The sequence below is a fragment of the Dama dama genome, chromosome 33 (genome assembly GCF_033118175.1).
Source record: "Dama dama isolate Ldn47 chromosome 33, ASM3311817v1, whole genome shotgun sequence".
Taxonomy (NCBI): domain Eukaryota; kingdom Metazoa; phylum Chordata; class Mammalia; order Artiodactyla; family Cervidae; genus Dama; species Dama dama.
In genome coordinates, this window is record NC_083713.1 from 20,161,672 (window position 1) to 20,305,850 (window position 144,179).

The 144,179-nt window shown below is 37.6% G+C and overlaps 1 protein-coding gene and 1 long non-coding RNA gene across 3 annotated transcripts; both read left to right on the forward strand.

Annotated features, from left to right (window-relative positions):
* Positions 1–37,901: 37,901 nt before the first annotated feature.
* On the forward strand, positions 37,902–101,030 carry CWC22 (CWC22 spliceosome associated protein homolog). 2 transcript variants are annotated; one of them, XM_061135670.1, is made up of 20 exons: positions 37,902–38,054; positions 55,830–55,969; positions 60,693–60,760; positions 62,104–62,214; positions 64,716–64,955; positions 71,749–71,877; positions 73,379–73,547; positions 73,821–73,874; positions 75,951–76,086; positions 76,177–76,383; positions 76,472–76,534; positions 81,063–81,167; positions 82,464–82,545; positions 86,119–86,179; positions 90,810–90,887; positions 91,521–91,673; positions 93,227–93,354; positions 95,042–95,143; positions 95,243–95,457; positions 100,205–101,030. In XM_061135670.1, exons 2-20 carry the CDS (start codon positions 55,943–55,945, stop codon positions 100,771–100,773), a joined length of 2,697 nt encoding a protein of 898 aa, XP_060991653.1. In that variant the 5' UTR covers positions 37,902–38,054; positions 55,830–55,942; the 3' UTR covers positions 100,774–101,030. The 2 variants fall into 2 exon arrangements, with proteins under 2 accessions (XP_060991653.1, XP_060991656.1); XM_061135673.1 differs by lacking the exon at positions 37,902–38,054 and adding an exon at positions 43,761–43,779.
* Positions 101,031–106,227: 5,197 nt separating this feature from the next.
* Positions 106,228–117,753, forward strand: LOC133051186 (uncharacterized). Its single transcript, XR_009691792.1, has 4 exons — positions 106,228–106,745; positions 113,314–113,354; positions 113,463–113,572; positions 117,463–117,753. It is a non-coding gene; the product is annotated as an uncharacterized LOC133051186 (long non-coding RNA).
* Positions 117,754–144,179: the final 26,426 nt, after the last annotated feature.

The window sequence follows — 144,179 nt, forward strand, 5'->3', positions numbered from 1 at the left end:
TTGATTTAAGCTACATTTAAACAAACAAACAAAAAAAAACCACCCAAAACTATATCCAGTCAAGAGTACTCAACTTTAATAAACGTCAAAAGCAATTTTGAAGTTTATTACCTTATTCTCAATCTGTAGATTATTATTATATTTTTTCTTAAGTTGCCATGTTTGAAAGGAGAAAAGGAAACTACCATTTACTATGTTATAGTAAAATGCCTTTAGAAATGGCGAATTATCTAATTTAATCCTCATAACTTCTCTGGAAGGAATACATTATTTTCCAGAGAATTCAGCTGAGGGCCTTCAGACTTGAAAATAATGATACTATGCTATTTATCAATGTGCACAAAAAGACTGATTTGGGAGCAACAATCTTTCCATAGCATGCTTCTAGTCTCTTTATGTGGAAAAATACTTGAACTCAGTGATTAATTTGAAGTTTAGAAGACACAGGATTGGCAGGCAAGAGCTGACCATTCAACAAATGTTTAGTGAGGGCCTTCGGAGGCCATGGCTGGGAACTGAGAGCCCCTGCCTTTAAAGGGGGGTATTTATAGAGTTACTTAAGAGCCAAACACTTACTTGGGTTTCCATAAAAATCTGGTCCCATTCTCTTTCTAACCCAAACTTTTCCCAAGTGCCTTGTAAATATAGGTAACTCGGACAAATCCCTGCCATGCTTCGGGTCTCTGATGACCATAACTAGATGTCTTACATTCCCACATGAAGCAGCTTCTCTTTGAGCATGGTGCTATTCTTTAATAGCACATTTTGGACCTCTTCCCCAATTACAGGATGGCAGGGTCCAGTTATAACAAACCTAGACTTTCCAGACTAACTGCCAGAAGGCTTGTGCTGCTGCTGCTACCACACACAATGTGGAGATTACATGTAATCTTGACTCTATGGTACCATTTGAAGGTACCAGAATAGGTTTCTTTCCAGCTCCCTAAAGAGCTCCTTTATTGCTTTTAACAGTGCTTGCAACTGCAGTCATAATCATTCTTTCACCAGATACAGAGCAGAGATGCCCCAAGATGTGTGCCTACTTGTTTCTCCTATGAGATGTGTTGCACTTAGTCACTCAGTCGTGTCCGACTCTTTGTGACCCCATGGACTGTAGCCTGCCAGGCTCCTCTATCCATGGGGATTCTTCAGGCAAGAATACCAGAGTGGGTTGCCCTGTCCTCCACCAGGGGACCTTCCTGACCCGGGGATCGAATCCAGGTCTCCTGCATTGCAGGAGGATTTTTTACCATCCAAGCCACCAGCCCTCAATTGTCAATCAGGATCTCTCTCCAGCACCTTTGGGTGTTTCCCCAAAGCAGCATTACAGCCCACATACCGAAGGAGACTGGCAGGCACACCCCTCTTCTAGAGACCGTCTCCGGGTACCACCTACTTACTGGTCCTGGCTGAAAAAAAGTTCTCCTAAAATCCAAATATCTAAATTCAAAAGGGAATCGCCGTGGTAGATTCCAATCAATTCTGTTGCCAATTAAGAGTAAGAGGTCTTTGATGTGAAGACTGGTCCTGAGGCAACTTTGGGTGGGTGGGGGCAAAGATCAACCTTAGAACAAATTCCAGTGAGCACACTGGGAGCTATTACAAGAAGCAGCGACCCCACTTGTGGAAGGCAAAAAAAATCTCATTTGCCATAAAAAGTAGGCAATGCATTGTAAACAGTTACCACCTACCCCATTTCCACCCTACTTAAAGGCAAGAAAAACTTTAAGCCATCAATAAAAAATGTTAAAAATGTAAAATTTCTTCTTTGGGACTAAAATTTTGATTAGAAAGCCATGAAATTTTTGCAGAACCAATTGTAATTCCCACTAATAGAAATCTCCACATAAGGCTAAGCAACATGTCCGACTCTTTACGACCCCATGGACTGTAGCCCACCAGGTTCCTCTGTTCATGAGATTCTCCAGGCAAGAATACTGGAGTGGGTTGCCATTTCCTTCTCCAGGGAATCTTCCCGACCCAGGGATTGAACCCAGGTCTCCAGAATTCCAGGCAGGCGCTTTAACCTCTGAGCCACGAGGGAAACCCAAACAACAAAATAGCATATGAAAATCTTCAGTAAATGAAAATCCAAGTATTGCCATTTTGATCATCTCTCTTAATCTTTCCTCCATACCGTTTGCTCCAGCAACATTGTTCTGCTTGTTGTTCTTTGAAAATAATAGAGACCTTCGTGCCAGGGGCCTTTGCACTTTGTGTTCCTCTTAAGCCAACTCTCTCCAGCTATTCACATGGCCCACTGCCTCACTTCCTTTCTGCCTTTGCTTAAATATATCACCTTCCTGAAGAAGAAGCTATTTAAAATCGTAATCTATTTGCCAATTGCTTCCCCACCTGGCACCTACAATCCCCCTTGCACTGCTCTATTTGTTGATGGTATTTATCATGTTATATTAAACTATGAGATTTGTTTACTCTTGTACAAGACATTGTTCACGTAGAAGGTTTGATGTTGGTCTTTAAAGGGGCCTGCTTAGGGGGGGCGGTCCTTGGCTGGGCCTGAGATGTTTAGAATCTTCCCTATTTTACTTACCAATAAGATTGGTTGCCAAGGCTATAGGCAAACCTCAGAGATATTGCCAATTCATTTCCAGACCACAACAATAAAGTATTGCCAAAACAGTGAGTTACAAGAACATTTTGGTTTCTCAGTGAATATAAAAGTTGTGTTTACACTATACTGTGGTCAAATTATGTGTGTAACAGCATTGTCTAAAGGAAAGTACATACTTTAAAAATTCCTTATTGCTAAAAATGCTAACCATTCCCTAAGCCTCCAAGCAAGTTATAATCTTTTTGCGATAAAAGCATCAAAGATTATTGACCACAGGTCACCATAAAAAATATAATAATGAAAAAGTTTGAAATATTGGATAATTGCTAAAATGTGACCCAGAGACATGAACCAAGCAAATCACTATTGGAAAAATGAGGCTAATAGTCTCATTCCACACAAGGTTGCCACAGGTCTTCAATCTGTAAAACACGATATCTGCAAAGAGCAATAAAGTGAAGTGCAATTAAACAAGGTCTGCCTGTATTTGTGAAAAACAGTGTGATTTACAATGAACAGGTTCTTTCCTTCTGGGAGTATGGAATTTGGTAATATGATGCTGGTTTCAAAGGCACAGATTGCCTATATGACTGGCCCCTAGTTATAACGCTGGATGAAGTCTCAAGTGGACTTCCCTGGGCAGAATCAATGGCATTGCACACATGTTGCTTCATTTGATCACTGGAAGAAGCAGCAAGTTCTCTGCAATGTGCCAATCCCTGGGATGAGAGAACTTCAAAGGCTGTACCTGGAACCCTCCAGACTCTGCCTGAGGAGTCTTTTTCCTGCAGATCCTGACATGTGGCCAGACCTGTGAGTACAAACTCCTTTGAGTCTATTGAGTATGCCCAGCAAGTCACCAAACGTGAATGATCATGTGACCTTCAACATATTATGTTTGTTGTTGATCATATTTCCTCCCCCTAGAATGTAAGCTCCCCAAGGCCAGGGATTTAAAAATCCCTTTAGCTCACTGATATATCATTTATCTATATAAAACCTCTTTAGCTCACTAACATATGCCCACTGCCCAGAACAATGCCTGTTGCATAGTGGGCATTCAGTTAATACTTGTTGAATGAATGAGGGATAAAGCAAATGTCCTAAGAGATAGATTTTTTTAAATAACTAAAATATCAACCTATATTGTCAAAGATATTTAAGAGATCATTGTATTTATAAAGAGAGAAAACTGCCTGCTAGCAGGAAATACTGCCTTCATGTGAAAGGAAGGAGATGAATTACAAACATTAAGTTGATAACAAATAGCAGACTGCATACTGCCGAAATATCACAAATGTGAATGAAAACAGCTCAAAAAATTCTCCTCAAATTCAGCAGAAAACGATAAAGAGGTAAACATAGTAAGTGAAAATGAATTGAAATGTCAACAGTCAAAATTATAAACACCCAAGAAGGAAAAATCAAGTTACCTACATTGCATATTGGAGGCTTCCTGTAATTGTTGAATGAATTGAATGAATAGAAATCATATTGGTATGAATATATCCTCTTCAAGTTTTCAGTGAGAGATACAGAGGTGCAACAAGTTCCAGTTTGTCCTCCTTCTCTTTTGCTCCAAGTCTAGCACTTTTTCCTGACTGCTAACCATGCTAACCAACATTGGCTCCAGCCCATTACCAGACACCCAGATTCTCCCCTCCCTGGGTGTACATGTTGCCCCTTCCATCAAAAGGTAGAATTTGTTTCTCCTCCCCTTGACACTAGGCTAGACTTGTGAATTGACGAACAGAATGCAGTGGAGGTGGCTTCCACCTTTGCAGTCTTAGAAGCATGCGTCCATGCTGGAAAGAAGTCCAGGCTCTCTACCTGGAGAGAAAGGCAATGAGGAGAAGACCTGAGGCATCCAGACAACAGTGAGCACTAAGCTTTCAAACATATGAGAGACCTTCTCAGACTTTCTAGCCCAGTTGCCACAGAACTCCTGGTTGCATAGGATGACGTCAGCAACCTCAACCAATACTACATGGAGCAGAAAAACAGTCCAACTCAACCTAATTGACCTACCGAATTGTGAGAAATAATTAACCGCTTCTGTTTCAAACACCAGGTTTTATGGAGGCTTGTTGCACAGCAGTGGAATTCCCAAGTGGCTCGGTGGTAAAGAAACCACCAGCCAAGGCAGGAGATGCAGGAGATGTGTGTCTGATCCCTGGGTCAGGAAGATCCCCTGGAGGAGGATATGGCAACCCACTCCAGTATTCTTGCTGGAACAATCCCAGGAACAGGGGAGCCTGGTGGGCTACAGCCCATGGGGCCCCAAAGAGTCAGACACAACTGAGTGACTGGGCGCAGATGTTGCACAGCAATACGTAACTGAGACAGAGGGGGTGACTTACACTGTAAAGATGATAGTGTTACCCTCTTTTCCTCATCCCCTTTGGGCCTGAACACAAGCATATTAAGGTCATCTTTGCGAATATTCAGGGATAATAGACAATAACTTTTGAAAAACTAAAATGAGGGGATACTTGTCCTACCAAACACTAAAGCATCTCTGGACTTTAATAATCAGAAAAAGAATGGCAGTTATTTATTGAATGCTTACAGTATCTTGCTGCTGCTAAGTCACTTCAGTCGTGTCCGACTCTGTGCGACCCCATCCCTGGGATTCTCCAGGCAAGAACACTGAAGTGGGTTGCCATTTCCTTCTCCAATGCATAAAACAGTATCTTAGGCATCATTTAAAGTATTGCCATGACAAATAAATAATGGTATTATTCTTCACACTTCCAGATGAAAATCTGAAAGTAACTTTCTAAGCTTTTACAGTAATAGGGCATCAATGCTAAACCAGAAAACAGGAAAGATAGCCAACAAAGCTACACATGTATCAGGATAGAGCAGGTCAGACGGTCTGAGGTTATTAAGATGAATTATATATGTAAAAACATTGGACCTGCCCATGCATTGTACTGAATAAATAATCATTGGAATTGAAAAGCCTTCAGCCTTCTGAAAAGTCTCCTAAGGGATCTGAGACAACCATGACTCTCACCTAAGGGAAAGAAAGGTCAAGAGAAAAGAATGAAAACTCCATGATTTCAATCACTCTGTCATCTTGCTCTGCACAACTGGGTGTAGCAGGGAAAGAATTATCAGGAGAGCATCAAGTAAGATCTCTGCTTGGCACAGAAACTTTGGGGAGGAAAACTCACCCCTTAGGGAAAAGAGCAGATCTCCTTCATTTACAAATTAAATCTGAAAAAAAAAATAAACCTCTGCAATCAGAGAGCAGTACCTTCATTTCACAGGAGAAAATGATGCCCAGTGGCTAATGTGGTTTGCTCAGGGTCATGTTTGGTGCCAGAGCTGTTTCCTACTCTCCTCCAGAGTAATTCTTTCCCTATATCCTTTCCACTTCAAACCTACTTGAGAAGCACCCTCTCCAGCCCCAGCCCCTTCACTTTCATGAACTGATAGCAACTTAAAGAAGCAATAGCACCAAGGCAGTGTCTGTCTTGTTCACCTCTGTCTCAGCACCCAGCACTAGTCCTCTCCACAGAGCGCACTCCTGGGGCATTGCTCTAGGGAAGAATGGGAATCGATGTCAGTCAACAGTTATCTCCACCTCTCCTCAGCAAAGGCAAGCTACAGCATTTATAATAGTAATTTTGTTGAATATATCAATCATCCATTAACACAAGTATTAATTAATTTCTACCTATGATTTCTTCCTGTAAGCTCTAAGACAAAATATTATCCTTTGAAACCAAAGATTTGTTTTTCTAGCATAATTATGTTTTGCTTTCACAATGAATATAGTCATTAAATAGGAAGAGTTGATTCTTTTCGTTTCTCACCAAGAGGGCAGGATGTTTCCTTATAATTGATGTTCTGAACTGGGCAGCCTGCACTTTGCCTGAAGTGCCATTTCATCTGCAGTAATGAGACTCTCGGTCCATGAAGCCACATAAAAACCTTATGTTTCTTTATTTAAAGACAAGTGCTCACCAAAGGCTATGCCAGGATAATACTGAAATTCAAAGGAGATTAGGATGTATGACTAATGAAAGGATTTTCAGGATCATGAGTTTTTATAACACCTTAACAAAGAAAACTCTCCCTTGAAGCCTTCAGACAGGTTGAAATACATACCATGTCATAATATTTTCTTCTCCAAATAATCCTTAAACTAAAGAATTAATTGAAATAAATAAATAAATATGTTAAAAAAATTGATTGTATGCTGCTCATGTTTTCAGGAATTGTTGTATCATCAGCATTCCAGTGTCCTTCCAGTAGAGAGTCATGGACATTCCCTCACCCATTCTTGGCAGAGATCATCCACCAATGTTTCTCCTCAGTGCTACTTGCACAAATTGACTGGGAAGATTCTTTGTTATTCAGGAATTTCTCACCAACTGATGTCCTTTAGATTTCTACAGCATCCCTGGTCATTTGTTGTTGTTTTGTCACTAAATCATGTCCAACTCTATTGTGACCCCATGGTCTTTAGACCAACAGGTTCCTCTGTCCATGGAATTTTTCAGGCAAGAATTCTGGGGTGGGTTGCTATTTCCTTTTTCAAGAAATCTGCCCAACCCAGGGATTGAACCTGCATCTCCTGCATTGCAGGCAGATTCTTTACCACTGAGCCACTAGGGAAGCCGACAGAGACAATAAAAACACCCTTATTTTTCTCGGTTTAGACAGTCCACCAGACTACTCTTGGGTTCCCCCTGCCAGCACACCATGGTCTGGGAGCTCTCTCAGTATAGTCAGCTGGGGCCATAGCAGGGCTCATCTCATTTATTCCCTGTTTCTCAAGGATTAGTGTCCTTCATTGTCTAATATTTTGAAAACTATTGTTTCATGTATTTTGTCCAGTTTTTTGTTTGTTTCAGGCAAAGCAAAAGTCAATATTCAGGTGTTTTTTTAAGTTTAGTGTGGAGGTGAGTATGATTCTGACCTTTTTAAAATCAAGATCCAGACTTTGATGGAGATAAGAAAGAAAAGTGACCTGAGGGACTATCTGAGGGGAAGAGGGCATTAAGGGTGGAAACCAAGAACAGAAAGGCATCAGACACCAAACCTACTCTACCTTCCAATGTGTCCTAGGGATGACCTGAGAAAAGAGTTCCAGAAACTCTAGATTCCAGTGCTATGTCTAGGCTTATATTTATGATTCAGCATTTACAACAATAAAGAGGCAATTCTTTACTCTTTAAGGTGACCTAGCCTATGATACACAAATAAGAAGCTTACATAAAGCCATCTTCCTTACAACTTGTGTTCTATACCTTTAGTCTATACTTGCTGATGGGCAGCTCGTTGCAAAGCATTAGGACTCCAACATGGAGATAAGGGCATCAGCTCGCACAATAGACAGAATCTATAGGATTCCCAATTCCCCACCACTCCTCCCATCATCTTCCTCAGCCTCATTCAAGTCACAGAGCACCTAATAATTATCTGACTGACCAGAATCAATCCCTTAAAGATGTCTGTCATTCTAACCTACATAATCTTTTACATCTCTTGAAGAATGAAGCAGTTATGTGGATGAGTTTGGGAAAACTTAATGATTTTCAAAGAGATTTTTCCAGTGCAGAGGGCAGAGGAGACACTTACTGAAGTTTTTAATTATTATCTCAATAATAAGAAACAGTATAATTCACATGTCCAGTGATGTTTTCCTTATAAAGGTACCAGGACCCTGGCCTGAACATATGGTAGGTTAGATGGAAAACCTTTGGTAAAATAAGTCACTGATTCATTCCAATGAGATGTGAATCTTCTCTAGTGCCTGCTCATGGTTAAAATTGTTGTTGTTCAGTCACCAAGTCATGTCTGACTTTTTGCAACCCCATGAACTGCAGCACACCAGGTTTCCCTGTCTTTCACTAATTCACTGAGTTTGCTCAAACTCATGTCCATTGAGTCGATGATGTCATCCAACCATCTCATCCTCTGTCGCCCCCTTCTTCTCTTGCCCTCAATCTTTCCCAGCCTCAGAGTCTTTTCCAATGAGTCAGCTCTTCACATCAGGTGGTCAAAGTATTGGAGCTTCAGCATCAGTTCCTTTGAGTGAATATTCAGGGTTGATTTCCTTTAGGGTTGACTGGTTTGATCTCCTTGCTATCTAAGGGACTCTCAAGAGTCTTCTCCATCACCACAATTTGAAAGCATTAATTCTTTGGTGCTCAGCCTCAATAAACCAATCCTGTCTCTTTATTTGAATAAGAATTAGAATTCTGTCCTCTGAATGTTAATCCATGCAAATCTCACAGACGTTATTTGAATGAACGGAAACTGCCAGCATGGCTCCATTTAAACAGCGTGTTGCTTGGATTATTATGCATGACAGAGCAGGGCTGGAATGTGGCAGGTGTGAATAGGCCAGGTGACACACTGAGTCAGACTGTGCTCAGGGGGATGAGTCTGATGATGCAAAATATTTAGAGGGAGGAAGAAACACCAAATAATAAATATGCTCTCCTTAAAGCAGAACCTCAATTACTGATTTAGAAGGTAAAAAATAAAATAATGCTTAAGAACTGGGTTGACAGAAAAAGTCCACTAGGAAACAGCATAATATAATGAGATCTAATCTGCCCTCCTCTGAAGGAGACGAGCAGTGCCTAAGGTATCATTTATATAAGAAAAGGCTTTTGTGTGGTCTTCTCTACAAAGGGTAATTGCTACTGCCATACCTTCCACATACTTCTGTCCAAATTCATGTCCAGAAATAAAATGTACAGGCACAGTAACTCTTCACATTTTTAGCCATACCTAAATACAGTCTCTTCATACACAAGTTTGTGTTCAGAAGTTTCTAAGACAGTTATAGCCAGGGTATTAACTACAAAAAAGAATCTCCTTGATGGTTGTAACTTTAATCTGATGCTAAAGGTATGGTGTTTGGCAAGCATGAGCTCTTAGCTCCAGTAGGCCCTCCGAGTAGCATATACTCTCCAAACCCCTACTGGGATAGCTAGCCCAGACTAGAAGGTGGTGTTGTTCAGTTGCTGAGTCTTTGCAGCCCATTAAACTGCAGCACACCAAGCTTCCCTGTCCTTCATTATCTCCTGGAGTTTGCTCAAACTCATGTCCACTGAGTTAATGATGCCATCCAACCATCTCATCCTCTGTCGCCCCCTTCTCCTCCTGCCTTCAATCTTTCCCAGCATCAGGGTCTTTTCTAATGAGTCGGCTCTTCACATCAGGTGGCCAAAGTATTGGAGCTTCAACTTCAGCATCAATCCTTCCAATGAATATTCAGGGTAGATTTGCTTTAGAATTGACTAGTTTGATCTCCTTGCAATCCACAGGATTCTCAAGAGTCTTCTCCAGATGTGCCTCAATTTCTTGTTCAGTACTTTAGTCTGAATTTATGGTTGTTTTGTTTAATGAGGATTGTGATCCTTGTTGATTATTTGAAACTGCTCATTTATGGAGAGATGGAGCCCTCTCTCCTGTAGTCTCAGTCGTAGTCTGGAATCTGATTTGGAGTAATGTGATGATCTGGAGAATTTGTTACCCCTAGCTTTGCATGTCAGTCTTGCCTAAATTACCTTACTTCTACCCACCATCTTCCAGACTGGGCCACCGTCAGGCCAAAGTTGGTTCTGGACATTACTGCTAATTACCCAACTTGAAGGAAAACCTTAGAGACAAGGCTCTTATCTCTATGTCCACAGAACTCTAGGTAACACATGGATGAGGTTCTGACAGTCTATGAACCCTCAACACTAGTTTTATGTATAGATAGTTTTGGATATATGCAAATGAATTTTCTTCAAAGTTTCAAAGGATGCATTGCTCAGAAGTTTAATATCCACCATCCAGAAGAGAAGCCCATTCTTCCTCTTCTGGTCCCTCATAGTTTTAGTTTCTTTCTGCTCCCTACTGATGAGTGTCACTGAAATCCTGAAAAGTACAATAAATGAGCCAGACAGAATTATAACTACTTCAGAGCAGTTTTATAAGTCAACTACAAAAAAAAAAAAACAAAACAAAACAAAAAAAAAAAAGTCAACTACAGCATTACAAAATGTCCTCTTTACTCCAATTTCTTCTTCACATATCCCACTTGTGGTTAAGAAAAAGCAGCAACTTATATTACTTAATGATACAACATTCTAAGGCAACTTCTTAAAGGATATTTAACTGATTTTCATCCAATTAAAACATTTGTTCAAATTGCACAGGATGCCAGTGGAGGGTATCAATTTCCAAGAATATTCTCTGCCACAAGTTTAATGTTTTTTTTTCCTTTGCTTGACTGTTCCTGCTGTTTTGATTAAGCTATCATGGTCTAAAGGGGTAAAATTCAAATGTAGTCACAGTTGACATTGAAGAACTTAAACACATACTAATTAGCTTCTTTATTTGAATGTCCTCTCATACTGACTTTATGATCTTCTGAAATTAAAACTCTCTTATTAAATCACAATTCCTGGTTTGTCTCATTTTTTTACTGGTTCCTTTTTTTTCTTCCACTATTTTTTTTATTGCAGTAAAATACAATAATGTAAAATTTACTATATTGACCATTTTTCAGTTCTTACTGGTGGCTTCTTACAATCCTTACTATGGCTTTCCAGGTGGTGCAGTGGTAAAGAATCCATTATAGGACATCACTCACAGGTATTAAAAAATACACTATTTTTCCATTAGATTTCATTTTCACCTCAAATGATAAATCTGTTGATATGTTTTTATCAGATATTTTTCTTCACACTGTGTCCAGCTCTTCCCCACTCCTCCCTGGAGATGAAGTTAACACAGCTCCCTGCTTGGTTGATTCTGCAGGGAAATTACCAAGAAAGAAGAAAAAGTCTTCTCCTTAAACTTTTCTAAGTTCTTTTTTTTTTTATTTCAGTTTTTGATTCTTTATAGCCAGAGAGTCAAACTACCCACAGAATCTACCAGTAAAAACCATCAGTAAAAAGGAAATGTATTTTGTTGTCAGTTACAAGAATGAGGTCAAGGTTTGAAACTCCTTACAATAATACTTTTCGGTTTCATTATATCAAAAATGATTGGCTATGCATTAAGATAAACCATGTGTTTCTGATTCCTAATTAATAAATATTATCTTTTCATTTAAATTAAATTTAAAACAACTTTCAACAAATGAATTTCTTCTCAATTGAGCTATTTTTGCTGGAGAGAAAAGTTACAAAAGGCAGGGGTATATGGGTACATGTATCAGAATTTTGCTCTATTTTGTTGTTATTGATTTGTCAAGAGAACAAAGAATATATACACATACATTTATATTCCTGTAGGGAACTGTTCAGTATTTCAGCACGAACACTGTCAGTAGAGGGCAGAGTGGAGGCTTATGTGTCAAAGAAGGTAAACAGTGGTGGGGAAGGCAAGTCTATGGGGCTAGCTTTAAAAGTGAAGTTTAAAAAAATTAAAAACAAAACAAATAAACAAAACCACTACAGAGCTTCAGAGCAACCCAAGATGTGGCCATAAAAGGCCTTAAGAAGGCCATACGTCCTGGGAAGAAGTAAGAACACAACTTCGCATACTCCATTTCCAGCTATGGAATTGTAATCAGAATCATAAATGACTTCAAGATTGAGTAGCCGTATAAATAACTGAAACTCTGTGCATTTAGTAACAAGGAGTGGTGGCAACAGTGACAAACTAAAGATTCCACATCCAAAAGCCTCCAAATGTAAAGAAAAAAGGTGAAACACTCAGACACTAAGTCATAAAGATAAAGACAAATAGCATATGATGTCACTCAGATGCAGAGTTTAAAACATGACACAAAAGAACTTATCTGCCAAACAGAAACAGACTCACACACATAGAGAACAGATTTGTGGTTGCCAAGCTGGGGGTGGGGGGAAGGAATGGATTGAGAGTTTGGGATTAGCAGTTGCAAAACATTATATATAGAATGGGTAAACAAGGTCCTACTATACTGCATAGGGAACTATATTCAACATCCTGTTATAAACCATAGTAAAAGAGAATATGAAAAAAAAAATGTGTGTCTGTGTGTGCATAGCTGTATCACTTTGCTGTACGGCAGAAATTAATACAAATTGTAAAGCAACTACACTTCAATAAAATAAATTTTAAAAAGAAAAAATAAAGGTGGTATAAGTGATAGAGGCAGATTTACATAGTAAAATTTGCCTTGTATTCAAAAGAACTCTGAAGCATTTCATAAGAGCATATGGGGCACAGTCTTCTGGTAGGAAGCTGAACAGAAAAAGGGGTATGTTTGGGGAAATGGTGGGAAATATTCAAACAATCTGAGATAAGCCCTGAGGCTGAGAGATGACAAGGGTAGGAAGGGGAAGAGCAGCTGCCTCTGGAGCTATAGCCTTACTCTCTCCACCTCTCTTCAATCCTTACGCTCCTATCCCCATAGAATCTGTGTTAAAAGATGGTGAAAGAATGAGCTGGATGAGAAGGTTTTGAGGAAGGAAGAGTAAAGGAAGCACGCTGGTGAGAAGACCCCAGGCGGGAAGAGATAAAAGGAAGGGTGCAGCCTGAGGCCGGGGAACTCTGTCTGCAGGATCATCCTGATGAAAGAGACATCCATTATCTGTTTGGGCCAAGTGTCAGCCAAGCAACGCCATGGTCTGTCACCTGGATTGATGGAGGTTACTCTGTAAATATCACAGCAGTGATGTGAACTAAGCATTTCCAAAGAAATATCCATAGTTAGCCACTATTTTAATGATGGTTTCAACCTACTTCCTGCCTTTGTAGCATAATTTCAGTGTCATGTAATACTAGACTCAAACAACTGAGAAAATATTTTAAATACTCACTTGGTTTCAAGGTCGTGTGTGTGTGTGTGTGTGTGTGATTCCTGGTTGGTTTATGTTACTGAAATCAAGAAGAGAACTTTTCTGTATTCTTTAAAAAACAAACAAAAAACAACAACAACAATGATTAACTAAAAGGCAAATTCTGTGAACCAATAAACAAATGAATCCAGAAAAAGAAAGACGAGAAAGGGAGGGTTGGTCTCTAGCATTCATTTTTGTAAAACAACAAAATCATATTAACTGGAACCTGTGACCTTCACTATTTCAACACAGAAAAAAGAAGTCAGCATCACTAATTGACAGTTCTGCTTGGAAGTCTCGCTTACGATGTTTAACTTGGTTGGTACAAATGTTTTTTGCCAATTAAAGTTGTGCAATATTCTCAGAGAATAAAATATTCTCACCAACTACATCTTGGAAAAAAATAGTTGGGTTTTTTAAGTTCTTAATTTAAGAATGTTTTAAGAAGGTCTCGCCACTAAATATTCATTTTTTAAATATCATAATTATTTTCTAAATTACTATTTGGGGATGTTGAGAATGAAGACCCAGAAATTTCTCCATTATCAAAGCATGAAACATATTAAATATTTAGTAATATTTTGCTACATAATACTCTCATAAGCCTGAGAATTTCTGAGTCACTAAATCTATTCCTGTTGATCTACTACAAGTTGGTCTTTTGATAACTCCTGCAAGTCCAAGTCAGTAGAAACAATCAAGAAACATCAATCTGACTTAAATTAAATAAAATTGCATCAAGTAGCTATGTAAATAAAAGAAACAAAAAGAAATGTGAAGAAGTGCACATAAGAAGAAGTGCAAATGGACAATAAACATTTGGAAAAAACACAGCTTAACTCATAGCCCTTAAGAGCATGGGATTCTAGACTAAGGTTACCTACATTTAAGTCTAGACTGTTATTCCTGGCTGTGACCTTGGGCAAGTCACTGATCTATGCCTTAGTTTCATCTGTAAATATAATCAGATAACATACCTCACAGGGATACTGTCAGGAGGGCAGGAGAGAATTCTCTTAAGGGATTTAGCAAATAATTACCATGGTATATATACTTCATAAGTATTGGATATTATTACTATTATCAAGAAATAAACTCACACTATTAGTAATCAGGAAGCCACAAATTGAAATAAGATTTTATTTTGCCATATAGAGTGGCAAAATTTTGGAAAGGAATTGATGGTACACAGTGTTGGCATGAGAGTAAAGAAAGTGGTACACACATACCTGATTAGTGGGAATACTTATTGGTTCTGCTTCTCTGGAAAGCAACTGTAAGTGAAGGCAGAAGTGGGCTGTAGGGGAAAAGAGAGGCAAAATACACAGGTGCAATGTACCAAAACCACTTCACTGGGGACTTTTTAAATCATCACCTTCATTTGTTACACTCTACTCTGCAAGGCATTTACTGAAAGCTGTTCATTTAGGCATTAGACTTGACAAACCAAGATAAGATCAAAATAAACTGAATACAAAATTTCACTGCATATTTGTGGGAGTGCTCTTTTCTAATCCAATGATAGCACCTTTCTTTTAGTAAATCCCTATAGATCTTTAAGTTGAACCTATATTTAATAAAAACAACCATGTGGCATCTATTGAATACTGTAAATAGTCTTTGATATATAATACTTAATCAACACTTTTTTTTTTTCTTTCTCTTTTCTTTTTCTGTTGAGAAATGTTCCCAAGACTTCATATATTTAAACTGAATCAAGCTAACTTCATAAATTATGGTGGGGAAATTCTCTTAGTTACAACCTTTTGAAAAAATAAATAAGGCATAAAATAATAAGCTGCTAAGTAGCAGCCATGGCATAGTGGAAAGTGAACTAATCCAGTCAGGAAGCCTGAGCTGTGCCATTTTGAGACCTCAAGCAAGTCTCTTAATCTGGCCAAGACTGCAATTTTCTCATCTATAAAGCATAAGACTACTATGACTTGCTGAAATCATAATTCAGGGAAAATATATCACCCCAAAATTGCTGTTTCAATTTCTGAAACAGCTTTCTCCTCCCAGTTTCTGTGGTAATAGAGAGATGGCCTTGTTGATGCTTGTCTTGATGTCTTAGTCTAAGAAGGGAAAGACTATCTATGTATCAGTGCCAAAATCAAAATCCAGAATTCAACCTTGCCATCACTGTGGGGAAGGGCTGGGAGGGAAAAGAGGGTTGAGAGAGGGGAAAAGGTATGATTTTTAAAGGGCACCCAAGTTCTATCCCCTCCATTTGACCTTTATAAGGAGAAGGAGAAACAAAGGATTATAAACCAAGCCAGATGAATCAGGTCTCTCTTTACTGCCCCTGGAGGAACAAAATCAAGCATGACAATGGGAAGTCTGAGGGTGGGAGATGGGGGAAAGCTCAGGCTCAGTCCTTCATCTTAATGTAGCACAAAAATAACCCTCTGATCTTGGGTACGGGGAAATAGGAATGAAGCACAATTATGTGCAGTGGTTGAAAATTTGCCATGACTTGTTCTTGATGTTCTAAGCATGATGTTCTAAGCAAGTGACTCAAAGGGCATGTGAGAAATTTAGGTGGAAGATTTGGCTCTAATCAGCTTTAAAAAAAAAGATTCAAGCTCTAAAGTCATGCAACACCTGGAATTTTTCTTCCCTCCTTGCTTCTTGCTTCCAAAACACATACACCTATAGTACTACATTTCCACATATATTTCCTGTGATAATCTTTAACTCCTTCAGTCTTAATGTAAGTTCTGACTTTGGGGACAATGCTCAGAAGCCTGGTCTTTCACTCTTTGGGGCCTTCAGATATATGACAACCTGATCCAGCTAGAGTTTGGGGCTCCAGGAACAGAGCTCTAAGGATTATGTTTACCTCCATGATCAATATCACTTCTTTGATGCACCTAGAGCCCCCAAAAGGATACTGCCTCCTAGAATTATTGTTTCAGTTGGGGCACTGAAATTGTTTTATAAAGATCCTACATTTCTAAAGGCTTATTTCTCAAACCAAGATGTTCTATGAGCAACTTAAAGTGAGGGTTCCTTAGAACATCTCATTCCCAAGCACTTACTCTGAATAACTCTGGGGACCGGTATGGGAGGTACAGGGAGTGCTCATTTGGATCATTAAAAGTGATAAATGCCCACCATTTCTTTCTGTAATGGGTTGATGCAATCTGAGAAAGTGTCCCAAAATAATAAATGGTGTTATTTAAAAATTAATTAGCTAATACATAACATTTTGACTTTTATATGTTTTAAGATTCAGAAATTGGTGATGCCCAGTTTGATGTCAACAGGGCAGAGTTAGCTGTAGGCAAATTTATGAAAGAGTGAAAATTTTCTTTGGCATCCTCCAAATATCATTTCTCACTCTGCACTCTGTCTCTTACAAAGGCCCCTCAGCACACAAATTCCCTCAGTGGCTCCTGGTGGACTGGGTGCTCCCATGCAGCGTCCTCCTCTGACTGGCCCACCCCAAGCAGGGCCTCGTTCATGAGATCCTTACTTCGCACTAGCCTCTAATCAAAACTTAGCTTGCCATATATTCTACTCTTAGTGCATTCTTTTAGCTTTAAAAACTGTTTATTACTAAGAAGTTAAAGTCCATTAGTTATTATTTGTCATTAGATCTGGTTACATTATTATTAATATATTAAAAGTAAATTCATAAAATCCACATTATTTTTTCACAAAACGCTTTGCAAGAATGTGGAGTAGAAAATGGCAACCCACTCCAGGATTCTTGCCTGGAAAATTCCATGGACAAAGGAGCCTGGCGGGCTATGGTCCATGGGGTCACAGAGTCAAACGCCTTTGCAAGAATTAGTGACAAAGCAGTCTGCAGCAGTATCCCTACTTCAAATGCCTCAAAGCTTCTGTCATGTGTCAAGGCATGATGCCATGATAAGAGTAACAGTAAGGCCACCACAAAATGATCCTCTGAATTCACCTGTTTTTTGTCAGTATAAACAGATAGAACATCTTATGGATGAAATTAAAGGATCATAGAAAAATAATATTACATCCTGCATTGTTTTCTTCTCTTTTGGAAAATTTTTGGTGATCCAGCCTTTTATTTCAGGGTACCTCTATCATTAGTTAAGGGGACCAGGGTTCTATCCCAAAGACAGAGAAGACTAATCTGGATGCCAAGACAGTTCTTGTGGTAATTTTAAAGGATTCTCATAAAAAAGATATCTGTATCTCTCATCCTGGGAGAAAAGTGGGAGAAGATTTCAGATGGAAGCCCTGGCTAGGAATAAAGGTTGCATTCAACCAGAACTGTCTTCATTATCGTATCTCTTGAGAATCTAATTACAGCAATAGGGACTAGACATTATGTGAGTTTGATGGAAGCAAATAATGTTTTTGAGCGAATTACCCTGTTTTTTCCCTAACAATAAACTACATTGTTCCAACTATTTCTTGCTCCTTTCTTATTTTGTTGCTTTCACACAGAATACCTAAGCAAGAAATCAGTCTCTCTTTGTACCCCCAGTTCACAAATTAAATTTCTCCTTATTTTAGTTTTTTAGATAAGCAAAAAAAAAAATCTTTCTACTTCTCTTCTTTTTGTAACCAGAATTCAGCTCTCCCAACAATGTTAGATCACTGGAAATCAGATCACTGGAAATCCAGAGGTTTTAGTCTCAAATAATCTTCACAAAAATAAATTTATAACTGATGAGACAGTCAGAACTTGTCAGTGAAGATCTTTCAGCTTGTGTCATTTCACATAATGGTAAAAGACTAGATCTTTCCCCCTAAGATCAGGAATTAGACAAAAATGGCCTCTTTCACAACTTCTAGAACATTCAAGATTATAGTAGAGGTTTAAGCCCAGATGATTAGGCAAAAAATAAATAAATAAAAGACATCCAGATTGAAAAGGAAGTAACTCAGCTCATCTCCCGTCTTTCCCTGAAAAGGATTTACTTACATAACTTAAAAGCAGATGCCTGAGTGTCAGGCTTCTAACTTTAGTACAGATCTTAGGCTTGGCTGCATCATCCTCAGAGACTGAGGAAACTGGCAGACATCTCTAGCCTTCTCCCTCCATTCTGCTCTGACAATAAAACCAAGTTACTAGTATCTCCCTGGAAAGAGCTTATATACACATAAGAAACCCAAGCTTTTGCATCTGCCACCAGGGAGACAGGCCTTGAGACTGCTTAGCTCTCATAGTCAATGGAGCTTGTATTCACGAGTCCCACAGCAGCAAACAAAGAAATAGTTCTTAATGGGCACAGAACCATTGCTTGTCTTCCTGGTTATATATGCAATTATCTCAATAAATGCAGAAAACCCATTTGATAAAATTCAAATACTTTTCTGATAAAAATTCTCAATAAACTGTATTTAGAGGGATCATACTCCAGTATTCTTGCCTAGAGAACCCCACAGACAGAGGAGCCTGGTGGGCTGCTGTCCATAGGTTCGCACAAAGTCGGACACAACTGAAGTGACTTAGCATGCATGCATGCATTAGAGAAGGAAATGGCAACCCACTCGAGTATTCTTGCCTGGAGAATCTCAGGGACAGAGGAGCCTGGTGGGCTGCCGTCTATGGGGTCGCACAGAGTTGGAAACGACTGAAGCAACTTGGCAGCAGCAGCAGATGGATCATATGTCAGTATGATAAAAGCCTATATGACAAGCCCACAGCTAACATTATATTCAACTGAGAAAGGCTGAAAGCTTTTCCTCTAAGATCAGGAAAAAAACAAGGATGTCCACTTCCACCATTTTTATTCAACAGTAGTGGAAGTACTAGCCAGAACAATTTAAGCAAGAAAAAGCAAAAGCAAATTGGAAAGGAAGATATAAAATTATCTCTATTTGCAGATGATATCATATTATGTATAGAAAATCCTAAAGACTCCAGAGAAAACTTAAAAACTCAATAAAATTTCAGGCTACAAAATCAATATAAAAATAAGGTTTTTTTTTCTGTACACCAATAATGAGCTATCAAAAAGAAAAAAATTTTAAGTCCCATTAATAATAGCATCAAAAACAGTAAAATTTTTAGGAGCAAATTTAACTAAGGAGTCAAAGATCTATACACCAAAAACTCTAAGACTTTTATGAAAGATATTGAAGAAATCATACAAAATTGGAAAGATATTTTATGTCTCTGATTGGAAGAATTAAGAGTGTTAAAGTGTTGATACTACCCAAAGCAATCTAGAGGATCAATACAATCCCTATAAAAATTTTAATGACATTTTTTCATAGAAGTAGAAAAAAACAATCCTAAAATTTGTTTTGGAACCACAAAAATCCCTGAATAGACAGAGTACCTTTGGGGAGAAAAAATGCCTCCAGCATCACACTTACTGATTTCAAACTATATTACAAAGCTGTAGTAATCAAAACAGGATGGTACTAGCATAAAAACCAACACATAGATCAATGGAACAGAATAGGGAATCTAAAAATAAACCTCACATATATGGTCAATTAATTTAAGAGACAGCCAAGAATATACAACGGAAAAAAAAGATATTGTCTTCAATAAAAGATGTTTGGCAAACTGGACTGCCACATGCAAATGATAAAGTGGACCTGTCTCTTACATCATACTCCAAAATCAACTCAAAATGGGTAAGACCTAAAATCATAAAGCTTCTAGAAGAAAATGTTGAGATAAACTCCTTGACTTTGCATTTGGCAAAGGTTTTCTGGATTTGACACCAAAAGCAAAGGTGACAAAAGGAAAAATAAGCTAATGAGACTACATGAAACTAAAAAACTTCTGCACAGCAAAGGAGACCATTAACCAATTAAAAGGCAATCTATGAAATGGAAGAAAATATCTATAAACCATATATCCAATAAATAATTGATATCTAAAATATACAAGGAAGTCATACAACCTAACAGCAAAATAAGTAAATAAACAAACAAACAATTTTAAAGTGGGCAAATGACCTGAATAGACATATTTATTTTTCAAAAAACACATACAAATGCCCAACAGGTGCATGAAAATGTGCTGAACATCACTAATCATCAGGAAAATGCAAATCAAAACCACAGTGAGCTATCACTTCATACCTGTCAGGGTGGCTATTATCAAAAAGATAAGAGATAACAAATGCAAGTGGGGATATGATGAAAAGGGAAACCTTGTACATTGTTGGTGGGAAAATATTGCCACTATGGGAACAGTGTGGAGTTTCCTCAATAAATTAAAAGTAGAATTACCATATGACCTAGTAATTCCATCCCTCGGTATAACATCCAAAGGAAAAAAACCATTATCTCAAAAAGCTTTACTCCAGTGTTCATTACAGCATTATTTACAATAGCCAAGGTATGGAAACAACCAACCTATCCATTGACAGATGAACAGATAAGGAAAACGTGGCATAGGTATACAATGGAATACTATATAGCCTTAAAAGTAGATCCTGTCACTTGCAGTAACATAGATGAACCTGAAGGGCATTATACCAAGTGAAATATTGCAGAGAGAGAAAGACATAGCATCACTTACAAGTGGAAATTTAAAAAAGAAAAAAAAAAGGTCATCAAAACAAAGTAGACAAGTTACTGAAAGATGGAATGAATAGAGGTTGGCAAAAAGTACAAACCTTCAGTTACAAGGTGAATAAAATCTGAGGTTCTAAAAAAACAAACAAACAAAAATCTGAGGTTCTAAATTAAAAAATGGTGCTTATGTTTAACACTATATTATACAATTGAAATTTTCTATGAGTATAATTTAAATGATGTCACCAAAAAAAATGAGGTGATGGTTATGTTAATAAATTTGATGGGAGAAATCCACTGATGAGTGTATATTTATATCAACTTATCAAATAGTATATTCTAGACATCTTATAATTTTGTCAATTATACCTCAATAATAAAGTTGAAAAAAATTTAGACTAAAAGCAATCCTTCCTTATCAAATATTAAGCAACCCTTCATCCAGTGACAAAAGCAACATAAGAAGCTAATTTTAGTTACAGGCAACCAAGTAAGCATCATCTCTTTTTTTCTCTCAGTTTTTTAATAAAAATTTCTCTACCTGGGTAACTATCTTAATCTCCATTCTATAGTTTAATATACTATCACTATCCCTTACCACTCAAGAATCTCTCTGCTTCTCTTCTCTCTGAGGAAGGATGAGTATGGCTTAGAGCAGGTGGAGAGCCCTAGTTAATTCCTCAAGAAACTGGTCATCACCCATGAGGTTTAGACATGAGGCATGGTGGAACGAGATGGAAGAAGCAGGATGAAGTCGAGCTGAGAAGGAATGAAATGCACTGCTGGACCGGGCTTCCTGGTAGAGGTAGCTCTCCTGTTGTTCAGTTGCTGATTCGTGTCCAACTCCCTGCAACCCCATGGACTGCAGAACACCAGGCTGCTCTGTCCTTCACTATCTCCCAGAGTTTGCTCAAACTCATGTCCTTTGAGTTGGTGATGCCAGCCCTCCTGCTTGAGGCCAAATCCAAGTACTCAGAGGAGTTGACAAGCTCTCAGTAAGTCAAGGATGGCATCATTACTCAAGGGAGCTCTGCTGGTGGTTTGGCATAGCTACAGCAATGTCTTCTGTGAACATTTTTGAGAGACAGGCAAAATGCAGTACTCATGAGAGGCCTGGTCAAAACAGTCCTCCAATTATTGACTTCCTGTTGGTAAGTGGCCTCCAGTTTCTGGGAAGAAGGTATCGCCACGTGGGCTAGGATTCCCAGCCAAGGGGACAGAGTTCAAGGCAGAAAGAAGAGAAGCTAGAGTACAAAACCAAAACACCAAGATAGAAGTCTCCTCATGTGGACTTTGCAGATACAGTTAGGAGATAAAGGAGACATTGAAAAGTACTGTAGTTAGCAGTAAGGCTCACTCCAGACATAACAGACTTAGTGCAGAGAATTCTGGGTCAAGTAGCAAGGGTCATATGAAGAACATTTAATGGCTAGGAAGGAATGAGCCCTGACACTCAAGACAGATGTAGTTATAAACACACTGATCAGAGATACCCGTGCATACCCCTTAGTAGTACCCCTTCAAGGCAGAATATTTTCAGTTCAAAATAAGTAAACATTTCAATCCAAACCTAAAAAACTAAAAATGTTTCTCAGTTGGAGAGATGGCACTGCTATTGGCATTTTGGCTGGGACAATTCCTTATTATTATTATTATCAGCTACTCTTTATCTCACAAAATGTTTATCATCCCTGGCTTTAGGAACTAAATGCCAGTGGTCATAGCCTACTGACAATATCATCTCTTACAACCTAATGACATTATCATCTGTTTCTTCCCACAGTGGATGGTACAAATCTTGGTTTGGAACTGCAGCTACACAGCTCAAAAGTAAATGTCAGGTCAGGCTTAATCTAGACATTTATAAAGTCAGTAGTGCATCTGTTCCCTTCAGTTCGTTCCCCTGTTTCCTTCACCAGGCAGCTCTGCTCTCAGATTGGCCCCCATAGAAACAGTGGCTCCAGCAGTTCCAGATTTCACATTCCCAGCTCATTTTCCAGAAGGAAACAGAATCCTAACCCTAGTATTCCCATCAAAAGTCCCCAGATCCCACTGTAATTAGACTGTTTTGGTCACATCCCATCCTGAAACAATACCAAATCCAGAGAGATGCAATGCTTTTATTGGCCTAACATTGATCACATGCTCCTCTGGTAGAGGGAGGGGCTGAAGTTGATTTCCCCAGGTTGAGGTGCAACCTTAAAGTGAAGATTAAAGGCTGTTGTGAAGGGGACAAGTTGAGAAATGAACACTGGGAATATAGTCAACAAATGTACACTGTAAGGTTGCTACTGAAAGTGTCAGTGCATGAATTGTTATCAACTAATGACAATATAAAAATATACTTATACCATAATATAAACCAACTGTATCCCTGAGTAGACTGCTGAGTTCAGCTGATATTTATTTCATAAGACTTTCTCAATGATACTGACATCCTGTGTCTCCTGAAAAGATACCTTGAAAAAACAGCACATCACCACTTTTGTGGTATTCCTACCAAATATGCACATACAATTTGAATCTAATCAGGACAAAACATCAGACAAACCCAAATTGAAGAGCATTCTACAAAATAACTGACCCATACTCTTCAAAAATGTCAATGTTTTAAAAGACCAAACAACAAAAAAATTGAGGAACTGTTTCAGGGTAAAGGAAACAAATCAGACATGACAGCTGAAAGCCATGTGTGATCTAGGATTTCATCTCGCCACTGAGGACTGGTAAATTGGCAAAATTTGCATAAGGTCTGTAGATTAGGTCACAGTATTCTGTCAATGATAATTTCCTGATTTTAACTGTGTTGTGGTTAAGTAAGAGAATGTCTTTGTTTTTAGAAAATAAGTGCTAAAATGTTTAAAGGTAAAGAGACATTTTTACAACTTCCTTACAAACCTGTATGTATGTGCATGTATATGAGAGTGTATGTGGGAGGGGAATGGAGGGAGAGGAAGACAGACAGAAACAGAGAGAAAGAAAATGATAAAGCAGATGTGGTAAAACATTAAATTCAGGAAATCTTGCTTAAAGGTATAAAATTCATTGTGCTATTCTTATAATTTTTCTGTAAGCCTGAAAGTATATTTACTTAAAATTAAACTAAAATAAAATTTCAGAATCCATAAATAGCAGCAAAAATGAGGATGTTTCTATTAAAATATTCACTCAATTTGGTTAAAATACATATGCCATTTTTTGGCTACTGTCTCAAGGTTTAATTCTTATTTTTGAAATGCATGATCATAAATATGTGCATGTAAGAAGAAAATCAATTATTTAAGATATAAATGTTCTTTGTTTTTTTAGGAAGCCAGAAAAACAGATACATAAACACAATCCTACAGTGTGAAAAGTGAAAATGTTGTGCTTATTTCATGAAATCTGATAATTTTTAAAAATTTCACCCATTCTTCCAGAAAATCAACTGAAAACTCTTTAGAGATAATGCTGACACTTTTAAGAAACCAATCCAAAAAAACAAAAAACACCCTGCAAATTTGCTAGAACCCTGGGCCCTGCAAAAGTGGAAGAGTCTCACCCAGAGCGTATCTCCAGGAAGGCCCCATCAAATCTTTGGTCCAACTGATCACTGCCAAGATGCCCATTGGTACATGACTTAACAATGATCACCACTTCCATGCCAGGCTTCAAGTCAAAGAAATTTCCGCTAAACTTTTTCTGGGGTCCCACCACCTTGGGTAGTCATTTTTGCCGTTTTACCACCCCCCACCCCATGCTAAGGTTCTGTCACTGAATGAGGCCCAAGTTCCCTCTACTTGTAGACTTACCCAGCTCTGTCAGTCCCTCTCACCAAATGAGTCTTTGTTCCCCTCCGCTACAATATACCCACCTGCAAAGGTGCCTGACTTCAGAAGACAAAAGCCAGCGAAGGCTGGGGGTAAGTTGTTTCTATTTTCAGACTTCTCACAAATCTTCCCTGAGGCTAGAGTGGTCTCTATCTATCTATCAATAACTGCAGGCTTGAAATGGAGGAAATATCAATAGAAGGTATAAGGGGAAAAAACAAAATGAGACACAATTTTACATTCACAAGAGAAGAATCTCTCCTGAAGAGAGAAAAGGAACGTTTAGTAACTTCCTAGTAATTTTCCCTAATTTCATAACTAGTTGGTCATTTTTATTTAGCTCTGGAATGGAATGGTACCAGCTACTGCTTTAGGTGGTTGTAGTGAGCACTGTGGGCTTCCCTGGTAGCTCAGCTGACACAGAATCCACCTGCAATGCAGGAGACCCCAGTTCACTTCCTGGGTTAGGAATTCCCCTGGAGAAGGATAGGCTACCCACTCCAGTATCCTTGGGCTTCCCTGGTAGCTCAGACAGTAAAGAACCGACCTTCAATGTGTGAGACTTGGGTTTGATTCTCCCGCAGCCTCTGCCGAGGTCACCTGCAGCTTCGTGGACAGTTGCCCTAATGGTTCTTCAGCATAGAATTCATTCCCTGAACACTTTCTCTGGCTGCAAGAGTGTGAAAGACCACTGTCCTGTTAGGGGCAATTCTGAGGTATGTTCTCCATGCAGTGCAATATGATTACTAGCAGAGGTAACTATTGACCCCTTGGAAGTAGCTGTTCCAAACAGATATGCAACTTACATGTAAAATATGCACTGGACTTCAAAAACATAGTATGAAAAAAAGATACACTATCTCATTAATGTATTTATTGATTATATGTTATAATATTTTGGGCATATTTTGCTAAGTAAAATATAACATCAAAATTAATTTTACCTAATTTTTAAAACTTTACTTACTAGAAAATTTAAAATTACATATGTGGTTTGCATTACATTTCTGTTGGACAACATTGTATACAGTTTATTAAAGGTTCTCCAGCAGAAATGAGCTACAATTGCCCACCCTAACAACCTGATCATTTTGACTCAATATTTTCCCCTTTCCTGAAAACATTAATTTGGGAATTGTGAGATTCTAAACAGGTTTTTTTGGATGGAGTTTGGTGTAGGTGAAATCATATTGAAATTTGTGCCTTTTGTTCTAGGGGTGGCAGAAAATTTGTATTTGGGAAAAGGCAGGTGTTTGGTTAAATGCATTTTTATAGACTTCTGGGTTTTACAAAGCAAAGGAGAAAATGAGAAGGGATATACTCAAGACAACGAGAAGGATCGACTCTTATTTCTTTTTTGTGGGCGTGTGTTCTCTCTGAACAGATTATGATGGTGTGGTTGGTTTTTGCTTTCTTTTGAGACAGCTAGAGATAAAGTGGGGTGTGGGCCCTGGACCCTGAGAAGAAGGGCAGGAGGGAGGGGATATCTACCTGGAGAATATGAATCAAGCCTCAGATCATGATATCAAGGCAGAGGAAAGGACAGTGTTGACCTGCCAAGAAGCCCCTTTGGAAGGGCATGACTAATGGTTTCCAGGAGAAATGGCACCTAATGTTTTGTCTTAGGTTTTCCTTTAGATGATCCTATTCATGTATGCATTAGTAAAGTTTTACAAAATGCCACAGCTGTGCTTTGAGCAATTAAAGATTAGAAGCCATGTCTAATGTCTTCAGGGCATAACTAGAACGGGAAGAAAATAGCAACTAGATGAAGTGCTTGTAAGATGGCAATAGCCAGTGAGCAGAAAAACCTGAAGCAGTTATTTCAAGGAAAAATGTAATCAACAATCAGCTATTAATAGTAAGAATATACTCATGTTCACTGAGCCAGACACACTTGAACTAACATGTTCTAAGTATTTTTGTGGATTATCTCATTTTGTTCTCATGATAACCATATGATATGAGTCATACTATTACTGCTTTATGGGTAGGAAAACAGAGATACAGAGATGCTTAAGTAACTTGATCAAGATCAAACAGTTACCAAGTGGCAGAGCCAAGGTCCAAATCCTGGCAGGCACTCTTGCTTCAGGGCCAGTCGCCTTAACCACTATGACATCCTGTCTCTTGTGACAGGTCTGTGGATCAACGACCTGTTCCCTGGAGATTTTCGAAAGTCAGATGGGAAACCTGATAAAAGACACTGTATGTCAGGCTGTTTGCAGAAACTCTCCATCAGATTTTTAAAAATCAGCTTTGACAAAAGCTCTCAACTAGATAGAAAGTTTAAAAGTAGAGAACATATTTCATAAACTTCATATTCCTCATATACCTCTTATTATGACCTGTGCTTGGTAATATTTCCTATTTGTAGATCAAACACATAAATATGAGAAATGTCCTTCATTTCTTTTTATCCCTAAATGTCTCAATATGTTGAACACTGACTTTTAAGCCATCCAGACAGCAATTTTCTTAGCACAGCTTTGATTGTATGCTAGAATACTTATAGTATTCAAAGATAATGTTAACTAATTTGCTGATTTCAGATACACAACTTTTAAAATACTACCAAATGATATTAAATACGAACTAAATCTAAACCTAAACTCTAGGCAGTGAAATCCCCTTTATTGCTTTTTCAAGATACTGTCATTTTACTTAATCCAAGGATTACAGAACACAAGCTGCAGGGTTCAATGAGACTGTAGAGCTCTTCCTTCTGCATAATGTAGTCTGGTCATTTTCCTTCACTGAATTGCTTATTCAAATGTCCTTAATTCTCATCAAATTGCTTATTCATAAGAATTAGAAAACAAAGATATTTCTAATATATGGTGCCTGAATGAATAAGGGAAAAGTTCAGCACTGGTTCCACTATTCCTTTCCAGGACCTGCTCTTTCCCTAGTGCTTTCCCCATTTATTTGATATCCATTCCTAAACTTTCTGTTCCAAGAGGTTCTAGGCTTTTGGAAACCAAACTGGGAAGACCAGCAGGTCTTCAACTTCCCATTCAGCCATATATCCCTTCTGAAAAGAATAAGCAAAGGAAACTTTCTCTTGCATGGGAGAAAAGAAAGGGAAATTCCCTGGGAGTAAAAAAAATTGGTCACTATTTCAAAAGTAAATGTGTAAGGCACCATGTTTGGCATTTTACATAGATTATTTTAGTTCATCCTCAAACAACATGGACCCAAAAAGTCTTTATTTTATTGTTTAATGTTGTAAATGCTATTATTCATCCTCATTTTAAAGAGAAGGAATGTGAAGGCAGATTGGGTTACTTAGTGGGTATGATAAACAAGTTTCTCAGATGACCTTCTCGTCTTCACGCCATCATTCCATATCCTAGTGACTTGATTCTAACAAAGGGGATAGACAAGATGAGTCAAGATTAGACTGTGCCCTCTCTGATGCTTTCCCAATTGTTTGCTCTGATGGAAGCCAACAGTCATACTGTGAGCTGCCCAATGGAGAGGCCCACATCAGTGGCAAGGAACTAATGTCTCCATAATGGGCAGCAAGGACCTGAGGCTGCCAACTGCCATGCGAGGAATCGTGGAAGTGCATCTTCTCCCAGTTGGCTCTGAGATGACTGCAGCCCCAGCGAGCACCTGACTGCAGCCTTGTGAGGAACCCTGAACCCTGGGGCAAGGTTAAGCTGCACTTGAGTCCTGACTCCCAGAAAATGTGAGATAATAAATGTAGTTTTAAGCATTAACCTTAGAGTTATTTGTTATGTGACAAATGACATACATGGTAAATTTAAACTTAAGACAGTCTGGCTCTGGGCATCATGGTTCAGCAGTGTGATCTACTGCTCCCTGGTACTTGGGATCAGCCGCTCAGCCTCTCTCTCAAAGGCCAGCATTTGCAACCAGGCTTAGTGCTCTCCCTCCTGCTTCCCAATGGCCCAGGTAGCGCTGTGATTCCAGAAGAGAGCACAGATCATCTCCTCCTCTTGTACGAAAGGAAGAGTTCCTGTCTGCTCCCTTGTACCACGAGGTCATTATCAATCCCTCCTCTTGAATTATGGCTCAGAAATACCTGCTCTTGTCATCATTTCATTTATTCTCTCTGTGTCTCTACTTTCGGGGTTTTTTTTTTAGTGCTTCTATGCTTCTTTTTTGCTTTTCTTTGCTATTAGACACCATTTTTCTTTTCATCTCCACTTTTTCCTGTAAACGGTTTTCTCCTGCCTCTGCTTTCATTTACAGAAAAAGCCACTATTTAACTTCTGGAAACTTTAACATTTATCTGGAAAGGACAGCTTTCTGGAAATATCGTCAGGAAAAAAAACACAGGTGGAGGGGGTGGGCAAACCCTCTTGGGCAAACCCTCTTCTTCAGTGGGTTTCTGTTCCTCCCCACTTCCCATATCAAAACATCCCCTGTGGCAGTTAAAAGCTGTTGGCCACCCCAATTAAAATGTTTTCATAGAAACTGTCAGAAATAGTTCCAAGAGCACTTTTAAGTTATTACATGTGGGTTACATAAGCACAGGCAGCTTTTTAAAATGTTCAAAATATGATATGAATTGAGTCACACAACAGTCGGTCAAAGCTTTGGCTTTCCAGTGTGACTAACAGGATCATCTGAAAATCAGGCATTCTGGACAAAAACATATCTTAAAGAAAATCAATTAAAGAATATCTTTTGTTCCTGCCAAGAATCTGTACTCCCAGCTTTTCAAAACATTGCTATAATTACTTTGCATTTAGATTAACTCTGTTTTTAAGGATAGCTGTAACAGGACCAATCACATTACAGACTGATAAGGGGAAGAAAAAGTAATTCTTTATTTGATTTAAACTAATCTTACCTTCCTCAAGAGCCCTCCCCTCTGGATTGTGTGGGGAAACAAAACAAAACAAAATAAAAAACTATTAAGACACTTCTGTAAACCCAAACAGATGGATTTAAACACCCCCCCTTTCTGTGTTTCTCATGATAATTCAAGTGGTATGCTGAGGAGATAGTGCTTCCTAGAGCTCTACAGACATTTAGCATCCTTGCCCGTCCTCACCCCTACCTCGTGTAAAGTGCCAGGAGTAGCTTTCAATAGCACGATGACAACCTTCACTGCCCTTACATAGTTCTAAACACCCCCTTGAAGGTTAGTACTTCCCACTCCCCTAAAAAAAAATAAATGCAACCTAAGTAGGCTCAGGTATTTAGGTAAACCTTCCCTGGTGACTCCAACAGTAAAGAATCTGCCTGCAATGCAGGAGACCAGAGTTTGATCCCTGGGTCAGGAAGATCTCCTGGAGGAGGGCATGGCAACCCATTTCAGTGTTTTGCCTGGAGAATTTCATGGACAGAGGAACCTGGAGGACTACAATCCATGTAGTCACAAACAGCTGGACATGACTGAGTGACTAAAACTTTTTACTTACTTTTTTAACATGCTAGATCTATCCCTCCCCCATCTCCTCCCCAAGGTGGCATCCGGGCTGTACAGAAAAAGGGATTAGCAAGGATCCTCAGATCAGTACAGTGTTCCCAGGTCCTCTGGTCTCCAAGGCAATGGTTATTACTCAGCTGGTTGGCCTTCACTGCTTTTAAAGTCAATAGCTAGTGCCATTCATGAGTTGATCTTGACATGTAAAGTTAACCCTGATAAAGTTAACCCTGACACACAATTAAATGAGAATTATTTTCAAATGTAACATTTCAAGTATGACATAGTTGTACAGTTGATTTGCCCAATTATACTCAGGTAAAAAGGAGGAAATACTCTTATTGGAAAAAAAAAAAAAAAAAGTAAGGAGCCTCAGTAAAAATATCTCTTTCTCAATGCTTATGTATCAGTGGGAATCAAATCCCAAAGGCAGAGTTTACTATACTGAAGATTTGAAATAGCTACAGAAGAAAAGGAAACAGCTCTTTCATATATCTACAAAAAATAAAATGTTAAAATAATGCCAAAATATAGTGAATAAATTACTAAATTAATATTTCCCTCAATAATTTATTAAGTCTTCTGAAATACCTCATATTTTGTTGGGCCTTGGATCAAGTAGTTAGCTTTAATGGAATATGTCTGCTTTTGGACAGAAAAGAGTCCTGGGAATCCTGACTTGGTACACTGGTACAGTCCAAAAGTTTCCTAAGCAATTTTACCTTGGAAGATTGTGCCCAAGACTCTTTGAAATACCTGTAGTTCAGACTACATAGTGCAATGTTTTTCACTGAGATTACATTTTGTTAATGACATAATCACTAGCCTGTTTTTTAAAACAGAGTTTCAGGCAAACTTCAGAGAAAAGCAGAAACCTGTATAATAATGAGACTGAATTGCTGTGGAATTTACTATAGTACCAATAACATCAAAATGAAAGAGAGAAAAATTCTCTATTAGGTATTTCATAAGAGTTTAGTCAATGTTTCCCATGAATCTATTATGGATGTGAGGACAAAGACAAATTTCCAGGTTTTTCCTTACAATCTCTGAAATTCTTATATGAACTTAACCCAGGAAAGGGTGAGACCTCTTCTGATCTGTCAATTCTCCCCAATGCAATACTCACAATGCTGCACTCAGTTGTATCCAACTCTGCAACCCCTGGACTGTAGTCCACCAGGCTCTTCTGTCCATGGGGTTTTTAAAGCAAGAATACTGGGATAGGTTGCCATTTCCTCCTCCAGGGGGTCTTCCCGACCCAGGGATCAAACCTGTGTCTCCTGCATCTGCTGTTTTGGTAGGCAGATTCTTTACCACCAAGCCAACTGGGAAGCCCCAGTTTTTACAATAGCAGTGAGCTAATTAAGAAATACAGAACACACCAAACAAACTTAACTATTTCTAGTGTTAGTACTTAATGTAGCAGATATAGGATTGCATCTTTAAGATGTTCAGATCCCTCTTCAAGAAAGGACTCGTGGCCACTAGCTATTAACTCCTTCAGGTTTGGCCTCAGCTTTTGAGCTCAGGTCATGCCCTTCTTTGGGTGGCCTCAGCCAATGACCAAGCAAAATGTGCTATAAAGGCCTAGACTTTCACCCAATGCAACACACTTCTAAGAGCTAATCTTCACTTTGGACCTTACTGTTGGGCTTTCAGAGACTTTGTCATATCTGTATTGTGATCTGTGGACTCTTCTGTTCAGTCTTTTTTCCTGCCCTTTCTTTTCACAGGTGTTATTCCCCCAACACACTTTCTATTCTCCTTTTCACTTCTTAGAGGACCCAACTGGCACATTAGTAGCAGGAAGGACCCAAAAAAGCAAGTGGTAGGTTGAGATCTTGAAACCAGAACCCTCACTTCCTGATTGGCAAGGGAAAAAAAAAAAAAAAGAGTCCATTCCAGGTGGTATATGGGGAACAATTAATACTTGGCACAATATAGTAGTGTGAGAGCTAAAACTTTTCACTGGTAGAGAGCACTGGAATATAATACTGGATGGGGAGAGTTTGTGGACTTTGGGACATCCTCTTGAACACTCTCTATTCTGAATGGGTGAAGCAAATGTGCTGCTAGCATGACTCCCAGACAGCTGGAGAAAGTAATGGCTCCTGGTGAGAAAAGGAAATGCCTGACCTGCCATAGCTGACTCTGGAGAAAAGACATAAAACACTCAGGGAAGTGGAAATGCTGGAGTGAATATATTATGTGAGGCCAGAAAACCTACCAGAAAATTATTTTTCACAGGAGGACCCAGAGGACACATCATTCCGAAAAGCCAACAGGACTGTGCTCGTAAGAGAGACACCAGCACCACAAAGCCATCCGAAGCTGACTTCTATTTACAGCGCAGGGCTGCCGATAGGAGAGCCTTCCATGGAACTTGGTTTATTAGTAGCAGTGAGGATAATGGGGCCCTGACGCAATAGAGGATGAGCAACACTTAACCCTCAGAAGCTAGGAAGTCACAATTATAGTGACAAGAATGTAAAGGCAGCAGCTAAGAGGGAATTGTGAACATGGTTAACAGAATATGGTGATACTAGGGGCAAAATATGGGCTTCCCTGGTGACTCAGTGGTAAAGAATCTGGCTGCAATTCAGGATACATGGGTTTGAGATGGCGGGTTCAATTTCTGGGTTGGGAAGATCCCCTAGAGAAGGAAATGGCAACCCAGTCCAGTATTCTTGCCTGGGAAATCCCATGGATAGAGAAGCCTGGTGAGCTACAGTCTGAGGGTCAAAATAGTCAGACACAATTTAGCAACAAAACCACCACCCTGAGGGGCAAAATATTTGGGCAGCCAATGCAAGTGTTGCTCACATACATGATTAAAAGAAGGAATGGATGAGCAGGAGGCTGAAAGTGGTTGTCCCAATAAACAGTCACACTTTCTAGCCAAGTTCCTATACCTGTACCAGTTTTCAAACCACTAGTTGAAGACAGCTGGGTCTCATGAAGAAGCACCCTGCAATACCCTATCAGGTATATATTGTAGAGACTCCTTTGACCATTTCTCAAAGGGACTCACTTGCACTTATTTGAATGACTGTACACAGGTAAAGGGAAGTACCCATATATTTTGAGGAGTATTAGATACAGGTGAGAGTTGACACTGATACCTGAAGATTTGAAGCAACATCATGTCTCTTCAACCCTAATTATATAATTTGGAGTAATTTTCACATATTGTTCTTGACCTGTGGAGTAAGAGCTATCATATTTGGGGAAAGTCAAGTATAAGTCTTTGAAACTGCCTCTTCTGCCCAAGAGAGTAAATCTAAAACAATAAATCACAATGCTAGGGTATGGTGGCGATAAAAGATACAGGCATAATAGCTTCCATCACATCTCCATGTCACTTGACAATCTGGCACCTTCAGGAACCAGATGAACTAGCAGAATAACTGTAGACTACCACAAGTTCAACCAAGTAGCAGCCCCAGTTGCAACTGCCACGCCAAGCACAGTAGTACTGCTAAAGCAGGATAATTAGGTAGACTTCACATGTTATGTGGGCTTCCCTTGTAGCTCAGCTGGTGAAGAATTTGCCTGAAATGCAGGAGACCTGGGTTCGATCTCTGGGTTGGGAAGACCCCTGGAGAAGGGAAAGGCTACCCACTCCAGTTTTCTGGCCTGGAGAATTCCGTGGACTTTATAGTCCATGAGCTCACACAGAGACAAAATTGGGAGACTTTCACTTTCACATGGTGTGTGGCCACAGATTTGGAGAAGGCTTTCTTTTCTACCTTGATTAAGAAAGACAACTAGAAATAACTGTCCATATGAAATTGCTAATTATTAATGTCCACATGAAATAAACTGACAATAGCATGCACTGACAGTCTAGCCCTTTTAGCTCTCTTCTTTCATATACAGTCCAAAGAGATCTAGGTCACCTGGAGATTCTGGATAAGGTCCTTAGGATCCATTATAATAATGAAATCATGCTGCTATAACAGACTGAGTGAGAGGTGGCTAGTGTGCTGGAGGTTTGTGCTATAGAGAGTAGGAAATGAACCCTATGAAGAATCAAGGCCCTGTCCTTTCAATAGAGGTTTTAAGAGTGCAGTATTCTGGGAAGTGCTAGAACATCCTTTTCAAAGTAAAACACAAACTAACATCTCTTGCATTCCCTACAATAAAGAAAAAAGCACAGACCTAGGAGGCTGCTTTGGGTTCTGTAAACAATGTACTCCAGACCTCAGACTACATTCCTGGCCCATAATATCTGGTGCAACTTGGCACAAGAAAGGGCTTTGCAGCAGGTATGAGTTCTAGTGCAAGTAGCCTGAATTGGACTAAAGGAACTGGCAGATCCTATGGCATTAGAATTGTCAGTTTCAGAAAAGATGCAGTATGAAGTTTATAGGAACCTTGGTAGGAAAATCATGGCTCAGGTTTCTGGGGTTCTGGATCAAGGTTGTACAACTTTTGAAAAATAGGTCCTGGGATGATATGCTAAAGAGGGAGTACTTGACCATGACACTTGCACTGTACTGAGTCACTCAGTCGTGTTCAACTTTTTGCAACCCTTGCATCTCCTGTTGTCTCATGAATTGTAGGCAGATTCTTTACCCACTGAGCCATTGGGGAACCTCACTGAGATACTTCGTGGTACAAGATTAAATATATCTTGCTGAACGTACTATGTCATAAATTCTGGAGACCCACTCACAATTCATCATCAGATGAAAGTATTATATTTGGTGTAGGAGGGTGCCTGTGACCATGACTCCACTGGTTGCACCACATGCTGCATGTCCCAGAAGCTGGTGGCCTAATAAAACGTTGGAATGGCCTGCTGAGAGTGAAGTTCAAGCAGCTGCTAAGAGACCATACTCTGGAAAGATGAGATGCTGTCCCCCAGGAAGCAGTAGACCTTGACATGGCTCAGGGTCCCAAAAAGAAACAATACATGGGGCCAGAAAGCAATGGATTAAACCAGGAAGAGCCCCATTTATCATCTTCCCAATTATCCACTAGTGGACCTAGTGTTTCCCACTTCTGTAGTTCTAAATTTGTGGAATTAGAAGTCCTAGTCACCAAAGGTGGCGTCTTCCTGCTAGGGGACAGAGCAAAGGTCCCACTGAACTAAGCTTCATCTGCTGCCTGGAAACTTTGGCCTTTTTGAGTTCACGGACAAGTAGGCAGGAAGAAGAGTCAACACCCTGGCAGAAGAAGCTAATTCTGATCAACAGGAGTAAGTAGGCTTCAACGGGGGCAAGTAAGAATATGTCTGGTTACTAAGGTGATCCGCTTGAGAACCTCTTCTCTACCCAAAAGTGACTGTAAATGGACAAGTACAACAACGTCTGCCTGAGAAAGGGATTGTTACCTGAGACTCAAGTTTCTCAGCACTTAAGGTTTTCACATTACCAATTTAATTATTGAGACCAGCAGAGGTGGTAGATAAAAGAGACGAAAATTTAGAATAAATAGTGGAGAAGAGAATTAAGTAATGAGTTCAGTTGTGGCTCCTGCACAGACCAACTGCAAAGATGGGAACTGCAGTTTGTCCCACAAACTTCTGTCTTTGAAGTTTCTGTTCAGGAAGAAAACAGTTCTGTGAATGTGTATGGAGAGTGAATCTCATGCAAGGGGTGGACTGTGACAAATGCAGAAATGTGCTGCTCAGATATCTCTTCAATAAAAGGCCTTTTGCCTGTTTACAAGAGTGTGGTTAGGTGACAGCCTCAGATTTTGAGTTGAGGTCACAGGCTTCTTGGGGAGACTCCAGCCAAAGACTAAGCAGGACTGTGCTGCAAAGGCCTTGCCATTTTTATTCCAAGGAGGGACTCTTCATCTTGGCTCTGAGTTACCTCTATCCCAACTATTGATAGTTTTCTCTGTTTACCTTTTTTTTTTTTTTTTTTTACATTCTTAATTCTATCACTGTTTGCTTCCTTGAGGACACAAATGACAAACCTAATCTTTCCCAATTCCATCCAGCTCCCCTTGGTTCTTTCCTGTTTTGATCAGTAATTGTAGGGGTGGTATTGTGCTTTTTTCAGACATGGATACAAATGTTTATCAGATTCATCTCCTATGCCACATATAAGTAGAACTGAAATCTATCCACTTAAATAGTTTAAGACATCAAAATGTACCTTAAACTATGCCAAATATCTTAAATATAAAAAAGAATAGATAATACTATTATATAGTAGGAATTATCACAAATGCATCAAAGGTATCAATTAATACAATCCTTAAAACTATTCTAGGGGGTGGGGACTATTATCATTCCAATCTAACTGATCAGGAAGTGGGCATACAGTGCAAAGTAACCTGCCTAAGGGCAATCGTCCATGAGTATATCAATTGATTCATGATTTAAACATAAGCTGTTCTGTTCCCATGTCTTCATCCATAATCATTTGACTTCTCTACTTCTAGAAAGGCTTGAGGAGGACCAGAACTCTAAAATTATAATACTTCAGTCTTGGAGAAACCAGGCCTGGCTTATACACGGTTGAGGAACTTACAGATACAGTTGTTTTAGGAAAGGTAAGTTTCCAAAAAAATAATGCAAAAAAGCAAAATGGCTGTCTGAGAAGTCCTTACAAATAACTGTGAAAAGAAGAGAAGCGAAAAGCAAAGGAGAAAAGGAAAGATATTCCCATTTGAATGCAGAGTTCCAAAGAATAGCAAGGAGAGATAAGAAAGCCTTCCTCAGTGATCAGTGCAAAGAAATAGAGGAAAACAATAGAATGGGAAAGAGTAGAGATCTCTTCAAGAAAATTAGAAATACCAAGGGAGCATTTCATGCAAAGATGGGCTCAGTAAAGGACAGAAATGGTATGGACCTAACAGAAGCAGAAATATTAGGAAGACGTGACAAGATTACACAGAAGAACTGTACAAAAAAGATCTTCATGACCCAGATAATCATGATAGTGTGATCACTCACCTAGAACAAGATATCTGGTAATATGAAGTTTACTCAAACTCATGTCCATTGAGACGGTGATGCCGTCCAACCATCTCATCCTCTGCCATCCCCTTCTCCTCCCACCTTCAATCTTTCCCAACATCAGGGTCTTTTCAAATGAGTCAGTTCTTCACATCAGGTGGCCAAAGTATTGGAGTTGGAGATGGACAGGGAGGCCTACCGTTCTGCGGTCCAGGGGTCGAAAAGGGTCTGACACGACTGAGTGACTGAACTGAACTGAAGTTTCCAAAATAGTAACAAATAGTTTAATATTTATGTTCTGTAACTTTTGAAAAGCAATGATTAAGAAAATGCTTCTACTGATTACCTCAGACTTCTATTTCCAAGTCAGTCAGAAAGTTTTCTCCTGTGTCTTGCCAGCTGGTTGGTACCTTTAGCTAAAATGGAGGCATCATCTTATCTACAGAATTAGTTTCTCCTCATTACTTCACTCTGGGGTCCAATATTTTCCTATTCTCTTGGGTTTGCAATCTTGGAACCTGGTAGGCACTTAACACTTGTTACAGTTCGTAACATTTTTGTTTTGGTTCTTGGTTTGACGATTGTAAAAAGTCTAAAAAGGTGTCTGGTTTCCTTAAGATTTTCACAGAAATGTGGCTACACTAAGGTCTCCTTTTTTGGTCAACTGCAGAGAAATAAGTTTACAGTAAATTTTTAAAAATCTTAAGACAGAAATAGGTTACCGGTGAGCTTCCAGAGCAAACTCTACGATCCTTATCCAGAAGAACTATCATTCCCGTCGTGCATTGCTGTCTTCGCAGCCTACAACTGGGCACGTCATTTCCGCCCACATTGGCGGAGGGTTCTGGATTTTGTAGTTTGTGTCTGTTTTGTCGCCGTCTTGGGAAGGGAAAAGTGTGGCCGGATCGACGGCTCTGAATCTGGTCTTATAAAACAATGTTTAAAATAAGTTAATAAAATAACGTATCAGAGTCAGTTTACGTCAGGTTTTTATGTATTTCACGTTCCGCCTTCCTCTCACTGCGGGGCCGGGGAAGAGGAAGTGACGTGCTTCCGGTGTGATGGCGGCGCGGTGGAGCTCCAGGTAATTACCGAAGTCCGTAGACTCGCTGCAGGCAGCGAGTTTGAGTTGGGGTTGCAGGTTGCCAGGCCGGGTGGGAAATGAAGGGGCCCCAGGAGGAGGTGGGGGCTCGCTGGTATGGCCGTGGGCGCCTTTCGGGTTCGCTTGGGTCTCCCGCCGCGCGGTGGCCCGCGAGGTTGGATTGTGAGCGTCGGTCGGGCCGAAGAGCCCCAGTGAGTGGGATGGGGAGTGCGCGGTGGGATGGAGAGTGCCTGCGCGGACAGACTAGCTTCCTCGGGAGGTTCCTGGAGCTGTCTTTCCGCGGTGGCTTTTATGGTGGAATCCAGCACCAGCGCGGGTACCCTTTACTTTCGTGTGAGGTGTGTTTTGGGCGCGGATCACTTGGAGCCTCTCGAGTCGTTGGTTCGGGGCCCAAGGACCCTTTCTTAGTGCCTGGGCCCCGAACCACAGGTGTGAGATTAATGAACCGTGGTTTATTAAAAAGCTGTGGAAGTTCTCCTCTCATTCCTCTTTCCGGCGAAGTATTTTTGTGACTGCTTCAAAATTTCAGAGTCGTTTCTTTTTCATCATTTACCACGTAGTTCTGAGGACCGTTCATTTATTATTATGTGTGTTCTTCCTCTGTTATCCTTTGTCTTTTCCTAACTTGTGTTTCAGTCGTTCCGTCGTGTCCTACTCTTTGCCCCCGGATGGACTGCAGCACGCCAGGCTTCCCTGTCCTTCACCATCTCCCGGAGTTTGTTCAGACTGGTGTCCATTGAGTCAGTGATGCCATCCAATCATCTCGTCCTCTGTCGTTCTTTTCTCCTGATTTCAATCTTTACCAGCATTAGGGTCTTTTACATTGAGTCGTCTCTTCGCATTAGGTGGCCAAAATATTAGAGTTTCTGCTTCAAGGTCAGTCCTTTCAATGAATATTCAGGACTGGTTTCCTTTAGGATGGATTGGTTGGATCTCCTTGCTGTCCAAGGGACTCTCAAAAGTCTTCTCCAACACCACAGTTCGGAAACATCAATTCTTTGGCGCTCAGCTTTCCTAATGGCTCCTAATATCCATATATAACTGCTGGAAAAACCATATCTTTGACTAGACTGACCTTTGTCTCCAAAGTAATGTCTCTGCTTTTTAATATGCTGTCTAGGTTTTTCATAGCTTTTTTCCCAAGAAGCAAGTGTCTTTTAATTTCATGGCTGCAATCACGATCTGCAGTGATTTTGGAGCCCCCCAAAATAAAATGTGTCACTGGTTCCTTTGTTCCATCATCTATTTGTCATGAAGTGATGGGACTGGATGCCATGATGTGTTTTTTGAATGTTGAGTTTTAAGCCAACTTTGTCACTCTCCTCTTTCACTTTCATCAAGAGGCTCTTTAGTTCTTCTTCACTTTTGCCATAAGGGTGGTGTCATCTGCATATCTGAGGTTATTGATATTTCTCCCAGCAGTCTTGATTTCAGCTTGTGTTTCATCCAGCCCTGCATTTAGCATGATGTACTCTGCGTATAAGTTAAATAAGCAGAGTGACAATATATAGCCTTGAGATACTCCTTTCCCAATTTGGAACCAGTCTGTTGTTCCATGTCTGGTTCTAACTTGCTTCTTGACCTGCCTACAGACTACTCAGGAGGCAGGTAACGTGGTCTGGTATTCCCACCTCTTGAAGAATTTTCCAGTCTGTTGTAATCCACACTGTCAAAAGCTTTGGTGTCATCAGTAAAGCAGAAGTAGATGTTTTTCTGGAACGCTCTTGCTTTTTCTATGATCCAGCAATTTGATCTCTGGTTCCTCTACCTTTTCTAAATCCAGATTGAACATCTGGAAGTTCTCACTTCATGTACTATTGAAGCCTGGCTTAGAGGATTTTGAGCATTACTTTGCTATCATGTGAGATGAGTGCAATTGTGCGGTAGTTTGAGCATTCTTTGGGATTGGAATGAAAACTGACCTTTTCCAGTCCTGTGGCCACTGCTGAGTTTTCCAAATTTGTTGGCATACTGAATGCAGCATTTTAACAGCATCATATTTTAGGACTTGAAATAGCTCAGCCGGAATTCCATCACCTCCACTAGCTTTGTTTGTAGTGATGCTTCCTAAGGCCCACTTAACTTCACATTTCAGGATGTCTGGCTCTAAGTGAGTGATCACACCATCATCAAGTTAGATGTATCCCTAACTTGATGTATGTCACTGCTAGCCTACAGCTAGTTTAAGAAAGAAGTGGATTTTGCTAATATAGCTGATCCCACTAGTGACTTTGAGGGCTTCCTTGTTGCTTTTCTCTGCTTCTCTGTTTAAATCTGAGAATCCTAGCATGGGAGGGTAATGGAATAAAAAGGCCTCTTGGCCCATTAGTTTTAACAAACCTCCAGATTTTAATAAGTCTGTAGCCTAAATATTTTATCTCAGTATATTCATTTCTCAAGTGGACATTGAGAGACATTTCAAGGCCTACAAGGAAGTTCGTACTTTCAAAGCCTTTTCTTCAAGAGTAATATACCAGGGGAGGAAGCAGTGATTAAAGCAAACCTTTGCTATTTGTAGTTAAGCTAAATCTTTTCCCATTGAACAGATACCAAAAAAATGGTGTGGGCTGCCTTGCCCGGGGGACCTAAGGGTCCCTTGATTATGAAATAGGTTGGCTAATGGGAGGGTGAGACCCAGTGGAGGTTCATCTTTAATTTGACTTTGAGCTTAACTCATAAATGGATCAGACTAGAGTTCGGTATTTTCACCTTGAAAGCTACCCTGTGAGTCCTTTCCTGAATTAGTTTATCAGGACAGGTTTATTCTAGCCCTGATGACAGGAGTCTCTGGTCTAGAATATAGTGCTGTATATAGGGGCTACGTTATAAACTTCTCTGTGGAGGCCTCAAATTTTATTTAAAATTTAGATTATGATTTACTAAGTGGCTCTTTCATTTAATCATCAGCAAGCCTACCTTCAAAGCTGTGCTGTGAGAGTTGAGAGAACATATCTGGCCCTTATACTTAAGTGCGGCAAGCTGATGAACGCATTTTGGGGAGGGGGCCACAAAGTGGCATGAATGAAGGCATGCAACGTTCTCAGCAGTTAGACCTGTTTTAGTAAGTTGAAGTAACTACACCTTGAGGGTCAGATTTCCTCTTGGATTGGAACTGGTAGGAAAGGAACTGATACTTTTTTCATCTTATAGGGAGGTATATTAAAGCTACTCTCCAGGTTAACGAGGGAGGGTGGCGGTGAAGACAGGGACGGTTTTGCTCCTTATGGTACTGTCTTGATACAGTTGATGGCAACAGCTTGGCCATTCCTAGAAGCAGGGGTTGATACGTGGGATGAGACTGTTGTGGTATTCCATGGTAAAGAAGTTGTCGGATATCATTATAGGGAGTTCTTCCTAGGAAGAATTAGGAACAAGCATCAAAAGCTTACACACCTCCTTTTATATTTGATTTTAGAATTGGAACCTATGAAGTAGCAGGCACTGTTATACAGTGGATATATAGCAGTGACCAAGAACTTCAAGGATCCAGTGTTCTACAAGGTCTTTCGTGCCTCTGAGTCCTTATACATGCTATCTCATTGCCTGAATGACCTACTTGTCCTTCAAAATCCAGCTTCTAGACCGATTTCTTTCTGTGTTCCCCAGACCCACTTACTTGCCCTTCCGTTTTTCTAATAGTATTGTGTGTATAACTTTGCTGTAGCACTTAGATTTCTCTGCTCTGCCTGATAATAGGAACTCTTATCTCAGACCTCAGTGTCTTGTTCACAGCTTAACATACATCTCCCCTCACAAGATACACACACTGCCTTTGACCCTCTATTCTTAATTTGCTTCCAAAGAATTGCGGGTAAAGTAAAAAGAAAAAGACCATGACCATCCTGCTTTTTCTCAACCTTTAAACCTTTCTCTTAAGTGCTTTTCTGAACCACTTTTTAATATAAATATCAGTTCTTTTCATTCTATTTTCCTGTTTCTCCCATACAAAATTTTTCAGTTATAAAAAATCTCACAAAGGAGACTTTCCTCACAAATGCAAGCTTTAAAGACAAAACGAAAAAGGGACTGTTCAGTGGGTGGTTAGATGCGCTGGAGCTGTTTCTTTGCCACAAGTGGTGAGGGTTATGTAGGTTTTAAGTGTAAGGTTTTTTGTCTTTTCTTTGTTACCATGACAATGGGTATAAATTTAACTTAATCACAGATCAGTAAAACCCATACTGACAATATTTGTTCAGTGAATCAGGTACTGGGATTAATGAGGAAAGTTGAGTTCTGCTGCTGGCCTCTTGAGCTGTGTGAACCAAGTGAAGTGTGGGGTAAGGAGAAGGCAAGATGAGGTGGGCTTCAGAGGGTCTGAGTACAGGTGATTAAAGGCATAGCAGCAGTGGAGATGTCCCTTGTGTGTGTTTGCTCAGTCGTGTCTGACACTTGGTGACCCCCTGGACTGTAGCCCACCAGGCTCTTCTGTCCATGGAATTTTCCAGGTAAGAATACTGGAGTGAAGTTGCCATTTCCTGCTCTAGGAGTATCTTCTTGACCCCGGGATCAAACTCACATCTCTTGCATCGCCTGTATTGGCAAGCGGATTCCTTACCACTGCACCACCTGGGAAGCCCCAGAGATATCCCTTAAGATTTATTTTTATTCAGTTAACGAGAAGAACTGCTACCAAAGAACTGTTTTCTTTTAAAGACTAATATAAGGAGACTGATGGTAGATACAGTAGGCATTGAGACAAATTTTTCATTTTAAAAATTTAGAAGGAAATTTTGAAAGTGTGAAATAATACAGTTATATTGTAGTAGAATGTGCTTTTAATTTAAGGCCTGGATTTCTCTCTGGGCAGCATTACAGGTATTTAAAGAATCCTTTTGCTCTGTGTAGGTAGAATGCAGTGGAGCCCTACAGGTGTGTAGTATGTTTTTTAGAGGTAAGTTGGGAAAGTCCTTATATTCTGGAGATAAAGAAGACCTGTGAGAAATCTCATTAGAGAGGTCAAAACTATTTTGCCTTCTTCTAAAATGAAACCAGGGATTATCTTATAGGATCTTTCCTAAATGGAGCCTTCCCCCTACTTTTCTCCTGTATACAGTGGCAGAGAGAATGGGGGGAAGTGGGCAGATTTGATTCTTGTCTCCTGTTAACTGAGAAGGTATGATCAGTTAGATTTGATGACTGACTGGGAATGAGGAATTTGTGACTTGGCTAGTTTTACAGGTAATATTTTAGAGGAAGTGCTGGTTTGAGGAGAGGAGGAAATGAGTTCTAATTTGGACTTCTGTAGTTCAGCGGGCTTTTGGTGCATCCACACTGAGGTTTCTATAGGCATTTGGAGATAAAGGCTTGGAACACTGTAGAAAAGATTACATGAAGTAAAATCGTTCTTATGAGTATTAGCCTAGGATGTGGAAGTGGAGATGGTCTTCCGGAGAGAATGTGGAGAAAGAAAAGATAAGGACTATTCATTTGTTCATTTACCAGGTATTGAGAGACTTCTGGGATTATAATAATGAACAAAACAGACAAAACTCCCTGAGCAAAGATTAAACGCTATGGAATGGTACACTGTTAGAGGGGTGGACAGAGGAAGAGACAGAGGCAAAACCAGAAGAACTTGGTATCTTTGATGTAAGTTGAGAAATGAGAACTTCAAGAAGGTGGTTAGCAGTACCAAATACTATACAGTGTCATAAAAGAAGGAAGTGGCCCCTGGATTTAGCAACAAGAAAGTCATTATGTAACCTTGGTAAGTACTGTGGAATCCTAAGAGTGGAAACCAAATTGTGGTAAGAGGGGTTAACAAAGGTCCATCTAGTCAAGGCTATGGTTTTTCCAGTGGTCATTATGGATGTGAGAGTTGGACTGTGAAGAAAGATGAGCGCCGAAAAATTGATGGTTTTGAACTGTGGTGTTGGAGAAGACTCTTGAGAGTCCCTTGGACTGCAAGGAGATCAACCAGTCCATCCTAAAGGAGATCAGTCCTGGGTGTTCATTGGAAGGACTGATGCTGAAGCTGAAACTCCAATACTTTGGCCACCTCATGCGAAGAGCTGATTCATTGGAAAAGACACTGATGCTGGGAGGGATTGGGGGCAGGAGGAGAAGGGGACAACAGAAGATGAGATGGCTGGATGGCATCACTGACTCAATGGACACGAGTTTGAGTAAACTCCGGGAGTTGGTGATGGACAGGGAGGCCTGGTGTGCTGTGATTCTTGGAGTCGCAGAGAGTTGGACGTGACTGAACTGAACTGAACTGAACTGAAGAGTTAAAGGCACTTCATGTGAACTCATCTACCAGAAAAAGCTTGGTTGTGTAGAGAAAGAGAATGGAATTAGAGAGGGGGCAAGATAAAGGGAATTTGCCCCATAAATGTCATAATTTATATTTAAGTGAACCAGTAAATAAGTTCAACATAATTTTTCTTGAAAACTAACTCATTTGAAATCAATACTGTAAATCCAGAAGTAGCTGATAGCGATTTTGAAACAAAAATCAACAACTTCTGCTCTCATAGAGCCTGCATTCTAGTGAAAAAGCTGGATCTTCCCATGTACCAAAAAAGACTTTTTAAAAAAGTGTAGGTAGCTTATTCATATGATCATTATCATTTTAATTTCTTTGGTAATTTAACACAGACTAATATGGATTGGCTTCATGATGTGGGAAGTGAATGGGGGTTAACACTCTCAGTTTATAATGAGTGATTTTTGGTATGAATGTTGGTCTTGGAAAAGGAAATGGCAGTCCACTCCAGTATTTTTGCCTGGAGAATTCCATGGACAGAGGAGCCTGGGGGGCCACATTCCATGGGGTTGCAAAGAGTCAGGCACCACCGAAGCGACTTAACACACAACACACATTGGTGTCACTGAGTTCTTAAAAAATGACAAGAACGTTTAGATTTTGTCTTTTTTTTTTTTTACTCATCGGAGTCTCACTGTCATAAGAAGTCCCCAAGTTGGTGCTGTCTTCCCTACATAGAGTTAAAGACCAGTCAGAAGTGTTTATGCTGTTTATTCCTCATCGCTTAAAAACCCAAACAATGTCTAATACTATCTGCACAGCTTCTAACCCTGTTACTTCTACGTGGTAACCTTTAGTCACTCAAATGGCTATACATCAAAGCACACACCTGGTGTCCTGTAGTGTGTCAGAGAGCAAACAGGGAGGACAGATCTGCATTTCTGTGTTTGTATTGATCATTCTGATTTGCATTCAGAATTTGTTCAGATTTTACAGAGGGAATACAGTGCAGATATATTTATTAAGTAATCCCCCTTTTGGGGTCCCAGGGCAACATCATCTAGTCCAGTACATGTAATATTTCTATAGTGCATCATGTGAAGAGTCACATAAAGTTTTGAGTTAGTGCATGTCAAACTTTGCTGCCAAATGAGTTTACAAAAAACCTGTATTTTTAAGACATTTCGGATTTCAGAATTGCACGTAAGGGATTGTCACTCTTGTGACTTTTCTTGAAAAGTTTTGGCCCTTTTATTTTCTTGATTTTGTGAACCTGTGCTGAAATCAAATTACAGTATCAAATTTTTTCTTATGTGGCATATCATGGGGCAAATTTCTTGCTAATATGTATGTATTCAAAAAAATAGCAAGAAAAAATAAGGAAGCAGTTTTCTTAAACAATGTTTCTTTTTCCTCTAGTACAAATAGGGAAAGGCCATGGCAATCTTGTCGTTAATGCTTAAGAACTGTGGCCAATCTGTTATTCCTATCTGTTCCCTGAAAAGGAAAGTCACTATTTGGAAGGGTCATCGGTTTGTGTCCTATTTGGAAATTTTTCAAAGGATTCCATCAGCACCACCTTTCTATTACATTTTTGTGTTAAGAACAGATTTGAACTAGCTTTTAATTTGAATGCTATTTACTATTACATTTTCTTATTTTGTTTTTTGTTTTAAACTCTGTTATAATGTTTGGAGTTTGCCATGCTTACTGTTACTATGTAGAATGCAGAAGAGCAAACTAAAGGAAATCGACTTCTTTAACTTTCTTTTAAAAATTTTATGATAGTATATTTCCATAAGTTCCTCTAACATGGGTTGAAGATACCTAAGGGACAGTGGTAAATGTTTTATTTTGAAATAATTGAGAGTAGTGCATTAATTAATTGAGTATTTTCCTGTTTCTTGAAGTTTTGAGATAATTGCAGAGTATGTAATTTTATAGTTTCCAGTTACTAGTCTAAAGCAGTCTTCTTAAAAATCTTATTAAGTATTTTGTTTTCTGATGCTTGCTGAAACAACATCTTCTTATTATGAAATATTCTTCTTGCTCAGGAGAGTAGGTGTGGTTTTGCTGAGTGACTGACTTGTGACAAGGAGAGGAAAATTTAATAATTCATCATGAAATCCACACAGTGATGCTAAGAAGAGCAGTGAGAGCTATAAACTCTAGATAAATTACTCTCGTTGCAGGAATTTCCAATTAGTCTATGTATCAAGCATGCACATATTGAACTCTCAGAATTTCCCTGTAGGCATATTCTGTATAAATCTGGACGATGATAGTACTTTACGCATTTTTTGTTAGAACTGGGATAGCAGTCTACAGTATTATCAATTTCACTCTTGGTTTTGGGACATAGAAATGTAACAGATTGTACTCGATTGCCAGAAAAGTATTTGGTGATGACGGTTGAAGGGTAGAAAGGTGAAAGATTACACTGATCAGCAAGAAAACTCAGTAAACTTAAATGGATGAGATAATTTGAAATTAAAGGCATTAAAAATTGCCGTGTGTGTGTGAGTGTAGGATGAGAGGAGAAACCAGGTTTTGTGTGTGTGTTTATGTGTGTAGGATGAGAAGAGAAACCAGGTTTTAGACCCAAGAGGGATCATCAAGGAAAATACTAGATATTGCACAATAGTCAAGTGATTTATTTGCTCGTATTGTACCTGGTCACAGTGAATTCTTGGTATGCAAATTAAATAAAGGAATCCTTAACATTATTATTCATGTTTAAAAAAAGTAGGGCCTCATTATATTAACATCAAAACCTTTACTATCTGGAACTTTTAATGGATCAGTTTAGGAAAATTTTATGCATAGTATATATAGATTGTATCTTTTTACATTTTATAATTTACCAGTTTGGCATCAGCTTACTAATGTTGGTATTTTCCTTGGGATGCAGTATCAGATGGTTTGGCATCAGATAAACTTTCTTGAATTTTAGCTCTGTCACGTACTAGCAGTGATTTATTTGTACACATCGCTTCAACTCTCTGTACCTCAATTTTCCCATTGAAAAATAAGGCTTAAAAAAGTCACGAAAGCAGGGTAACAATGAAGGTTGAATAAGAATATAGAAATGAAGTGCCTGGTATAGTGTCTTTGTGACTATAACAATTTATTATTTATTTGTTTTTGTTGTTATCTGACTAAATTAGATGTTTGTGACTTCTGACACAGGAAATGTAATTAGTTCATCTCAGATATCTCAGAAACATCATTGTGATGTGCTGTAGAATTGTTAGTGTAGATGGCAAATTAGTGTGTTGTGGAGCTGCTGTATACATTGGCATTCTTCCCTTTGGCTGCTTTTGAACAGCATTGGGCAAGCTGTGTTCACCGTTGTATCATTCCTGTCAGCCATGGGTCACTAACCATCACATTATTTTAAAATGACTTACCTCATTGGAAAACATGTTCTACAGTTGAGAAAAATGCTTTTTGAATGCTTATAAATTATTGGTACTAGAGCTTAGACTATCTCCTTTATTATCAATTTGGGCACACTATATATAAAGCCTATATAGGTATATAGTATACACTATATAGGTATATAGGTAAAGGCTGACTTTGAAATACATCTTATTTTAGGTACATGCTAAGGTTAGTTCTCTTGGGTTGAAAATATGTTCATCGGTGTGGATTTAAGTATTTCTGAAAGTCCAGATCCCACCCTGTTCTCATTCTTCTACCCAGAAAACCATGATGTGCATATAGTACTTTTCAGCAGGTTCATAGTATTACTGGGCTAGAAAGTGTCCTCTTCCATTATTTTGTCCCCCATTAAGAGAAGAGACATCCAGTCTGCCTCCTTTATTTGGAAGAAAGACTGCAGAGAGGATATTAGTTAACTGAGTTAGTGCTCATTTCAAGTTAGCATGGATCCTACTATATAAACATACCCCATTATAGAGCAGGGCAAACTGTTCAACTTTGGATCTAAACACAGTCCACATATTACATGTGTTAAGTCTGTTAAGCTTCTTTTAACGTTGTACCACCCATTTCTTTTTTTGTCCCCCATGTCATCGAATTGTTGAAGAAAGTGCTTGATTGGTCTTGTATGTTAAAGCCCATCAATAAAAAATCCCCAGTAATGCACTTAGTGCTCGTCAGATATCTGGTCTAGGAAGGCATTTGTAGACAAGAGAGAACTTGTAAACTAAAGAGCTGGTGAAACAGTAAGTGGTCGTATCTTAAGAACACATGAGTGCATGCCCACATCATTCTGTGTGGGTCAGATGGGACTGAACTAACTAGAGATAGGAATTTGACCTCATATAATCCATGTTCCATATGATGACTTCAGTTCACTTCAGTCACTCAGTCGTGTTCAACTCTTTGTGACCCCATGGGCTGCAGCTTACATTGGCATAATTTTTCCCTTTTGCAAATTAATGAAAATCCATTCTACAAGTTGTGGTTTCTGTGTCGGTGTCAATACTTGGCTGTCAGCAGGGCTGGTTTTCTTTTTTTTCCCATTTTATCAGTACCCCTTCTGGTTACTCAGTCTAAGCTAAAGGATAGATCATTTATCTCCTGGAGATGTGATCAATCGCTGTCTGCACTGTTGTTCAGTGGCCCAGGATTGTATATGAAGTTTGTGATAGTAATAATATCTCTAATGCCAGGCTTTTCTTGTTGTTTATGTAAAATGATTATTTGTCATCATAGCAGCTGCAGAGCAGCGTTTAAGATTGTGGAGATCACACATTGATGATTAAAACATAGACAAACTCTAGGATGAGGTTTATTATATTCCTTATTTCTCATAATCTGAATCTGTCATGGAAAATAACCAAATGACTTTTCCCGTTAATTTGGATATGAGTTTCTTTTTTTTCTTTTTAACTTTTGTCAGCATCTGAAGAATTAATTAGTATCATATCTTCAGTTCAGTTCAGTTCAGTCGCTCAGTCGTGTCCAACTCTTTGTGACCCCATGGACTGCAGCACGCCAGGCCTCCCTGTCCATCACTAACTCCAGGAGTTTACTCAAACTCATGTCCATTGAGTAAGTGATGCCATCCAACCATCTTATTCTCTGTTGTTCCCTTCTCCCACCTTCAATCTTTCCCAACATCAGGATCTTTTCAAATGAGTCAGTTCTTCACATCAGGTAGCCAAAGTATTGGAGTTTCAGCTTCAACATCAGTTCTTCCAGTGAACACTAAGGACTGGTTGGATTTCCTTGCAGTCCAAGGGACTCTCAAGAGTCTTCTCCAACACCACAGTTCGAAAGTATCAATTCTTTGGCGCTCAGCTTTCTTTACAGTCCAACTCTCACATCCATACATGACTACTGGAAAAACCATAGCCTTGACTAGACGGACCTTTGTTGGCAAAGTAATGTCTCTACTTTTTAATATGCTGTCTAGATTGGTCATACCTTTTCTTCCCAGGAGCAAGCGTCTTTTAATTTCATGGCTGCAATCACCATCTGCAGTGATTTTGGAGCCCAGAAAAATAAAGTCAGCCACTGGTTCCATTGTTTCCCCATCTATTTGCCATGAAGTGGTGGGACCCAATGCCATGATCTTAGTTTTCTGAATGTTGAGTTTCAAGCCAACTTCTTCACTCTCCTCTTTCACTTTCATCAAGTGGCTCTTTAGTTCTTTTTCACTTTCTGCCATAAGGGTGGTATCATCTGCATATCTGAGGTTATTGATATTTCTCCCAGCAATCTTGATTCCAGCTTGTGCTTCATCCAGTCCAGCATTTCTCATGATGTACTCTGCATATAAGTTAAATAAGCAGGGTGACAGTATACAGCCTAGATGGACTCCTTTTCCTATTTGGAACCAGTCTGTTGTTCCATGTCCAGTTCTAACTGTTGCTTCCTGACCTGCATACAGATTTCTCAAGAGGCAGGTCAGGTGGTCTAGTATTCCCATCACTTTCAGAATTTTCCAGTGTGTTGTGATCCACACAGTCAAAGGCTTTGGCATAGTCAATAAAGCAGAAATAGATGTTTCTCTGGAATTCTCTTGCTTTTTCGATGATCTAGCAGATGTTGGCAATTTGATCTCTGGTTCCTCTACCTTTTCTAAAACCAGCTTGAACATCTGGAAGTTCATGGTTCAGGTATTATTGAAGCCTGGCTTGGAGAAATTTGAATATCGTATCTGGAGATTGTCAAAACAAGGATTCAGAATGCCCTGACTAAAAGCCTCCAGTGTCTGCTAATCATTTAGAATTGTGTTGTTTAGTATGGTAACCAGTAGCCACATGTGGTTATTCATGTTTAAATATAAACTTAATTAAAATCATATAAAATTAATTTTCTGATTTCCACTAGGTGTATTTGACGTTCTCAATAGCCACATGTGGCCAGTGACTATTGTATTGGTATAGTGGCTACTGACAGTACAGAAAAAAAAAACCTGTCCATCAGTGCAGAAAATTCTTTTGTACAGTGCTGATTTAGAAGTGTCTGCTAGCAGAGAGCAGAAAAAAAATAAGAGGATCAAGGACAAAAATAATGCAGATGAGTCTATGGCAGTCACTGGCGTCTAGCATCTGTTGAAGGAGGGCCTTGTTCTGTCTTCTGTGTTTTCTCCTTCTGGATCAGAGAAGTCCTGAAAATGAGTCACAGGTGATTGATGGCAGCAGTATCCACCAGCATATTCCCTGCAAAAAGTAGAGTACCAGGCAGAGTCTTTTACTTAGATTAGATTCTTTTGAGGTTCATTTTGGACAGTTCATTTATTGAGCCTAGTTCATAGAGGGAGTCTTGGTGAATGTAATTTGTGGTTACAGTTAATTGGTGGTGGTGGCAGGGTATGTTTGTGCGTGCGTGCTCAGTCATACCCCGTGGACTGTTGTCCTCCAGGCTCCCCTGTCCATGGAGTTTTCCAGGCAAGAATACTGGAGTGGGTTGCCATTTCCTACTCCAGGGGATCTTCCTGACCTAGCGATTGAACTCACGTCTCTAGTGTCTCCCACATTGGCAGGCAGATTCTTTACCACTGTGCCACCGGGGAAGCCCCAAGTAATTTGTATAACAACATTATTAAAATAGAAGAGAATGGAACCGTCTATTGAGGTGTCGTATAGATCATCCCGGGAGTAAGGACAAACGATGAATAGTAAGGACATTGACAGTTCTCTAGGCTTTTAATTTTTACATAAAGTATGTTCCATATCTCACAGTTAATAAGCATATTTAAGCCTACAGGCAAGAAAATTTTTACTGTTTATTCCAGTGTACATATATGCATTTTTTAACTTGAGAAGTACATAATCATTGAAACAATTACTGTTATCAGATACATATCTAGTTTACATAGGAAGACTGAATTCTGATGGAGGTTTTTTCCTTTTCTTGCCCTCTCTCAATTTTTCATGTTTTATTTTCATTTTAAAGATAATAAAAGTGTTTCATGAACATATTTTGTCATCTGGATGACTCCAGTTCAGTGCTTAAATTTGTGTTTGTGATCATGTTATAGCAGATGCGTGCATGCTAAAGTCGTTTCAGTCGTGTCCGACTCTTTGCGACCCTGTGGACTGCAGCCTGTCAGGCTCCTCTGTCCGTGGGATTCTACAGGCAAGAATACTGGAGTGGGTTGCCATGCCCTTCTCTAGTTGATCTTCCTGACCCATGGATCGGACCCCCATCTCTTATATCTCCTGGATTGGCAGCAAGTTCTTAACCAAAAGCACCACTGGGAAGCCCGTTATGGTAGATACTGTTACTTTAATTATCATGGCTGATGTCCTAAGCTCCAAAAAGCCTGTCCTCTGACCGCCAGTGCATTATGAGTGAGAGTTTTCTCCCTATGAATTGTGCCCAGATTTCTCAGATGTAAAAAGCACTCATACTGATTTTTCTTTTTTACATACATGTATGTGCTTTTTACCAGTTAGGTAAGGATTAATATTTGAATCTATATTTCCCTTTTGAAATGATTTATGTCTTAAGTTCTTCACTACAAAGTAGGTAAGCTGTGGAGTCCTGTATTTGACTCAAGATTTAAGACAAATTGATAACTAGTTTCTCGTCCAGAATTGGAAGGCTGAGAAATCTTGAGGAAGAGTTGGATATTGGAATTACCTTGGCGATGCCTTCGTAAAATCAGTGTGCCTAGGTATTCCCCCCCGCCCCCCGCCACCCCTGTATATGGATCTTCTTCTAAGTAAGTCAGGTGGGCCCTAATATATGTACAAGTAATTCTCCAGCCGTGCAGGTTTTCATATTCCACTTTTTTTTTTTTTTTAACATAGTGACTTCAGGATCTTGTTTTACAGTATTAAGTAATGATCTGAAATGACATGTGTTGAAAAAAGACCCAGCCAGCCACTTTGCTTCATCAGTAGCTGAGTGCTTTGCTTACCATTATAGATTAACTTTTTGTAAATAAATTAACTTTACTTTTTATAAGTTAATCTATAAATAAATTTATAAGTAAGCTCCATGTGGGCAAGGAATTTTGTTAGGATTGTTCATTGCTGTCTACCCAGTTCTTAGAAGGATGCCTGGCAAAACACAAATGTAATAAATGTTTGTTGTTATTGAATAAATGTATATATAAATAATACTGGATGATAAGGATATACTAGAATATAGTGATGGTACTAGTAGGGGTTAAAAAAAAATACCATTACCTTTGGACAAAAATTTGTTGAATAAAATTTTTTGAGTTTTATAGCTCTATACATTTATAGCCGTAAAAACAGGATCTTTGAAAAGAATTCTGTGATTTGTGTATGGCAAATACACACTGTGTACGTCATTTTGAGGAGGCAAGTGGGACCTAAAATCCAGCGAAAACTAGGTTATAATACCTTCAGGGCTGTATCACCTGAAGTGAGGGAGGAGTAGCTTCTGTTTTTTATTTAGAAATGTTTGTTTATTAATACTTGACATAATTCATAGAGTTAATTAAGTTTGCCATCTTATTTTTTTCTTTTTGTCCTCTCTGTTTTTTGTTCCTTCTCTGCTGCCTTTATAAATTATTTTTTTAATTCCATTTTAATTTATCTATAGACATTTTAGTTATATTTATTTACCTTTTTTTTGTCATTTCTCTAAAGAGCATAAGGTCTATCCTTAACTTTTCACAGGCTTCTTAGTGTTCATATTGTACTGCCTCAGAAAAAAATCAGGAACCTTGCCTCATGTAGGTCCATTTTAGTCAACAAATATCTGCATACATACACTATGCCCTTTCAAGACATTATAGTTCAGTTCAGTCGCTCAGTTGTGTTCAACTCTATGGACAGCAGCACACCAGGCCTCCCTGTCCATCACCAGCTCCCAGAGTTTACTCAAACTCATGTCTGTTGAGTCAGTGATGCCATCCAACCATCTCATCTTCTGTTGTCCCCTTCTCCTCCCACCTTCAGTCTTTCCTAGCATCAGGGTCTTTTCAGATGAATCAGTTCTTCGCATCAGGTGGCCAAATTATTGGAGTTTCAGCTTCAGCATCAGTCCTTCCAATAAATATTCAGGACTGATTTCCTGAATCAATTAGGATGGACTGGTTGGATCTCCTTGCAGTCCAAGGGACTCTCAAGAGTCTTCGCCAACATAGTTTCTGCTTTAAACAGATCTGTGTATTTTAGATAAAGGAAAAAGTAGTCTTTTATATTTCTTGAGACAGTTACCATTTCCAGTGTTACTTTTTCCTTTTTGAAAATCCATACTTCTATCTGGTATTATTTCCCTTAGCATTTCTTACAGTGCAGGTCTGCTGGTGATGCATTCTCTTAATTTCTCTTAGTTGTTTTTGTTTGCTTTGTTCAGTCAGAAAAATGTCTTTATTTCATCTTCATTCTTAAGATTATTTTTGCTGGAGGTTAACAGTTTCTTAATCTTTCAGCACTTTAAAGATTATTCTACTGTCTTTTGGTCTCCTTAGTTTCTAAAGAAAAGTCAGAAATAATTTGAATTATTCCCCTTATATAATGTGTTGTTTTTCCTTCTTACTGCTCTCAGGATTTTCTCTTTATCTTTAGTTTTCAGCAGTTTGATTACTGACTACTATTTATAACTATTTGTGTAAGTGTGTTTTTCTTTATATGTATCCTGTTGGGGAGTGTTCAAGCTTCTTGAGTCTGTAAATTTGTGTCTTTCATCCAATTTGGGGATATCTTGGCTGTTATTTCTTGAAATATTTCTTCTATCCCATTCTTTCTCTCTTTCCTTCTTGTACCTTAATTACACAATGCCCATTGATATTGTCTTACATATCCCTGATACAGTTCATTAAAATTTCTCTCTCTGTTCTTTAGATTGGATAGTTTTTAATGATTTTACATCAAACTTATTGGCTTTCCTTTATCTCCATTTTGCTTTTAAATCTGTCCAGTGAGTTTTTTGCTTCATGTATTTTTCAGTCCTTGAATTTCAATTTGGTTCATTTTTTGTTTTGGGTTTTTTCCCCTGAAATTTTCTATATTTTTATTCCTTACAAGCATGTCTTCCTTTTCACTTTTGACTATGCTTTGAAAACCTCTTTTGCTAATTTCATCATCTGGGTTGGTATCTCAGTATTGGTTTTCTTTGATTGTCTTTTTTCTCAAGATTGGGCCACAGTTATCTGAGAAGTTATTTTTTAATTGTATCATGGACATTTTACTATTCTGTTAAGACTTTGGATTCTGGTGTATTCCTCTGAGGAATGGTGACCCTTTAGGCAATTATTTGATAAGGCTTAAGTTGCAAATTCTGTCTCTTGAACCCATCTGTCTCTTGAGTTGTTCACATCTGTGTTCAGTTCCGTGGTCCTGAGCAGGACTCTCTTTAGCACGTGTATGGGTTCAGGTGTAGTCAGAAATTTGGGAGAGTGTATTGAGCGCATGGGACTTGCCTTCTCTGGCTCTCTCTGCTCTGGGAGTCCTTGGGCAATGATGTGCTTTAGATTGCAGTTATACTTTGTAGATTGACACGTTTGTGAAGAATCAGCTATATTTTGTTTTTACTAATCTAGATAGCATGGTAACCATGGTAAAGGAAACTTTTCTTTACTTAGTGATTTATATACCTCCCCAGCTGCATTAAGTGATGGCAGCTGTGTATCACTGTACTTTATAGTACCTAGATTATTTGTGTGTGTGGTCCAGTGAAAAGAATACCTAATCAGGTGTCCTTAAGCTAGGTTTCTAGTCCGCCACTAGCTTGTTTTATAGCTTGGAACATTGTTATAACTTAGAACATTGAAATGACTTATCTGACAGTGTTCTTATCCTTAAAATAAAGGATTGGACGAGATAATCTGTATCATCCTTTCTCCAATTCAAATTAGATTTTTTTTTTTTTGTTTTCAGTTACTTTGGTGCTGAGCACAGTTTTTACTGTATATTCTCTACCTCTTTTAATTTTTTTTCTATTTCACTTTTGTGATTTCCTTACCTTATACCATACCATAAATTATAAACTACTGATATGCTATTATTATAAAATACTTGAATGGCAGTTGTGTGTGAACATAACTGTCAGTTCAGCATTTTTCAACAATTACCAAAATAATGACATGGTCATTATTTTACACACTTCTTATTAGTGTTAACAAAGGTTTATTTTGGTATATTTTATAGGTGACATTTGCAGACAGAAAAGGTGAACTGTCAAGGAATTCATCCTGTTTGGTATTTGTTATTTGGGCCAGCTTAAGGAGTCTTTGACATATCACATCAACTGGCAAAAGAAAATGAAAAGTAGTGTGGCACAAATAAAGGTAAGTGTTTGAAACTTATAATAAAGAACATAAACTCATAGTCGTTTATCTACCGTTTAAACAAAAATGCATTTATATAACTAGGGCAGTAGAACCAGACAGTAGAGTTGTGTCATACACACATTGAACTTAATGCTATTTCAACTCTAGATATTTGGCCAGATGGTAAAGTGGTAAGTTGAGAGAACATACAGGGGTGGAGGAGGGTGTGTGTATGAGTGTGTGCATGTGTGTGTAAATCAAGAAAGTATATGTGAGTGAGCATGTATATATAAAAGAAAAATAGCAGCAGGAAATTCCACCTTCTTAAAGAGCATTATTTCCTGCATGAGTGTAAATGGAAGATGATTATCTTCTTTCTCAGTTGGTCACAGTTTTTGCATGTCTGTCTACAAGTGAACCTCTTGTTGCATATTACAGATGAATAAATGGGCTACTTATTTTGTGCTGTAGTTTAGACTTTATACATTTGTTTATTCACCAAATATTCGCTGAATTCTTACGATGTCCCAGTGATTGTTTTGAGCACTCTGGGTAAAATGGTGAATAAAACAAGATTCCTTGGTCTTGTAGAGTTTGCATTCTAGTGGTGGAGAAAGCAAATAGATCATAAACTTAATATGTAAGTGGATTATGTAGTATTTTCACAGTGTTAAATGCTAGATTGTGCTATGGAAAAAAGAAATAGGATAAGGTTGATCAGTAGCAATTGGCTGATGCAGTTTTTAATAGGGAGGGACCAGTGAAAAGGAGCTTTTTTGAGCACACACTTGAAGGAAATGAGGGAGTTAGCCCACTAGATGTCTGGGAGAGGAGTGTGCTCGGCAACGGGAACAACAGAGGCAAAACTGAAGAGCCCAGTGTGGCTGAAGCAGGTGCTGAGAAAAGTAGAATAGCAGAGGTAGTCAGCGTGCTCACAAGAACTGTAACTCCATCTGCTTCAGACCTGTTCCTCTGCCTCTGAGTGGACCTTGCAGAAGAGCAAGCCATTCTACTACTTTCCGTTTCGGCTGCACAGATGTACTTGCCAGTGTGTGTGGTCCATAGATCTACAAGCAGGCACGTTACTTCCTGTATCTTGGAGTCAGTAAAGGGGAAGGTGGATTTTTATTTGATTATGAAGACAGACACTTCTTTCCCCTCCTGCACCACCTCTGCACCCCTAAACCTACTTTAGTGTGAGATAGGAGCTCCTCAACAGCAGGCCCCAGGTACCAGGCTTGAGGTGTGAATGCTTGATAAGAGTGAATTGATATGCTTACAGACTGAGACAGGCTCTGTTGCCATCTCTTCAAAGCTCTTTTGAGTATGAGAAGACACTCTCTAGGCCTCCCTCCTAGGTAGACATCCAGCCTGTGCTTACGTATTTCCTTTGGCAGGGGGTTCGCTGTCCCGGAAGCTGGCGCCGTCTGTCAGTAGATACCTTCATATGGTGTTCTGAAATCTTCCTCTTTGGAACTTGTATTCGTTGGTCCACTGACAGCTAAACAGTTAGTTGTGGGCCTAGTAGATGGCAGACCATGGGAGGAGTTGGGACCTAAGGAGAAAGGAGATGGTGTGCAGAACTGGCTCTTGGCTGAGCCCTGTCAGACAGGAGCACTCAGTTTAGCCGCTACCTTTTACACAGAGGGAGAAGTGTTCGGTCTTTCTCAGAGTCCTCTTCCTGTTTCTCTTAGACTGTGCCTCTCCACGTGTTCCTTTTGTCGTCCACATGGGTCTTCTGGGGCATCACCCTAGCGTGGGAAATGTCCCCAGCAAGCTGTTCACGGTGGCTCAACCCCCTTCAGCCAGTTCCCAGTTTCATTTGCCTTCCTCTCTCCATCTTGTTGGCCACTAGCTGGGTTGGGCCGGTCTTACCTCAGATCCTCTCTTAATATTTTGAGGTCTCATCTGTAAGGTTCAGGAGGCTTCAGCTGAGGATCCCTTATTTTTCCATTGACTTTACGTAGCTTCCTTAGCCAGTTAGAGGCAAGCTCCGTAACTCTTCCAGCCTCTCCTCTCTTTGTGCTCTAAAGACTTGCCCCCTGAGCCTAAGGGATGTTCAGGGCCTCCGGACACAGGCTCCCTGCTCCTGTCGCCGCCTCGCACCGCTGTCTGCATTGCCAGAGACTGCAGGCGACTACTCAGTGTACCGTGTTTGCTTGCTTGAGGAAAAAGTCGGAGGATTTCTAAAGGTCATTTCAACAATACATTACCATCAACTACTGCTCTGACTTCGAATCTAACCTCTCTGATAAGGGAAAGAGGGACATTCAGGTTACTATTACTTGGGTCAAACTTTGAAGTTATTTTTCACTGAGTAAGATGTACTGAAACCCAGTTCAGGTTCCCCTTACTCACTGTCTCCCTTGGCACTGTGTGCCCCGGAGCTGGCTCCTTCTTGGATCCCCTTATTCACGGTCACCCTTGCACTGTGTGCCCTGGAGCTGGTTCCTTCTTGGATCCCCTGTTGGCACTGACTGTGCGTGGCAGCCATTGGTTAACCTGATCACATTTATGAAATCCTGAGTCACGACTTCAGTATTTTTGATTTCTCCCTCTTGCTCACAGCAGATGTTGTGGAGATGTGTTAAAAATCATTAGCACAGAATTGAGGCCTTCTCCCTAATGTAGTCAAAATAATTGTCATGTCTTGTAAAAGAACAAGTAGAGAGTGCAGTTCTATTGTTTTCTCTCCCTCCCTGCTCCTTCCCCTTCTCATTCTCTATCTGTCTCACATATAATCTGATGTTTTTAACTGTAGAAATCTTTATAATCATCTCTCCTCTAAGATCCTAATCTCCTTGAAGGTTTTTCCTATCTTTTCTATCCCCCAGAGTGTCTAGGCTGGAGGAAGGGCTGTGTCTTATAAAAAATAAGTGAATGCTGTGTTTGACGTTACCATGAACTGCATGAATCTTGTGCTCCATATTTGGTTTAGGATCTTGATGTCAAGTTTTATGGAAGCCCATGTCATATATATTGAACAATTCTACTTAATTATGCTGCCCAGTGAAAGAATTTTTAAAAGTTATACATATTAGAAACCGGATTTTAGGATGTTTGCACTTAGTATAAAATATAGCCAGACTGACTACCTTAAATTATAAATTTTGATCACATGTTTATTCACCAGCACACATTAGTCTAATTAGTGTATATTATTCAAAAAATTCAGTACTTAAGGAGATTGTATTAGCAATTAATTTACTTGTGATAATGGACTCAAACTGCTGCTAATTAGTCATAACACAAGAGCAAGGCTGCCCTGGTGACTCAGATGGTCAAGAATCCACCTGCAATGCAGGAGACCCAGGTTCAGTCTCTGGGTCAGGAAGATCCCCTGGAGAAGAGAATGGCGACCAGTATTCTTGACTGGACAGAGAAGCTTGGCTGCAGTCAGTGGGGTCAAAAAGAGCTGGACATGACTGAGCCTCTGACAACAGTAACGTAAGAGGACGTTGGAGCTTGTTTACATTTCTTTGCAGTATGATTTTCACTTTTTGAATGTACTTTTTCTCATTAAGGAGGCAAGCATGTCAGTATGTGGAACAAATTACTCATTATTTATTTTTTTCTTAGATTTCAAGATTAAGATTCTTTGAAAACCTACTGTATTTCCTTTCAGTTAATTAAAATCTGTTCAGTTAATTAAAAAATCATTTAATTCTTAAAAATAAGCTTGTCAATATGAACATTTTTATAGGTGGTTTAAAAATTTACCTGTTTATAAATATTTTGGCATCTTAAAATTATTTGGATTTTTAAATTAGGATATGTTCTTAAACTGGATGATTCATCTCTCTCTCTCATTGTGACATGTAGCTTTAGTCTCATATTACATTGAAGTTACTTTTTTGTATGTTATTTTTCAAAGGATTTGGCTTAGGAGCTATGTTTTACAAGTCATATTTTTAAAATCTTTACAGCCTACCATAGTGTCATACATGCCATATCAGACACTTAAATAATGTTTGCTGAAAACAAAAATGAATTTTCGTAAATGTTAGTTTCCTCTGTTTTGTCCAGATTTGGTAACCTGGACTAATGTTGTGGTTTTCTTAAGCCAAAGGAGATAAGAACGTAAGTGCAATGTTATAAAAGACTTGGGCATAACCACAAAAGTGAGTTCTTGAAAGAAAACCTCTGGCCTTTGGTCGTGGTTTTCACCAGGAAAGGCCTTTATAAAAATGGTGTTCTATAAATTTAAATCTTACTGAAAGTGAAAGTATTAGTAGCTCAGTGATGTCTGACTCTTTGCGACCTGTGGACTGTAGCCTGCCAGGCTCCTCTGTCCATGAAATTCTCCAGACAACAATATTGGAGTGGGTAGCCATTCCTTTCTTTAGGGCATTTTCCCAACCCAGGGATTGAACCTGGGTTTCCTGCATTGCAGGCAGCTTCTTTACTATCTGAATTTCATTACATAGGAATAAAATATTAACTAAGTGGCATCGAAAATTTGAGAATTATTTTCTTCTGTTATACCTTGAGTTTTTTTTGTTGTTGTTTAAAGACAGTATTTGATCTGTAGTAAACAGATAACTGCAACAGACATTTACCTGGAGTGGCCTGAAAATTTATTTAGGTAGTATAAATTATTTTTATGTTTAAAAGCATATTTTGAAATAATTTTTAAAGCACTTCCAGTTTTCCAAGATACATATGTCACATATGTCATTGTCTGTATGTTTTTTTAACAGAATTTTAAAATTTCCTTCCCTCTCTTTTTTTCCATTGAAAGCATTCTTCTGGTCATGACAGAAGGGAAAATTATAATTCATATCAAAGGACCTCCTCTCCAGAAGACAGGTAAACAATTTTATGTGTTCTAAATACCTAATGATGAGTTTAAGAAATTATTTAGCTCTTAGATTTCTAATTTTAAGTTTACTCACTTTTTTTTGATGGTTTTACAGGCAATATTACTTGAGTGGGGTTGAGAACAGATCATCCTTGAATGACTATTCTACGAATTTCTAGTAAATAATTCTAGATTTTTATGAAATTTTTTAGGTGAAGGAAAATAATTTTATATGTCAAATACTGCATAGAAGTTTATAAAATGGAAAGTTTAGTTGAAATCACATTATTTTGAAGTGCTTTTACTGTTAATACTAATCCTTTATATTTACATGGCTCTCTATAGTTTTCAAAATGTTTTTATATGTATCTTACCATAATTGTTAAGTTCAAATGCCCAGAAATGTTACCATTAATGTTCATCATGCCTTCATAGTATGACTTCAGTTATTTCACTTAGTAAGCTATAACCTTGAAAAAGAATTTATGAAAGGAGAAGCATCTTCTAAATTTTCTTTCAGTTGTCTGATCTCTTATTCTCTGTGTACTTTGTTCATATTCTATTCTGCTATCTCAAAAAACCTTTGCTTTATACACAACAAGTTAATTACTGTGTTCTGCATCTACTTATTGTCTTTCACGGATCACCTCCTCCCTGTATATATTTTTTAGAAAATCTCTCTGTAGACATACACATACATATGTGTGTATGCAAATAAATTGTAGATATGCATATGAAACATAGATTATGTTACTGTGTATATTTATCATGTGTGTATGTATTAACTTCTCTTAAGGTTCTCTGATTTTATTGCCTTTTGAGATTCAAAAGGCAGATCTTATACTAACTATCCCTGTTTGCTTATCATTCAATCCATTCTCCCATATCTAATAATATGATTTTAAGAATAGGAGCTGATAAAAATAGCCTTTTGGAGTAGAATAACTGGATTTTATGGAGGCCAACCAATGATACTAGTGGTTGACAACCAGTGGCAGACAACCAATGACACTATTCAGTACTTTGATAAAATGAGCCAGCTAGACAGCAGGAGGATAGCTTTGTCCCTGCTAAACTATATATGATATGCAAATAAGTATCTTCTACTGAGGACAGGATGTCAAGCTTGGTTAAGTGAATTCTAGGAGTTGTTTTGTTGCATACCAGTGGAAAGCTTTTATAATCATGATTAAATGAATAGATATCAACAAAATAATCTGTTTGTTAAGATTCACTTGATAGGACTTTGTACAGTCATAGAATTACATCACCATTACCAATGTATGACTTTTCTAAGTATAACATCATTGTTTTCAACTTGTAACTTTGGTTTTCTTATTTTATGTGTCAGATACATAGAACAAGAAAGATCTCCTCGGGATAGAGGTTACTTTGATTCCAGCAGGTCAGACTATGAGCGTTCAAGGAGAGAACGTTCTTATGATAGTAGCATGGAGTCACGGTTAGTATTGGATATTTTAACTATAGAAACATACTTGTTTAAATTTTCTTTATGCATAATAGTAATGACAGCTAGCAGTAAGTGGATGTTTTTAGGTGCCAGACTTTCTAATAAGGACTTAATTTAACTTCTTATTGCAATAAATACATGACTTTTATAGATGAAGAAAATGAAGCTTAGAGAAGTTAAGTCATTTGTTCATGTTTTAAAAGTGTGCCAGTGTGCTAGAGTCGTCTATCTGACTCTAGGTCTCAAGCGTTTATTCATTACACTGTGCTATATGAGGAATTGGCTTATATGAGTTTCTGAGATTGTTTACTGAATGAAAGTCATTTATGATATTGAGTGATCTTAATTTACATAATGGCAGAGGGACATTGAGAGTGAAGTTACCATTTTCTAAGTATAAGTTATTCTTACTTGAGTCTTAGAGAACTTGACTGCCCACTTTATTAGTCATTTGGTTTCCAGAACCTGCCTACCATGTTCTGTTGTTCACATAGTTCTATATCCCTTTTGATGTCTCTCTCATATCATCTATTCCATGACTACCCAGACTATACCACACTAGAATTTTAATCAGATTTCTCCATAGTTTGGAACCAAGCACATTATTTGATATCTGCAGCAACAATTTCCTTTTCACTGCTTACTTTCTAATATGTAACCTGTCCTTATAAATGTCCGATTAAATTAACCTCCAAAAGACAGGTTTATCTGCCGTCACCCTAATGACACTTTAATAAGAGCAACTGCTACAGCCGTAATTGGTGAGCTAGGCATTCTCAGACCTTCTCAAATGCCGTCAAAACTCTTACATACTAGATACTATATCTCACAATTTACATGTAAGGAAGTGGCTTAGAACTGATTGTTACCACTGGTTGCTGTTACCTGTCTAGTGGATAATGAAACTGAGATTTGAGCTCAATTCTGACTCCAGCCCATGTTTATATCCGTACCCCTGACTGTATTACTTAACTATAATTCTTTGTCTAGTCCAGTGTATGTATACAAAGTTTGGTTTGATCCACACACACTGTAAAGTAAGCACATTGTTTATTATGTAGACTATAAAGGCTAACAATGCAAAAACACCTGAAGAGAAATATTTCTGTTTAGACTCAGAAAACTATTACTTCTGCACTCTGAAGGAGAAACACTGTAATTGTATAAGGACACAATTTTACGAGCCAACAAGCAGTCTTACCTGGTGTTTCTCAGAAGAATCATAACCAGTGTCAGTAAATCCCTTATGTAGCTGTTCTCTACAGAGAATAGATATAAAATGAGTTGCTCTTTCCTGTAAATGTAAAATGTTCGACTCAATTACAAAGCAGTGGCTAGATTTCAGAGCACCTGCCTTTGACTAATTGGGGTTTCTGTTTGGAACCACTTTGCCCGCTACCACTGTTCACGTTGTGTTGGTAGGTACAGGCTGTGTCTTCATGGGGCAGTCACTCAGGTCTCTTTGTGCTTCAGCTGGAGAACAGTTTCTCCACGGCTGCCTGGGTAGGTGACTAGAAACACACTTTTCCGTGTATTAAGACGTATTATTTCAAATACACCTTCTAGATTTAGGTAAAATCTATTAAGTGCTTTCCTGGCAGTACAGTGATAGTTAGAATAACTCATGGTTGCACAAAGCATGAACAGAATAATCTGAGTTTCTAGGCAGATGTATGTAGAAAACAGCAAAGTGGACAAACGCTCAATGGGGAAAGAGAGCAAAAAGCAAAGATTCATTCTTTCTTGCTATTTCTTGATAGTTTGAAAACATTAAATAATCATTTTACAAAGGATAGTTACCTGCATTAGTAGGGAAGAGTTTTTGTGGCTAGAAAATGGTTTGTTTTTTCACATTGTCTAAAATAATCAGAAGCTTCTGATATTTTGAGATTTATAATAAATTGCCAGTTCTATCAGGAAACAATTTCAAATTACAGTTTATGATAATAGTCTCACTCCTAAATTGCTATTATTGGAGGTTAATTCTGGTTTCTCCTTAATACAACTTATCACGTACATCACAGGCCAATTTTTCTTTAGAAAACACTATTTTCATGTTACTATCCCACTTAGAAATTATTAATGATTTCTAATCACTTGCAGGATAAAAAACTTAGTCTGCTGCTTGTCTTTTACGACTTCATAATCTGACTTGAACTCATCTTTCCAATTGCTGTTGTACATTATTCGTTATTGTTTTGACTTATTCTGGCCTAAATAACCTTGCTCAGTTTTTTAGTACTTGTTCTGTCTTCTACTAGTTGCAGAATGCCATCCTCCCTTCGCCCTGTCCCCTCACCACCTTGCCCCCAGTGTAAATCCTCTCAACCCTTGATGACCTAGTTTAAGTTACATTTTCTCTGTGAGGCACTACCAAACCCCTTTTCCTTATCTGAATCTGTGGCCCCCAAATGGTCTCACTCATTTGGTATGCAGTTCATTTAATAATGTATTTTGTATCATCTTTTCTCCATCAAAAAAATGTATTACAGAGGTAGAGACCGAGAGAAACGCAGAGAAAGAGATGTGGATCGGAAAAGGTCCCGAAAATCACCATCTCCTGGGAGAAGAAGTCCAGAACCATCGGTAACCCAGAGTTCCTCTGCTCAGGATGAACCTACTGCAAAGAAGAAGAAAGAGGAGCTGGATCCTCTTCTTACTCGCACTGGTGGAGCATATATTCCTCCTGCAAAACTCAGAATGATGCAGGAACAGATTACAGATAAAAACAGGCAAGTCAACATCACTAAGTGTATAAAGGCAATGACACTCTCACTGAAAAAAGTCATCTATGTTCTAATTAACCTTGACTGTTGAGATCTTACATGCAGAGTCCATAATGATAGAGATCTCAGATTATACTTCTTTCCTTCCTGCCTTCAGAAGCTCCATTGGAGCTCTGCTTAATATTTTCCCTGACATTAGCTCTTAACCTCTTTACTTTTTACATGAATGAGTGGAAAAGTCTGAGGAAAGGTCACGTATCTTTTTTTTTTCTTTTACTGTTTTCAAACCATTCCTTTTGCAGTTGTATGCTTATTCAGTTCAGTTCAGTTCAGTCGTTCAGTAGTGTCTGACTCTTTGCGACCCCATGAATCGCAGCATGCCAGGCCTCCCTGTCCATCACGAACTCCCGGAGTTTACTCAAACTCATGCCCATCGAGTCGGTGATGCCATCCAGCCATCTCATCCTCTGTCGTCCCCTTCTCCTCCTGCCCCCAATCCCTCCCAGCATCAGGGTCTTTTCCAATGAGTCAGCTCTTTGCATGAGGTGGCCAAAGTATTGGAGTTTCAGCTTCAGCACCAGTCCTTCCAATGAATACCCAGGACTTATCTCCTTTAGAATGGACTGGTTGGATCTCCTTGCAGTCCCAGGGACTCTCAAGAGTCTTCTCCAACACCACAGTTCAAAAGCATCAATTCTTTGGCATTCAGCTTTCTTCACAGTCCAACTCTCACATCCATACATGACCACTGGAAAAACCATAGCCTTGACCAGACGGGCCTTTGTTGGCAAAGTAATGTCTCTGCTTTTTAATATGCTATCTAGGTTGGTCATAACTTTCCTTCCAAGGAGTAAGCGTCTTTTAATTTCATGGCTGCTGGCACCATCTGCAGTGATTTTGGAGCCCCCAAAAATAAAGTCTAACACTGTTTCCACTGTCTCCCCATCTATTTCCCATGAGGTGATGGGACCAGATGCCATGATCTTAGTTTCCTGAATGTTAAGCTTTAAGCCAACTTTTTCACTCTCCTCTTTCACTTTCATCAAGAGGCTTTTTAGTTCCTCTTCATTTTCTGCCATAAGGGTGGTGTCATCTGCATATCTGAGGTTATTCATGTTTCTCCCGGCAATCTTGATTCCAGCTTGTGCTTCTTCCAGACCAGCGTTTCTCATGATGTATTCTGCATATATGTTAAATAAGCAGGGTGACAGTATGCAGCCTTAACATACTCCTTTTCCTATTGGAACCAGTCTGTTGTGCCATATCCAGTTCTAACTGTTGCTCCCTGACCTGCATACAGGTTTCTCAGGAGGCAGGTCAGGTGGTCTGTTATTCCCATCTCCTTCAGAATTTTCCACAGTTTATTGTGATCCACACAGTCGAAGGCTTTGGCGTAGTCAATAAAGCAGAAATAGATGTTTTTCTGGAACTCTCTTGCTTTTTCGATGATTCAGTGGATATTGGCAATTTGATCTCTGGTTCCTCTGCCTTTTCTAAAACCAGCTTGAACATCTGAAAGTTCTTGGTTCACATATTGCTGAAGCCTGGCTTGGAGAATTTTGAGCATTACTTTACTAGCGTGTGAGATGAGTGCAATTGTGTGGTAGTTTGAGCATTCTTTGGCATTGACTTTCTTAGGGATTGGAATGAAAACTGACCTTTTCCAGTCCTGTGGCCACTGCTGAGTTTTCAAAATTTGCTGGCATATGGAGTGCAGCACTTTCACAGCATCATCTTTTAGGATTTGAAATAGCTCAACTGGAATTCCATCACCTCCAATAGCTTTGTTTGTAGTGATGCTTTCTAAGGCCCACTTGACTTCACATTCCAGGATGTCTGGCTCTAGGTGAGTGATCACACCATCGTGATTATCTGGGTCATGAAGATCTTTTTTGTACAGTTCTGTGTATTCTTACCACCTCTTCTTAATATCTTCTGCTTCTGTTAGGTCCATACCATTTCTGTCCTTTATCAAGCCCATCTTTGCATGAAATGTTCCGTTGGTATCTCTAATTTTCTTGAAGAAATCTCTAGTCTTTCCCATTCTCTTGTTTTCCTCTATTTCTTTGCATTGATCGCTGAGGAAGGCTTTCTTATCTCTCCTTGCTATTCTTTGGAACTCTGCATTCAGATGGGAATATCTTTCCTTTTCTCCTTTGCTTTTAGCTTCTCTTCATTTCACAGCTATTTGTAAGGCCTCCTCAGACAACCATTTTGCGTTTTTGCATTTCTTTTCCATGGGAATGGTCTTGATCCCTGTCTCCTGTACAATGTCATGAACCTCCGTCCATAGTTCATCAGGCTGTCTGTCTATCAGATCTAGTCCCTTAAATCTATTTCTCACTTCCACTGTATAGTCATAAGGGATTTGATTTAGGTCATACCTGAATGGTCTAGTGGTTATCCCTACCTTCTTCAGTTTAAGTCTGAATTTGGCAATAAGGAGTTCATGATCTGAGCCACAGTCAGCTCCCGGTCTTGTTTTTGCTGACTGTATAGAGCTTCTCCATCTTTGGCTGCAAAGAGTATGCTTATTAGTGGTGTCCATTTTTCATTGATAATCAAGAGTACTATTGATATTTTAGAACTAAAATGGATCTTTCTAGTTATACCAAACCAGGAGTCAGCAGACTTTTTCTATAAAAGCACAGATAGTACATATTTTGGGCTCTTTGCATTATCCTGTCTGTTGTAGCTACTCCCCTTCACCGTTACCGGGCTTCCCAGGTGGCAGAGTGGTAAAGAATCCACCTGCCAATGCAGGAGATGTAAGAGATGTGGCTTCAGTCCCTGGATCGGGAAGATTTCCTGGAGGAGGAAAGGGCAACCCGCTCTAGTATTCTTGTCTGGGAGATGCTAAGGACAGAAGAGCCTGGCGAGCTACAGTTCATGGGATATCAAACAGCTGGACATAAAACTTGAGGATGCATGCTTCACTATTATGTTGAATATAACCGTAGGTAAAATCTGTACACAAATGAGAATGGCTGTGTTCCAGTAAAGCTTTATTTGCTAAAAACAGGCTATAGGCTAAATTTGGCTCTTGGGTGTAGTTTGTCAACCCTTTTACTAACCTGTGAAACAGTTGACAGTTTTCTCTTTTCCCTACTTTTTTTAGACCATAACATCTAACAGTTTTTTGCCACACTGAGGCAAATAATCAAAATTCATATATGACCATTCTCTCTCTAAGTACCTTTCCTTCCCTTTTCAAAATAATTGAAATGATGAGAAACTATGTAGGAAAGTGCAGCTGTTTTCAAGGCCTTTTTCTCTAGTGAAATGAGATAATAACTGGGAAAACTCTAGCCCAAGATTGAAATGATCACTCAGTTGCCAGGTAGTGAAGAAAAAGATTGGGATAGAAGGTAGGTATGCTTATAAGAAAAACAGATTCCGGGTGAGTCAAGAAAGTCTACTATATCTTGCTTGTGTATTTTCATGGCAACTTGAGAGTACTTGAGAACCTTGTGTAAATAATGAAATATATAAATTTGTTGTAAGAATTAGCTTGAGGTAGAAATGTCATTTTTATAAAATAAGTTAAAATATTTGAAATAAAGTGTAACAATTTTATGAGCTAGAAGGGGACATTTAAATGACATTCAAACAATAAGTTTTTCTTTATGTTTCATAGACCAGCACTTGGTAGTGATGCCTGCAGTGTTATGTAGAGAAGGGATTTGGAAGTTGCTTCTGTGGTTTTTGGGAGCTTCATGGTCATGCAGGCATGCTGCTCTTATAGGAGACAGTAGTGGAAGTGTTAGTGAAAAATATTTACTGTCACTGACCCCATTCAAAGCAATCCTAACTGTAAAAGATTGAAAGCATTGTCATTAATCTCCAAGTCTTCTTTATAATGTGGGCAGAACCCATAATAAATGCACTTTTAAGCAGATTCTTTTATACAGTTGAACTCTGCCTATGGGCTGTAAAGAAGACAGAAGTAGAAGTGTAGTCTTTCCTCAGTAGATACTAAGTCAGGTTAATTCTAGGTTTCCTAATTAAGAAGTACAGTTGTACGTGATTATTGTCTGTTGACCAAAGTTTAATGGAAGAGTTTGTGATTATGTATCAGCAGTATCTTATTGATCAGGCTAGTTGTTAATCCATAAACCTTACTACTCTATATTGTAGCATACCAAAGGGTTGGGTTGAAGGCAGGAGGAGTTTTCCACCTCAGATGCAGGCAGGAAGGGAATGTGCAATCTATAGAGAATTTAGAAACAGTAATGAAATTAACTGCAGCCTGCTGTTCTTCAGTGTTTGCTGAGGACAGTGTAGTGATAAAACGCGGTTTCTCACCCCTGTTGACAGCTCTAACACCACCTCCTTGACGTACCTGGCATAGCACTCTAAAACAGGAGCTTTTTTTTAATTTCACTGAAGTATTTTGGGACTTCCCTTGCAGCTCAGTTGGTAAAGAGTCTGCCTGCAATACAGGAGATCCAGGTTTGTTCGCTGGGTCAAGAAGATCCCCTGGAAAAGAAAATGGCAACCCACTCCAGTATTCTTGCCTGGAGAGTCCCATGGACAGAGGAGCCTGGCGGGCTACAGTCCATGGGGTCACAAGAGTCAGACACAACTTAGCGACTAAACCACCACCACCATAGTTAATTTATAATGTTGTGTTAGTTTCAGGTATATAGCAAAGTGACCCAGTTGCATGTTCTTTTTCAGATTCTTTTCTTTTATGTATTACAAGATAGTGGATATCTTGTACCTGTGCTACAAAGTAAATTCTTGTTGCTTACTTTTTGTGTATCAGTTAATCCCATAATCCTAATTTATCCCTCTCTTGCCTTCCACTTGGTAACCATAGATTTGTTTTCTGTATCTATGAATCTGTTTCTCTTTTGTAGATAAGTTTATTTGTATTATTTTTTTACATTTCACATGTAAGCAATAGAATATTTGTCTTTCTCTGACTTACTTCACTTAGTATAATAATCTCTTGGTTCGTGCATGTTGCTGCAAATGGTAATATTTCATTCTTTTTTATGGATGAGTAATATTCCATGGTGTAGACATACTACATCTTTTTTATATGTTCATCTGTTGATGGATACTTAGGTTGCTTCCATGTCTTAACTATTGTATTAATAAATAGTGCCACTGTGAACATTGGGGTTCACATATCTTTTAAAATTAGAATTTTTGTCTTTTCTGAATGTATGTCCAGAAGTAGGCTTGCTCGATTGTATGGTAATTCTACTTTTAGTTTTTTAAGGAACCTCCATACTGTTCTCTGTAGTGGCTGCTCCAGTTTACATTCCCATCAACAGTGTAGGAGGGTTCAAAACAGGGACTCTTAACCTATAGACTTTCAAGAGGTCCATGGATAAAATTCAGGCAGTCCATGAATGTGAATTGGAAAAGATTGCATCTTTTTCAATTGATGTAGTTTAATATTTCTATGAGGAATGTAGGCAGCAGACCATAGTATTAACAGATAATTTGTTACAAATACCTCAAAATACCTTTTATGCTACTTGTGAATTAAAGAAGCTACTATGCCTACTACTACTTTTGCTATATAATGTGTTAAGAAGCACATGATAGGATGCTATATCAAACTTTTGTTCTTTTCATGCTTTGAAAGCTCTATTTCAATATGATTGGTATCCTTTGTTATCCTATATGTTTACACACATTATTCTAAGAAGTTCATCACCTTTACCAGACTGCCAGAGAAAATTAAGGAAAAGTTGGGACTTTTTGCACCTGAAATCATATTCCACAGAGAAATAGTGATAAAACCCATAGAATTTGAGCTTTAAAAGACCTTAGATATTACCTAGTTCAACCTAAAGAAACCCGTTTAGACTAAATAATTTACCTGTGCCCTAAGTTAAAAAAAAAAACAAAAAAAAACAGTGTAGCCGTCTAGCATTCAGCTAATAAGCCTGTGGGACTACTGCTTAAATATAGAGATGTTCTTTAATATAGTTAGTACAGTCTTTCAGTCCCATGATTTTGTATGACTTTCTCTTTTTCTATAATTAATACTATTTCTTTATGGTTTAAAACTTAATTTTTTTCTTCTGTCATGCTTTTATGAGAAGGAACGTAATACCAGATTTCCTTTTCACAGCTTATATTTAGGTATTATATATTGTAATTTAAATTAAAAATAATTGCTTTTACTTTAAAACATTTCCTTTAACGGCAAGTTTAGTAAATTAAGTGTTATAAAATAAGCATGTACTGAATCTAACTAATACATGTTATAAATTGCAATATACATGGACTGGAGAAGGAAATGGCAACCCACTCCAGTACTCTTGGAAAATTCCATGGATGGAGGAGCCTGGCAGGCTACAGTCCATGGGGTTGCAAAGAGTCGGATACGACTGAGTGACTTCACTTTCTTTCTTTCTATGGTTCCTTTTGGAGAAGGAAATGGCAATCCACTCCAGTGTTCTTGCCTGGAGAATCCCATGGACGGAGGGGCCTGATGGGCTACAGTCTATGGGGTTACAAAGAGTCGGACACGACTAAGCAACTGACACACACATACATGGACATAAGAACGATGTTATCCTTACATATCCTTGTATTATTTTATTATGTCATTAAAAGAAATTTGTATATTAGTATCACATGTATGGAGAATCAGATATGGTTTAGGTATAATCTATATATCCACATGGTCATATATTTTATTGTTCCTTTGGGTAATTTTGTGAAAATTATTTCGAAAATAAAGGAACACTAAGTATTTTTTGTGTTCTTATAACCTCTTGTTACTGTAATTGTTGACTGAGCTTTCATCTTTATTAAAATCAATTCTTTTTAGCTTAGCATACCAGAGGATGAGCTGGGAAGCCCTGAAGAAATCTATCAATGGCCTGATCAACAAAGTCAACATTTCCAATATCGGTATTATTATTCAAGAACTTCTTCAAGAAAATATAGTTAGAGGAAGGTAAGCATTGGCTATTTTATTTGTAGTATTTCATAGCACTTTTTCAATGGAAAATAATATTTACATGAAGAATAATCATTTATTTCATTTCAAATAGTATTTCAAGGAGTATTTAAAATGCAGTTGTTATAAATGTGTAAGCTACTAACAAATAACTTAACTGTTAGAGCTTGTATGGAGTTTTTACTCTCTGAGAAGCTTTGATGTCACATAATGATTTTGGCACAGTTATTTATTGACTGAATACTTGCAATAATTTAAGCTCATGAAGAAAAATAAATGATTTCTTTATGTATACACAAAGTGATTCTCACACCAGTTTAATTTCTAATGAAAGCAAAGTGGGAATGTGAAAGAAATGAGAAAGATAAGTAGTAAATTTTAGAAAAGCAGGAGGGAATAACAACCATTTTCTGTGTGGTTTTTAAGTACTTGTGATGTTTTAACTCATCAGGAAATAGAAATATTCTATATTCTATTTATTTTAAAATCTGAGGACTATTTTCCCATATGACCTTGATCATCAGCACAGAACTTTGGGGATATATATATAAAGTAAAGTGGAGCAGGTTGTGGGGGTTAGTAAGGTGACTGGGCGGCCGCCACAGGAAAGCGCTCATTTTATTCAGAAAGAAGCAGACTCAGAAGTTACAAGGGTACTTTAAGATGTTACAGTTTATAAGCTGAGTCTCTTTTTTCATTTTCTACTCTAGTGATTCAGATGTCATACCTTGACCTGATAACTATGAAGACATAGTTTTCTGCCTTTTGACAACCGAATAATATTTTGTTATTAAATTGCTAAAAATAACTCTTAAGTTAGCCCATTTTGTATCTCTCTTCTTATCAAATATGTACATTGATAGAAACATGTCCATTTCAAAATGAGTTAGAAGATAGGACCTTTTATATTCCTGTCGTTGTTTTAGCATTATTTTTGCAGTGCTTACATTATGTCTTTATCTGTCTTAGGAATATTGTTTTCACTTTTATTTTCATGAAAAGTAGACTAAACCTGTCTTTTAGATGGAAGCCACCCAGATTTGTCTTTAATTGCAGAATTAATTTATATGAATGATGGGCTCATAGTGGAAATTTTACTTAAAGTCAAAGTTCAATACTTTTGAAGTAGGTCTTTTCTCCCTTTTCTTTTGATAATGTTAAGTGAATTAATATAAGAAGTTAAGAACTTAAATTCATGATTAGATGTAATGAACAGCAACTGGAAAAGATTTCTATTTAAGAGAGAAAAATTTTTGAAAAAAATTATATTAAATCTATTTTATATAAGTACAGATTGACATTTTATTTCCTCAAAATCAGTTTTAATTTATTAGTAAGACAATTTCTTCCTCTAGATAAGGGTAGTGAAAATTTAGTCATGATTTAGCTTTTATGATGATTTACAGAGAAGTAATATAGCTGGATTTTAGTTGAATTTTTTTCCTTCTAATGAAATCAGTGAGTATTGTTGATGCCTTTTCTTTTCCCATTTAACCAGAGGCCTGCTATCCAGATCTGTTTTGCAAGCACAGAGTGCTTCTCCAATCTTCACCCATGTTTATGCAGCGTTAGTGGCAATTATCAACTCAAAATTTCCACAAATTGGAGAGTTAATCCTCAAAAGATTAATTCTTAATTTTCGAAAAGGCTATCGGAGAAATGATAAGGTATATGTAATGGACTTGTAAGTAGACTGCTACAGATAACATACTAATAAACCTTATCAACTGTAAGTCTCAACCTTAGTGAGTGATGTTGATTTCTATTGATCCAGAAATGGCGTGTTTTCACATATACTAATTTTTATTTTATAACACATTAAAATTACCTTGCATGTTACATATTTTAAGTAGAGTATGTAAGTAAACTGTAGACTCTATAGATAAATGAAAATTGGTTTTCTTTTATAAATTAACTTTGTCTCTAATTTCCCTTTTCAGCCACTTTGTCTGACAGCTTCAAAATTTGTGGCACATCTTATTAATCAAAATGTGGTAAGTAATTACTTTCACAATTTTGTGCCATTCAGTGGCATTAGACCACAGGCTTGATGTCACTTCAGTGACATCTTTGTTTTGACTTACAGTCCTTCAGAAAAGTATCCTGAATGATATTTTAATTTTAGAACTATAATAATCAAACTCTTAATACTCTACATGGTTACTTAACTGAATCTTTTTCCTTCAAAGACTATAATGTGTTTTTATTTAAAAAGTTACTATTTCTTCTCTTTTCCCTGTACCCAGTGTTCAAGAAAACCTAACAGCTGATATTCTTTAAAAAATGCTATTCCCCACAACTGCACATATATGTGTATATTCATACATATAACTACATGGTATATGTATATACTCATATATTCTTAGAATCATTTTATAAAATATTGTGTACTAAATAATTTTAATGTTTTAAATGCAAAAATTTATCATTTTATTATTTAGTTTTTGTGTTTATTTTTTTATTTATCCACTGTTTGAGAGTTTTGATTTATGTTATATTATGCGTCAGTCGCTCACTCCTGTCCAACTCTTTGCAATCCCATGGACTGTAGCCCGCCAGGCTCCTCTGTCCCTGGAATTCTCCAGTCAAAAATATTGGAGTGGATTGCCGTTCCCTTCTCCAGGGGGAAGTGAAAGTGAAAGTTGCTCAGTCGTGTCTGACTCTTTGCGATCCAGTATTTGCAAGAATATTGGAGTGGGTTGCCTTTCCCTTCTCCAGGGGATCTTCGCAACCCAGGGATTGAACCCAGGTCTCCCGCATTGCAGGAGGATTCTTTACCTGCTGAGCCACATTTTAAAAATGAAAACAGTAAAATTGCTCTTGTCCATACTCACAGTTTTCCTTCAGATGTGTATTATTTTTAAAAATTAAGAGGAAGAATTTTGAAGTCACACTTAATCTTGTTTCTCTAACATTTAATATTTTAATTCTTTGCTACATGAAATTCTGGTACTCACTTTAAGAAACCTTTTAGATTTTAACCTAGTCATATTATTAAAATGATAAATTTCTACTTAAGATCACAGAGACTTAATTTTACATGTCTGTAAACCTAATTTCACAGACTACAACAGCACAGATATGTTTCAGTTTTTGAATATATATTACACTTGGAGATACTTTTGACATTGACATAAACCAGTTAAAATGATAAGTATTTTGCATCTTCCAAACTGTGGTACAGGGCAGTATTTTCTTGTCTCTAATGTAAGACTGGTCAGCCTTGCCTATCTTCCCAAAATAAAAGCAGTGTTCATTTTTTATATTGTGCTAGATGCGAAGAAGATATTTTCCTAAGTTGTCTCTCCATCTCAAGTAAGAGTCTAGTTTTTAAAAGGCATATGTATGGTCTTTTAAACATGCTTCCTAAGTCCATTTTTTTTTACAGCAAAGCTTCTCAATATAATTTTATTCCCTCTCTACTTGGCATTGTTTATAAAATTCTAAACTTTGACCATGACCAGTGTAGAGTTTAATTTAAATAAAAATAGAAGTATTCAAAACTGTCATTGTATGCTATAAACTATAGAAAGAAATTTTCTGAGAAAATTAGTATTCATGTAATTTAAGAACTATTTGCTAACAGAATTGCTGAGAGAATGAATTGGGAAATGTATATAGAGTTGTGATCATGGAGAAGGATATTATAAAAAGAATCATGTTACTTTTCTTCATATAGCAGTTATGAAAATATCTCATATTAAAAATTAGTAAATGACTTTTAACTTCTATCTTGAGGTTAATTACGACATTTCCTAAAGATAATATATCTTTCCTATATAGAGAATATAAGGGAATATTTCTGCTGGAGATAAATCATCTGGTTGTATCCAGTGTAGTAAATTAAGATTTTTGGAAAAATCATCAGGGAATTCTTTGCAGATACATAATGGAAGTAAAAGAAAAATTGTATCCCATATTTAGAGTATTTTTATGTATATTATGAAACTTTGATCATCATATGTACAATATCATCACTGTAAAAACTAGATTTACTAATTTTTAAAAATTACCATCTGTTGTAGATTTATACATGTGAAAGCATTTTGTGTGTCTTCTTTCTATTCAAGGCTCATGAAGTTTTATGCTTAGAAATGCTCACTTTGCTTCTGGAAAGACCAACAGATGATAGTGTTGAAGTAGCTATTGGTTTTCTTAAGGAATGTGGTCTCAAATTAACACAAGTGTCACCAAGAGGGATCAATGGTAAATATATATCCTTGGTTTGAGATTGAGCTTCTGTTTGAATATTATTATATGTAGTGCTTATTTTATTTTCTTTGTGTTTAACTTTAGCTATATTTGAACGCCTTCGAAACATTCTCCATGAGTCTGAAATTGACAAAAGGGTTCAGTATATGATTGAAGTGATGTTTGCTGTAAGGAAGGATGGATTCAAGGACCACCCTGTTATCCTAGGAGGACTTGATTTAGTGGAAGAAGATGATCAGTTCACCCACATGCTTCCTCTGGAAGATGACTATAATCCAGAAGATGTTCTTAGTAAGTCAGGGGTGGGCATTGGGAAGTGGCATACAAACAAATGTCAGTATTGAAAGTAACAACCTAACTTGTGTTATTTATTTTTGAGATGTTTTCAAGATGGATCCTAATTTTATGGAGAATGAAGAGAAGTACAGAGCTATTAAGAAGGGTATGTAAAACTTTAAAAAATAATTTCCTTTTAAAAGAAGACGTTTATTTAATTGTATGATAGTGATAGAATGGTATAGATCACTCTGACCCCTGCCTATTGAAATCTTTGCTCTATGAAGCCGTTCTCTTTGCACTGTTTGCCCATGCCTTATTTTTCTGTCTAGTGCTTATCCACAGTATTGTTGCTGCTGTTTAGTCTCCAAGTCGTGTCAGACTCTTTTGCAGCCCTGTGGACTATAGCCCACCAGGGAAGTCCTATCCATGGTATTACTTCATTTTAAATTATTTAACTCATTTTCCTTCTCCTCTTTCTCTCTTTAATTATGCAGCTCTTCAGCTTCATCCCTCTTAAGAATGTTCATGTATTACAATGGCCGTTATTTAACTTCACTTCCACTTAAGAGTTGCTGCTTAAATTGCCACCAATTTAATATTTGATTAAGTGCTATACTGTATTATAAAGTTCTATACTTCATTATTTCTTGAGGGCAGGTTTATGTCTTTCTGATAAAATCAATCACAGTAGCTTAATATACTTAATGGATAAATTGATTATTATATATCATAAGCACTGTTTGTATAGGTATTGGTTTGTATTTTGTTTCTGTCATTACTAGCTAAGTCACCTAGAGTAAGTTATTTGTTTAAGAGTAAATGTTTGTGTAAGGATAAATAAAATACAGTACTTTATATTACCACAGAGCATGTATTTAGACACTGGTACTTTTATTTTTTTTTTAATATGTGTGTCATTATTTTTCTTCTAAAGCTAATATTCAGAGCTGCTTACATCATTCTAATATATAATTATTTATATCATTTTATATATTATAATTCTGTAATAATTTTATAAGTTTATTTCCCTTGAGTTGTGATTTTACCTGACAAATACTTACAGCTCTGAAAGCTCCTCGGAAGAGAGAGCAGAGATGTAGAACTCTGTCATTGCCACGTTCTGTGCTCTAATCATGCTTAGAAGTAGAACGTTGAAGGGGAAGTAAAAGTGTATGAAGCTTCCTGTTTTATACACTATCCTAAAATCTGATACAATAGGGACACTTCGCTGCAATAGCCAGATTCCTTTTCTTTAATAAATGTAGTTTCCAAACATAGAGAAAGCCCTTGAATCTATTTTCCCCTTTTCGTGTGGCTTTCTTTTTCTGTAGTCTCCCTGCCACTCAAGCAAGCTAAGGTGCTTCAGTTGTGTCTGACTGTGCGACCCTGTGGGCAGCAGCCCACCAGGCTTTTCTGCCCACAGGATTCTCCAGGCAAGAACACTGGAGTGGGTTGCCATTTCCTTCTCCATAGTCTCCCTAAAAGATACCAGTAATTTTGTGGAATTCTTATTATACCTGGTTATAGAGGTTTTTGGTTTTTTTTTTCCTTACTTGGGAATCCCCATCCATTTCTTTATTAGGTTCTTGGTAGTTGGCCAAGAAAGTAGTACTTTTCTTTACTGTAGCATTCCTTAAACTCTGTAGTCTCAAGATCCCTTTATACTCTTAAAAATTATTGAGAATTCCAAAGAACTTCTGTTTATGTGGGTTGTATCTATTGACATTTACTTACTAGAAATTTAAATGGAGAGTATAAAAAATATTAGGTCATTTCAAAATAACAATAATAAACCTAGTACGTATTTGCAAAAGTTACATGTTATTATAAAAATAACTATGAACAAAGAAATTTAAGAAAAAGAATGGTATGTTGTAAATATTTTGTGCAATTTAGTGTCTGGCTTAATGGGAAACATTTGAATTCTCATATTGCTTCTCATTTCAGTCTGTTGCAGTAGGTTGTTTTGATTGAAATATATGAAGGAAATTTAACCTCACCATAGATATGTAGTTGGAAAGGGAAGAGTATTTTAATAGCCTTTTCAGAATTATAATTGTGTATATTTCTGTTTAACACTATTCCAATTAAATATTTAATAGCTATTAGTTTCTTAATGATTGAATTGCACTGTGAAACCTGAAATTATATCCATTAATTTTCCTATTTTGTTAACATTAAAATATGTTGGCCTGTCACTTTGAATGGATCTTTTACCCAAGCATGATTTTGTAACATGTTTCATCAGTCATTTGGAAAATACTGATGCACTAAGTTTTTCACATCTTCCAAGTATTAATGTGTTAATGTTATCAAAGTTAAATTGACACATTAACATATTCTGAAGAAATCACATTTATTCATATTACCACCCGTCTTTATCAGAAAACTCTTTAACAATTTGGGAAGCTGTCAAGTCATAGGAATAGATATGTGTTTTCTAGAATTCTGATTTTCTCTTGAAAACTCATTTGATCATTGTGGCAAATATCTGAAAATAACTGTTGGTTATCTTCCTTGAAATAACAGTATTACTTTATATTTTAGAAAATATCTGGTAAATACCTAATGACTCTAGTTTGTTTGCCATTGTTTCAAGTAAAAATGAAAAATATAAGTAATTCATCTTGCACCTCCGTCACACAAGTGTTTTTCCTTGAGATAACCATCACCATTGTGCATTTGTCTTTTAACAGAAGTGCTATCTATAAACTTCGTATTTTCTTACTCAAACTACTATAAATGCCGATACTCAAGGGCTTGGACTTAACAAAATTAATAATTTTACGTTTTTTCTTCGAAGGCACTGTTAAATGAAGCTTTTTTTCCTGCTACATTAGTGTGGCAGTAAAGAGTGCAGTGAGTACTTGTGCAGCTTGATAGCTTGATTGTGCTCAGGAAGCAGCAAGGTTTAACTCCTGTTGCATTTGAGTCTTTATTTCAGATGTCAGCACAGTGAAAAGGCAGATATCTTGGTATTACTATGAAAATAGTTTGACCTACAGACCACCTGGCAGGTCTCAGTGATTTCCTCCAGGATTCACAGACCATCCTTGGAAACCACTGCTTTATTTAGTTGCTAAAATCCAGTTGTCATTGCCTAAATGATTTTAGTAAGTAGATCCTAAAGTTAAGGAATAGGAGAGGATGATGTAAACAGCTAGACAATCCATTTGACCTTCATTCTTTTGTAAAATGTTCTTCTAGAGTTGGCATTAAAAAAAATGACCGCAGCAGGAAGTGGGCACAGCTTTAGTAATTAGCACCTTAGAGTGACCCAGGTGTGCTTGTGTTTTAGGTCTTAGAGCATTTGGGAAAACAGCAGGAGTGCCGTTCTTCCTCCTGTTGAATACTAAATAGTTTCCCCTTTTAAAGGTCTGTCTGAGCAGCATTATAAACTAGACACTGCAGATCATTTCTTGAAGTCACATTGGTTAGAAATATTCTTGAAGAGATTTGTATGTCAGCTAAGGGCTGAATGACAACTCTCCATTTTTGTAAAATGACTTGCTTCTCTAGTATGTGGATCTCTGCTAACATTATTATGTGTGGCTTCTGATTTATACTGTTTAGTTAAATATAAGGAAATTAGAATTTTTCCAAAAATTAGTTGGCCCCAAAACTGTATTAAAATCTGTCTGAGTACAATAAAAATGCAAAGGGGGGTTGTTGGCCAGGTTTGTAAAATCTTTTGTCAGGCTGATGGAACACATACCGTTGGACAAAATATGATTCTAGTTTTTGTTATTTGTTTACTACCGTTAACATGATGATAGACCTCATGTAGTCTTTTGCATCACAATTTTGAATAGTTCTGAATGTGAGTTGTATTTTTAAGAAATGATACTCCAATGAAGTGGAGTTACCAGTTTTTTTAAAGGCCTTTAGACTTCCACTTCTATTGCACATATGAAAATTCTATCAATTAATTATAATGTTCTACTTAATAGGTATACATTTTAATAAAAATCTCACTACTATTTAAATTTCATTCACTACCTAAATGTGTTAGTCACTCAATCGTGTCCTACTCTTTATGACCGTATAGACTGTAGCCTTCCAGGCTCCTCTGTCCATGAGATTCTCCAGGCAAGAATACTAGAGTGGGTTGCCATTCATTACCTTCTTCAGGGAATCTTCCCGTCCCAGGGATTGAACCTAGGTCTCTCTCATTCAGGCAGATTCTTTACCATCTTAGCCATCAGGGAGTGAACACTAAAGTATGCATTTTTTTCCTTCAGTCTTTTTTGTCTTTCAGAAAACTTTCTCAGGCTAAATTCTTGTTTTCTCTTGCTCATCTTTGCTTTTTATAATAGACTTATCTTCTTGCTGGGGATGAACTAGTAATATTTCGACTCCATTCTCCATGATGCTAATTTCTCTCCCTAATTTATTGTTCCAGTGCTCCTGCTCTTTTGGAAAACCTTCATCTACTTTTTCTTTGTTCTTCTCATCCCTTGCTTATTTCATGGCTGCTTTCTATCTAGCAGAAGAATTATGCATACGGTTTTCTCTGGTCTGATTAGTTAGAGTGCTGTCTGAGTGCCTAGGAGTGTGTGTTCATCTTTGTTGGTTGATAAACTCTTACACCACTCTGGGTCGTAGTGAACTGAGAATTATCTTCCCAGAATGAGATACATTTATATCCCTTGCTCATTCATGTTTTCCTAAACTTAACTTTGTTCTTTTAGAAATTCTTGATGAAGGAGATAGTGACTCAAACACAGACCAAGATGCTGAAAGTAGTGAAGAGGAGGAGGAAGAAGAGGAGGAAGAGGGAGAAGAAGATGAAGAAGGTAAAAGTGTAGCTGCAAATAAAATTATAACATATACTCCCGGAATAATCTAATGTAATCCTCTAAACAGTGATCCTTAACCTGTGGAGTATTGGGAGAGATGCTATGTTATCTAGTGGGTGAAAGCGAGGGATATATTAAACATCCTATGAGTCACAAGATTGCCCCTCACAGCAAAGTATTATCCAGCCCAAAATATCAGCATTGGCAAGGTTGAAAGAGCCTGCTTTAAAAGTATGAAACAAGGAAATTTATTTTTTAATACCACCATAATTTAAATTTGATGTTTTATGACTTTGAATATGAACTATGAAAAAGGTGCATTCATGTTGAGTACATGTGATTTATGTTGCTGTGGCGTGAATGTGACAGATGCAAGTGACTAGATATTTGCTCTTCATTTTGGAAAAATAGATTGGGGAAGCCAAAAGCTATATTTGTACAAAAGCAGGCATGATGTCCTTCCTCTTCAGCTTTGATTATATTATTTCATAGGAAAATAAGCTCAGAACTTTACTTTGGTTAAGTCTCCATTAAAACATCAGAATATATATACACTGGTCACTATTTGCTTATGTTACATATTTGAAAATATTAAAAGTATAACTTTCCCTTCTAGGGCATAATATATTTTAGTTCTGTCTTAGAGTATAGTAGCTCTTCTACAACATAATTTATAAAAATATGTTTAAGTTTTTCCAGTGTCTTTTTCATTTAAAATGTCTCCTAACCAAGTTAACATTTAGCTTTAGAATTTGTCTTATGTGAAAATACAGTTCAAATAAAAACTATTAAATGTTTATAAAGTTTTCATGCATCAGATAAGATAAAACTTCAACAAATATTCACATTTGTATTGGACCCATCCAACCTGTCATGATGACTCCGTGTTCTCTGAACCTGAATTTTTACCCATAATTTATAGTTCTTCCAAATTATAAAGATAACTGTTTATAAACATAGAAATAATGTTTTCCCTAACAACAGCTTAAGTGCAGCCTTTTATAATGTCTAAATGAGCAGGTGACCCAGAAACAAAAGTAGTTTTCTTGGTTTGGCTCTGGACTTCTTTGAGCTGGCAAAACTTATTAAAATATTCAAAGATACGGCAAAAGACCAGAAATAGTTATGTTGAATTCTATAAATATCAATACTAACTTACACTGTAGAAGAGAATATTATATTATTATAACTCATAGATTCTAAAAAGATTATGAAAACGTTACTATAAAGGGATACATTTTCAGTTCTTCATTTATTTTTATAGTTTTATAATTTTGTTATGTTTAATTTCAGGACAAAAGGTGACTATTCATGACAAAACAGAAATTAATCTAGTCTCATTTCGTCGTACCATTTATCTTGCTATTCAATCAAGGTAAGATACGGTAGCTCAGTTGATCCTAATTTTTTTTTTTTTCATTTATTTTTATTAGTTGGAGGCTAATTACTTCACAACATTGCAGTTCTAATTTTTGACAGGGGATGGGCAAGGAGATGGGATTGTTAGAATCTGGTGACAGAAAACTGGACCCTGTTGCAGGGATTCTCCAACTGCTTGTCTCTCCGCCACCATCCCAAGTCCCAGATTGTAGATTCCTGCTGTTGTTAGGAATCTGCAGGAGCAATTTGTCTTTACTTTTAACTGTTAGCTAATTGAAATTTTTTTTTTAAGTTATGTCATTTCTTATAATTAAATATCACTAACAATCTGAAAACATTTCTATATTACAGAATTAGCACAGTATTGTGTAGTGTAAGTTTAATGTTTTATTTTTTTCTGATTTGCTTTCTAACTCTGGCTCTAAGGAGAGAAGCTCTGTCGTGATATTTGGACACTGATTTGTTGTGCAGATGGAAATGAATGTGAATGGAAGTAGGAAATAGACTTAGGAAGGTTTTAAGGACTCTGAAATAATATTAAGCAAGAACTGCTATGATGTCATGAAAATAACCTTTTCCCTTTGAAGGCTGTGAGGTTAGTTTTAAAGAGAAATAAATGAAAATATTAAATGCTGAGTACATCTGTTTTCAATGGGAATCAATCTATTGATTTAGTGGGCACCATGTTTATATTTTACAGTGGAGAAGGAATATTTTCCCTGTTTTGTTTTGTTACTAGGTTTTGTATATTTCCATTTAGTATGATGTAATAGCAAAAATGATTCATAAGTAGGAGTCATCTTGTTTTCAGTCTGTCTGAAAAGTTTTTGGCTTAGATTCATCTTCAAAAAGAGAAATGTTAAATAGCAAAACGTTAGTTAGAAATTTTTTTGCTTTACCCTTACATGTTTCTTTGCCTTTCACATGAAAGGAAAAAACTAATATTTTCTTATACAGATTTAAAAGTGGATAATGAGAAATTTTTGTTTATAAGTAGCTATTCTTAGAGTTTTAGAGTTTGACCTTTTATTTGTCCTTTTTTAAGAAATTCAGTGGTAATCAGTTGTAAAGAGCAGATTCATTGTTTAAATATTGCTGTTAATATTAACTTTGAAGAGTCACAGTGGAGCTCTTTGCATGATTATTTTAAAGAAACTATTTTTTAGGTGATCTAACCTTGATAATAATAACCTGTGAATCACACAAAAATGTTGGAAAAACTAAAACATTAGACAAGTGATCGACACTTGGTACATAGTGCTACCACTTCCGGTAATAGTACAATAAATACTCTCTTATATGTTATTTGTTAAATGTTCTCAGCCCCTGAATGCCTAGTAAAAATAATTTTAGGAAGTAAACACAACTTTGATAAAAAGGTATTTAAAGGACATGCTTGGGAGACTCAGGTAATGGGATTATAAAGCATAAAAATGTTATCAAACAAATATTCTAGATGAATAAGGAACATTGTTGGTCATTAAAACAGCTAAAGTGGTTTTTTTTTTTTTTAAGCAACAGTACTCAATGATGATTTCAGTTAGATACACAGAAAGATTTTTGGTGGAAATTTAAATTGGTGCATTCCTTTTGGAAAGCCTTTTGGTAGCATGAATCAATGGCTTAGTTTGATTGCCATTTGACCCTTCTTTTTCATTATATTTCATAAAGAAATACACATTAACAGAGAATTATACAGAGAATTGTTTAGTGCAAAAAAGAGAAAAATCTTACTGTTCAATATGAATAATCAAAGTGTTTTCATGTTTAATGCCACTATTAAAAATTAGGTTAATAGAGAATTAGTATTGATGTAGGCAAGTGGTCTGATTTAATGTTAGTTGGGGATAAAAAAACTAATAATGTAGAATATATGGCACCATGCTGACAGCATTATCTTAATTGTATAAGTAGGTGGGCAGGTTCTAGAAACAACACACTAGCATATCAACAGTGATTATTTTGAGAAGAGGTTGGATTATTTGTATCAACTGTTCACTTTTGGAAAGCTTGTGAACAAAACCAAGTTCTGGTGACTGAACTATTTGGGGATTTTACTTTTTTAATTTTCTTTCCATTTATACTTGTTGACTGACCTCACCAATACTCTGATCTTTCTACTGTTCTGGCTCCTTAAACAGTCTTCTTTTATTTATGCAAACATTGAACTACACAGTTAACTTTGCTATTAAAAGTTGGACATTCCGGGTTGTTCTTGGTTATAAGTGATGTTCCAGTCTGATGTTGTATTACTGGAGTAATGTCCTTAACAATTTGAAGTTTCTTAGATTGGAGACATCAACAAACCATTGAAAACTGGCATTATGTAAAATCTATTTTCTTTACCCTTCCCTCAGTCACTGTTAATTCTGGAATATGTTTGGTTTAAAATAGCAAGCAAAGTTAATAATTTCTTTAATATTTACATTTAGTGCAACTTCAAAACAATCATGGTAGGGAGTCACCAAATACTTTTTAAGTCAAACAAGAACACGGAAGATACTGTCATACTTTGTCTTTGATTCTTCACTTATTAGACAAAAGGAAAGTTGTAAGAATTTTCCATCAACTACTTGACTTGTTTTTCAGAAATTATAGGATTTTTTTCCCTAAATACTAATTCTGTTTAAAAAAAAAAAGAAAATGTCACATTTTTAAAAATACTTTTTGGTATTGCTGCATTATTGAAGTTTATCAACTACAGTTAGCTATTTTAATCTTGGTGCTAGTTATTATTTAATATTATGTGTTATGAATGCTCTTTCTTGATAGATTTTTTTCATTTTTAGTTTTTTTTTTTTTTAATTCCATTCTACCATCCTGAATTATTACCCTTTTGTGCTTGTCAAACCCAGTAAGTAATAGAAGCTGAGGAGTACTGATGAACTATAAAACTAAATTCAGTGGGTGATTATTTTATATTGCTGTTATCAAAAGATACTGGCATTATTCCTGAATCATGTTCACACTGTTTGATAATTATCTAAGCAAAGCATATTGAAAATATTTTTCATGCAATTTATGTGAATGTTGTACAAAAATAAATTCTTTGTAAGTGATTTTAGTTATTTACTGTTTTCATACTAACTTTTTATATAGTGTAAAAGCTCTATGTTTGGGTATGAATCAAGATAACTTGAAAGTGTGGTGATTAAGCTCTGGATGTCATGCTGGGCTCTTGAAACATCTTTTACCTCTTCCTAACTGGGATGAGGTAGAAGTGGAAATATTTAGCAGTATAATAAAGATTTGTCTACTTTCTATGTCTATGAATTTGTACATTCTGGACTTTTTATGTAAATGGAATTATGCTATATGTGGTCTTTATGTCTGACTTCTTTCACTTAGCATCAGTCAAGGTCCCCCCATGTCATAGTATGTATCAGTACTTCATTGTTTGTAGAGTTAAAAACCTTATCTTTTTTATGTATACAATACAATAATATGAAATTATAGAAGAAAATTTTTAGACAGTTATTAAGGTAAGATTCTTATATATGAAAGAGTGCTGCAACTTAAACATGCTGCTATTTTTAACCTAACTATTGTGACCATTTTATCTCTACAGTTTAGATTTTGAAGAATGTGCTCACAAGTTGCTAAAAATGGAGTTTCCTGAGAGTCAAACAGTAAGTTAGTACTTTTTTTCTATTAGGAAATATATATATGTGTTATAAAATGTGTATGTGTATGTTATAAAAATGTTTAAGATAGTTAATAGGTTTCATGAAATGAATCAGTAACTCAGTGCTTCATATATGCTGCTCATTCCAGTGATTTGAATCAACTGCTTGTTTGAGGTGTGAGAAAAGGCGGAAGTCTCTCTGAACCACCATACTTTACATGGGTTTCTGAGTGGTTGCCTATAAATCAAATGGTGCCTTAAATATAATAGGAAGTTTGTTCTTTAATGAAGTACCTGGTCCATCTACTTTATGCACTAAAGCGTTCTTTTGTCATAGAAGCTGTAAAGATCACCATACTTCTTGTTCCATTACTTGAAGTGGCTATAGAAGAACCTGTTCCATTTTTTTTCATTCGTTAATTCATTTAACAAAATGTATTCAGCGTATATGGAGAAGGAAATGGCAACCCACTCTGTATTCTTGCCTAGGAAATCCCATTGACAGAGTCTGAGCCTGATGGGCTACAATCCATGGGGTCACAAAGAGCCGGACATGACTTAGCAACTGAGCACATTCAACATATACTACATGTCAGGCATTCTGTAAGGTGTCAGGGTTCAGCTTTCCATAAAGTACCTTTTAGCCCCCTCTCAGCCCATGGGACTCATAGTCTTATAACTCAGTACATACACTTAACTGTTCAAAATATGGAACCCTAATACCAGGGATAATAAAGGTTAGACTGAAAAGATTATCTTAGGTGATTTTTTTGTTTTTTTTTCTAATTCTTTCCTTATGTATATTGCTCCCTGCCCATCTAAATTTTGGATGCTTGAAATTTGAAGCAAAGGCTTTCAGGGTTTGGTTTTTCACATCATTATTTACATGTAGTAGACTCAGCACAGGTCCAGAGTGAATGTGTCAGCTCTAATAGGCTGTTTGATTTCTGGTTCTTCTAAAAGATCTTGGCTGAGCTGTTAGCATTACACGGAAGTCCTTTGACCTAAGGCCTTAAATATGTCCTGTTACAGGGGTTGGCATACTGTGGCCCAGGCCCACTGCCCATTTTGTTAATAAAGTTTTATTGGAATGCAGCCTTACCCATTGGTTGATGTATTGTGTGTGACTGATTTTGCCCTATAGCAGCAGACTAGTTGCAGCAGAGAACATATGGCCACTAACAGCCTGAAATACTTGCTGTCTGGTCTTTCCCAGAAAAGGCGTCCCAATCTTTGTTTAAGAATGTAGGTTAGTTCTTGAAATGCCATGGTATGGAATTTTGAGAAGAGATTATTCTTTACAAATTGAAAAAAAATTTTTTCCCTCTTAAAATGTATTTATTGATATATTAATAATAGTGTCCTTATATGTATTATGGGTATACTTGATGTATTGTCATTGAAAGGGAGTAAATTAGTGAATTAACCTTTAAAATTATAAGCGAAACTAAAGTTATGGTATGATCTTGTCACATTATTTGCTGAATATAATTTTTATTAAAAATTTTATTAATGCAGAGGATAGTTGTTCTAGAACTTAACTTCACCATTTTTTTCCCTTGAAACCACAGGCCAGAATATTTATTTTTCCCTCATATCTGAAGGATTATTTGCTAGGTAGATCATTCTTGCTAGAAATTTTTTTTTTTTACTTCATGTTGAATATGGCTTTTCACTCTCTTCTGGCCTGTAGCATTTGTGCTAAGAACTTCAACATATTTTGATAACATTTGGGGGAGTGTCTTAGTGAGTCTGTTTTCATGCAGTCAAAAGAATCGCCTAAAATCACTATGATATTTAATTAAAATGTTAAAATATTTAATTATTTTATGCCACAGGGAATAACTCTTATAATTGCATTTAGTCTCAGAAAGAAAGTAATTTGTTTTGCAGGTCGTGCTGACTTTATTAGCAGTGCTATCAGCGGATTACCATGTTACATTGTTTAAAACCTAATTAAGTGTTACTTTAAGATATAGAGTTGGTAGAAGTTGAAAATGCATTTTAATATATTGAATTAATGTTGTGTGGCAGAATTCAGAAAAGGTTATTTAGGTTTTTTAGTACTATATTAAATTTTGACAAAGTGCATCTCTTCAGAACTTAGACATTTATAAACATTTTAATTGAGGCAACTTGTGACTAACCTTTAAAAAAATAGTAATCGAGCAGTATAATTACATCTAAAAATAACCTTATATTGTGAAGAGAAGCCTTTCATTAGATAGTTTTATAAGTAGATTATCAGCTTCTCGAATAGCACTGTAGATCATTCTGCAGTGATGAAAATATTGGTATTCTTCCCTTTTTAGTACAGTGGCCACTATACTGGTCACATGTGGTTTCTGAGTACTTAAACTGTGACGTATGACTAAGAAACTAAAATCTGAGTTTCACATAAAGTTGAGTAATTTAAAGTTAAATAGCTGTGTATTGCTGGGGCTGCCACACTGGAAGCACAGTTGTCAAGTGTTCTGTGCTGCTTCAGGGCTCCCCTTCCTCCCTGCACATGGATCAGTCAGTTCACTTCAATTCAGTCGCTCAGTCGTGTCCAACTCTTTGTGACACCATGGATTGCAGCGCACCAGGCTTTCTGGTCCTTCACCAGCTCCCGGAGCTTGCTCAAACTCATGTCCATCAAGTCGGTGATGCCATTCAACCATCTCATCCTCTGTTGTCCCCTTTTCCTCCTGCCTTCAATCTTTCCCAGCATCAGGGACTTTTCCAATGAGTCAGTTATTCGCATAAGGTAGCCAAAGTATTGGAGTTTCAGCTTCAGCATCAGTCCTTCCAATGAATATTCAGGACTGATTTCCTTCATGACTGACTGGTTGGATCTCCTTGCCATCCAAGGACTCTCAAGAGTCTTCTCCAACACCACAGTTCAAAAGAATCAATTCTTTGGCGCTCAGCTTTCTTTATAGTCCAACTCTCACATCCATACATGACTACTGAAAAACCATAGCTTTGACTAGATGGACCTTTGTTGGCAAAGTAATGTCTCTGCTTTTTAATATGCTGTCTAGGTTAGACATAGCTTTTCTTCCAAGGAGCAAGCGTCTTTTTAAATTCATGGCTACAGTCATCATCTGCAGTGATTTTGAAGCCCAAGAAAATAAAAGTCTCTCACTGTTTCCATTGTTTCCCCATCTGTTTGCCACAAAGTGATGGGACCTGATGCCATGATCTTAGTTTTCTGAATGTTGAGTTTTAAGCCAACTGTTTCACTCTCGTCTTTCACTTTCATCAAGAGGCTCTTTAGTTCATTGATTTCACCATAAGGGCGGTGCCATCTGGATGTCATCTGGATGGTGTCATCTGGTGGTGCACATGGATATTTCCAGTAAATGCATATTGACCTCATTTTTTAAAATATGTATAATAATTACATATTAATAGGTTGTATCTCATTATCAAAGGACAAAAATGTCAGAATTCCTAATTGAAAATATAAAGGTAAAATAAAAGTGAACTGAAAGAGTATATAGTATATTTTATAGGCTTGCTTTCTGTTTTTAGAAAGCAAATACATTACAGTTAATGTATTTATAAAAAATTACTTTTCAACTTTCTGATAAGTTTTGTAGAAAAAGATCTTTAGTCAGTTTAGTAGTACTCAGAATTAGGGTTAGGGTTATTCTCTTTTTCATTGTGTCTCCATTGATTTGTCCATATTTCCTGAGTTTCATCATCTATGAAATTGCTATAATTGATACATATTTCATTAGGGTTATTTCAGGAATTAAATAATATTTATTCATTATAAGTAATTTGTGATGTTGGTATTTTCCGATCTTGAATTAACTCTTGCATTTCATAGTTCAACAGAACTTTCATAAAGGAGTTTTCGAGACACAAAAATAACTGATTGGACAGTGTGTAATGATCCCATCTGTTTGTTCAGATTCATCTGTGGACAGATCTATATGCATAACATTTATTTTGAGGCTAAAAATCTTAGCCACAAAGGTCTTTTTTGTTGTTGTTCTTTTAAATGTGTTTTCTTATCAACAAGGCAGTCATTATGTTAGCACTGAAGTTGTGCCCATTTATGCTCTGTAAACCCACTCCAGTATTCTTGCCTGGAAAATCCCATGGACGGAGGAACCTGGTATGCTACAGTCCATGGGGTCGCAAAGAGTCGGACACGACTGAGCGACTTCACTCACTCACTCATGCTCTGTAAAGACCCACCACGTTTTGCCTTTTCCATACTAACAAAATATATTCTTGATGATTCAGTTTAAATGTTGTATTGGTGGTCTGTATTTAAGAGATTTCTGTATAGAATCTTTTCAGAATGCAATATATTTAGTTTCTTTTTGTTGATGTATCTGTTTCCTCTACTAGGTTTTCTTGAAGTGGCTCATGCTTATATGAGTTTAGAATTTTATAAGCAGTCTAATTAGCATAAATGACATGGAATTTCTGTTAGCCAAACAGAAGGCTTTAAAAAAACTATAGTCTTGACATAGATTGAATTTTTTGTTTTGTCTTCATAACTCAACTTCACCAAGTTTTATGTTTTTAAAACCTTATTTAAAAATTCAGGCTATCTTTGTCATATTGATAAATTATCACACAGCATGGATTCGTTGTGTTTTGAATCATTAATGTAATTTTTTTCCAAACAGAAAGAACTCTGCAACATGATACTTGATTGCTGTGCCCAACAAAGGACATATGAGAAATTTTTTGGCTTATTAGCGGGGGTGAGTTCCGACCTCATTTTTCATGTTGGATTTTGATGAAATCACAAGGGTAATTCTGAACATGAGTATTGTGAATTAATGTGTCTGCTTTGTTGTCTGATCTAATATACTAACATATCTTTGCTGAAAACAAATCATTCTTCCCTTCCACAGTTTTCCCAATCTCTGTAGCTTCCTCCCTTCCCACTTCCTATTTGTAGTTCTTTAACATTACTTATCATTCTTCCAGAACTTTGAGGCATTCCAATACATGCTTTGTAACAGTTTCCCAAAGAGAACAATTAAATGCTGTCTTTTCAGAATTTCACAGCAGTTTTTGGTCAACTACATGTTCAGACAACATAAATAAAACATGAGCTAAAATAATTTTTTTGAATCCAAACTTAATCCATAGAGAAGTATATTTCTCATATATAAATGTGTGTATCTGTGGTCAGCCATGTGTATAACTTTGTTTTAGCATATAAATCCCAGGTAGATAGTGGTGGTATAAATTAACTTCTTTTTTAAGCATCCCATTATATAGCAAAGAAGATTGATATGATATACAAATATTTATTAACTTTTGATTGAATAAAATTAGGATTTAATATGCTTATAATGGTGTTGACATTTTTATTTTTAATTTGTTAGCGATTTTGCATGCTAAAAAAAGAATACATGGAATCCTTTGAAAGTATATTCAAAGAACAATATGATACCATCCATCGCTTGGAAACAAACAAATTGAGAAATGTTGCTAAGATGTTTGCTCACCTTTTATACACTGATTCACTTCCATGGAGCGTAAGTACATGAGTCAATATTTGTTCTTCTTTCCTAATCCCGTTATTCCGAAATAAATATTATTAAGTATAACATAGCCATACTTTTCCAATGTAGGCAGTGTACTTTAAAATGACATGTGGAGCACGTCTACTATAATGTCACTCTTTGAGGTTATATTCATATAACATGGGATCAAAAAGCTAACTTAGTGTATGAATGTAAGAAATAACATTTTGAATGATATTAATAGTCTAAATGTTACAATGCTTTTTGAAAGCGATACCTAGGAATGTTTTCAGAACAAACACAGTTTTATCTTCTCCGTGTGCATTCATGTGTGTGCACACTCTTATCCATGTACAGCAAAGTTTGGTGGCACATGATCCTCTGAGTTACTGCCTGTTTCCTGATGGAGTAACTGTCAGAAGTTCCTCTGGTAAGGACATGAGAGAAATGACTGTTCTGACAGGATGTATTTTTCTTAGCCAGCACTGAAGTTGTATCAGTGTTTGGGAGGAGTTCCTGTAGTCATAGTTGGAACAAGGAAAGATACTCTCGCTGGGGAAATGTACTCTGGGTTGGAATTTGAACTGTATTCAGTAAGCTGCCACTTAATTGTATAACCACTGTTCATTCAACAACCATTTGTTTAGTCACCAACTCTGTGCCCAGAAGGAGACACTGGGCTTCCAAAATGAATTATATATGGTCCCTGCTTTCAAGGAGTTTAATACCATATAGCAGAAGAGGTAAGATGCCCATGGTAATAATGCAGAATAAAAGTGGTAGATTAGGCTGAAGGAATTGAAAAATTCGAAAGAAATTATATCCAAGAAGAAAGAGATCATATTGTAGAACCACAACCCAATGGTAGAATGAAACAGCATTGTTGAGCTAATGAACATTGGATAGATTTTTGTAATGCTTTAAGTACTAAGTGTGTCCCACTACTTTAATAGGCATTTATAAGCTAACCCAGCAGGCTATTAAACTTTTTACTTTGTTTTTTTCTTCCTTCTCTGGGAAAATGAAACCAAAGTTTTAAACAATTGAAATAGTAAACTCCTGGAACGCATGATCCATTAAAAACTGGAGGTTGCTTTTACTTTTTTTCACCCTATATAATCTGTCTATGAGCTTCAGTTTTTAAGCCCTAGTCTTACTATGCAGAACAAGCTATCATTCTTGGTCTTTACCCTTCTCGCGAACAGGTATGCACTGGACATACAATATAACATCCGTTTTGATGACTGGGTTTTAGGAGCTAGTAATCTTAGCATTATATGCTAAAGACAGTATTCCTCCCTGCTATAAAAAGCACATTGCTCAGGAAAGAGAATGAACTTTACTTCTGTAGCATCTTAACATTTTGAAAATTTGTATAGAAAAGCAGTCTTAAACTTTCCCAGGTAATAATATGTATCAGCATAATGGAAGATATTTACAGATAATTCTTATTGAAGATAACAAATCATAATTTCAGGGGACACTGAAAGTTAGAGATACTGGTCACTTTGTCTTACCTTTTGAATACCAAAATAATAATGTCTTTTTTTAATTCTAATTTTCAGGTTCTTGAATGTATAAAACTGAGTGAAGAAACCACTACGTCATCCAGTAGAATTTTTGTGAAAATATTTTTCCAAGAGCTGTGTGAATACATGGGTCTTCCTAAACTTAATGCAAGATTAAAGGATGAGTAAGTGTATTGTTAAATTTTAAATTAAACACTTTTTATTCTTACTTTTATTCTCCTAATTTAGCAACCGTAAGTCAGCTCTTAGTTGTAAAAATATGTGTTAAGTCCTTAGGACATTCTTCATCTATTAGTCACTGCTCTGACTCTCATGTTCTGTGTGACGGGACAACATGAAACTTTAATGGTCATTTAGTTCAAGTAGAGAAAACACAGATTTCATGCCTCTTTTAATTTAGTTAGAATATGCAAAATTATTTTTCCATGCTGACTGGAATTTTCCAATAATGAGTATTTGTAGTTTTGTTTCATTTTTATCCTAAGGTTGAGGCATAGAATGATAATGTTTTATTATCAGTGGATAATTGTAAACATATACTGGTGACGGTCAGCCCTATAAGTCATATAACTGTTTAGATTATGCTGAACTCGGGCTTTGTTCCAGTACTATTATGTAATCCCTATCCCAGCTTTCTTACTTTCCAGGTATTCAGGTTGCATATTACCACTTATATTGACTTCTACTCCATTCATACTCCTGAAATCCTTTGAGAGTTTCAGTGATCACCTGCCAAATCCCCCAGTCTTTCACAGTCCTCATGCCTCTTGACCTCTTGGTCTCACTCACACTATTGACCACTTGCTCACTGACTCCTCACTTTATTCTAATTCTGCCTTGCTCCTCCCAGTCTCTCTTCTTCGGCCTGCCTTGCTTATGTTCGCCAGAGGTCTGTCCTGAATTCTACATGCTCTGGGCCAATCCATTTGCTTCTCTTAGCTTCATATACTTATTTACTGGTCCTTGTCTACTTGCCAGGCTCTGGGACTCCTTCTCCAGCAAGATGCACTCTGACTGCTCAAACATTGCCCAGCTTATTAAACAATAATAATAAGCTGATTCATGCCCCCTTCCTCTATTTCCAGAGCTGGGAATTCCTTCTCTTGTTCTGTCCAGCAAATTCTTAATCATTCTTCTTATATTGTTACCTTTTTCTATGAAAGATGGTTTTCCCTAACTCTGCTGCTTAGTCCACTGAGTGTGTCACTCAAAACCACATGATATTGCTGTTTTTCTATTTGTTCCCCTCCCGAGAAATAGCAGTTCCATAGTCTTCACCCTTGATTTCTCTTGACTACTTTTCCCCTTCTGCCAATGCCTTGTACGGTACTGTGTAGACATGAGTGTGTGTATGTACACCAGAGGAGGGCTTTTTTTTTTTACTTTTCTGTACATACACTCAAATATAAATACACATATGTATCCATAGATTTTATGTGTTATATACGTATAGCTTCTGACTGTATATGAAAGTTTTTTGTAAAGAAAACCTCCTCTCATATAATTATAGAAATCAATTTAATCTCTTTATTTTGGGCCACACCTCATGACTTGCATGATCTTAGTTCCCCTATCAGGAATTGAACCGGAGCCTGTGGCAGTGAAAGTGCTGGGTCCTAACCAGTGGACCATCAGGGAAATTACTGGAAGTCAATTTTAGTAAACTGTGACTTGACCCTACTCATGTCGTTTAGATATCTTGCAGCCTGACCTAATCGATGATTTTTAAATCACTTGCTTATATTTCATTTACTAATTTAATATATAGAAATTCTGAAAAATGACTGTATGAGGATTTTGCCTTTTTAATCTCTAGGCAATCTGTTCTCTTTTGTTTATTTCCTTTTTCAGAACTCTGCAACCATTCTTCGAAGGATTATTACCCCGAGATAACCCAAGAAACACTCGATTTGCCATCAACTTCTTTACTTCTATTGGTCTTGGAGGTTTAACGTAAGAATTATTATCAGAGTTTTATTCAACTTACTTATCTCAAACTTATCTCACAGTTCGTTCGAGGCAGAATCTAACAGTGGTTATGTTTTTAATTAGGGATGAATTGCGTGAGCATCTCAAAAATATACCAAAGGTCATTGTGGCACAAAAACCAGATGTTGAGCCAAGTAAATCCTCCTCCTCTTCCTCTTCCGAGTCCTCCTCAGAGTCTGACTCCTCTGCCTCTGATTCAGACAGCAGTGACGGCAGTTCAGAGTCTTCTGGTGAAGAAAGCAGTTCTTCCTCCACCAGTAGTCAGAGCTCAGCCTCAGGTACTGAAACTCATCTGTAATTGATCGTGCTCTTTTCTCACAAGTATGTTGCTGGTGGTGTTTACAAGGGAAGAGAAAATTTGATTGCTTATTTATTTTAGAGTTCACTTGTTTAAAAGCCACAATTAATAATATAAGTGATCATCTATCACTGTTGCAGTCTATACTGAATTCAATATTTATAATGTTAGGATTATCTTTTGAATCCTCTTCATCAAAATGAAGATACTCCATTGGCAAATATTTGTTTGAGTGCTGACTGAAATGCCTTTCATAATGTCTGTCATCTGCTTTGCAGGAGCTTTCCTGATGGTTGTATTTTAAAGAAATTTTAATTTTTTAGTATTAACAGTGAAGCCTTATGTTAGTAATTGACACATACCACATATTCAGTGCATGTCTTATAAATGAACAGCTGTGTAAATTTTCATAGACAAGCCATATCCATGTAGCCAGGACTCCAGAAGCCTTCCCTTGTTCTCCCCTGCTTACTACCTCTCCTCCCTTCCACTGGCTCATGGCAGTTCCTGTTCTGATTTGTAATTCTCTGGTTTTTTTTTTGCCTGTTTTTAACTTTGGAATTATGTATTATGAACTCCTTTATGTCCGGTTTATCTTTCAACTTTATGTTTGTGAGATGCAGCCATACTATTGCATTTAGTTATTTTTCATTCATTCTCATTGCTGTATAGTTTTTTCAGTATGTATAAGTATTTCATAGTATATTTAATGTTTATCCTTTTTACTTAATGGAAATTTAGATTTATGAATAGTGTTTTCATGAATGCTATGATGCATGTCTTTTGGTGACGTGTATGTGTATGCGTATGCACATTTCTGTTGGATATGTTCCTAGAAGTGGAATCCCTGGCTGTAGGGTGTGTGTGGATACTGCTGAACAGCTTTCCAAGTGGTTATTCCAGTTTACACTCCCACCAGCCATGTATGGGGCTTCCCCAGTGGCTCAGCAGTAAAGAATTTGCATGCAGTGTAGGAGCTGCAGAAGAGGTGGGTTCGATCCCTGGTTCCGGAAGATCCCGTGGAGGAGGACATGGCAACCCACTCCAGTATTCTTGTCTGGAGAATGCCATGGACAGAGGAGCCGGGCGGTCTGCAGTCTGTAGGGTCACAAAGAGTTGGAAACAATTGAAGCGACTTGACATGCAGGCAGCCACGTATGAGAGTTACAGGAGTGCCCATCTTCACTGACATTTTAACCATCATTTTCATTTCATTTCATTTTGGTGGGTATGCAGTGGTATTGCATTGTCATTTTAATTTGCATTTCCTTGATCATTGTGAGGCTGAGCATCATTTTGTGTATTATTGGCCATTTGAATATTTTCTTTTTGTTAAGTGGCTGTTGCAAGCTTTTTGCCTCCCCCCACCCTTTTTTAATTACTTGTCTTTTCTGTTTATTTATAAGTGCCCTTGTGTATTTTGGATATGTCTCTTTTGTCACATGTGTGCATTGCAAATAACTAGCCCTGTTCTTGTCTCTTAAGCCTTGTGAGGCTACCATAGCTCTGCTGGTTTCTTCCCTCAGCAACAGCCCTGAATCAGCAGATGCTTGCAGGAAGAAGGTGACATGAGCTCACTTCCCTGTGGTTCTGCCTTCTCTTGAATCTTGGCCCTTCTATCCTCCTTTGGTTTTTGCCAGCCCACTGGTGTCTTCTTTACTTTTTACTTTAAAATGATTTTTGACTTATAAGAAGGTTACAAAATTAAAAAAAAAAAAAAAGGTTACAAAATTAGTACAGAGTATTTCCATATAGCTTTCACCCAACTTTCCCTAATGTTAATATCTTCCGTAACTATAGTTCAGTTATCAAAATCAGGAAATTAACATTGGGAAAATACTGAATTTCACCAGTCTTTCCACTGATGTCCCTTTTCTTGTTCCAGGATCCTTCTTGCCTTTAATTGTATTTCTCTTTAGCCTTCTATATAACCCATGATAGTTTCTCTCAGGCTTTTGTTGGTTTGAATGGCTTTGACCCTTTTTAAGTCCTTTGGTCACTTAATGTGCACATTGTCGCTCAGTGTGAATATCTGTCTGATGTTTTCTCATGATTCGAATGAGATTATTCATTTTAGGCCAGAGTACCATAGAGATGATGTGTTGTTCTTACTGTGCCTTATTGAGGAGTTGATAATATTGATATCTCTTGTAGGTGATATTAACTTTAATCACTTGGTTATGGTGGTGTCTGCTGGGTTTTTTCATGGAAACCGTTTTTCCCTATAAATTAATGTTATAGGGAGATAATTCAGTACAATGCAGATCTCTTTTTTTCTCCTCTTTCAGTCTTCTGTTTTTGCACCCATCTTTGGATCATATCTGCAACACTTGTTACTGTAATGTTTGCCAAATGGTGGTTTTTCTATTTGTCTCTTTTTTTTTTTAACACTTACTAATGAAATTTCTCTTGTAAGAAAGAGTTGTGCCCCCTGCATTTATTTATTAATAGTGTTATATATATCAGTGTAGACTCATGGATATTTATCTTATTCTGTGGGTTAAAGTCCAGTGCTGTCATTTATTTTCTTGTTCAGATCATTTCAGCTTTGGCAATTAGAAGTTCCTTCAAGTTGACTCCTGTGTTCTTTTGACACACTCCCATCCTTTTTTTCTTGAGCACTTCCTTCCTTATAGCACCTTCCTTATAGCATCTCAAGTTGTTTAAGATTTTTAGTGCCATTAAATAGCAGACGCTAAGCTTTTATCAGGCATTTCTAGTTGTTTTCAGCAACATTACTGGTCTCTGACAATCTTCTTCATCTTCCTTGGAAGAGGAAGTGCTGTAGTAAAGTGTTTTTTCAAATATGCCATTTTCTGAAAGGTCTGTGTTGTTTTCCCAGGACCAACTCTGCTTTCTTTCACCATAATATCTTAATTTGAATAAGAGATAGTCTGATTGCCCAAAATGCATGTCATTTCTTGGTTTTTTAGTGTGTATTTCAGAGAGGCAGCACTTCTCCTCACAGCATTATTAGTAGGTTGGTCAGGCTAGTCTTTACACACTTGTTTCTCTTCAGAGTGTTTTACATACTATGTGGCATCCAGAATTAGGGGACTCTCAGTGATTTGTTGGAGAAGGCAATGGCGCCCCACTCCAGTACTCTTGCCTGAAAAATCCCATGGACGGAGGAGCCTGGTGGGCTGCAGTCCATGGGGTCGCTAAGAGTCGGGCAAGACTGAGCGACTTCACTTTGATTTTTCACTTTCATGAATTGGAGAAGGAAATGGCAACCCACTCCAGTATTCTTGCCTGGAGAATCCCGGGGACGGAGGAGCCTGGTGGGCTGCCGTCTTTGGGGTCGCACAGAGTCGGACACGAGTGAAGTGTTGGCTCCCGCTCCAGTGATTTATATTGTTAGAGTAAGACTCCATTTACTCACAGGAAGTTTTATTCTGAAGTTGAAATATACTAACATTGTTCATTTACCGTTTACCTCTAAAGAATTTGTTATTTCATGGTATCTGTTTTGAGAACAGATGATAACACAGCATGAACTGCTGCAATAAGGAAGCTTGCTAATCCAAAATTAATTTGCCTCATCATACAGTTTCAGTAGAGAGCTTTCAGTTTTATTAATAACATATTAAATAGCATAAAAGCAATATGAACTTATACCAAATTAGAAAATTGTAAAGCAAACACCAGAGAGGAAAGTGCATATCATTGTAGGGCTCAGGTTTTGGTGTCAGGAAGCACAAGTGTGGGATGCAGAAGGGTCAGAGAGAGGCATTGATTCTGCACAGAGCCAGATGGTTTCTGCTTGGGTTGCTGTAGTTCAGCTGAACTGCTTGATAGGAACCAGAGAAATTGGTCCTTTGTGGCAAACCAGGACCCGTGGTTTGCCACGGATAGGCATTTGGCAGGAGAAATAGACGCTGCTACATTTGAGTGGAGGTAGGACAAGGATAGGCAACTTTCCACCATATTTTCTTTTTCGATATGAATTTGACAGAAATTGTGGTCATCTCAGTACTTTTGATTATGTATCCAAAGCGATAACACAAAGTGGTTAAGTGTGTTTTATAGCTTAAAATGGGTAAGATATTTCATTCTAATTAATATTTATATTTGTGGACAGACTGATAAAAGTTTCCAGGCCTTAGAAGAGTTTTCTTAACAATCAAGCTTTTGTGGCTCTCATAAAGCCTATGATTAGATCTCAGCATAGCTTCTCTTTGCATAATTACTACTTCTCTGGTAGTAGGGCTATTATTCTTGTAGGCAGAGGTTTGTATTTGAAAAATATGTATTCCTATTTTTACACAAACCCAGTCATCCCACTCAACCCACCTTTTAGGAAGTGATATTGCTGGCATGTAGGATCATTACATTTTAATTATGTATCATATCTGACATTATATTTCATACAACATAATGCATATGGGCTGAAATTTCTGTTTTGGATAAAATTTGTAAGTGGAAATGTACCACTTTAGTCATTTCATTAAAACTTTTACATTTGCTATACCTTATTTAAAACATTTGTTTATTGTTTTAAGGATCAAAGCAGTTACTTCAGTAACTAATGTATTATATTGTATATTCTTAAAAATTATATTTTTTGTATACTGTTCTGTCATCAGATTTTGCAGTCAGTTTGACTCTTCATCCAGTTTGTCTGAATTAGTAAACAAACCTATAATGTATAAGTAAATGTGATTTTTTTTCACTTGTGAAATTAAAATTAAAATATAAGCTAACTATATTTCATTTTACACATGCAGCTAAAAATGTAAGAAAGAAGGGGCATGGGAACCACAGAAGTAAAGAAGTAGATAAATTGATCAGGAAACAAGAAATGAATGATAGAAAACAAGAAGAAAGGAGGCCAGAGCATCGGCACCAGGAGACAAGGACTGAGAGAGAAAGGAGGTCAGAAAAACCCAGAGAGAGAGATTCAAGAGGCTCTGGAACAAAATATGCTTCAGACAGAGGGATTCCTTCTGAGAGAAATAGCTACAGCAGAGCCATGCATGACAGAGACCAAGAAGCACTCGTGGATTTGGAACATAATCATGGGGATCCCAAAAAGAAAAGAGAGAGAAGAAATTCTTTCTCTGATAATGAGCACAGACATCGAAATAGGGACAGTGAGAATTTTAGAAGGAAAGATAGATCCAAGTCAAGAGAAAAAAATAAAAAACATTCAGGTTCTAGAAGTGAAGAAGATAGGCATCAGAACGGTGCTGAGAGGCGCTGGGAAAAATCTAGCCGATACTGTGAACAATCCGGAGAGTCAAAGAAAAATCAGGACCGGCGAAGAGAAAAGTCTCCAACAAAGCAAAAAAAATAATTCTGCAAAATCACAGAAATTGAACATGCCTTATATTCAGTTGAAACAAATTATTTTTTACATCCATTGACAAACTTTGTAGAGAATTATTGTATAAAGTACTGGTTTGTATTTGTACATTTAAAAACTGTTTTCATTTTAATATGTTGTATAATTGATACATCTCAAGGCCTTCTACATAAAATTATTTGAGAAGTTTCACCAGAGAAGGTTATAATTCTTGCCTATATTTTGTTAATAAAACAATCAAATGCTCATGAATTGATGATTTTTTTTATCAACAATTTTTTTTTCTGATAATGTTTCTGTTTATAGAATTATTATAATGAATTGTTAGTGGCTTTTTATTTGTAACTGAAGACCAAAATAGATAAACCTTTTTAAGGTTTTTGCTTTGTTAATGAGATACTATAAACTTTTCTTAGGAGTCATGCTTTTTTTAAAGTAGAGGAATTATTTTATTTTATATCTTTAGCAAAATATGTATAATTTTTTTTCAGAAGTGTTTCAGTGAAGCTAGGTGTATGTTAGGCTTTAAACAGATGCACAACTATCTTATTTAATAATTAGGATTTCTCTCATTGATAACATTTCTTTCTGGAGTGTTAGGTTAACTTTTAATTGAAATTCTTTGTGATTAGTGCTTTTTCTCAGCTTTGAAGTTCTGTCACTGTTGGTAAGTTAATATGTATTTAAGTTTTAATGTGGATTAATAGGTTATTGGAAAACATGCAGTCATGAGAAATGTAGGCAAGACCAACTGTGAAATAATTTTAGTTTTTTTATAAGAATTTTAAGGGTTGCTATCCTTGTAACTCTCAGCAGTTACTATGTGACCATATTATTTATTACTTTTGAAATAAAATATTGCCTCTGAAATTTTAGATTTGCTGACATTAAACCTCATTTACTAAATAAACTATTTGTACTTGCTCACCTTAAGAGTATATAAAATTCACTTTAGCCAGTGTCCAGATTCAAGAATAATCTTAAACCATTTAAAAAAATCAAACCATTTTAAAGTTTGGCTTTTGGGCATACTCTGATTTATTTAAGAACTTGAGTACAGGGGCTTTCCTGGTGGCTCAGTGGTAAAGAATCCGCCTGCCAATGCAGGAGATACCGGTTTGGTCCCTGGTCCAGGAAGATTTCACAAGCCACGGAACAATTAAGCCCGTGTGCTACAACTATTGAGCCTGTGATCTAGAGCCAGAGATTGGCCACAACTGAGCCCATGTGCTGCAATTACTGAAGCCCGTGTGCCTAGAGCCTGTGATCCATAGTTCTAGAAGCCACTGCAGTTCGTAGCCCACACACCACAATAGACAATAGCCCCTCCTTGCCACAGCCAGAGAAAAGCCTGTGCGGCATCCAAGACCCAGCACAGCCAAAATAATAAAATTATGTATTTAAAAAAACTTGAGCATAAGTACAATAAAGTCCATGTCAATAAAGACATACTATGTTCTCTTCCTCTTCTCCCCCTGTCCCCTGAGTATTAATTGAATATGGCAGTTTGGAATAATTAACTGTGGTGGTTAGAATCACACCGTAAGTTGTGATTAGAATGGACCATCACAGATGTAGTACATTTCACGGAACTGTGAAGCTCAGCAAATAGAATTTAAGGAACATACAGGCTATAAGTCCTAAGGGAAAAAATGAGTTAATTTTTTTAACTTTATTATCTAATTATTAGTTAATTAACATTAATCTTTAGAGGTGTTAACAAGGAAAATGGACTAGAAATTTTATTTTCTCATCATTATTTCATAATTTCTAAATGTAAAAATGGGAAACCATTCTTTTTATTGAGTACTTAAGACCGTAAAGAGTTTTTAAAGTAGATTTTATTTTTAATGTAACTTTTATTGAACTGTGTTGCCAAGTCTATTCTAGGAATTAGAGATAAAACCATGAAGAAAACAAAGTCTCAACTCTTAGATAGTATCATTGGGAAAGAGACCGGCGAAAGACAATGAACAAAGAAATGTAAGTGTACGCAGTGGTAATAAATGCTATGAAGAAGAAAGGAGAGAGTGTGATAATGGAGGGGGACAGAGAATGATGATTCTACCTAGGAAGGTCGGAGAAGATCTCTCATAAGGTGGCATTTAACTGAGGCAGAAGGAACTGCTGAGGCATAGATGTTTATTTATAGTAAATATTGCCTGGAAATTTTTGTTAACATTTCCTGTTCTACTTAGTTCAGCTTTTTTTGCTCCTCAGTATTTTATTAATATTTACTCTTACAAAAGCAATTAATGGAACACCTAACTGCCTTCAAGCAGAGGTTTTTCAGAGTAAGGGAGTCATATCAGGGCATAATAAATAAGAGCCTAGGTAAAGAATACACTATCTGCCTTTTGAATGCATTTCTGCAGCATCAGATGTTTGTTCCCATCCACTGCTTGCCACTCAGGCAGATTTCTCATTTTCATCCTTTTTAATATGCAGATAAATTTATTTGTTATTCCTAATTTTTTATTTCTTAGGATTAATATTTTGTAAGGGCCAGCTGAGTTACAGATACTTTGCATGCATTGCTCATTGTTTTTGAGTTTCTCAGCTTCCTTGCTTCTCCTCATCCGTCCCTACCTTTCACATCCCCAGCCACCCACTCCCATGGTCATCTCCTTCATGTTGACTTCAAAATCCATACAACCTCTGAAATCTCTCCTTCAAGCATCACACTTTGACCACTGCCCATCCAGCTCCTCTGCTTTAATGCTGCTATCCTAGAATCTTTTTACTTTATCACGTTAGAGTTATTGACTTTGGTATCATGTTATCCCACTCCCTCATTTCTTCACTTCCTTGTTCTGTAGTCCATCATTTGATGGGTGAAGTAATGAATAAACCTATTTTCACAAAATAACCCTGTGAGAATTGGTTTTGTCTTCCCATATTACAGAAGAGAAGTGTGAAGTCCAGAGAGGTTAATTAGGTTCAGGCCAGAAAGCTAGGAAGTGGCAGGCCAGATTTTAACCCAGATCAGCTTCATTCTGGTTTGAAAGAAGTATTCGCGTACCAGCTCTGCCATTCCTAACAGCCGTGTGGACTTGGGCAAGTTATTTCATCTCTCTAACCTTCACATTCATCTTTAAAATGTTTATTGTGCCCACGGACAGTTGTAGTCATGATTAAATGAAATAAGCAGTCAAAGTTACATAGTAATATATAGTGCAAAGTGGGCATTCAATAAACACTGGTTTTCTTTTTCCCCAGCATCTAGCAGACTGAGAAGATTAAGGTTCATTGGCTGACTCGTGATTGCTGTATTATATCACTGTAATCTCTGTGCTTAGTCGCTCAGTTGTGTCTGACTCTTTGCAACCCCGTGGACTGTCGTCCACCAGGCTCCTCTGTCCCTGGGGATTCTCTGGTCAAGAATACTGGAGTGGGTTACATGCCCTCCAGGGGAATCTTCCCAACCCAGGGATCAAACCCAGGTTTCCCGCTTTGCAGGCGAATTCTTAACCATCTGAGCCTCTGGGGAAGCTGTAAAAAAAGGAGGGGTTGTGTTAGAATAGCCACACAGAAAATTAATGGATTTTTCTAGAGTCAAAGTGTGACAAAGAGTAATTCTCTGTCACTTTCCTCCTACTGTAGTATTTCTTTCCCAGATGTATGTATTCTTTTAATGTAAGCAACCAGCTTCTAATACCCCTGATTTCACATTTCCCAAACGTGTTGTCAGAAAGGGGGAAAAGTTTTGGTTATCTCTGGTTAATTATAAGTGATTTTTTTTTTTTTAACGAGTGAATTTTTTGTTCTTGGTTTGAATACTTTGTTTATGCCATTGTCCCCTTGTCATGTTTACTCAACTGACGTATTTTTTTCCCTAATTCATGTCTACCTGATAATTGTATGCTTTCATGCACCAAGATCTTTTAGAATCCTGATTCTTTTTCCTAATCCTTTTCTCACTTTTTCCTGTGTAATCATCAGATGTCCTTTCTCATCTTTCAGATTCTTTCATTCTGTCCCATGTTTATTCCACTGAATGTTTCTTAAGTCAGGCAAACTTTAATGTCGGCTGATATTGTAAGAGAGAACCCAGAGTGCCTGTGTGACCTTTAGGAAACCACTGTCGATTCACTGAAATGCTTCCAAATGGTTATCCTGGCTCTCCTTATTCTCCTCTCTTCGGTCCCCTATCCCAGCCTTTTGTCCCTGAATATGCTCTACAACTTCCATATATACCCACCCTCATGTTTCTGTTTAAATGTCCATTAAAACTTTTGAGTACATTGCATATGTCCATTTAGAACACGATTTCTTGAAGGTAGTCCTACCTGTGCATTGTGTGTTTTCTAGAGATAAATGTGAGGACATCTCTCTACCGCTGTGACTTGCCCTCTTTACCATGCTTTGTGGTGTGAGATGAAGCTTAGTTCACCTTTGGCCAGTGTTACACAGCTCAAAGAAGAAAGGAGATAGCTGCCCAAAGTCTCACAGGGTGTGCGTGTCTGTTGTGTGTGTACAGAAGAGCACGGGCTTGCTTTAGAAGAAGATTCCAGTTCACAAAGAGTAATGTATTGCCACTTACATTAAGTGCTCTTTGGCAGATTTAGATCTGACTTGTACTTCACTTCTGCCACTTGCTGGTTGTTGACTTTCAGACAGATCCTTTAACCTCTGTCTCAGTTTTCTCATCTGTAAAATGGATTCGTAATAGTAACTCCCTCAAATAGTGAATGTTCTCTGTGGCATACTTAGAATAGGACCTGGAGCTAAGTGCTCATTGTTACCGTTTGTATTGTTATTGTCACTAAAGCTGACATAGTAGCAGTTGACCAGGAACTGCAAAATCAAGTACCTACAGGGGTACAGGTGGGTCACAATCAAACATGGGAAACGAGTCATTTAAAGGCAGCAGCAGGTGCCAAAGAAAAAGAAGACCGAAGATCGACACATCTGCCTGGTTTTGAAGAGAATAAGAACTTTGTATGTAGCTTTTGATTGTTAAATGTTGATGATGACCTCATGTAAGCTTAAAATAGCCCAGGTTATTGAAAGTCCAAACAAAGCTTTTGAGTATCTGGTTTGTGATTCTACTGCAGTCCCTCAATAACAATCTGTCAATTTTGGAAAAATACTACTTACTATACAAAAAAAGATCATTGTTTCAGTTTTTGCTCTCAGTCATGTTGGGAGAATAGGCCCTTCATCTTTCTTGAGAAGCCTCGTCTACTTTGCTAGTCTCAGCAATCCCCTCTAGATAGATTCCTCTCAAATTTTTGTCAAGTTTGAGTTCTGCACATCACTGGCCTACTTCCCATAATGTCATGGATCCAAAATAAAATTCATTTTTCCTCAGATGTGTATCTTTTCTAACTTAACTGCAAATGATTCCACCCATCTCCCATCACCTTTACATTTTCAAAGCTGTTCCCCTATCCTCAAATCACCAAAATTTTATCAATTTCACTTTTGGAAATCTTTGCCAATATCCCACCCAAACTGCCACCACTGTAGTCCTGGCCCTTTTAACTTTGTGGCTAGACTTGGATAATAGCTTACTGATCATCTACTGTGTGCCAGGTACTATTCTGAGGATATTTGTTTTTGTGTGGTCTCTAGGTCATATCCGACTCTTTACCACCACATGGATGGCAACTCCTCTGTCCTGGGGATACAGTGAAGAGCAAACAGAGGACCTGTTTTCCATTGAGGCTAAATTCTTGCAACAGAAACCAAAGATAAAGTTTAGAAGTAAAGACTTGTGCTTAGAAAATTGTTAGCTATTCAGAAAAGTCAAAAGAAGAGTACAGTGACCACCTATATACCACCTACCTAGGTTCAGATTAATCTAAAGCATTATTTTTGTCCTGTCCTCCCCTTAGGCACTGAAGTCCAATGACTCTTCTAGTATTTCTTTAAAGTTCAGTCTTCCTCAATGTTTGCTTTAGGAGCTGACCATCCTTTGAGCCCTGCCATGTGACAGGCCTGATTTTTACAGCCGTAAGGTAAGCGCTATGACAGTTTTATAGTTCACACACTCAGCTAAGACATCACAAAGCCAGGACTCCATCCACCACGTGATCACACACCCCAGGTGAAATAACTGTTTCCTTAAGGTTACCCTGCCACAAAAACCCTGCTTTAGCCAAACCGGCTATTTAAAAATACCACCCTTTCTCCTCTCTAGACTTCTACCTCCCCCCTACCCTCCACCTAAATTATCCCTGTTAGCCCATTCAAATTTTTCAAGATTCAACATACATCCACCTCGCTACTAACACAAAGGTTGCTCTGATAAAGAACCCAACAGTGGCTTTTCCTTCTGTATCGTCTGATGCAATTCAAGGCACACATAGTAAAGGTCTTATAATTAGCATTTATGTATTATAGAATGAGATCATTTTTATTTTTTGTCTTATCCCACCTAAGTAGATTGTACATTTGTCAGTGACAGAAATTTTGTCTTAAGCATTGCCTTTTTGCCTGAACCTTGCCATAGGCCAGTGTTTCTTTACCTCAATACTATTTGCATTTTGGGTTAGTTCTTTGTTGTGGGGGCCTGTCCTGTACCTTGTAAAGCATTTAGCTCCATCCTGGCCTTATCTGTTAGATTCCAGAAGCACAAACTCCCAGTTCTGACAATGAAAAATATTTTCAGACGTTGCCAAATAGGCCCTTGGAGGCAAGATCATCTCTAGCTGACCACCACTGCCATAGACATAACACTTAAGGAAATACTCTTCAGTGGATCACAATGATAGTCCTTATTCTGGAAACCTCACTATCTTCCTCTTATATAAAGCTGTGTGTACTTACACTGCCCTCTTATTTTTATGAGGGCAAGATTTGTTTTAAATGGGAAACTCGGCACTTTAATAAAGTGGTCGGCAGCAATATTCTGTTTTTGTTTGGCAAAATATTCTGATATCTCATTCTAGAGAACACATTCTGGTCGACTTTTTAAAAGGTAGATTTTCTGCAAATGGAAGCATGATTAACCTGTTAATATAATTATCTCATATAGATTCTTATATCTCACTGTAGCTGTTTATTATTAACCAACACATTTTAGAAATGGAAAGCAATCAGCTATTACTATTGTATTATTTTTAACCCCATATTAGAGACTTGTGCATGCTAAGTTGCTTCAGTTGTGTCTGACTCTTTGTGACCCTTTGGACTATAGCCCGCCAAGCTCCCAAGTCCTTGGGATTCTCTAGGCAATACTGGAGTTGATTGCTGTGACTTCCTCCAGGGGATCTTCCTGACCCAGGGATCAAACCTGCGACTCTTATGCCTCCTGCTTTGGCAGGCGGGTTCTTTACCACTAGCGCAACCTGGGAAGCTTATCCAATATCCAAACACCTTAATTTTTGATCAGACATTTCAGTGACAGTCAAATGGTTGTTTAAAGTGAATTAACTAGTTATTTAATCAGTCATTTCATGCACTATAAGACCTAAAAAATTGAGCAAATAGGGGCTGAATCTCCTGTGAATTAGCTTCCGTCCTAGAAAAAATCCTGAAATGAGAAAACTTGCTATGAATTAGTCCTCTTGAGTTCCATAATTTATATAGCACCCTGTTTGCCCAGTCAGAGATGTGCCCTTCTCTAACACTATTTTTATGGCCAATATATGAGGAGCCCCTTCAAGGGCTCTACTGAACATTTGCTATTGTATAAGGGTTATTCCTTCTCTCTGATCAGATAATTCTGGTAAACCTGCCAATGAAAGAACTCCCTGGCCTGGTCATACAGAATACCTGAACCCCTGGGCAACACCATTGGTTCACAAGTGAACATGTGGCCTAAGCTGGGCCACTCACAGCCTTCTCCAATGGCTTTTCAGCTTGGAGCCTGAAACACAGCCATGTCTAAGCACACACAAAGCAAGGAAGGTGTTTGTGAAAGCTGGAGCATCCGCTGCCCCATGGAGAACGCCACCCTGCAATAGAGGACAAGTACAGCTCAAAAGAAAGCAGTGCAGACAGAAGAGGAGTCCTAACAAGTTTGAGTCCTTAAATAAAATTAATTGTGGCCGACACAAGGTCTCCCGGTTACATGAGCCAAAAAATTCCCTTTTCTACTTTAGCTACTTTGATTTAGATTTGTACCACTTGCACTAAAAGAGTGCCAAGTCGCTTCAGTCGTGTCCAACTCTCTGCGACCCTCTGGACCGTACCCTGCCAGGTCTCTCTGGCCAAGGGATTCTCCAGGCAAGAATGCTGGAGTGGGTTGCTGTGCCCGCCTCCAGGGCATCTTCCCAAACCAGGGGGTCGAACCTTTGTCTCTTACGTCTCCTGCATTGCGGGTGGGTTCTTTACTACTAACGCCGCCTGCACTAAAAGCATCTGTGTTAATTCAGGGTGACTGCTGTTGATGGGCAGGTTTAGTAAGGACAGCTCTTCCCACTATACTTTTGCTAACATACTTCTACTTCATAGCCTCTCCTTCTGAGTATAGATGGAAATAAATATATACTCAATAAAGATGACCTGTGAAAAAAATATAACAAAGGACCTTTACGGAAATAACTAAATGAGTGATTTTAAATGAGGTTAATTTTTAATGACATTAATTTTATTACTATTGCTTTTTTCTGTTTTTTCTGTTTTATAACAGAACCTCAGTTTTCCTGTAGCACTCATCTTGGCCTTTGAAATGTATTGCACAGATGTAACAACTCACTTCACAAATGAAAATTGGCTCCATATTGCTAGTAACAAGGACTAACTGCAACTATTTTGGGAGCTGTAATGCCTCCTTTAAACCACAAAGATACTTGAGCATATCACGTTTACAACTAATATATTCTCCTGTCATTTTACAAAATGAAATACTGAACAGTAAAGACTTTGAAGTTTTGCGTCTTCTCACACAATATAAATGCAGCCTGAGAATCCCATTATACACAAATACATGCAGATACACTTCCTTGAAATACAGGGAAAAGATGTAGAAAAGATTTCCATTCCTCAGGTTTGAGAACAATTTTGCTTATGTCCTTAATACTATTTTCTGTCCAAAAATGAGGAAGTGAAGTTCTTAAGGATAGTTGTCCAAAGAGGAGAAAGAGAGGAGGGGAATTTGTTTGTGGTTAATGAAAGGTGCTGTATTGCTCACCTGGGCTGGAGACAAGTATTGGAGAGTCTGTAGGAGAGGTGGGAGGCGCTGGAGAAGAACAAGAACTAATGAATAAGGGTCTTCTACTAGTGTAGACATTTCTTGGAGGTCAGAAGTTCAATTTTACATTCCTTTGTAACCCCAGGTCTCTCTCTCATATGTATTATAACTATATTATAGTTATATATATATCAAATCTATCGCTTACAGTTACTCAATAGGCATTTGATGAGTGAATGGGTAAACAGATTATTTTGACTTATTGCTAGGCAGAATGATTTGATATGCTTTGGGATTCTCAGGTTTTTATGAAATTTTAAATGCAAGATTAGCTACTGTTAATATAATTGGAGTCCAAATGTAAGTATTTCATTTGGTAGAGCAAGAGAAAGTAGAAGGTAAGAAGGCATTAGTTAAAACCCTAAAATGTATATATAAAAGTAGTGGGAGTGTAAATGAGCAAAATCAGTTTAGAAAATTGTTTGATAAGATCAGCTAAATTTGAGCATACATGTTCTCTGTAAGCCAGCAATTTTACTCCTAGGTACATAATAGGACAGTGGAACACTGCATGTTGAATCGGGGGTGGTTGGTAAAAGGGTACAGACTTTCAGTTATAAGATAAATAAAGTCTGAGGATATAATGTATAACATGGTGACTATAGCTGATAACACTATTGTATAAATAAAATTTGCTAAGAGTTTAGAACTTAAGTGTTCTCATCAAAAACCAAATCAAAACAACAACAACAAAAAAAGACTGTGTGTGACATGAGAGTTGTGTTAATTAACTCATCCGGGGGGGAGTGGTATTCTTTCATAGTGTACACTTTGCACACTTTAAATATCTTACAATTTTATTTATCAATTATATCTCAAAACTGCGGGGGAATTACAAAAAAAACACTGCCTGCTAGGTACTTAGGTCCTTGAACAGTAAGAACACTGCAAACATATCAGTCTCCTTTCTTAGCAGAAATGTGTGTACACGAAAAGACATGCAGAAGAATATTCAGAATATCCACATTCATAATAGCCAAAAATTGGAAACAATCCGAACATTCATCAACAGTAGAATGAATAAACAAATGTGTGGTTTTTCATACAGTGGAATGCTATACAGAAATGAAAATGATAAAACCACAGCTATATTCAATAACAGAATAGTGGCTACCTTTGGGGAGGAGAGTAGGATGATGTTGGGAGAAGAGATAAATGGGACTGTTGGGGTACTGGTATAGTTTTATTTCCAGACATTGGTGTTACAAAAGTGTCTTCATTTGTGCTGATGCATTGACTTGTTCAGTTCAGTTCAGTTCAGTTGCTCAGTCATGTCTGACTCTTTGCGACCCCATGAATCGCAGCACTCCAGGCCTCCCTGTCCATCACCAACTCCTGGAGTTTACTCTTAACTCATGTCCATCGATTTGGTAATGCCATCCAGCCATCTCATCCTCTGCCGTCCCCTTCTTCTCCTGCCCCCAATCCCTCCCAGCATCAAGGTCTTTTCCAATGAGTCAACTCTTTGCATGAGGTGGCCAAAGTATTGGAGTTTCAGCTTCAGCACCAGTCCTTCCAATGAACACCCAGGACTGATCTTTAGGATGGACTGGTTGGATCTCCTTGCAGTCCAAGGGACTCTCAAGAGAGTCTTCTCCAACACCACAGTTCAAAAGCATCAATTTTTCAGCACTCAGCTTTCTTCACAGCCCAACTCTCACATCCATACATGACCACTGGAAAAACCATAGCCTTGACCAGACGGGCCTTTGTTGGCAAAGTAATGTCTCTGCTTTTTAATATGCTGTCTAGGTTGGCCATAACTTTCCTTCCAAGGACTAAGCGTCTTTTAATTTCATGGCTGCAATCACCATCTGCAGTGATTTTGGAGCCCAAAAAGATAAAGTCTGACACTGTTTCCACTGTTTCCCCATCTATTTCCCATGAAGTGATGGGACCAGATGCCATGATCTTAGTTTTCTGAATGTTGAGCTTTAAGCCAACTTTTTCACTCTCCTCTTTCACTTTCATCAAGAGGATCTTTAGTTCCTCTTCACTTTCTGCCATAAGGGTGGTGAGGTTATTGATATTTTCCCAGCAATCTTGATTCCAGCTTGTGCTTCTTCCAGCCCAGTTTCTCATGATGTACTCTACATATAAGTTAAATAAGCAGGGTGACAATATACAGCCTTGACGTACTCCTTTTCCTATTTGGAACCAGTCTGTTGTTCCATGTCCAGTTCTAACTGTTGCTTCCTGACCTGCATATAGGTTTCTCAAGAGGCAGGTCAGGTGGTCTGGTATGCCCATGTCTTTCAGAATTTTCCACAGTTTATTGTGATCCACACAATCAAAGGCTTTGGCATAATCAATAAAGCAGAAATAGATGTTTTTCTGGAACTCTCTTGCTTTTTCGATGATCCAGCAGATATTGGCAATTTGATCTCCGGTTCCTCTGCCTTTTCTAAAACCAGCTTGAACATCTGGAAGTTCACGGTTCACATATTGCTGAAGCCTGGCTTGGAGAATTTTGAGCTTTACTTACTTGTACAGGGTTAGTATTTTTATACTTTCTGTTCAGTAGCAAAAGCAAAAAGAAAACATATACAGATGTGTAAAATCTCCTACAAGTGCTTTTGACCTTCCTTCCAACTCAAATACAACTCGAATTATTGCCTCATATTTACTATAAGCAAAGATGCATGAGGTAGGAGATTGCATCATGGCCACAAATTTGTCTAATCTCTCTTTACACCCTTTATCATCGTGTTATACTCTATTACTCCATTGTTGGGTCCAAAGAGATACCCAATACCAAACCTGGTATTTATCTGAACCCTAGTTATAATTTCAGCCTTTTTACAACAAGAATATATAATTTACCCCTCTGCAAGAGGTTTGAATCTAGCAATATGATTTGCTTTGGCTAACGGATTATTAGCAAGCATGTGCTGGGAGGCTTAAAAAGTCTTATCATTGGGACTTAGAGTCTCATCATGCTGGAAATCGTTTTGCCACCAAGTACATGAGTCCAGGCTAGTTTGTTGGGTAACGAGAGGCCATGACCACAGCCTCCAGTGAGTCCTGCCCTGGCTGTCACAGACCAGAAGAACCACCCAGCAACCCCTCAGGACTTTAAGAACTAATAACTTTTTGCTCTTTTAAACACTGGTTTAAGAGTATTTTGCTTCACAACAAAAGCAAACAGATACATACAACAATGATCTGAACTTTTTGCTCAGCAACTAGTATAATAAATACATTTCACATACTATTACACACTTAACAAATGTTCTAGTAATGAGGACAATTTCCTCTTGTTCTTCTAACCTTTCTTCTAAGTGGTCAGTTTTACAACATAAACCCCCCAATATTTAGCTTTAGAAATGTTAAAATATTTTAAATGTCTATTGCATTGTTTTTATCATTATGTTATTTTGTTTTACTAGACCAGCCTTCTTGAAAGCTACAGGAATGATCTTCATATATGGTAAGGTTTTACCCCCAAACCATGCTAATCACTGTTTCCTATCTGTTTAGAAAATAATGATCAAAGCTGTTTTTCAGCAACTGGATGATTTTTTTTTTTTTTTTTAAGGAATATGTTTCCTATCAGAGAAATGTTGAACGAATTTTCTACAGAGGGTTGTGGGATCTACTGTAAACTTTTGAAGGAAAGACTTCTCTCCTTTTGGGACATATCTAAAGGTAATCTTTTGATCCTTTCCAACCTCCTGATTTTAGTTTATGCCACAAATGCAACATAAAGAAGCAAGCCCAGGAAAGCTGGCGTGTATCTCTGTGCAGTGCAGTGGGACTGCCAATAATTTTTATAATGGTCCTAACTCTGAGACTTGTTGCTTATAATTTGAGTATTTAGGAGACTTCTATATAATAAATGATTTCTCTTAGCGGTGCGTGGTAGTCCCTATCTCTTAGCTGCTATCTTTCTGATGTGTATTGCTAATCAGAGGTGCAGAATGAGGGGGACTCTGGTGAATAATTAACACAATTGTATGGCTACGTTAAGAAAACTCACCCAAGTATATATTCTACTGAGAGAGACTCAATAGCACCATCATTAAACAGCTATTAGGGAATATTGCAGAGAATTCCATCTCTATTCTTGATGTTTCTACTGGTCCCAACTACTTTAAATTTAAAAATGGATAATAACAAGTTTATGTGGTGGATGTTTTGAAATATTAACTGATATGTTTTCACTTTCCTCTCCCTCCCATCACTTTCTGTTACCCAGTTTACCCTTTTCAGCATTTAAATCATTAGGCAGGTGACCTGTTGTCCTCAATGGGAGTTGCCACAGTAGAATCAGAGAACAAAGGTGTCAAGTCTTGGCTTTTGAGTTTCAAAAGAGTAAAGCTGAGATATTTGGAAGAATTTGTGATGAGGAAGACTTAATTTTTTATCACTCCCTTCTAAGATAAAGATTCTCTGAATTTGAAGGGAGAATAGACAACACCATGTAAATTTGAAATTCTGAGTTAGAGTCCTGTAACCTGCTGCCCTTTTGGGTTTCATGGGAAGGTCACAAACCCTGAAGAATTCTTTGTATCATCATAGCACTGGAAAATACATTAGAAATGTCTAAATACAATTAGTAGACAAAAGAATCTTAGGAAGCCTTACAGATTCCTCATGAAACTCAACCTGCAGAGGGAAGGGAAAGTGAAGTGTTAGTCACTCAGTCGTGTCTGACTCTGAGACTCCGTGGAATGGACTGTAACCCTCCAGGCTCCACTGTTCATGGAGTTCTCCAGTCACGAATACTGGAGTGTGTAGTCATTTCCATTTCCAGGGGATATTCCTGACCCAGGAATCGATCCCGGGTCTCCTGCATTGCAGGCGTATTCTTTAGTGTATTTTTCTGTGAATATGACACTGAAAATCTGTGGACGTGTGGTTTGGGGCCTCATAAGAGGCAGAAGGCAGAGCAGCGTATTTAGTGTGAAATTTGCAGTAGAAGGTAGATGAGCACTGAGACATCACAGGATTTGCCAGTGTGGAAGTGTGGTGATCACTACAGTTCCAAGCTGGATCCATAACACAAAAGAATGAGAGACTCAGTCCAGGGGAGAAAACGCGGAGCAGGAAAACCGTGACTTCGCTGGATTTACCCTAAATTGGCCATGTTAACTTTTCTGTCACTAAATAAAATAGAGTTCAAAACAGAGGGTTGTTAGATGAGAACAAAACTGCACATCTTGTGACGTGAAATGAGGCTGTGGTATCATGCAGCTCCAGATCTTAAGGAACATTGTCATCTGTGCGGTGGGAGCCATTGAAGGGCTTCAAAGTTGGCTACAGAATCAGCTCTGCGTTTAGGAATTATCTCTCAGCAGCGTACACAGTGCACTGGAGAACAAGCAAGATTAGAGGAAGGAGCTTTGGTGACAAAGTAGGATGGTGGAGAGGCACCAGAAGAGGAGACTCCATTGAGAGACTTGATTAGGGAGAGGTTCACTTGTATTAGATATAATCTCCATGATGGTACATGAAACTTCAATTATATTGAAAGTAACATCATATAAGAAAAGATTGAGGACCTCTGGGTTAAACTCTAAGTTAATGTGATCATGGCCCTGCCTGGGGAAGGGGGAAGTAATAAACTTATTCCAAGAACTTAATATTGTATAAGATTTAAGAGGGTGCTAGTGCTAAGTCACTTCAGTTGTGTCTGACTCTTTGCGACCCTATGAACTGTAGCCCGCCAGGCTCCTCTGTCCACGGGCCTCTCCAGGCAAGAATCCTAGATTGCTATGGAGAACAGAGTGGAGATTCCTTAAAAAACTGGGAATAGAACTACCATATGACCCAGCAAACCCACTGCTGAACGTACACCCTGAGGAAACCAGAATTGAAAGAGACACATGTACCCCAATGTTCATTGCAGTACTATTTACAATAGCTAGAACATGAAAGCAACCTAGATGTTCATTGGCAGATGAATGGATAAGGGAGTTGTGGTACATGCACACAAAGGAATATTACTCAGTTTTAGAAAGGAACACATTTGAATCAGTTCTAATGAGGTGGATGAACCTGGAGCCTATTATACACAGTGAAGTAAGTCAGAAAGAGAAAGACAATACCGTATATTAACACATATATATGGAATTTAGAAAGACGGTACCAATGATCCAACATGCAGGTCAGCAAAGGAGACACATTTAAAGAACAGACTTTGGACTCAGCAGGAGAAGGCAAGGGTGGGATGGTTTGAGAGAACACCACTGAAGCAAGTACATTGCTATACGTAAAGTAAGTGACCAATGCAAGTTCAATGCATGAAGCAAGGCACCCAAATCTGGTGCTCTGGTACAACCCAGAGGGATGGGGTGGGGAGGGAGGTGAGAGGGGGGTTCAGCATGGGGGGGACACATGTACACCTGTGGCTGATTCATGTTGACATATGGCAAAAACCATCACAATGTTATAAAGTAATGGCTGTAAAGTTATGACCAACCTAGACAGCATATTAAAAAGCAGAGACATTACTTTGTCAACAAAGGTCTGTCTAGTCAAAGCTATGGTTTTTCCATAGTCAGGTATGGAGGTGGAAATTGGACTATAAAGAAAGTTGAGTGCCGAAGAACTGATGCTTTTGAACTGTGGTGTTGGAGAAGACTTGAGAGTCCCTTGGACTGCAAGGAGATCCAACTAGTCCATCCTAAAGGAGATCAGTCCTGAATATTCATTGGATGGACTGATGGACTGATGCTGAAGCTGAAACTCCAATACTTCGGCCACCTGATGCAAAGACCTGACTCACTGGAAAAGACCCTGATGCTGGGAAGGATTGAAGGCAGGAGAAGGGGACGACAGAGGATGAGATGGTTGGATGGCATCACCGAGTCTATGGACATAAGTTTGAGTAAGCTAATGAGAGTTGGTAGTGGACAGGGAAGCCTGGATTGCTACAGTCCATGGGGTTGCAAAGAGTCAGACCTGACTGAGCAACTGAACTGAATTATTCTCCAATTAAAATAAGTTAAAATTACCAAGCCCAACCTCAGTACAGGGGAGAGGGCTGGAGATTGAGTTCATTCATGTGGCCAGTGACTTCATGAATCATATCTAGGTAATGAAACCCCAGTAAAAACTCTGGACATGAGGCTTGGTGTTGGTGAGTACCAACCATGTACTAGTTTTCATGTACTAATTTGGTGTTGGTGAGTACATTGACATCCCAGAAAGGTAAAGCTCCCTGACACCATGAGGAAAGTGCATGGGAGCTCTGCCTCCCCCCTATCCTCAGTCCTCACCTATGTGTGTCCTTTATAATAAACTCTTAATTGCAAATCTAAAACAATTAATACTTGAGTGGGTTGCCATGCCCTCCTCCAGGGAATCTTCCCAACCCAGGGATCCAACCTGAGTCTCTTATGTCTCCTGCATTGGCAGGCAGGGTCTTTACCACTGGTGCTACCTGGGAAGCCCAGGATTTAAGAGTCTTATTTAAAGACTGGTGCTGGCCTTTCACATCTAGTTATGATATAGGCTATAGAAAGTCCTACGTAACAAGAACAATCTGGATAATGTACAGATTCATAGTTTTTTTTTTTGTTTGGAGGACACAGAAGAGAGCTGAGGATGCAAAGAACCTAAGAAACTACAATGAGAGAAGAGCTCCCCAGATGCCCCATTCTTGGTGGAATAGCTGGAGCTGGAGGAAGCTGGTACAAAAGTATGTAAGAAGAACAGGGTTGAGTTTTTTAACACATTTTAAAAGTCTGAGAAAAGGCCAGTGTGGTGATTCAAAAACCCTGAGATCTCCATACACAAAGACAATTTGCTCTCACCCATCAGAGTGAGACTGTTTAAAATATCCAACTCTTCAAGATAAAGAGTATTTATAGATGGAAGAGGGACATTTCATAATAATAAAGCAGAAAACAATATGTAGGCACCTAATTAAGCTCTTAAGTGCTTGCAGTTATTATAGTATTACAGTAGACAAATTTAGTGAGGGATTTTAGCACCTCAGTAAATGATAGAGCAAGTAGAAAAAAAAATCAGTAAAGATATAGAAGATTGGAAAATTGGTATCAACTAACTGGATTTACACATCCCTTTCAAAACAGTACCACCAAAAACAAGAGAATGCAAATTTTTTTCAATTGCATATGGGAAATTTGTCAAGATAGACTGTATATGGTACTATAAAGCAAGTCTCAATAATTCCAAAGATTGAAATCTTTGGAGTATATTTTCTGACCACAATAGTATTTTTTGTTGTTGTTGTATAATTGATTTACAATATTGTATTAGTTTCAGGTGTAGAATATAGTGATTTAATATTTTCATAGATTATATTCCATTTAAAATTATTACAAAATAATAGCTATATTTCCCTGTGCTGTGTAATATATCTCTTTTGCTTATTTATTTTATACATGGTAGTTTGTATCTCTTAATCTCCTATCTTGCCCCTCTCCGTTTTCCCCACTGGTAGCCACTCGTTTGTCCTATGTCTCTGAGTCTGTTTATCTTTTGTTATATATGTTTTATTTTTTTTATATTCCACATAGGAGTGATAACAGAGTATTTGACTTTCTCTGTCTGACTTAGTTCACTTAATATAATACCCTTTATGTGCATCCATGTTGTTGCAAATGGCAGAATGTCATTTTTCATGGCTGAGTAGTATTCCATTGTGTATACACCACATATTCTATTTTTTTTTCTTTTATTTTTATTAGTTGGAGGCTAATTACTTTACAATATTGTAGTGATTTTTGCCACACATTGACATGAATCAGCCATGGATTTACATGTGTTCCCCATCCCGATCCCCCCTCCTGCCTCCCTCCCCATCCCATCCCTCTGGGTCTTCCCAGTGCACCAGCCCTAAGCACTTGTCTCATGCATCCAACCTGGGCTGGTGATCTGTTTCACTATAGATAATATACATGTTTCGATGCTGTTCTCTTGAAACATCCCACCCTCGCCTTCTCCCACAGAGTCCAAAAGTCTGTTCTGTACATCTGTGTCTCCTTTTCTGTTTTGCATATTGGGTTATCGTTACCATTTTTTTAAATTCCATATATATGTGTTAGTATACTGTATTGGTCTTTATCTTTCTGGCTTACTTCAGTCTGTATAATGGGCTCCAGTTTCATCCATCTCATTAGAACTGATTCAAATGAATTCTTTTTAATGGCTGAGTAATATTTCATGGTGTATATGTACCACAGCTTCCTTATCCATTCGTCTGCTGATGGGCATCTAGGTTGCTTCCATGTCCTGGCTATTATAAACAGTGCTGCAATGAACATTGGGGTGCACGTGTCTCTTTCAGATCTGGTTTCCTCGGTGTGTATGCCCAGAAGTGGTATTGCTGGGTCATATGGCAGTTCTATTTCCAGTTTTTTAAGGAATCTCCACACTGTTCTCCATAGTGGCTGTACTAGTTTGCATTCCCACCAATAGTGCAAGAGGGTTCCCTTTTCTCCACACCCTCTCCAGCATTTATTGCTTGTAGACTTTTGGATAGCAGCCATCCTGACTGGCGTGTAATGGTACCTCATTGTGGTTTTGATTTGCATTTCTCTGATAATGAATGGTATTGAGCATCTTTTCATGCATTTGTTAGCCATCTGTATGTCTTCTTTGGAGAAATGTCTGTTTAGTTCTTTGGCCCATTTTTTGATTGGGTCATTTATTTTTCTGGAATTGAGCTGCAGGAGCTACTTGTATATTTTTGAGATTAATCCTTTGTCTGTTGTTTTGTTTGCTATTATTTTCTCCCAATCTGAGGGCTGTCTTTTCACCTTGCTTATAGTTTCGTTTGTTGTGCAAAAGCTTTTAAGTTTCATTAGGTCCCATTTGTTTATTTTTGCTTTTATTTCCAACATTCTGGGAGGTGGGTCATAGAGGATCCTGCTGTGATTTATGTCGGAGAGTGTTTTGCCTATGTTCTCCTCTAGGAGTTTTATAGTTTCTGGTCTTACATTTAGATCTTTAATCCATTTTGAGTTTATTTTTGTGTATGGTGTTAGAAGGTGTTCTAGTTTCATTCTTTTACAAGTGGTTGACCAGTTTTCCCAGCACCACTTGTTAAAGAGGTTGTCTTTTTTCCATTGTATATCCTCGCCTCCTTTTTCAAAGATAAGGTGTCCATAGGTTCGTGGATTTATCTCTGGGCTTTCAATTCTGTTCCATTGATCTATATTTCTGTCTTTGTGCCAGTACCATATTGTTTTGATGACTGTGGCTTTGTAGTAGAGCCTGAAGTCAGGCAGGTTGATTCCTCCAGTTCCATTCTTCTTTCTCAAGATTGCTTTGGCTATTTGAGGTTTTTATGTCTATATTTTATATCTATATTTATATCTATATCTTTATATAGATATATATAGATGTTTATTCATATATATCTATACATAGATATATATAGATGTTTTTATATCTATATATATCCATATTCTATATCCACTCATATCTTGTTGGACGCCTAGTTTGCTTCCATAACTTGGCTATTATAAATAGTGCTGCTATGAAGATAGGGGTTCGTGTATTTTTTTGAACTGATATTTTCTTTTTTTTCAGATCTATACCCAGGAGTAGAATTTTTGGATCATATGGTAGTTTTATTTTTAGTTTTTTAAGGAACCTCCATACTGTTTTCCACAGTGGCTGTGCCAATTTACATTTCCATCAATATTTCAAGGGTTCCCTTTTCTTCATATTCTTGCCAACATTTATTATTTCACAGTAGAATTAAATTAGAAATTAAAAACATTAAGGTGTCTAGAAAATCCTCAAATATTTGAAAAATAAACAACTTATTTCTAAGTAACTTATGGACCAAGGAGGAAATCACAAGAGAAGTAAAAAAGTAAAATGTGTGGCATGCAGCTAAAGCTGTGCCTACAGGTAAATTTCTATCTCAAATAGCAATGCTTATATTAGACAAAATAATTTATAAAAAACCTTTATATTATAAGCTTGCAGTTTATTTCTTTATTTTTTATATTTTATATTTATATTTTTATAATATAAGCTTCACTAAAAGTTATATTAGGGAAAAAAGATGTAGATTAAATGACCTATGTCTTTAACTTAATAAGGAACTTAAAAAAACAGCAAATTTATCCCAGTGTAAGTAAAAGATCTAATAGGAGTTGAAATCAGTGAAACAGAAAATGGACAAAAACAAACAAACAAAAAAGAATGATTTCAAAATTTGATCCTTTGAAAAGATTAATAAAAATTGTTAAATATCTAACAACTGATCAAGAAAAGAGAGAAAGTGCAAATAGCCAAAACTAAGAATAATGGAGGGGATATCATTACAAATTCTGCATATATTAAAGACGAAAAGGGATATTATAAACAATCTTATGCCAGTAAGTTAAAACTTAGATAAAACAAGCAAACTCAATATAGATACAAATTACAAAAACTAACATGATAATTTGTAGAAAATCTTGATAGACTCACACCTGTTAAGGAACTCAAAACCTCTGTATGAAAATTCCCAAAGTTTCAGAAAATACAGAAAGAGGAAACACTTCCCATCTTGTTTTATAAGGCCAGATTTCCCTAATATCAGTTAAGACCAGACAAGACTATTCCAGTCCACTACACACTCAAATGGCTAAAATGAAAGTGACTGACAATACCAATGTTGTTAAAGAGTGGATCAAACAAAATTCTCATACATTCATGGTGGGAGTGTAAAATGGTACAACCATTTTGGAGAACTCTTTGGCAGTTAAAAGCAGACAAAAAAAATATACATTTACTTTGTAATCTAGCTGTCCCACATCTAAGTATTTAATCTAAAAGAAATTAAAATGTTGTTCACCAATACCTTATAAAAAGTATTCATAGCAGCTTTACTTGAACAGTAATAACTGAAGTCTGCAAACAGCCCAGGTGGCCAACAAGAAAATGGATGAACAGTCCGTGGTATACAGTAGAACAAAAAGCAAGAAATGGTTTTTAATTTTGCTGAACAAAAGAAGCCAGACACAAAAGAATGATTCTTGAAAAATCAAATCCAATCAATGATAATAGAAATCAGGGCAGTGGTTGCATGAGGTTACAAGTTGAGGTCTGGGCACAAAGGAAAGTTCTTCGCTAATGATAGTGGTCTATAGCTTTATAGGTGTTTGGGTTACTCAGGCATATTCATTTGTTAGATTGGATTGAAGTGTATATTCAATATCTGTCCATTTCATTGTATATGATTATACTTTAATAAATATGACTGCAAATTAAAAGAAAACTTAGAAGCAATTTAGGCCACTTAAAAATTGCAAGCTAAACTAATTGTTTCAAATAGGAAACAGTATTTACCCTTAAGAATCAGTTACCTTATTTTTTTAATGTTAGAAAAACTGAAGCACCTTTCAAAGAGATTTTAAAAATCTCATTGTCTCCTTGCATGATTTTGCAAACTGTAATTTTCATGAAGTGAAAAGTCACTCATTGGTGTCTGACTCTTTGCGACCCCATGGACTCTACAGTCCAAGGAATTCTCCAGGTCAGAATACTGGAGTGGGTAGCCTTTCCCTTCTCCATGGGATCTTCCCAACCCAGGGCTCGAACCTAGGTCTGCCACATTGCAAATGGATTCTTTACCAGCTGAGCCACAAGGGAAGACCAGTTTTTGTAGTAAGTTGAATTCAGCACATTAAAGAAGTCTTTGTCCCTTCTCTTTAGGATCTGATTATTCAACTAGTTATTAAAAATTATCTATCTAAAAACATACCACTGTCAGTGTTTCTCTTACCGATGGGCCATTTCTAACCTTTTCTTTCTATAAACACGTTAAGTCAAAATTAAATCAATCTCATTTTTGCCACAGACTCTGTTTGCAGCAAGTTTAACTCTCAGCAGTCTTATAATTTTATCAGTCCCAGATCTCTAGTTAATTTGTCATTAAATATAATTAAGAAACTGAAGTAATTCAGTTTAAGAATCTTCGTAAGTTCCAAAGAGTAATTAAAAAGCTTCCTTGGTTCATTGGAAATTTGATATTATGTTTTTATTCACCAGAGAAAAAACAGAACCCAAAGGAGTCTTCCCACTCTGTAATATTTTAAAACTTTGTTTATTTATCTGTAAATAAGAGAGAAAATTCTGGGTAATAGAATTGTCTGAGTTTGGTATTGTATGCAAAGAGATTCATCATGTTGTGAAACCGTACACTTCTTTTCCTGTATTAAGTATGTTCATCATTATAGTTTTACTATAAATTTAATATAGTTTCAAGAAAAAAAGTGAAAGTATCAGAGAATATGGGAAAATAAAAATACTTGTAGTTGCATGATCCAAATGCAACTATAGTTAACACTATGGAGTATTTCTTTTTAGGCTACTTTAATAGATTAATAAAATATTTTATTAAATATTGACAGTATAAAAAGGAACACTTAAAATGTATTTTAAGGCATAAAGAGTAACAATAAAAAGGAATATGTGTATATCCACTGCCAACGTTAAGAAATAGAATGTTACTAATACAATTATCCCGTGAACAACATGGATTTAAACTGCATGGAATCCACTTATACACAAGTTGGTGGTTGGTTGAATCTCTGGATGCAAAGGAACTCTGGATATGGAGGGTAGACTATTATGAATTAACCTCCCATTGTTCAAGGATCAACTATATTTTTAAAGCCCTATGTGCCCCACATGAGCCAATGCTTCCCTCCATCCCTCCAATAACCATTATTCTGAATTTAATATTTATTATTCCCCTGCCTTTATTTATGGATTTACTACATGTATGTCTCCGCCCCCCCCCGCCCCGACATTCTACCACATTGCTTAACCTCTCTTGCATATTTGCCACTCCTTCTAACACTACTTGCTGCAACCTTGATAATTTCTTTAGATCTGCCTTTTGATTTTTCTAATGCTTTCTTCAGCTGTGTCTAATATTCTATTTAACTTGTTCAATGGGTTTTTCATTTCCATTACTTGATTTTTTTATTTCTAGAAACACTATTTGTTTTCCTCAAATCTGTTTCTTTCTTCTATTTTAATAGACCTTCACTCTGTTCTCATATTTATAGTTCTCTGTTTAATGTCTTTAAATATATTAAACTTGTTTTCTATTTTGTGCCCAATTTATATATTTTAAATTTTTGCAAATCTTGTTTTTGCTGTTGTTTTTTACTGTCTCATTTTCTTGGATGTTTAAAATGTAGGCTAATATTTTTTTCCTGGTGCTAATTTTTGAGTCTTAGTTGTAAGTGTATTTCTACAGAAAGGGTTTGTATTTGAATCAACCAAGGGTCTGGGAATACTACCAACTGGGGCCACTTTTGAATTTTAGTTCAAAATAGGTAGTATGAGTTTCAGGCCCAAACATTTTCATGAGGGTAAGCTTGCAGTTAAATTTTCAGGGAAGATATTTTATCCCCCACCTAGTATCAAGTTTGTTTTCTTTCTTTTTAAAAAAATTTTATATATCTTGTTTATTTCTGGTTACACTGGGTCTTCGTTGCTGTGTGACGGCTTTCTCTAGTTTTGGCGAGTGGAGAGCTCATTACAGTGGCTTCTCTTGTTGGAGAACCAGCTCTAAAGTCGTGCGGGCTTCAGTAGTTGTGGCGTGTGGGCTTAGTGGCCCAGTAGCGTGTGGAATCTTCCTGGATGTGGGATGGAACCCACATCTCCTGCACTGGCAGGTGAATTCCTAACCACTTGTCCACCAGAGAAGTCCCAAGTTTGTTTTCTTGATGATTCCTACTGTGGAATAGGCTTACTTCTGCTTCTCTTTTACACTAAATATACTGTTCTCTGGAATCCAGCTTTCAGTTCAGTTCAGTTCAGTCGCTCAGTCATGTCCGACTCTTTGCGACCCCATGAATCGCAGCACTCCAGGCCTCCGTGTCCATCACCAACTGCCGGAGTTTACTCAAACTCATGTTCATCGAGTCAGGGATGCCATCCAGCCATCTCATCCTCTGTCATCCCCTCCTCCTCCTGCCCCCAATCCCTCCCAGCATCAGGGTCTTTTCCAATGAGTCAACTCTTCCCATCAGGTGGCCAAAGTACTGGAGTTTCAGCTTCAGCATCAGTCCTTCCAGTGAACACCCAGGACTGATCTCCTTTAGGATGGACTGGTTGGATCTCCTTGCAGTCCAAGGGACTCTCAAGAGTCTTCTCCAACACCACAGTTAAAAAGCATCAATTTTTCAGTGCTCATCTTCCTTCATAGTCCAACTCTCACATCCATACATGACCACTGGAAAAACCATAGCCTTGACCAGACGTACCTTTGTTGGCAAAGTATTGTCTCTGCTTTTTAACATGCTGTCTAGGTTGGTCATAACTTTCCTTCCAAGGAGTAAGCGTCTTTTAATTTCATGGCTGCCCAGCTTTACATGGGGTCTAAAATTAGACTCCCTGTGTCCTATAGACCCTAGGATTTGTCTCCTAAACTTTATGCTCAGTAATGTGTTGGTTAACTGCTTAGGAACTGGCTCTCTGAGAAAGAGTTCCTTTATTTGTAGCATTTCCTGGTTTCTGTATTATAATTACTCTCATGGCTGATTTCAAGTGACCAAGTTGGAATTATTGAATTGAAGTTGCATAGTAGCCAGCGGCATCACTCCACTGCTACATGGCTCTGAAAACAAGCTCAGTTCACCAGTGTTTGGCATATCCCTCAAAGGGGAAGACATTTGAGTACTTACTTACCTCCTTGGAGTTCTTGAATTTGTTTTAGGCTTCTGTGTATCTCTACCAGCTTGGCAATATGTTTTGTTTATATAACTTTTTATTTTGTATTGGGATATAGCTGATTAACAATGTTGTGATAATTTCAGGTGAACAATAAATGCACTAAGCTATAAATATACATGTATCCACTCTCCCCCAAACTCCCCTCCCATCCAGGCTGCCACATAACATTGAGCAGAGTTCCATGTTTGGCCATGTGTTTTAAAAGGAGGGGTTTTATTTTTATTTTAGCCCAGAATTTCTTTTCAATAAAAGGGATATTTAGGGTACATGTTCAGCTTTATTGCCAAAAATAAAATTCTGTTTTCTTCCCTTTTAAAAATATGGTGTATTGTTTTTATTCTGAAATTGTAAAGATAATACATGTTAGTTATTGAGAATTTAAATAGTAAGCAAAAGTGTGGAAAAAAATATTAAAACCGTCCACAAGTTCATGATCCAGAGCTAAGTACTTTTTGGTACTTATATTTCCTGTCCCTCTATGATGAATGTACATGTGCATACCTCTGTTTATTTCTATGTAATTTCCATCATGCCATATCTACCATTTTATAAGCTCATTATTATTTCTTTATAATATTTAATGCATTTTGTGTCATTAAATATATCCCTGCAACCCATTTTTATAACTGCATAGTGTTCCCTCACATGAGAGTGAACCATAATGGCAGGTGATTTATATTGTTTCTAAGTCTTTACCAGTATAAATAATACTAAAGGAAAAGTAAGAGGTGTGCTTCTGGTCAGTTCCGTTTTCTGCTAGGCAATGCATTTTTTTTCCATCTTGGAATTGAGACATTCTTCCTCTATCATATTAGACCATTTTTCTCTTTTCTTATTTCTGCCTTGCTCAGCCCTACCTCATTCTGCAGCAGGTCACTTTTTCCTGCTCTATCTCGAATTCTTCATCATTAATAATTCTTTATAGATCTATATTTTTGCTTTGTCAGCCAAACATATGAACCATTTTAAAAAATGGTATGACGAAGGGATATATAGTTAAATGCAGTTTTTTAGAAGGCTGAAGGAAAAATCTGCTAAATTTTTTCCAATTCTATGTTCACTAAAATCAGTTTTGCTCCTGGATATTGATGGCGCTATTAACTATTGATATGGCCACCCTGTAAACTATCCAAAGTATTCCTTCTCAGCAAATAAAACCATTGCCAGCCTATTGTGGCCAGCTTGGCAAAGGCACAGAGACAGCAGAGCAGAAGCGGTCCATGATGCCAGTGTTCACAAAAGGAGTGAGTCATCACTTTATGAGAAATTACAATGGAGGTCAGTCCTTGCTTACTGAACACTCTTCATTTCTCCTGCTGCTCTGATACTTGTTTTCACGGATTCTCTTTTGGGGTAAATATTCCACCAGGAAAGGACAAAGCAAGAGGAAGTAAAGGAATGATTCCATATTGACCCCTGGAAAGAAAATAAAATAGTTAATATAACACAAACTTGAAGTAGGAAGAGTAGATCGTATTTCCCAAGAGATTTGTGGTCAAAAGGACATTCGTGACTGTTATTTTTAATAACTCAATAGTAATGGATTTTGGAATATATGTTATATTAAAGCTAATTCATCTAAAAAATCAAGTTGTGGAAATAAAAACAGCCTCACTTCTATGATAGAAATAGTTGGCAATCTCATATAAAATCAGAAGCTATTAAATTTCAGACTTTAGTTCTAGAAGGATTGCAGATAATATTTTTGACTAAATTCAATTTTCCATTCTCCAAAGTGAATGAGATACCTAGAAAAGTTCTCTTCTACCCAACTCTTTCTCCCCAATTCCATAGTAAGTATTAAATATTAGTCAGTCATATTGATGATACTCAACCCCATACTCAGACACATAATATATAAAAGTGATATATATAGTCTATTCAATCAATTCTTGTTCACCCTTTATCCAGAAGCAAAAATAATTTGTTAATATTGCTCTCCCTAGCCAAGTCCTGATGTAACATTGCAGTAGATGATAAGAATGTAGATTTTTCTTAAGATTATTTGGATTTGAATAGTACACTGTCACTAGTTATCTTTGTGACCTTGGCTAAATTATTTAATTATTTCTTCCATGTCTTTATTTGTAAAATGGGCATGATGAACTCTACTTTCCAGGTTACTTTCAGGATTAAATGAGATAACATATGTAAAGTACCTAGTACAATACTAAGATAAACGTGCTAAATACCTTATTAACCATCAGCATCTGTTTTAAATGGTCACACTCAATTGAATTTATCTAGTACTTGCTGAGTGCTTATTTATGAGATAGTGGTTTGGTAAACTAGAAGAGTATAGGGCACATTTTTAATATATTTATTTTTAATAAAAGTTGTATACACTTAAGATTTATAACAGGATGATATACATACATACATACATATATATATATATATATAGTGAAATGATTACTGTAGTCAAACTAATTAACACATATTCTCCTCACATAGTTATTCTTTTGTGTGTGTGTCATGAGAGTGCCTGAAATCCACTGTCTTAGCAAATTGCCATTGCTTAGTACATTATTATTAACTATACTTATCATATTGTACATTAGATCTCTAAATATGTCTATTCTAAATAACTACAACTCTGTACTCACAAACTAGCATCCCCCTATTTCTCCATTCCACAGTCCCTAATAAACACCATCCTATTTGCTGCTTCTGTATATTTGACTTTTTAAGAGTGCATATTAGTAAATGTCTGGCTTATTTCACTTAGCATAAAATTTTACAGGTTTGTTCCAAATGGCAGGCTCTCTCTCTTTTTTTAAGCTGAATAATATTCAGTAGGTAGGTAGGTATATACACAGATAATCTCAAATTTTTTATCCATTCATTCACTGCTGGACAATTGGGTTGTTTTCCATATCTTGCCTATGTGACTTCTGCTGCAAGGAACATGAGAGTACAGATATCTCTTTGAGGCATTGATTTCATTTCCTTTCTTTGATTTCATTTCCTGTATACCCAGAGAAAGGATTGCTGAATCTTTTGACATATCTATATTTAGTTTCTTAGAGAACTTCAGTACTTTTTCCTTAAAAGCTTTACCCATTTTTATCCCCACCAACACTGTACAAGAGTTCTCTCTATATCCTCACTGATAACTTGTTATCTTTTGTTTTTTGATTCTAATATGAGAGATACTAGTCATAAGCTTACCTTCGTGAAGTTTACAGTCTAGTTGAAGAACAAGTTTTACATACTTTAAGCATGTACTTGACAATATAAAGCAGTATATAATTAAACATGATATACATGGGAAAAGCTCTGATTTAGAAAAGGGAGTGAAATTTGTGTGGGCTGGAGAAGTAGGCAGGTCTTTTGAAGGAGATTTAACACTCTTAATAACTCAACTGTTGCTCTTAATGAGAAGAGCTGAGGCTTTAGTGTCAAATAGGAATGATTTGAATTCTGACTCTGCCACATCTAACAAATTATTTAACTTCATTCCTCAGTTCCCCTGTCTGTGCCATGAGGAGGAGTAGCCATAGGGTTGTCTGGAATGTTTAGCAAGATTGTGCATTAGAATGATGAGTGCAGTTCTTGACCTGTTCTGGGTGCTTTCTGAATGTGGTGGTGATATAGAAAATGCTGTAAATGAAAACTGTCAAGGAGAATGAACATAGCAGCTACACAAAGATCAATTTTTAACGAGCCCCTATTTTGTTATTTATGTACTTGGTGTGATTTTAAAAGAAGAAGATGGGAGTTTAATAAAGATTGTGATGATCATACTTTGTTATTCTTTTTGAACTTTTTAATAAAATACCAAGGGTTATTATAGGCTAAATTATTAAATTTAAATAAGTTTCAGAGCCAAAAGCCAACCATGAATCATTTTCATTCTTTGTAGGGTACACAAATTTTTAAAAACCTTCTGTACCATAGTGATAATTTTAAAATCAATTTCTTTCCTAAAGCTCTGTTTCTATTAATAATTTTTACTTTATTCCTTTCCCTTTAGATATAACTCTACTTTATATAATTTTGTCTTTTTTTCTAAAATTATATTTATTGTTCTCATAACAGCACCTACACAGTTGAATACAAAACACAAGAGCCATCAACAGTGCAGTTATTAATATGCCTACAAGATAAACATGATTGAATTAGAGGTATTTATATCTCTGATGGATAATCCATAGGCAAATATGTTGAATAATAAAAACCTTCATTGGTGTTCTGTTAAATTAGTGAAAATCCAATGGTAAATATTAGTATAACATAAGATTTGAATATTCATTATATTCCTTCCACTTTTGGATTTTTCTCTCATTTGAGAGAAAATATTCTTATCATTTCCATAACCCTGGCTGTACCAAATCATAAAGAAGCCATTTTAAAGAATAATTTCATCATCAGAACTTTAGCTCCTTTCTCTAAAAAAAAAAAATCTGGATTACTGTTTTAAAAAGTTTGGATAACATCAGCATTTACTTTCCTACTAATAAAACTTTGGAAACTGAGAAGTAATTAATTAATCACAAGTTCATTAGTAGTCCTTATGTGGATGAAAGGAAATTCATCCAGGAGACAGAAACCAATCATTCAGGGTTAAGACACAGCATGGGTAAAGGAAAATGAAGAAAATTAAATCAGTCGTGGGCAGGACTGGAGCTAAGAGCTTTGTATGCTAGAGAGTAAAGGTGACTCTTCAGGACGCTGTGGCGACAAGGAGCAAAATGCAAGGAGCTGTCTTAGTGAGCAGGGTCGGCACTGGCCACCATGACTGGACCTTGTAGGTGCTGCTTTGACAGGAATTCACAGTTGAGATCTCCCCTTTCACTGTGGCAGTCCAGATATTTCTTAGGTAGCCTCATCATTAATGTTGAGTTTTAGGCTGACCTAGCCATGGAGGAGGGCATGGCAACCCACTCCAGAATTCTTGCCTAGAGAATCCCATAGACAGAGAAGCCCAGCGGGCTACAGTCCGTAGGGTCACAGAGAGTCGGACACGACTGAATCACACAGGATGGGATGTTCACGCTCCTAAAAGGAAATCTTTGATTTCTGTGTGGGTGTAAAAGTCAGGGGAAATCTTTTACATCTAAGGAATCTAAGTTTCTGTGGACTAAGTACAGGCTGATTTCTTAAGCTTTTTATTATTCTTTGGGAATTATCTATCTCTGAGGCAGGTCCTTTCCAGTAATAGTTGTGTCCTTGAGTTTGGCATTGACAATTGTTTCTAAAATCATAGCTCTAAGATACTCCTTGGTAATCCATTAGACACACAAGGAGAAACATTACTCTTTCAGGTCACTGCGACTACATTTATTGAATTTCTGTTTTCAGGTATTAAATGCTTAGTCAGTCAACCTTTATTGAGCACACATTGAGTATCCAGCACTATATTAGATGTTGTAGACAGGCAGAAAAGGTATAATAGATGAGGTTCATTCCCTAGTCTAATTTCAATTCAGGAAAAATAAATGTAAAAGACAAAAGAGCTCTTGAAATGAAACATTAAAATGTAAAAATTAATGTAGCACATTCTGTGTATGTACCACACTCCATCATTCATTTAACAAATAGTTATTGTACAATATGATGTATAAGACCCTAGGATAGTGCTATGATGTTGTAAGCTTTGAATATACCACAGCCTGGCCTTACATTGCTCATAACCTAGGAATAATTATGAAAAGTAGACAAGTAGTTAAAATACTTGCAATGTACCAAGTAACTGGACAGACTGAGATGAACACAACTAAGAAAAGCATTAGAATAGGTGGTGTTTGTGCCGTGCCTTAAAAGGTGAGGAAGCTGCAGTGGGAGAACACGTACAAAGTGAGTCCCCACAGAAGGAAAGCTCAGAACAAAAGACAAGTATAGCCTATCTGTGTTAGTCATCTAACGCTGTGTAACAAATTTCCCCGTAACTTACTTGCTTAAAACTATTTAATCATTTGTTATATCTCATGGTATTTAGGGATGAAGAATTTGGGACTGGCTCGTCTGGCTGGTTCTGCTTTGGGATCTCTCCTAAGGTGGTATTCACGTCCTGACCAGGGTTTCTCTCACCTGAAAGTTTGACTAAGGTTGACGTACATGCTTGTAAGATGATCAAATCATGTGACTAGCAGGTTGATGCTAGCTATGGTCGGGGTCCTTAATTCCTTTACAACTAGTCTTTCCGTGGGCCACTTGAGTGTCCTCATAGTATGTGGCTATCTAGTGAGAAACCCAAGAGACTAAAGTGGAAGCAGTAATAAAGTTTCTAACCTCAGAAGTCACTCTGCTGCATTTTATTGGCCACACAGACTAGCACTCATTTAATGTGGGAAAGAGCCTTATAAGAGGATAGAGATCGGGAGGTAAGGACATTGGAAATCATCTTGGAGATTGATACAAGACTACCCACAATGAGGATGATTTTAAAATAATATATAACAATTTGCAAAATCAGGTGATACACAGATATGTGATTCAAAAATAATTTTAAAAATAATAAAAATTATGTGCAGCATAATTGGTTTTCAACTCATTTGTAGATATCTATCAGGGATTTCTTTTGTCTACCTTCCCAACTAGTTAATGTGGATATCTTTAGGGTAAAAATTATGTCTTTTTTTCTGTGTTGTTTTCTTCAGTACCTAGAACACTGCTTGGAAAATTATAAACATTTCATATGTGTTTCTTGAAGAAGTGAATTAGTGAATATTTGAATGAATATGATCCAAAAGATACATTTAAAATATCAAAACCACAGGGTGAAGTCTTAACTCAGGAGAATGTGAGAAGTTACAGAAGTGAGCTAGGCTCTGCACTGAATCTAGAAGAGAAGGTAAGGTGGATAATTAGATTGTAAGTGTCATCCAGGCTAGCCAAGGCTCCCCCTGGCAGAAATGATTATTCCGGTCACTCACAAAGTCCACTTTGTGGTATAAATGAGGGAGTGGGTGGATGAAATAGACTGCAGAACACGCAGAGAGTTTAGATGATTAAATCAGATCTCTGAATTCCATCTCTGAATTAGCCAATCAAACAAGTCTTGCCTCTGAATGTCATCACTGGGGACACAGCATGTTGACTGTGACATATTGCTATTCTTCACCTTAGAATGTCTTTGGTGGAAATGGCAAAGAATTTGGAGTCAGTTATTTATCATATCATTTGATCTTCACAACCTTAGTCCCTGGCCAGGCCAGTTGTACTGAAGTCCCAAGTAACCCTGTGGTTCAACAAGAAGCAAAGAAGCAAAGTTATGGCATAACTGCCATAAGGCAGTTGCAGCACATCTAGAAATCCTGAACCTGGAGCCTGGATAGGAGGCCTGAGTGGTGAAGGCTGCTAGGCCTGCAGCCCCCACACAGACATCCCCTTTTATAAAAGTACAAAAGGCAGCGAGCACATCTGTGGGATCTTCGGACCTGGTGGATTTCTCTCTGCATGACTGCCAGGACCCCACATTTTGGGAACATGTAAACAAAGGAGCCTTGGGAGCCAAATCTACTCACACCACTGTGTACCCTTCATTTTGCCCATCCCGTTTGCCTATTAGAACAAGGGCAAAGCAGTCTTAATGGGGCTTGAGTCAGCATTCCCCCGGCCCTCGATCCTGCACCAGCTGTTGTGGCCTGCCCTCACCCCACCCCTGAACACAGCACTGACTAAATTAAACCCATTTATGTCCACTATAAAGGTTCTTGGAAGCATGGAAGGCTACATATTGTTAGGTAGTTAGAATGGGCTTTGGCTCCTCTTTTTATATGTTTCTCTGTCCCTGGGCCTGTCTTATGTAAATTGGGCCAGCCAGGAGTGTTGTTTGTTTTACCTGAGGTTCTCACTCCTGTCCTCTGACCTTCCTTTGTTCTATTTTCGCGGGCTTTCCCTTCCAGGTCTTTTAGCCACCGCCATTTTGGACTCTTTTTCCCTATTCTAACTACCTAACAATATTATCCTTTTGTTTTCTCTTATTTTATTTGAAGGAAGTGTTTGGAGTTGTCCTGCATAACTCCATTAAAATAGAGGCCAGGTGGAGTACTTTCTCTCTACACAGGAGCTCCTGTCAGAAGCTGGCAGGGATGGCATTTGACAGGTGAAACCCCCCTTTCCACTCATACACTTTCTTCCTGAGGTGTGCTGAGGGCTCCATCTTCTCACAGAGGCAGCGTGGCTGAGCAGAGACGAAGCCAGAGAGAACACAAACGCGGCCATTGTGCTGGCAGGACGCGGGCCCAGGTTACCGTACATGGGACAACAGCTAAAACCGAAGCTCTGTGTTTTTTCTCAGTGCTAACAAGACTGGAAAATGTTTCACATGAAAGGGCTGAAATTTGGTTTTGACAGTATTGTTATCACTTTTTGAAAGAAAGAGTGTCTCAAAGCAGTGATAAGAGAGTACATGCCCCGAGCTGGAGACCCGGCCAGAAGCCTCTGAGACTGAACTGAAGGGAATCAGCATCTATTCATACACGCCCTCACCCCCACCCATGCACCCTCGCTCAACTCGCACCTGCAGCCCACTCTGTGCTGGAAATGGATTGACAGACTGCTCTGTCAGACTCACGCAAGGCTGACAGGCGCTCAAACCTCTCAGACTGATGTGCAGAGTGGGAGTTTGCCCAAGGGGTTAAGAGTTGAGGTGTCACAGCGTTTCTCTATGCACGAAGAAAATGTGTGGCGTTGAGATCTTAACAAAACAAAGCAGATTTGGGTCTGTAACAGTCGGGGTTTTCCGTTTCCTGAGTCCCCGGTCAGATCTGTTCCCTTTCTGCCCTCCCAGCCCCCACAAGCTTTGTCCCACAGGTGAATCCCCTCTTGTCCTTATATAGAGTGTTGGGGAGGAACCCCTTTTAAATAATGCTGATTCAGCACCACGGCACTGATGCTGTTGGTCCCTTTTTAAAAACATTGTATTTCTTTGTTAATTTTTGGCTGTGCTGCATCTTTGTCGCTGTGCTGGCTCTCTCTAGTTGTGGTGAGCAGGGGCCACTCTCCATTGCAGTGTGCGGGCTTTGCATTGCCGTGGCCTCTCTTACTATAGAGCACAGGCGCACAGACTTAGTTGCTCCATGGCTTGCGGGATCTTCCCAGAAAAGGGATTGAACCTGTGACTCCTGCGTTGGCAGGCAGGTTCTTCACCACTGAGCCACAGGGGAAGCCCCAGTGCTGTTGGCTCTTGGCTGAGTTTGGTGAGCCAGGCTTGCAGTGACTGCGATCCTGCCACAGAGTCTCAGCATCTCAGTCCTAGGCGTGCGTCTCTGTCCCAGGTCTCCCAGAGCTAGAGCCCAGGTGATTCCGGGTTGTCGGCTCTGTCCCAGTCCTCCCCCCTGGCCACTGACCAGGTGATCTCTTCCAAGACATGCCTCAGCCTCTTGAACTTGGGCGTTGCTTATCCTATTTCTCAACTCTGATGCTCATTAGCATTGCCCAGGAAGGGCCTTTGCTTTTGTTCTTTTTATACGTTTCCCCGCTTTATTGAGAAAGAATTGACATATATCACTGTGTAAATTTAAGGTGTACAGCACAATGGCTTGATTTTCATACATTGTGAAATGACTTACCACAATACGTATAATTAGCATTCATTTTTTTGTTTTTTTTATGATGACAGTATACATAATGTAAGATTTACCGTTTTAACCACTTTTAAGTGTACGATTCAGTGGCATCAAATACAGTGTTGTGTAACCACCACTAGCATCTGTCTCCAGAGCTTTTTCATCTTCACAAACTGAAATTCTGTGCCTACTAAACACAGACTCTTCTTTCTTTCCTCTTCCCAGCCCCTGGAAACCACTCTTTTACCTTCTGTCTCTATGAATTTGATTATTGTAGGTACTTCATAGGAGTGGAGTCATACAATATTTGTCCTTTTGTGTCTGGCATTCATTTACTTAGCATAATGTCTTCAGGTTCCATCCATGTTGTAGCATGTGCCAGACTCTCCTTTTTTAAGCCTGAATAATATTCCATTCTTTGTACATATCACACTCTGCTTATCCACTCACCCACTGGGGGACATTTGCCTTGTTCCCACTTTTTGGCTGTTGTGAATAATGTGGCTGTGTACGTGGGTGTACAGATATCTTTTTGAGTTCCTGCTTTCCATCCTTTGTGTATATAGCTAGACGTGGAATCACTAGGTCATGTGGTAGTTCTGTGTTGTAGATTTAAGAAGTGCCATACTGTTTCACACAGCAGCTGCCTCATTTTACATTGCCACCAGCAATGCACAAGGGTTCCAGTTTCTCCATATCCTTGCCAACGTTTGTTATTTCCTGTTTTGTTTTGTTTTTTTTTTTACAATAGTTATGCTAGTGGATATAAAGTGGTGCCCAGGGAGTTTTAAAATTACCGTATCCTATGGGCCAGTCCTAGAAACTCTGGTTTAATTGAGGTGAGGCCTTGTAAACAATATTTTTTAGAACTTCCCCAGGTGATATTAGCATGCAGTCAGGGTTGATAACCTCCAATGTGTTCTTGGCTTATGCTATCTGACTTCTGTCTCATATTCCCAGGCTGCCTTCCTGATCTCACATGAAGATACAAAAGCCTAAAGGGACTTGCCAAGTACACACAGCAGTAATTAACAAAGGTCTGTTCAACTCCAAACCCTGTGTTCTGTCCACTGTACCCCACTTTGCCCTAAAGGGTGACACAGGATTCCCAATGCAGTCTGCCAGAACAGATCACACTAATTCATTGGATCTGGATTGTGTGGTATATTCGTTTCTAGGGCTACCATAACAAAGTACCATAAACTGTATGGCTTAAAACAATACAAATTTAGTTTCTCACATGTCTAGAGGACAGAGACCTAAAATCAAGGCATTTGCAGAGTTGGCTCCTCCGGGAGACTCTAAGAAATCCTTCCATGGCCCTCTTTTAATTTCTGGTGGCAGCTGGCAACCCTTGGCATTCCTTGGCTCATCATTCCAGTCTCTGCATCCATCTTCACCTGGCTTTTCCCTCTGCTATTTGTGTCTTCTCTTCTGTCTTCTATAAGTATACTGGTCATTTGATTTCAGGCCTTCCCAGAACCCAGGATAATTTTATCTTGAGAATCAACTTTTGTATATCTGCAAAGACCCTTTTTTCAAATAAGGTCACAGTCGCAGCTACCTAGAGTTAGGAATTGGACATATTTGGCACGGGTTGTGAAGGTAGGCGGGCTTCTTAAGTGGTGCCATTGGTAAAGAACCTGCCTGCCAAAGCAGGAGACACAGGAGACGCAATTTCCATCTCTGGGTTGGGAAGATCTCCTGGAGGAGGGCACAGCAATCCACTCCAGTATTCTTGCCTGAAAAATCCCATGTACAGAGGAGCCTGGCAGGCTACAGCCCACGGGGTCACAAGGAGTTGGACACAACTAAAGCGACATAGCATGTGTGGGAAGGCAGGCAGGGGCACAGACATTTTATTACAAGGAGTTTTCTGTTTGTCTTCTAATTGTAATCAATTCCATTGAGTCAAGAGTTCAGCATATGCCAAAACTCAGTCTGTTAGGTTCAAGGCTAGAACTGGAATCAGATTACCAATGTGGCCACCTAATCCTTGCCTCAGGCCAAGGAGGCTGCCTGATGTTATAATCTGTCTGTAAGGGTCTCTGGAGCAAAGTGTAGTCCCTAAGGTAGATTTGAGGCTGCCGAGGTGCTAATGAAGTAGTGCCAAGACCCTCCAAGGTACCCAGAAACGTCCAGAGTAGAGCACATGCCTATTTTCTCTCCCGTGATAAAAGGATCTTCCAGAGCAACAAGGCATTGAGGCTGCTCTAGGATGGAAGTGTCTGGGGCAGAAAGCACCAGTCCCTGGGAGCGGCACTACTGATAGTATTTACTGCCTCCCAGTCAGTCTCTTACTTAAACTTAGCTCTTATAATCTTTGGTGTCCACACTGCCCCCATGATGATTTTGACCCTTCTTGGAAAGGAAATGACAACAACAAAATAATCCTCCTTCTTATAGAACAGGCTGGGGCCCGTGGTGAGATGGGAGGGCTCCTTACCAGGCTATCTCACTCTTCAGCTAATTTACTGTCCTGTTTGGATCAGGAAGGTCCATCCCTAAAGGTCTATCCCTCCAGATCCTGTATAATCTTTCAGCAGTTTGTGGGGAAGGAAGTTACATTTTGACTCATAAATACCTCCACAAAGTGCCAGAATCAGGGCAGCCCCACTTCTCCTACTGCATGGGCATCTGGTATGTTGAGTGTAAAATCCTGAGCCGAGTTATTTTCAGCTTTGACTCCTTTGATAAGGTGTCTTAAGTGAGAGCATTTTGTTTCCTAGCTTTACAGAGAATTGTACTCATTGTTCTCACTCATTTTCTTTTAATGACTGGAATGATTTTATTACAAGCTATGACTCCTTTATGAGTGAATACATCTGAGAACCCGAATGCTGTCTCCCGGTGGACGCAGCCATTTGTAAAATTGTCAGGGATTCTACAGGCGGAGGTTTTAAGAAGTGAGAGAAGCATTTCATCAACTCTTCATGCATATTCTTCTGACTGCCAAGGAAATTAAATCTGTTTTCACCTCCTGAAAGCTCAGCACATGTTTATAATATAGACCTAATATGTGTTTAATGCTAATCTGCAATCAGTTTACCCATGGTGGTGAAAACCTTGCAGTATATATTTTTTCCTCTTTAGGAGTTTTCCCTTAGCATATCCATTGATGATCTAACTTGTGGGTCTATATCCTAAAGGTTTTGTAAATTTACAGTTTTTTAATTGAAATGTCTAAACTTGTCATTTTTATATTTTAATTTCTCCTGTTAGGATGTTTGGTTAATTATACAGAAATAGTAGAAGTTCAGGGGAAGATCATATTAATCTTTGCTTCCAAGTGCTTAGAGGAGTGCCCGCTTCATAGTAAGTATCCCACAGCTGTTATTGAAGTGCACATATGCAAAGTGGGTTTGTGCCTTATATACAACACATAAGTTTAATCTCCCCCCAAATTTCATTTTATCCATTTTTAATAGTTCTGTTTGTGTTTTATCGTAAGCATTCTCAAATCTTAGTAGGGTACTTTTTGTTACATACACACAAAACAACATGAATATGAAAGCTGTAGTGTACAAAAGGCCAGTAGATACATGCAAAGATGTTCTATCTTGTTGATAATTAAATAAATGCAAATTAAAACTGTAAGATAATTTTGTCTGTTTGGCACACATGTAAAAGTCTGATAACATTTTGAGCATTTTGAGCTGATAAGAGCAATGCCATACATTGTTGATGAGAATTGAAATAGGTATATGAATTCAAGAATGAAAATGTTCATTTCACTTAAGAGAGTCATCTCAATATTGGGAATCTAGCCTACAAAAATAATTGTACAAATCTGTAAGTACACATGCACAAAGAACTTTGTATTAATGAATAATTTTAAACAATCTCAATGCTATCTGTAGAAGCATGAATAAGGAAACTGTGGTTCAGACAATGGCAAATAATGCAACTTTTAAAAAGAACAAACTAGATCTACATAGCCCAGAGGGTGGTCAGGGTATATTTCTATGTGAGAAAATTAGTTATGAAGCAATATGTATATAGAATAATCCTGTTTTTATTAGAAAAAAAGTGGGTGTTTATATGTGTGTAAGTGTGTGTATGTGTGTGTGTTTGTAAGAGTATAGGTATAAAGATAAAAAGCAGTGTAAGATTGGGATAGTGCAACTCCCCTCAATTTTTATTTTGTTAAACTGATACTTTTTAAATAGAGAAATAGAAATAATTCAGAGCATATGGCTTAACTTGATATAGTGATTATTAGAATAGCATATGTTTTTATACATATGTATACCTTTAATATAAGTTTACTTACTTTTTAAATCATCTGTAGAATCATTGAGATCTGGAAGGCTGAAAGTTATACAGTCATTAAGAAAGGAAGGAAAAAATGAGTATTTTAGGGAGAGAAGGACTTCTTGGAAAGTGCTAGCCCTGAGAAGATTGGAGAGAAGAACATTCTAGGCAGAAGGAAAAATGTAAGAGCCCCCAAATTGTGTGGTCAGATGATATGGAGAGAATTGTGTCCCCTCCCTCCCCTCAATTCATATTTGAAGCACTAACCCTCCATGTACAAAGAGGTAGTTAAGTTTAAGTGAACTCATAAGGGAGGGCCCCAGTAGGCTGGGATTGGTGTCCTAATGTGTTCTGTCTCTTTCCCAGCTATGTGAGCAGGTGGTTTTCTATAACCCAGGAAAAGAGCTCTCATCAGAAACCAAACTGGGCAGCACCTTGATCTTTCCTGCCTCCCGGTTTATGAAAAGATAAATTTCTGTCATTTAAGCCACTTAGTCTGTAGTATTTTGTTATGGCATCCCAAGCTGACTATGATCAGGTTTAAGATCAGTTTAAATTGGAGCATACAGAACTTCCTGAGAAGTTGGATGTACAGAGTAGATGGGAAAAGATCAAAGATAACTCTGAAGCTCTTTGCCTGAGTGACTGGGAGAATGGTGATACATTACCTAAGATGAGAAGAGTGGGGTCAGGAGAGTACATGAGGGGGAGGAAGAAGGATCAGGATTTCACTGTATACTTGTTCATTTTAAGATTTCTGTCTGTTAGACATTGCAGTAGAGTTGGACATACAAGTTGGGGCCCAGGGATGGAAATGCCAAGTTGGATGTCACCAGCAATTATATTGAGTTGAAAGCTGTGGAATGGAGTGAGATGATGCAGCAAAATCTGTTGGTGGGGAGCCTGGAGGCATTGCAACAGTCTGAGAAGAATCAAAGACACAGAAACCAACTAGGAGAGCACCAGAAATCCAGAACAGCCAGGTTACTGCTGCAAAGAGGTTAAGTGAGATGAAAACAGAGTGACGGTTGGATCGGCAGACGGAGGTCATAGGGCGTCTAGATGACAGGAGTTTCAGTAAAGTAGTGGGAAGTAAAATGCTAAAAGGCTAAAGAAGAGAATGAGAGGTAAAAAAGTAAAGATGAGTCTTATGTGGAATTTTGCTCCAATTAGGAGCAGAAGAATGAGTATGGACTTACAGAGAGATTCAGGTTCAAGAGACTTTTTTTTAACTTTTTATTTTGTATTAGGGTATAGCCAATTAACAATGTTGTGATAGTTTCAAGTGAACAGTGAAAGGACTCAGCTGTACATATATATGTATCCATTCTCCTCCAAACCCGCCTCCCATCCAGGCCACATAACATTGAGCAGATACCTTGTGCTATACCTTATTGGTTATCCATTCTGAATATAGCAGTGCATACAAGTCCATCCCAAACTCCCTAGTTATCCCTTCCCCCTGGCAACCTCAAGAGACAATTTTTAAAAATATTTTTATGATGTTTAAAACATAAAATGGTAGACCCAATGGTATGATAGACTTCCAGTACCCATCAACAGCTTTAAGAATTAGTAATCTTGTATGTATACATATACATATGTATGTATACATAGTATACATAATATAAGTACTATGTACTTATCTATCCCATATTGTTTGTAAGCAAATTCTAGATATTATTATTTCATCTATAATATTTGAGAGTGTAGCTTCAAAAGATAAGGACTGTTTGCAAACAAATATAATCAAAATATCTTTAAGAGACCTAAAAAAACTGGTCATTGTCCCTTAATATCAAATATCCAGTGTCCAAAGTTCTCATTATCTCATGAATGTCTTATTTTTGAATAATTTGTTTGAATTAATTTACAAACAATATTCACACTTTACAATTTCTTTTGGTTCAGCATTGTTATATCTTTTAAATTCAGTCTAAAGTGTCTCTCCAAAAGGGAGGGGATAAATGTATACATATAGCTATTTCACTTTGTTTTACAGCAGACAACACAACTAACACAACATTGTAAAGCAATTATGTACAATTTAAAAAAAACCACTGCAAAAAAATAAAGATTCTCTCTCCATCTTTTATCCCCCTTGTTACTTATTTTCAAAGAAACTGGGTGGTCTGTAGAGTTTCCTACAGTTCGACTGAACTTCTGTAGTTTTAACATATCCTTCTTTTGTATTTTGCAAAAACTGATAGATCCAAAAGATTTATCAGATTCAGGTTTAATTTTTTGCAAGATTATTTCATAGTGTGCTAATCCATAAAGAAGAATATAACACTTTGTTGTCTCTTTTTGTGATGTTAACATCAATTGGCACTCTCCACCTAGAATTTTTAACTCATAAGAGATTGCAAAAATGGTGACATTCTACTTCTATCCTTGTTTCTATATTTATTGGCTGGAATATATCCCTCATCCCTTATTTGGTTACCTACTGTTACAATTTGTCTAGGAAAGATAGAATAAATGTTTGATTCTTTTAAATAGTTTTTTAAAGTAAGTTATTTAGCTAGTATCCTCTAACAGTAAATAATTTTAAAAATAATATGAGCTCTTGGAATTAAATACATTTAATGGATTTCAATGCACTGTAGTTTTTATCCTTATTGATGCTCAAATCATTGCCATTTGTACCCAAGGGAGGTTCTTCAGTTGTCCCCAGAATTCTTTTGCCATACCCTGCTAGTTTAGTTTGTTGTTTGTCTTATGGTTTCCTACTATCTGGTATAACGTGGTATTCTAGGCTCGTCTTGTACAGTTACACTGGAATCAGCCATTTCTTCAAAGAGAATAATTTTTGTTTTAAATTTGACATATTGAAGTTCATTTGTACATGAATGGGAATAATCCAGATTAGAGGAGACAACTGTAGAAGCACCATCACTGAGTAGGTAAGAAGGGATGGGGAAGGTGGAAAGGTTGGTTTTTGAGTGGAACATGTAATTCATTGTGATGGTACATTGGGCAAAGCAAAATTCTGTGAAAATGTAGGGGCCGTATGGATGATTAGAAAATAAAACTCTGCTTTCACGATTCTGGGTTAAGTGCCACATTTTCCCACTTATAAATTCTACACTCAAAGGTATAAAATTCAGCTAGTCATTTCCTTGATCAGCAAATATGTTGAACACTTTTGTTTTTCTATAAACAACTTCCACAATCAAGAAATCACAAGATATTTGACTAGCAATACACTAAACTTTGGGGATATTCCATAGATTGCTAACAATTATTTCAAACTCTAAAGAAAAATACTTAACTCTTAAGGTTTTAAAATTATTTATTCCTCAATATTTTTCTCTTAATTTCCAAGCTGGGTGTTTATAATATTTACCCCTAATATATTTGAAAACTGAAAAATATTGACCTTGTGGTTTCTTTGCTTTTGCTACCAATGGGAGGATCTCTTAAAAGTCACAAAGTTTTCACCAATGACTGTCTCTGGCATACAAATAGCTCTTCTGTCATGTCTGACTTGACTAAAAGAGTCCTCCCATGGCACCTGCTTTTCCTTCATACTCATTGCTGCTGGTAGATCTATGTCATTCCTTTCTTTGCAAGAGTTGTGACATGATCTCTTCTCCCCATTTCCTTCTCATGTTTGTTTCACTATGAAACTGTCAAGGAATGTCCGGATACTGTGTTTAAAAATGCAAACTCACTTCTGTCACCTTTAGGCCTAGTATAAATGGGCCGCATGAGACTGCCACTCTCTCTCTTCTCCCCACCATAGTGCCTGCTGCCTACATTTTTGGTTCACCTGGATTGGGAGCAGTTTGGAAGAGATATGATGAATCTGTCATTTTGAAACCTGAAATATGCATTTTAATGCTATTCAAGCAAGAGACTACAAAAAGAAAACCTTAGAGCAAGACCCTGAGGATAGAAATAGATAGAAAAAAAAAGAAAGAAAATTAGATGTGAAAGAGTATTCATAACAAAGCTTGCAGGTTTGAAATAGTGCTTTGAACTAGGAGTGAAAGAGGAAACTATTCTCCGTCTGTCCTTTCTTTCTATGACATTCTATGCTCTCTGGCACCAGAATCCTGAAATTGAACTACTTATGAATGGTGCTAATGTGCTACAGGTCACCAGCATCAGAGTTCAAAAGTATCATTTTGGAGAATTTAACTAAAATAATTAGAGGATAAGATTTTATTCTAACTTTTTATTAATTTTCACATTGCCTTTCAAACTATCAAACTATCTTACGAGCTGTTTTTCAAAGCACAAATTAGCATCCAGTGACTCAGTTTGCAGAAGTATTTGCTCTAGGATTCCTTTAAAATAGGAACTTTTTTATTGTTTGTTGCCAGACCATTAACTACTTGACAGAGAATCTATGGGAGAGTTAAGCAGCCTAATGTACAAAAGTTGGAAATTGTTAGACAAAGATAGATGAGAAATGAATGTTAAATAAATTATAGGGAGATAGGAAAATAGAATTGATTTATTGATCTATACATTTTAGGAATAAATCTATTTGTGAAAGTGAGATAGAGCCTTAACTGCTGCTCACCATGCACATAGTATAATTTTGTGGGGGTGATCAAGTGTGTCCTCCTTACAACAGTGGAAACACTTACCGTTGTTCCCTTCTTCCAGTCTATTGATTTATCTGCATACTATTTGACATACTGAATTGAAATGTTTATATATCTGCATGTTGCTTGTGAAAAAGCAGTGTCACTGTCATATATATCCCAGAGAGTTATTAAACTTTAATGAGCTTCAGTAATGATAAATCTTATAGCCATAGCATAAAATAAGATGGTGAAGTAAGGCAATTATCTAGGTAATTTGGGAAA

Bases quoted from the DNA above. Each gene is read 5' to 3' on its own strand.
- CWC22 (XM_061135670.1), top strand. From the start codon at position 55,943: ATGAAAAGTAGTGTGGCACAAATAAAG. The intron at 76,087-76,176 runs GTAAATATATAT...GTTTAACTTTAG, and splicing joins GTCACCAAGAGGGATCAATG to CTATATTTGAACGCCTTCGA. The intron at 76,384-76,471 runs GTAAGTCAGGGG...TTTATTTTTGAG, and splicing joins TAATCCAGAAGATGTTCTTA to ATGTTTTCAAGATGGATCCT.